This window comes from Podarcis filfolensis, assembly GCF_964270895.1.
Source record: "Podarcis filfolensis genome assembly, chromosome: 1".
Lineage (NCBI taxonomy): Eukaryota > Metazoa > Chordata > Lepidosauria > Squamata > Lacertidae > Podarcis > Podarcis filfolensis.
Genome location: NC_139604.1, coordinates 123,756,011 through 123,895,983, shown reverse-complemented (window position 1 = coordinate 123,895,983; position 139,973 = coordinate 123,756,011). Strand labels below are relative to the sequence as shown.

Here is a 139,973-nt window from a genome sequence, read left to right as displayed (position 1 = left end):
TTCAATGAGGCAAAAGACAGAGAGAAAGGGGGGGGGGGGAGGACTGAGATAGAGATTAAAATACATATTAAAGTGTTGCAGTAAAGTCCCATATTGTGTTGCAGATACCATGGTTCAAGATCAGGGGTCAGCAAACTTTTTCAGCAGGGGGCTGGTCCACTGTCCCTCAGACCATGTGGTGGGCCAGACTATATTTTTTTTTGGGGGGGGGGAAATGAACAAATTCTTATGCCCCACAAATAACCCAGAGATGCATTTTAAACAAAAGGACACATTCTACTCATGTAAAAACATGCTTATTCCCAGACTGTCCGTGGGCTGGATTTAGAAGGCAATTGGACCGGATCCAGCCCCCGGGCCTTAGTTTGCCTACCCATGTTCAAGATGCTCATTCTGGTCCCTTGTCACTACACTAAATTTTCCATCCTGTCTCCCCACAGTCAAGTTAGAATTCTCTGGCCATTGTGGATACTGGGTAGGGAAATAATTTTGATCCCCCCCCCACTTTTAATGAGAAGCTACCTAAATCGTGCTTCTTGAACCAATCAAGAACTGAAATGAAACTATCCTTTGAAATCCACACTTCTCTGAATTTTGTGGTGCAATTTTGCAACATAACAATACTTACAAAAATGCATGTGTTCTGGGAAAGGATGCATAAAAATGAGAGGAGGAGGAAAATGGTATACACAGCTTTACCATATTAGGAGAAATTGTTTGCAAATGTGTCTATTGCTCAAAACAGAAATGTGCAGACTAGGAGGAATTAAAAAATGCTGATGAATTTTTGAAAGGATTTTTTTAATATAAAAATCTACATACTGCTGTAGAAATCCAAAGAACTGAATTTAGGATTGGAAAAAATGAGAAATGGAGAGAAACCAAAATTGGAAGATTCGCCCATCTCTAGTCTGCATCAAGCTATTTTTTGGGATTTTCCCCGTAATCCCCCCTCTTTTGTATTTCAGCAAACCTTGGGGTTCTCCCAAGCCTTCAAAGATCTTTCTCTTGTGCATTTGGGGAACGTAAGGACAATGTTTAGGAGAATCGAGATTGCTGTTAGTATTGTGCAAATTAATTGAAACAAAGCATGTTTCCTATCTTACTCGTAATGCTGTACTCAAAACAAACACGAAAAGTCAGTTGATCATTATGGTGTCGGAAGCCTGCAGCCAAGAGAAGGAATGATGCGCTCACCACAATATATTGAGGTTCTACGAAAGAGAGTTATTTCAGAGCTGGAAAAGAAGAAGAAGAAGAAGAAGAAGAGGAGGAGGAGTTTAGATTTGATATCCCGCTTTATCACTACCTGAAGGAGTCTCAAAGCAGCTAACATTCTCCTTTCCCTTCCTCCCCCACAATAAACACTCTGTGAGGTGAGTGAGGCTGAGAGACTTCAGAGAAGTGTGACTAGCCCAAGGTCAGCCAGCAGCTGCATGTGGAGGAGCGGAGACGTGAACCCGGTTCCCCAGATTACGAGTCTACCGCTCTTAACCACACCACACTGGCTCTCTGTATCCTTACAGTACTGGGATATTGCAGCAGGACCTAGCCCCCTGTCACACATCAAAAGTGGTGAAGAAATTCATGACAGAGCAGCAAATACAGGTACTTGATTGGCCAGGGAATTCCCCAGACGTCAATCCCATTGAGAATTTGTGGCCTATATGCAAAAGTTGCCTCCGTGATGTAGACTGTACGACTCTGGAGAAGCTCATTCAGGCGCGGATTCAAGTGTGGTACAGGGATCCGAAAATCAACAGTGACTGTTCGAAACTAGTAGACTCCATGCCAAACCATGTTCAAATGCTGCTTAAAAACAGTGGAGGTCATATCCGTTACTAATGTGAGTTTTCTACATGTATATGTGAGTTTTGTACAATAAACTACATTGTTTGTTTCAATTAATTTGCACAAGGGTGTCTGATGTTGCAGGCTGAGAGTCAAGGTGGGCCCTGGATCTGGAAGGATTGGGGGGGGAAGAGGGCGAGTCTTAGCTCCCAATTTTCACCCAACGTTTCTGGAGAAAAGAGTTGCTTTCATCCCTGGCAAGGGTCCAGGTGGCTTGGCACACCATCATTTAACATGATGAAGTGCTTGGAGCAAGGCCTTCTGATGTTCCATCAGATCTTTCAGGATCAAAGAAGCCGAGCAAACCTAAGAAAATTGTTGTTGTTATCATTAATTCCTAAAGGTGTATCGGGTTTCCTGTGTGAGAAGGAGGGTGGGGAAAAGAGATATAATTTGAGAATTCAGTTTATAACTAGAGGAGGCTGGTGCCACGAAAGATCGTTTATTCTTGTCCTTAATTATTATCTACACAGAGGAAATCAGCATGAAACCCCCCTCTGGAGAAGCAGAAATGGGGTAATATGATTCTCTCATCTGTTGAATGAAAAAGAGCCTCACACAGTGAGCTGCTGATGAAAGCGAGTCAGCGGCAAATTAACATTCCTTATTGGGGAGGTTAACAAAAGCAAACGCTCTTAGCACAGGGCCAACTGCCCGCGCCTCCTCTTTCTCAGAGGTTTCAGCCAGTGTGCTCCTCTTCCTTCTTATCTTTTGAGCCATCTCCTTCTTTACTGTTGTAACTGATTTCCTTTCAACAGACCTTGCACACCTCCCTACGAATTTATAGCCAAAAGCAGCAAGCAAGGCCTCTTGGAACATCTTGTTATGAAGCAAACATAATTCCAAAAAGGGAGAAAATTGGCATGGGTGAATCCATGTATTTCAGTTTTTCTCGGTTTCTCATTTTTCCAAACTTAAGTTCAGTTCTCCACATTTTCACATCAGATTGTGATTTCTTTTCTTTTTCTTTTAGTCACCACAAAAATTCACCATGGAATTACTCCCAATATATCCATTTTTGTATGCAATCTCCCCTAATATACACATCTTTGCACAGCAGTTTCTCCTAATGCCGTGCATTTTTTGTATGTTTTTTGCACGGAAATATGCACTTTTATGCACACTTTACCCTAGCAAATGGATTTTTGTATGCATTGCTTGGCTGGAGAGGTGCATTGCAAAATGCAGAGAAGTCCACATTTCAAAAGGTGCTGCCTTTCAGTTTGTGGTATCCTGTTGTCTATACCATGACTTCTTGGTTTACCTTATTCCCACATTTGTTGTGCTACAGCCCCTCTGGAAAGCACTAATGTGGTAGCCTTGGGAAACATCGCAGAAGACACAAAAGCAGAATAAATCCACCACCCATGCACTATTATTGGGTCAAGGAACACCCAGATTAAAGCACGAATCTGCAGGGGCCCATAACATGGTTCTCTCTCACTTGAAACTCTCTCTAGGCTAAATGCAACCAGAAGCTATTCCTCATATGACTTGACTCCTGTCTGCCATGGTATAATTGCAGGCACCTGAGATATATTTACTGACTCATCAGCAGAAGATAGTTGCTGCTGCGGCTTTGGAAAACTGTCTTTGCAACGGCTGGAATGACTCAGCACGGAGGAAGGCCAACTGAATACGGGCAGATTGCTATCACCCCTCCCAGCTTAAAAAGGTGTCATTTGCAAGATACCACTGACATGCCAATACAAAGCAGGACACTGCCTCTTAAAGTGGGTGGATCTTGTGGTTTGCTGGGGACAGGCCTCTGCAGGAAAGCACTGTCACACCATGTTGTCAAGTTTTCATGGGCCTTAACAGCCTTGCTTGTTTGGCATCAATGCAGCTTCACACCTTCGCTGAGGTTTCGCAGTTCCTGCCCAGGGTTGTACAGCCAAGTGTTAGATCAGTGATGAATTGGCTTCTATAGCAAAGGTTTCCATGATCCCCAGAAAGAAGGGAGGGGAGATGAGTGCTAGATATGAGTCACACGAAGATGGGAGGAGTCAGACATGGCTCCCTGGGGAATTCTCGGTTCCTTTGGCTGTGCTCCATTAAAGCCAATAACATTGACACTCTGTGCAATACTGCCTCTAACAAATGCTCCATTGGCATTTAATCGAGGCAAGGCAATGGAAGGTGTGTAGGACAAAATGTCTGAACTGGAGCTCACTTGCTCTACATCACAGGAACATAGGAAGCTGCCCTATACCAACAAAGAAGCAGGTTGGCTTCTCGAGGGTATCAGGTAGGGAACCTCCCCCACCCCTAGCTGCACATACTGGGGGTTGAATCATAGAATTGTAGAGTTGGAAGGGGCCCCAAGAGTCATCCAGTCCAACCCCCTGCAATGCAGGAATCTCAGCGAAAGCATCCATGACAGATGGCCATCCAACCTCTGCTTAAAAACCTCCAAGGAAGGAAAGTCCACAACCTCCTGAGGAAGACCGTTCCACTGACAAACAGCTCTTACTCTCAGAAATTTCTTCCTGGTGTGTAGTCAGAATCTACCTTCTTGTAACTTGAAGCCATGGCTCTCAAGAGCAGGAGAAAACAAGCTTGTTCCCTCTTCCATGTGACAGTCCCTAGGATATTTGGAGAGGGCTATCATATCTCCACTCAGTCTCACCTTCTCCAGGCTAAACATACTCAGCTTCTTCAACCATTCCTCATAAGGCTTGGCTTCAAGAGCCTTGATCATCTTGGTTGCCCTCCTCTGCTTGTCAAATATCCTGCTTAAACTGTGGTGCCCAGAACTGGACACAGTATTCCAGGTGTGGTCTGACCAAGGCAGAATAGAGTCATCTTAAAAAGCAGAGACATCACCTTGCCAACAAAGGTCCATATAGTAAAAGCTATGGTTTTCCCAATAGTGATGTATGGAAGTGAGAGCTGGACCATAAAGAAGGCTGATCGCCGAAGAATTGATGCTTTTGAATTATGGTGCTGGAGGAGACTCTTGAGAGTCCCATGGACTGCAAGAAGATCCAACCTATCCATTCTGATGGAAATCATCCCTGAGTGCTCACTGGAAGGACAGATCCTGAAGCTGAGACTCCAATACTTTGGCCACCTCATGAGAAGAGAAGACTCCCTGGAAAAGACCCTGATGTTGGGAAAGATGGAGGGCACAAGGAGAAGGGGACGACAGAGGACGAGATGGTTGGATAGTGTTCTTGAAGCTACCAGCATGAGTTTGACCAAACTGCGGGAGGCAGTGGAAGACAGGAGTGCCTGGCATGCTCTGGTCCATGGGGTCACGAAGAGTCGGACACAACTAAATGACTAAACAACAACAAATTGCTTCCCTTGATCTGGAAACTAAACTTCTGTTGATGCAGCCTAGAATGGCATTTGCTTTTTATACTGCTGCATCACACTGCTGACTCATGTAAAACTTGTGGTCCACCAAGCCCACAACCAGGGACGTTCTGCATCCAAGGCAGACTTTCTACCACTTCCCCATTCAAGATCCTGAGATTAATATCTTGTTTTGATCTCCACCAGTCATGCTCTGTGGTTCTTTCTCCCCTGATTTGTTAGAAATGGCTGAGTAGTCAAGGCGACTATTATATATGCCAAAAACCAAAGCTCTCTTGAAACAAGCAAATGAAAACACCCACTGAGAAACCTTTTCAGCAATTGCCTTAATGTCCATTCTGTTGCAAACACTCATTTTTCTTCTATTCCCAGAATCCAATTAATATGAAATAATAATCCGATAGAGGACGGTGTGTCATTTTGTCGGGTCAAAGGTGATCACCAGCATAATAAAATGATGTCTCTTAGACTATTGAATAAGATGAGAAATCAAGATAGATGCTTCCTTTCCTCCAAATAGCCTTCTGTGCAAAGTAAATGGGACAGAGGTGTTCAGAATAGCCAGTAACAGCAGATTTTGAATGGAGGGAGTGGAGAGTAGATGCTAAGATAAATAAGTGGCTTGCGATTTGCTTCAGAACTCGGCAAATGTTAAAAAAAGTGATGCCCCAAAAGTGTCCCTAAAGAATGCAGTGATGCGAAAATGGTCTATACTTATTATTCTGTAGAGGTTATTTCATGTGAACATTGAAATGTACAACCCAGGATGTTCAGAGCACAAGAAACCAAGCCTTATGATGAGTGGTTGAAGGAGCTGGGTTTAGCCTGGAAAAAGGTTTTTAAGCAGTGGATGGATGGCCATCTGTCATGGATGCTTTAGTTGAGATTCCTGCATTGAAGGGGGTTGGACTAGATGACCCTTAGGGTCCCTTCCAACGGCCATTCTATGATTCTAAGAAGAGCCCTGCTCGATCAGGTCAAAGACCATATAGTCCAGCAGTCTGTTCTCCCAATATCTAACCAGATGCTGATGGGAAGCTGGAAAGCAGGACATGAGAACAATAGCATTTTCTCAACTTTCAGTTCCCAGCAACGGATATTCAAAGCCATACGGCCTCTAGTTGTGGAGGCAGAACACATCCACCACAGCTAGTTGCCGTTGATAGCTGTATCCTCAATGAATTCATCTAATCCCCTTTCCAGGCCCTCCAGGTTGGTGGCCATCGTAACGTCAGATTTGCTCATGTCGTGAGGCCAAATCAGAGGGAGAGCAGGAAGCACTTCCCTCATTCTGAACAGGCACCACTGCAATGTCAGGTTTTGCAACTTAAGAAGAGCCCATCTTGTCCAGATTCCTCTTCTCACAGTTGCCAACCAGATACCTATGGGAAGTTCATGAGCAGAAGCTGAGTGGTACAGCGTCCTCCCCGTTTGTGTTTTCCAGCAACTGGCATTCCGTGGAGTACTGATTCCGACGGTGGAGTTAGAACATCACCACCGTTTTCGAGGCTACTGATCCCTTATTTTCAAATCTGAAAGTTGACAGATATGGCACCAAAGACTTTTGCCGTTTCTGCAATATTTTGCTTGATTTACAATTATACAAGAGTTAAAAGGTAAAGGGACCCCTGACCATTAGGTCCAGTCGTGGATGACTCTGGGGTTGCGGCGCTCATCTCGCTTTACTGGCCGAGGGAGCCGGCATACAGTCATGTGGCCAGCATGACTAAGCTATTTCTGGCGAACCAGAGCAGCGCATGGAAACGCAGTTTACCTTCCCGCCGGAGTGGTACCTATTTATCTACTTGCACTTTGACATGATTTCGAACTGCTAGGTTGGCAGGAGCAGGGACTGAGCAACGGGAGCTCACCCTGTCGCAGGGATTCAAACCACCGACCTTCTGATCGGCAAGCCCTAGGCTCTGTGGTTTAACTCACAGCGCCACCAGCGTCCCAGTATACAAGAGTTTAAGTGGGGGCAAACAGCGGCCACTCCAACGAAGTTGATGGTGTCTTCAGAATCCTGTAGCTTGCTCCTCTGCGAAAAATAGAGAAAGGAGACTTTGCACATAGTACTGCAGAATCATGTGATGGACTCATGGCTCTGCTCTTCAGTTCTCCCATGTGGTACTGATTTGAGGATCAGCCTGGGTACCAACAATTGACGATTCACCTTAGACATTATGCTATGTGAGAGAACTGTTCTAAAGATAATAAGGCTGGGGAGCTTACTTCTCTTCCCTCCCTCACCTGCCCAAGTTGAATTTTGCTGCATTTTAAAAAAAAAGGGGGGGGGAGCAGTTGTTCCTGTCAGAGCAAAGTGCCTTTGATGTATTGACCACATATAATTTGATGGTTAATGATCACTTCTCGAAATCTTGACTCAAGGAAAATATAACTTCACAAGCTAACTGAGTCAGGAAACCGGAGATTCCATTATAAGCTCCAATGGGGGAAAACTATACGAGCTTGTCAAATATGAAAGGAAAGCAGATGTGAATTCATCGTAAAACAGGAGCCCATCAGTGGGTTCATATTATTTATTAATAAATAGGTGCACATTTTGCTGTCTCCTTAAGGCAGCCTTTCATTCAGGAACTTTGCCATCACGTAGTTGTTCCGTGTCTCTGGCCTGAAATAAACCAGGACCTTTAAAATCAGGAAAATAAAATAAAGAAAATAAACATTCCTTTTTGTATAGACTCATTATTTGACAAATCCTATTTATCTCAGCAGAGGTGGCTGCTGCCCGTTATGGGTGACAGGGTAGAAAGTGGGGAGACCAGCCGTAGATTGAGACCTGAGGTTGATTCCCAACTCTCTATGAAGCGAACCATGTCACCCTGTGGGGCACCCTTGGACCTCAACTCCACCAGGGCCAGGGCCTTCTCAGTGATGGCTCCAACCTGGTGGAATGCTATGTCCCATGAGACCAGGGCCCTGCAGGATTTAACTTCCTTCCGCAGGGCATGTAAGACAGAGCTATTCCACCTGGCTTGCAATTTGAACTTAGCCTGATCTTTTACTCCCCTTCCATCCCTTCCTCTCCCCTTTTTATGAAGATTAGCTGCTCTGGATCCCACAGGTAATTCTCCCCTGGTCTCCCCGCTGGCCCAAATAGGACTAATTTAGCCACCTAGCCCTGGTGATCATCTATTGTTTATTGGATGGATTTCCCCCCTAAATTGATTTTTGAATTCTGAATTTATTGTTACTCCTATTTTATACTGTATTTTATGCTGTTTTTGTTGCATCAATTAAGTGTTTTAAATTTGTTGTTAGCTGCCCTGAGCCCGGTTTTCTGAACCAGGAATGGCGGGGTATATTTATTTATTTATTTATCAGTGTTCTCATGAGGCTTGGAACTGTGCTTTCTAGGCATGGGATGAGTGCAAGCCCGGATGAGCCCTACGTCGCTCTGATGGAGCAGGGCCCCAAACAGCTGAGTGTAAAACTCTTTCCCTACTCACCTATATTAGATGCTGCCGAGAGCCTGATCTCAGCAGAATTCAGTGACGATGAAAATACAAGCAGACTGGTTTACTGGAAGATGTTGGCTGCCCTGCTCCATTATTTATAGCGTGGCATTTTGTGGCTAAGCGCCAGGGAACAGCAAGAGCTGTAGCGGCAGCATCAATGCGCTCGGGAAAACGTGAGCAGAGTGCGCCCAGAATAAACATGGGTACCTGGTCTAACAACCCAGCAAAGCAGATACACAGAGCAGCAGAACAAGGGCTGTCAAACAGACCACATGGAGCAAGTTTGAAAGGCTGATTTCTATCTCGAAAAAGAAAGACTAAACAATTGGAGAGGCAGGTGTGCTCCTGGGTACTGTAAAGTTTACCCTGGAATGCTCTTCTGTTTGTTATGGCTGGAGGGATTGGCTTTGTCCAGAGGAACTTTTAGGCTCCTGCCCAAATATGGTGCCAGTTTCTTAGCTCCCCATCTGTGCCTAGCAGGGGAAGGAAAGAAAGAAAGAAAGAAAGAAAGAAAGAAAGAAAGAAAGAAAGAAAGAGGAAAGAACTTGCCAGAGGTGACACCCAACACAGCATACTTGGTTGGCAGATGTCGGAAATGCAGGCGATTTAACCGTCAGTGAAAATGGCCCCAGGGGGAAGAATGCTCCAGAATGATCTTCTATACTGAGATTGTCTTTGGATGTGATCTCACTGCACATCCGAGATGGATATAAGAAGAGCCTGCTGGATCAGGCCAATGTCCCAACTAGCCCAGTATCCTGTTCCCATAGTGGCCAACCAGATGCCCTTGGGAAACCCGCAAGCGGGATTTGAGACAAGAGCCCTGCGCCCTCTTCTAGTTTTCAGAAACTGATTTCAGAAGCATGGTTGCCTCCAACTGTAGTGGCAGAGCAGAGCCATCATGGGTAGTAACCTTCATTAGCCATGAATTTGTCTAACCTTCTTTTAAAGCCATCAAGGTTGGGAAGCCTGTAGCCCTCCATAGGCTGTTGAACTACAGCTCCCATCTATCTCTGGCTGCTGCTTTTGCTGGCTGGGGATGTTGAGAGTTGGAAATCAATAGGACTTCAGTTGGCCTCATGGAGTCCAGTGGGTCTAAAGGACATCTAATGCAGGTCACACCCCCATGGTACATTTAAAGGCCTATGGCTTCCCCATAAGAATCCTGGGAACTTTACTTCCATAACGGTGCTGGGAATTGTAGATTTGTGAACTACAGTTCCTGGGATTCTTTGGGAGAAGCTGTGTGCTGTACCTCGTGTTATGTCCGCTTCATGTTATGTTCTTTCAGGATACGTCCTGCGGCAACGTACCAGAAAGGGTTACTTCCAGGTTTAGCCGCTCGCACATGTGCAGACAGGCAAAATGACGTCACGCGCATGCACAGAAGCGGCGAATCACAACCAGCACGAATGCAGATGCGCTGCTGCGGGTTGCGCTCTTTTCATGTTGCGAACAGGCCTCCGGAACGGATCCCATTCACAACCAGAGGTACCACTGTAAATGTATGGTGTGGTTGTGATCTTCGAGCCCAACCTTATATACATCTTCTCAGAAATGAGTCCACTTGGGTTCAATGTGGCTCACTTCCTGGTAAGTGGTCTGGATGCAATACCGTATGCAACATTGCTTTTCAGATTCAAAAGACAAAGATGGATCATGAGGATTCTTCAACAACAAACAAGATGTTGACCACAGAAGATTGAAATGACAACCCTACTGTAGTTCGGATGTTTTAGTTTTGTAAGGCCAGTCCCATGACACACACACATTTTCAATTCTATTCTGGGGACGGACAACAACCACCACCCACTAATCATGACATGTGAAGAAATTTGGCATGAGGTTTACTTTTATGGAGAAATAACATCTCTCTCTCTTCTTATTATAGTTTTGAAAAAGCTGGCTTTATTTAATACCATACAATGTCCATAATTGTTTGAGCATCAACGTTCTCTGTTCTTGTAAAGATCTTTCATGCTTTTCTGAGAGAATAAAGATCTTCAGTTGGATATCCAACAGCTTTGATGGCATTTCTATCTACTAGTGAAATGACAGGACTTTTCCCTGCATTTTTGTAGAGCTGGAAGGGATCCTGAGGGTCATCTAGTCCATCCCCTTACAATGCAGGGATCTCAGCTAAAGCATCCATGACAGATGGCCACCCAACCTCTGCTTAAAAACCTCCAAGGAAGGGGAGTCTGCCGCCTCCCAAGGGAGACCGTTTCACTGCTCTTACTGTCAGAAAGTTCTTCCTGATGTTTAGTCAGAATCTCCTTGTAACTTGAAGCCATTGCCTTGAGTCCTACCCTCAAGAGCAGGAGAAAACCAGCTAGCTCCCTCTTCCATGTGACAGCCCTTAGGATAGTTGAAGATGGCTATCCTATTTCCTCTCAGTCTCCTCCTTTCCAGGATAAACATACCCAGATCCTTCAACAGTTCCTCATAAGGCTTGGTTTCCAGACCCTTGATCTTGGTTGCCCTCTTCTGCACACATTTCAGTAGAGGGCAGTAGCAAGGTTGGGGCAGTGTAGACACACCAGCAGAAACATTGGATGAGCTCTGCCAGTGTACCCCCACAGCCCTGATCCCTGCTGCCACACTGCCTCTCCCCCCTCACTTGTTGCCATTACGGGTGGCTGGACTAGCATCCTAAACGGCCTCGGTCCAGTATACCTGAAGGAGTGTCTCCACCCCCATCGTTCTGCCCAGAAACTGAGGTCCATCTCTGAGGGCCTTCTGGTGGTTCCCTTGCTGCGAGAAGCCAAGTTACAGGGAACCAGGCAGAGGGCCTTCTCGGTAGTGGCACCCGCCCTGTGGAATGCCCTCCCACCAGATGTCAAAGAGAAAAACAATTACCAGACTTTTAGAAGACATCTGAAGGCAGCCCTGTTTAGGGAAGCTTTTAATGTTTAATAGATTATTGTATTTTAATATTCTGTTGAAAGCCGCCCAGAGTGGCTGGGGAAACCCAGCCAGATGGGACAGGGTATTAATCATCATCATCATCATCATCATCTGACCTCAGCACCAGAAAGGACAGCATCCTGACATCTCACCACTCTAGCTAGTGCCTGCTTTCTACTCACCCAAATACCACTCATGGCATCCCATGAGCAGAGTGACACATGTGCATGCTGTAAGCTAAAGTATGTGGCCTGTGTCTTCTGCATCCCTGTTAACTGATAGATGCCTGGCGGTCAGGGGACCAGGCTAGCTCAGGCCAGCAAAAAGCAAGCACTGCAGACTGGGCGAGAAATTGGCTTGAGTTCACCTTTTAACATGAGACTTCCTCATTTGCAATGCCCTAAACACTGTGGGAATTGAATTGCAGAAACCTGCACTTACTTCTCTGAATTTTGCAGTGCTATTCCCCAACCAAAAGAAAATGTGTTCAGAATGTACCTATTAGGGGGAAAGTGTCCATTAAATGCATATATTAGTGAAAATGACATTGCATTTTGGAGAACTGTGATTCAATATGTGGTGTTTGACAGTTCTCCGTGGCGCTTGACCACAGGCAAAATACGAAATGACATTTAGAGCTGACAGCTGAGATGCAGCCATATTTAATGGACCTGACAATTACCGATGCAACATTTTGCAACATTCTTAATATTTTGTAGCTGAAATGCTAAGGCATTTAAACAGGATTTGACAACTGACAGCTTATTATATTTCATACTTGGCACCTGCCAGCATCAAAGTAAGAAATGCCAACAAGTCTAAAGCACTAACGTTTCCAATTTTCAGGTAGAAATTTACCCCCAATTCAAATTTGAAATACTGCATGCAAACCCTTCATAGCAAAATTTGAAATTTGTTCATTTCAACTCGCTGTTTGGGTCATAACACACACGGGGGGGGGGGGGGAGATCTGGATCAGCCTCGTTGTTAATATTGTTATTTTAGTATTTATACCCTGCCTATTTTAATGTGAACCAAAGTCATTTGCACTTCTGGAAATAATATGCAAAATGAAACACAGCTACCCTTCAAATTTTTCACTTCTCCAAAGTTTGTGAGGCTCTTTTCCAGCCATAGCTATATCAGGGAACACAGTGTGTGTAAAATGCATATATTTGTGAAAATAACCACATAGAAGTTATACGTTGATTAGTGAAAAATCTAAAAATGCATTTTGGGGGAAATGGCTTGTCAATTTTTGCAAGAACTTCTAGTTTTTTTAGAAAAAGGAAATTGGAACGTGGCTTTACTCCGCTCTCCCGTGAACTGTTTGTTCACTGGTCACTTAAGTAAGGTAAAGGTAAAGGGACCCCTGACCATTAGGTCCAGTCACGGACAACTCTGGGGTTGCGGTGCTCATCTCGCTTTACTGGCCGAGGGAGCTGGCGTACAGCTTCCGGGTCAAGTGGCCAGCATGACTAAGCCGCTTCTGGCGAACCAGAGCAGCGCATGGAAACGGCGTTTACCTTCCCGCTGGAGCAGTACCTATTTATCTACTTGCACTTTGACGTGCTTTCGAACTGCTAGGTTGGCAGGAGCAGGGACCGAGCAATGGGAACTCACCCCATCGCGGGGATTTGAACCGCCGACCTTCTGATCGGCAAGTCCTAGGCTCTGTGATTTAACCCACAGCGCCACCCGCATCCCGGTCACTTAAGTAGGAAGGTGCTAATGCAAAAACCTCGCAGAGAGAGAGGAAAAATGGGGAGATCGTCTTGCAAAGGGTGAGCATTAGGCCAAAATTTCATTTCAGCCGGTGTGGTGTTGACATGCAGCGCAGCGCAGTTTAACTAAGATGGAGGGCACAAGGAGAAGGGGACAACAGAGGACAAGATGGTTGGACAGTGTTCTTGAAGCTACCAGCATGAGTTTGACCAAAGTGCGGGAGGCAGTGGAAGACAGGAGTGCCTGGCGTGCTCTGGTCCATGGGGTCACGAAGAGTCGGACACGACTAAACGACTAAACAACAACATTCCTTAAAGAAGTTAATCCCAAGTGACTGTGACTAAGCAGTCACTTCTCCAAACACACAGCAACATACAAAATGGAGAACACACACACTGATCAGAACATGGAGGCCATGTGCTCCTCCATGCTGGTACAACAGACCCCACCCTCTTCAAGTCTGTCCCAGCTCAGGAGGAAACAGGAAGTCTTCTCCTGAGTGGTACAAAACATCCCCTAACACGTCCACTGTAGGAATGTTGTACTTTTGACTGCAGTTTTACACCCCACAAAATCCCCACTTGGCCATGATGCTTCTCTGGGGTGACCTTGGGGTTAGTCACTGTCTCTCAGCATGACCTACTTCAAAGGGTTGGTGTGAGGATAAAATGGGCGGAGGGGGAAGAACCACATATGCTGTCTTGAAGGCGAGCTATAAGTACAGAAAATGCATTAATTGATCCATACATAAGTAAACTCCATTTATGTTGACTTGCAGCATGGGACAATAAATAAATAAATTGTCAGCTGCTCACTCGAGGGAAGATGGAGCCACCTGCTGGGCAAATTGTATTATCTGTATAACATACTTCATATAGAATATGCCTGGTTTTCTTCCAGATGTTTGTTCTCCTGTTGGTTAATTGTGGCGGTGGCGGCAGTGGGGCGGCGGTGGGGGGGGGGGAAGGAAAGCTGAATTAAACTAAACACCTAGATCTCCAGAGGCTGCATAATCTTGATTTTAAGAGTTTTATAAATGAAGCTACGTTATGGATACAAGTGAGGTGGTGGTCGGAGGAGAGCTGAATCGAAAAGCTTACCAAAAAATGTAGTGTGATAAAGCAGGACTGCCATGGATTTCGCTACTAAAATGAGCATGTCTCTTGAAAGGTTGCAGACTTTGGCTTGGCAGAGGAACGTTCGCCCAGAATTGCTGAATTATGCGCTAGCAGAAGGGATGCTACGTTGAAAGCTCTAGAACCTAAGATGCCTCAAACTTGCCCCTGGTTCAGATCACTTTTCTGCTCTCCAGGGCCTAAGTGTTAGACCTGTATATACTGACAGGCATCCTCTTTGACTCAGGGCCAGAAAAACAGTTGTTAGTGTGGGGCTCCACACCCTCCAGAGAGCCACCTGCAGCCTAGGCAACCCCCTTGACTCCACTGCCCATGAGCTAGGAGTGGGCTGACATTTCTTGAAGACATGGGCTGAGTCTTACCTGAAATTTATGAGATGGTTGAGGGTTTGTTTGTTTTTGCTCTGCTTTTTAACATCTCTGGCACCCTCCCAGGAGTGATGTGATACCATATTGCATGATGCCGCTCTGAAGACCTTCTGAGGTGCGTGTCTGTGTGTGTATAGAATTTGCTTTCTGGCTTCTAACGGTGATGTATCTACAGTTTCACTTGCAAACTGCTTAGTGTGCGCTTTGATTCAGCAGCATGGAAACATTCTGTATAAAAAACAAACCAGTGTGTTGTGGTGGCCAGAGCGCTGTTCTAGGATGTGGGAGACCTGGGTTCAAATTTTCACTCAGCCGTGAAGCTCACCTTGGGAATGTCACTGCTTCTCAACCTAACCTACCTCAAAGGGGTGTTCTGAGGCTAATATGGAGAGGGGGAAGAATCCTTATCATGCCACCTTATCATAGAATCGTAAAGATGGAAGGGAACCCGAGGGTCATCTAGCCCAACCCCATGCAATGCAGGAATCTCAACTAACGCATCCATGACAGATGGCCATCCAACCTCTGCTCATTGGAGGAAAAGGTCAGATATAATCACAAAAATAAATAAAAGAGCATTGAGTCACCGGCATAGAGGGTGGGTTAGGCACCTGGTCGTGACCGATTCTGGGGTTGCGGCACTCATCTTGCTTTACTGGCCGAGGGAGCCGGCGTACAGCTTCCGGGTCATGTGGCCAGCATGACTAAGCCGCTTCTGGCGAACCAGAGCAGCGCACGGAAACGCCGTTTACCTTCCTGCCGGAGCGGTACCTATTTATCTACTTGCACTTTGATGTGCTTTTGAACTGCTAGGTGGGCAGGAGTAGGGACCAAACAATGGGAGCTCACCCCGTCGCGAGGATTTGAACCGCCGACCTTCTGATCGGCAAGTCCTAGGCTTTGTGGTTTAACCCACACCACCACCCGCATAGAATCATAGAATCATAGAGTTGGAAGAGACCACAAGGGCCATTGAGTCCAACCCCCTGCCAAGCAGGAAACACCATCAGATCACTCCTGACATATGGTTGTCAAGCCTCTGCTTAAAGACCTCCAAAGAAGGAGACTCCACCACACTCCTTGGCAGCAAATTCCACTGTCGAACAGCTCTTACTGTCAGGAAGTTCTTCCTAATGTTTAGGTGGAATCTTCTTTCTTGTAGTTTGGATCCATTGCTCCGTGTCCGCTTCTCTGGAGCAGCAGAAAACAACCTTTCTCCCTCCTCTATGTGACATCCTTTTATATATTTGAATATCTCCTAATGTACACATTTTAAATTTAGTATTTCTGCAAATGCCACATGGGTTTTGCCACACTTGGGAGCAGAAATCTCAATCTCATGGATTCAGAAGCAAGTCACTCTGAGTGCACATGAGTCTTACTCCCAAGATGCAGGACTTCAACTGGGAAGAGAAAAAGCCACGTTGTGAGTGGTGTTTGATGGACCTGGAGGGGTTGGCAGGAGATCGCAATTCTGCACATTCTAGCACTTTTCATATTTTCATTTTTGTGTGTGCCGCTTTGGGTTCCATTTTGGGGAACCCTAAAATGTAACAAAGCATAATTCTCATGCAACTTTTTTTCAATTAAAAAAAGAGGCAGACTTAGAGGAGCATATTTAATATAAGCCAGTTTATTGCACTCAGGAAGTAGGCAGATACACAGAATTGGAGAAGTTACGTTGTGAAATCATCATTAGTCCACCCAGAGCTGGACAAGGCTGCCCTCTTCCTTAAAAACCAAGGCTTTCTACCAAAGTCCCACTGAATTCCTGCTTCTTCCATCTTGGGTTGGTGGAGGGACAGTAACACTGCACAGAAACAGGAAGTGTGGCAGGTGCAACCTGGAACGCAGGGATGTTTGACCGCAGCTACACTCTGTTCCACTCAATTGAAGGTACAGGAGTCCATCCCTCTTTGCATCTGGTTACCCTAGAGGAGAGCAGCAGCGGCGAAACCCACTACCTTATATTGAACCAGACCATTCATCCATCTAGCTCAGTATTGTCTTCTTGGACTGGCAGTGGCTTTTCTGGGGTCTTTGGCAGGTGACACCCCCAACTCTACTTGGAGAGGCTGGGAACGAACCTAGAAACCTCTGCATGCCAGACAGATGGTCTACCACTGAGCATCAGTCTTCCCTCAATCCAGCCCCATAGCCCCCTATTGTCTATGCATTTGTTTGGTCCATGAGTTTGGTCTGGTGCTCTGTTGTTTGCCTGAAATGTGTCCCTTTCTGCTCACTATGCCTTGCAGAGATCAAGCCCTGACGTACTTTTTGGGGTTTTGCCTAGGTGGTTGGCCACAGGGAGATAAATGCCTAGCTTTTCCAAGGTTAGGTCAGGGCTAGATAACAGGACTTGGCAAACAAAACCACCTCCAAATATGACATGCACAACCAGTTTTAAGGTGCCCTAAGTATTCTTGTGATCTTTTTGACAAAACGAATTCCTGTGATCACCAAAAAGAAGTGGTCAGAACTGGCTGCCCTCCGAGTCAGTGTTAGGCAAAATAAGCCACCATACGACACCCATCTCAGTTCAGCAGAGCGTCTAGCCTCTTGTAAGTCATTAACAAGAATGTGTGCAATTAATATTGTTACTAAGCTCAGCATATAAATTTATTTCCATACTTTCAACGTAATATTTCAATGTCACCTGGGTAAAATATACAGAAGGGGGGCAGCTATGTACATATCCAACAGAAATAAACAATGACGTAAATCACTTCTTAGGATAGATTATGTAAGGTTCCAATTAGTGAACACCAAAAGGTTTTAAGTTCATTAAAGTCACATAGCCTGTACAGAGTCCCACTAGTTCAGGCAGTGAAAAACAACAGCCCAAAACAAAGCAGGGTTTGAAATCCAGAGGTTTCTCGTGGAAAGGTTTTGAGTGAAAAGCTTTTAGGGAGCTAAGGATGTTAATACTTTGGCAAGTGTTTTTTTCTGGCAAAGACACACAGAGTTGTGGGGCGCAGGGTTCGTGTGTTGCTGAGCTGAAGGCAGGAAGAGAGTTAGGACCAGTGGCGTAGCGTGGGTTGTCAGCACCCGGGGCAAGGCAAGTAATTTGCGCCCCCTAACCCGTGGATTTGCGCCCCCTAACCCGTGGATTTGCCCTAACCCCAGATGTTGCGCCCGGTGCGGCCGGCCCCCCCTGCACCCCCCACGCTACGCCACTGGTTAGGACACCCTTCCAGTCAAGAGTGCAGCTGATTCAGGCTGGATCTACACTGACCTGTTTAATGTTATTAGAACAATATATCATTCCAAAACATCACAGGGCATTCTGGCAATTCTAAAGCATTTCCCCACCTTGTTTTCTCCATAAAAATGCTGTTTCCCTACTGCCAGTTCCTGGTTGCTCTGCAGCGCCCTCTTGTGCCACATTTTAATAACGAATGTTAAAAGTAGGATGCAATGTGTCCATCTGTGTTATGAAAACCCTTCCTTAACTTTATAAACCATGAGTTTAGATCCATCCTGTGTGAGGCAGAATCGACTATTACCACTTCAGGCTGCAGGAAGGGGGTGGTCGTAGCTTTTGAACGGACTTCAGTTTATAGCAACTAGCTTATCTAGAGAAAAGGGCTTTAGCCGGGTCTGTTGTGTTAGCTTCCGACTTTCAGGGATTTCTCTCTTTTTTTAAAAAAAAATAAATCCAAGCCTGCATTCAAAACTGCCACTCCCCAGGGGAAAGGAGATTTAGCCCAGCCAGCTCTGCTAGTTTTCTACTTCCAGGGATTTAAAAAATAATATATATATATATAAGGCAGCATCCAAAAACATCACCTCGTTCTGAAGTCATGCAGCCCCATTTTATCTCTTTAGAACCTGACCACTTCATTCAGAGGCCTGTGTAGACTGGGCTTTTTGTCTGAAGTAACTGGAACATAGGAACATAAGAAGGCCCTTGTGTGATCAGGCTAAGCCCAGGACCCTGTTCTCATGGCGGCCAACATGACGCTGATGGGAAACCCGCAAGCAGGACTTGAGGACAGAACTCTCCCTGCTTGTGATTCCCAACAACAGTGGAGGCAGAAGATAGCCATTGTGCCTAGTAGCCATTGATGGACTTACTGTCCATGGAGATGGAACACTATGTTGGGATTTGCTGGAGCTAGTATGTCTCTGTGCAGCTGTCGTGTTGGAAGCAGGCTATCAAAGCCAATACTGGAGTATATTCCTGGCAGTAAAGTATTCTTAAGTCTCTAGACTGGTCCTGCCCATCTAGGCTGTGCACAGAAGGGCTATAAATGGTTTCCTGTTTGAGCTGGGACCTTGACTGAACAACAAGGTCTTCCTTGCTCTAAAGTGTTTCTGTGCATTCTTGGGCTTCAACTCCCTGCTGACCTGTGGCAGCTGCCCATGGCTCGTCGTTGACACAGCAGATCATGTGCTTGATGCATAAATGCTGGGAGTTTATGCAGAATAGGTCTGCATGGATAGTGTCATTCTAAAGTTTAGTCACTAGGTGGCACTAGATCTAGTTGTATCTGAGTGGAGTCAGGCACTTCCTTTTGCTGTTCTGTTCTTGCTTAAAAATCAATGAAGTTCTTGTTTAGCTTCCTGACTGTTGGGTTCTCATATATCAGTGCTATTACCTAAAATGGGAACTGTGTATTATTTGGTACGTTTACAAGTTTGAAAGAGTAAGCTTTGATAAAAAGATCTTGGGATTTCCTGTTCGCCCTCCTGCACAACTTGCTTGCTTGAGTCTGGTGAGGCCTGATAGCATTGCCAAATTTGTTATTTCATTTGGAACAGGAGCGTGGGTCTTTGTAGGAACAGACACAGCAGAGCATTTGCATTTCATGTAACAACAGTAACAAACAACAAACAACACAACCGTGGTCCCGCATATCTTTCAATGGCCAGCGCCCATTTATACAGTCATTTAATGGAAGCACTTCCAATAGGAAGTTGACAGTGTTGGCTTAAATTATCCCTGCCATTGGGTTCTAGAGGCACCATTTAGGCCACATCTCCCTTGGCTTCTGCAGGCGTTCGATCTGTGAGTTACCCAGAGTGGTTCATTCAGTGTGACACTGACCAGAGGCCTGTCGCAACAGCATGAAACCGGGAGGGAGTTTGGATAGAATTAGAACTTCACATAAGGCACGTATGTTTGGAAATCTCTTGCATCTGGGTGCTACCTATTACATACCCACCGTCACCCTAGGAGAAAAAAACAACCCCACCTCTACCCCCGTTACCATGGCTACCTTCCATAGCATATGTTACTGAAGAATGTGCTTCTTTTTATTTTTTCTGTCTCGCTGCGCCACCTGTAAAGGAAAGGACACATCAATTTCCTTAGTGCCATTTTGAAGCAAAGGGGTTGCTTAATTTGGAGCATCATGTATGATCTCTGTCCGTGCTGCAATCTGTTTAGCTCTAACACTGCTGCAGCTTCATGTGTCATTTTTTTCCTGGGGACATGACTGAGAGTTTTAGCAGTCTAGAAACCTCCCAAGCTGAAAGGGCTAATGAAATTTGAGAGTTCCACTTTGGTTCTATGGTGGGGGAGAGGGAGCAGTTTATAAATATTGCGGATAAATGAATTTTTTGCCTTGACTTGCGTTTTCAAGTGAATGCATTACTGGGAGGTGTGGAATGAAAATGTCTACAACAGCCTCCAACAGAAACAGTTCACATGTTTGCCAAAGTCACTATGCGTATAAAGGCTATATTGACAGCATAGCTATTAAGATGAACATTTTATAACTTCTTTTAAAAACTGTACTTGAGCTTCGTGATCTTTGTTCATCTTCATGCACTGATTGGAAGATTTTCCTTTTCTGTGGGGTGTGTGATTAAGAATAGGGAACTCTGAATAGAATATCTACTGAACAAAGAGCTCTTATGGAAAAAGACTGGCCATTTGTGGACAATTATTGGGATCTCTTGGGAGAGATCTTCCATATCGTTTGCAGTATGGATATTTACAGAGTTAGCTGGGTAAGGGTGTGGGAATGGACGGCCTGGTAAAACAAACACACTGGTCATGTAACAAGGCGTTTAGAGATCACATATCATTGATTCATTGGGTTATGTTATGGTGGCTTGCAATCAGAAGGCAAAGGAGGAGTAACTATGCAATTTCAGGATATTCTTCCTCTTGTTTCTTGACACTTTGTGTTGGTCCTCCCCAAACTGCTAGTCTCCAGGCATGTTGGACTACAACATCCATTGTGCCTGACAATGGACCATGCTTGCTGGGAGTGATGGGCCTTGGAGTGCGGCAAAATCTAAAAGGCCACAGATGGGGGGGGGGGGAATGCCTGCTTTACACCACCGAAGGCAAAATCTGAGTGGAGTCTCATTGAGCAATGGAAGAACTGAAGAGTCCTTTGGATATCCAACAGCAGCGCAAACCCACCATCAGATTATCAGGACTTTGATCCAGATTTATGTCACAGCTCCAGTGAACAGAGGAGTCTTTGGTGGTGGTGGGTTGGTGACTCACAGATAGGCCCAGTGCTTTTTTTCTGGGGGCGATGCAGGGGTACGCATACCCCTAAACATTTTGTGAATCTTTGTACTTTTGTCCATTTATCCTTGGTTTTCAAACGGCCTAGTTCTCAAACGTTTTGGCTCCCGAACGCCGCAAACCCAGAAGTGACTGTTCCGGTTTGCGAACTATTTTTGGAAGCCGAACGTCCGATGGGGCTTCCGATTGGCTACAGGAGCTTCCTGCAGCCAATCAGAAGCCGCGCTTTAGTTTCCGAACGTTTTGAAAATTGAACGGACTTCTGGAACGGATTCCGTTCAACTTCCAAGGTATGTCTGTACTGTATTTATTTTTCCCAGCTTGAACTATAAAATGATGATTTTCTTGAGTCAAAATGAGAGTACCACTAAACTTTTTTTTTTTTTTTTTTTTTTTTAAGAAAAAAAGCCCTGGATACGCCTGTCTGTGCACTGTGACCCTGCTGTCTGGAATAGGGTGTCCATGTGTCCTATTTCACAGAGGACAGTCCTGTATTTTAAAGACCCGTTTAAATGCAACCCTAAGAAGGCAGAGCAGGTGGGCCATGAAGTTGCTCCTCAAAAACACCTTGTAAACCTGTGGGTAAGGACTGTCTTGTTTTGATTCAACCATACATCTAATATTGTACTTAATGTATATATACTATTGTGTTTTATGTGTTCTGTTTTTTTCCTACCTTCTCTACTGGCTATTGACCAATGTGCGCTTTGAATTAGGAATCGTGAGTTTGAGATAACCACATCGGCCCAAGTTAAGGGGCTGTGGTAAGGACTGCAAACATGAGAAGTGGTTTCAACCTGCCAAAGCACTGTGCAAACAATAAAAGTTATATTATTAAAGGTGAAGGACCCCTGGATGGTTAAGTCCAGTCAAAAGTGACTATGGGGTTGTGGCGCTCATCTCGCTTTTAGGCTGAGGGAGCCGGCATTTGTCCACAGACAGCTTTCCGGGTCATGTGGCCAGCATGGCTAAACCTCTTCTGGTGCAATGGAACACTGTGACGGAAACCAGAGCGCATGGAAACGCCGTTTACCTTCCCGCCAGAGCGGTACCTATTTATCTACTTGCACTGGCGTGCTTTTGAACTGCTAGGTTGGCAGGAGCTGGGACAGAGCAATGGAAGCTCACTCCGTCGCAGGGATTCGAACCGCCAGCCTTCGGATCAGCAAGTCCAAGAGGCTCAGTGTTTGAGACCACAGTGCCACCCGTCTCCCTATATTACTAGAGTTATATTACTGAAGTGTTTCAACAATGGAGTGGGCCCGGTGCGCAGAACGATTTGGGCTGAAATCTTCACTCAAAGCTCTATTTTGCCATGAAGTTCAATGGATGGCTGTGGGAAAGCCTCAGTTTCATTCTACTGTTGCAAAGAAGGAGAACATAAGTGAAATTGCATTTTTACAGGATTTTAAGGTATGGAAAACAGAAATCAAGACGAAAAGGACACCCGTAATCCCCACACGCCTGACAACATTAAACGATTCAACAGGAGACAAAAATTTTCCTATGAGAAAATAATGATTGGCTTGACACAAAAAAAGGTAAGACCTTGGACCCAATCCTGAGCAACTAGGAGTCTTGCTAGTGACTCCAGTAGCTAGAGATTGGACCCGGATGGCAAAATTACACACACAAAAAGAATATAGCGCATATAATTAGCCATTACAGAGGCAGAAGCACAGCTTTACGTGGCAATGATCATTAGGCATGGGAAGTCCCCAACGCGACGGTTAGTTCACACAGAGAAGCTGCCCCCGGTGGTTTACGTACCTCACTGCAACTCACAACCTCTTTTTGCTTTATTATCTCCAGTATCAACCATCGCTTTTAAATCAGTGTCAACCACTGCTTTCAAATAAAAGAGAGACGCTGAATGTAGCCAGGTGATTAGCAATACCAAAACTGTTAACAACATGGCCATTTGGGCCGAAAGTCAGCGGGATGTCACAAAGAAGTTGCTTGATTAAAGACGTCTTAGCTGGTTAACCTCGGGAGCTTTAGTTGATGAGTCATAATTAATTAACTGATGACGCTTGCATACAAGTTAAGCAAGAGCTCTGAAGCAGAAAGGCAGACGTCCATCTTTTTCTTTGTAGGATGGATGTGTGCATTTGCAAGGAATGAAACTGCAGAAGTCCAGCTGCAGGACATCATAATTATTCTCTTGGAGGTTCAATAACTATTGTCAATGCCTACCAGCTGCAATAGTTATGATCTGCATCCATTGGCAGAAGCAGAATGACACTGAGTATGAGTTGCTGGGAATCACAACCGAGGAGAGTGCTGTTGCACTGTTTGTGGGCTTCCCATGGGCATCTAATTGGTAGATTAGATGGGGGGTAGAAATAATCTAATTTAGGTATACAGTGGTACCTTGGTACTCAAACGACTTGGCTCTAGAACAAATCAGCTCCCAAACACCGCAAACCCGGAAGTGAGTGTTCCGGTTTGTGAAAGTTTTTCGGAAGCCAAATGTTTGACGTGGCTTCCGATTGAGTGCAGGGAGCTCCTGCAGCCAATCGGAAGCCGCGCCTTAGTTTTTGAACTGTTTTGGGAGTCAAATGGACTCCTGGAACGGATTAAGTTTGAGAACCTAGGTACCACTGTAAATAAGCTTCAGCTTCCTGTCCATTATATAAAAGTATACCTCCAATAACACTTAGCCAACAATTCTCAGATATTCTGTTTCGAAACGGGATTTGGTGGAGAGGGGAAGATGTTCTCACAAGCATTCAGATTTCTCACCACTTATTTACTGGACCAGTGTGAACCTGTTGTTGTTTTTTTCTTTTTTACCCTCAAGATGCCAGAGGGAGGGCAGACAGAACCCTCGGAGCCGGCTACAAACATCGCCAGGCGGCCACATCTCATTGGCTGTGTCATATAAAGTCAAATCAGAGTAAGGGAAAGGAAGCGTCGCCCTCGGTCGGAGTTGACTTCGCAAGGACGTTACGTAGCCAATCGGATTTGGCTATGCGATGGCGACATCTGAAGCTACCTCAGGCTAACGCCAGTCCTTGCTGCCCATGGTTTCTTATCTTGCGAACCGCCCTGAGATCTATGGATAAAGGGCGGCACACAAACGTAATACAAATAAATAAATAAATAAATAAATGTGCCAGGCAGAAGTCGGGAGTGTGGCTGCCATCCGCAAAGGGGATGAACACTTTTGCCCTTTTTTTCCATCCCTGAAAATCTCCAAAAGAGAGAGGGCAGTTCTGCCTGAATGAAGCCCACGAGCGAGCTAGCTAAGTTCGGCTCAGTCTTGACCTCCAGCAATTACAATTCAAAAAGGGCTTACTTGAGTTGCTCTTGCTGTGCCTTTTCTTCTTCTTTCGCTTTGAGGAGCCCCTTTGGCCCTCCTTGTCGGCAAGGGATTGCTCTGGAGGGACCGCCGCCGAGCATGAATAATCCGTCACCGGCTCCTCCGAGAAGGACTTCTCCTGAGAGATGTCCACCAGAGAGTCTATAGAAGGTTCTTTGTTTTCCTTGATCGCTTCTTTCGGCGCCTCCGGGGTTAGTAGCTCTGTGGTATGTCCAGGATCTTCCTCCTTTCTGCCGCTTTTCCTGACGGCGCCGCTCACCTGGTCATTTGGATTTAAGCCGTTCTGCGAACAAACCAGTTCTGTTCCGCCAGCTGGGTCTCCAGAGCTTAATGAAATAGTTTCGCTTCCAAGGCCTGAGGTGCTGCTCCCAAACTTGATGAAGGAGGTCGATTGGGACAACACCAAGTCATTGAAGTCCACGTTGTCCTGGGCGCTACAAGGGACGGCCCCCTCTTGCACGTTTGCGCTGTTTCCTGACTTTCCGCCTCCCTCCAGCGGAAACGAATTCAAGGAACTCGTCTCAGTACCAGGCCGGGTTGGAGAACATCTCCCACTCCCCACTTTGGGAACGGGCTTGTCAGAAGCCACAGGGTCAGCGACAGCCTCCTGCATCTTAACTGGGGTTACGACATCCGAAGCTGTTTTTTCTACTTGATTCTGGAGCTTAGTTTGCGCAACCACATCCTTTCCCCCTTCCTCCTTCGCTGGGTCTTTGGCAGGCTGGACACTTTGGCCTGAAAAAATTTGACAAAATACACAAGGATCAGATCCATCTCTGGGTTGTTGTTTTTTGTGAATGAGAAAGAAACATGCTGTTGGACAAACGTTCAGGTTGCTCCTCAGTTTCCCTAGCGCCAGCCCCGACCAAGACTTTCTGGTTTCTCCCCCCCTCTTTCTTAAAGGTAAAGGTAAAGGGACCCTGACCATTAGGTCCAGTCGTGGCCGACTCTGGGGTTGCGGCGCTCATCTCGCTTTATTGGCCGAGGGAGCCGACGTACAGCTTCCGGGTCATGTGGCCAGCATGACTAAGCCGTTTCTGGCGAACCAGAGCAGTGCACGGAAACGCCGTTTACCTTCCCGCCGGAGCGGTACCTATTTATCTACTTGCACTTTGACGTGCTTTCGAACTGCTAGGTTGGCAGGAGCAGGGACTGAGCAACGGGAGCTTACCCCATCGCAGGGATTCGAACCGCCGACCTTGTGATCGGCAAGTCCTAGGCTCTGTGGTTTAACCCACAGCACCACCCGCGTCCCTTACCTCTCTTTCTTAGTAATGCGAGTTTCCCTGCCCTTCCTTTATTCTACCGCCTGCCATTGGGGGAGATGGAAAATGTGATGTGATGCCACATGCTGAGTAACTGTTGATGTGGCAGTGTTGTGCAGTGGCTAGAGCAGGCATAGGCAAACTTGGCCCTCCAGATGTTTTTGGACTACAATCCCCATAACCCCTGACCACTGGTCCTGTTAGCTAGGGATGATGGGAGTTGTAGTCCCAAAACATCTGGAGGGCCGAGTTTGCCTATGCCTGGGCTAGAGCATCAGCCTTGGAACTGGGCAGGGGTGCCCGCCTGAATAAAATATTGGGTGGGGGCAGGTAAGCCCCATCCTGCATAACTGATCACATGATGCGGTACGCACACACCATTTGAATGGCAAAGCCCATCAATTTTGGGGGGGCCCAGCCCCCTCAAATATTTTATTGACTCCTATGGACCTGGGAGAATAGGGTTCAGAGCCCCACTCAGCCATGAAACTCACTGGGTGACCTTGAGCAGGTTACTGCCTTGCCGCCTATCCTACCTCACAAGGTTGTTGTCAGCGTTAAATGAGGAGGGAGAGAACAGCATACACCAACTTTAGCTCCTTGGAGAAGATAAAGGTAAAGGTAAAGGGACTCCTGACCATTAGGTCCAGTCATCGCCGACTCTGGGGTTGCGGTGCTCATCTCGCTTTATTGGACGAGGGAGCTGGCGTACAGCTTCCGGGTCATGTGGCCAGCATGACTAAGCCGCTTCTGGCGAACCAGAACAGCGCACAGAAATGCCGCTTACCTTCCCACCAGAGCGGTACCTATTTATCTACTTGCATTTTGACGTGTTTTCGAATGGTTAGGTTGGCAGGAGCAGGAACCGAGCAATGGGAGCTCACCCCATCACGGGGATTCGAACAGCCAACCTTCTGATTGGCAAGTCCTAGGCTCTGTGGTTTAATCCACAGCACCACCCGCGTCCCTCTCCTTGGAGAAGATGGTTGGAGAAGATGGTGGGATATAAATTGAATGTCATTGGGTTGCTGCTTTCTAGCTCAGCCTCCTATTTGCCCTGTCGTCTAGTCCCAGCCTCCGAAATGGTAAATTCCAGATTCCGCCACACGGGGGCTCAGTCAGATGAAATGCTACTCACACAAAGCAGCATTGCACAGATGCTCTGGGTATCAGTTGCTGGGACCTGTTGTGTTCAGGTCCTACTTACAGGCTTCCCTTTGGAATCAGGTCCCATAGGCCACTGTGAGAACAGAATGCCTGTCTAGGTGGACCTTTGCCACCTAAGCGAGCAGGAAATCTTATTTTCTTAAAATCCCCACCCCACTCCCAGCTGCTGCCAAAAAGAGCAATTGTTTATGGGACAAGGCTGCCCATAAAATTAACAAACCCATTTTCATTGCAGTGATGGGTGGATTTTTGCGACTGCAAGTTGTTTAAATCTGTTTTGTATTTGATCTTGCCCTGGGATATCAGGGTAAAGGATGGGTAATAGCATGTTAGTTTTAACAACAACAACAGCAGCAGCAGCAGAAACAGCAATTGCTACTACAGTCGTACCTTGGAAGTCAAACGAAATCCGTTCCAGAAGTCTGTTCGACTTCCAAAACGTTCACAAAATCGCAGCTTCCGATTGGCTGCAGGAAGCTCCTGCAGCCAATGGGTAGCCGCGGAAGCCCCGTTGGAACGTTCGGCTTCCAAAAATAGTTCTCAAACCGGAACAGTCACTTATGGGTTTGCAGCGTTCAGGAGCCAAAACGTCCGAGAACTAGGCTGTTCGAAAACCAAGATACGACTGTATTACTACGACTTTTGGATTTGCTGTTCTTACCATTTTCTTTCCCTTTCTGTGGTTGACTGGGTGATGTCTTCGCGGGTGTGTCTGTATCGGCTTTGTTCCTGGCCGTTTTCCTCAGCTGGAACCCCTTCCTGATGTCAGCCAGCAAAGCATCGATAACACACACTTCGTCTTGCTTCACGGCTCCTTTCTTAACTGCTGTTGGAAATAGAGGAGAGAGTTAGCCGGACGATCAGTGTGACGGGCTGCTGACATGCTGGGGCTTCTGAATTTCAAAAAGAAGGTACTTATATTTAAGCTGCCACGAGATGTAGTGATGGCTGCCATCCTGGATGGCTTTAAGAAAGGATTAGACAAAACCACAGAGGATAACGCTGTTAATTGTTGTTGCCCAAAACATCTGGAGAGCATGTTGTATTTATTTTACTGTTGTTAGCCGCCCTGAGTCTGGCTTTGGCTGGCGAGGGCGGGATATAAATAATTTATTATTATTATTATTATTATTATTATTATTATTATTATTATTATTACTATTATTATCTGGTTGGTAGAAGAAGAATACAGTGGCACCTCGGTTCTTGAACATAATCCATTCTGGAAGACCATTCAAGTTCTAAAGCGCTCGAAAACCGAGGCACAAAGGGCTGCCTGCAAATTCAGTTGAGAAAATTGAAAAACACCCAGCGTTTGACTTCCGAGGCACGTTCAAAAACAGAAGCATTTACTTCCGGGTTTTCGGCGTTGGGGTTCCGAAATGTTCGTCAACGGAGACGTTTGAGAACCGAGGTACCACTGTAGTTTAATTGAAACTTTTTACTTAATTTCCTTCCATGCAGTGTGCTGCCCTCTGGCAGCCTACACCATTATTCTTTCCCCCGCAGCATGGCTACATGATCCCAAAATCCATCATATTGGTATCCTGAGAGGCAGAACGAGGAAAAGCCGTTAACATCTATTTCACTTGTACTCCAGGTCTCCTGTAAAAATGTCATAATCTTGGATGAATTTAACAAAGGACGGGTCAGCTCCCTTTTTAGGCCAGCCTGCAATATTCCATGTTAGAAAGCTAAAGTTGGCTTTGGCTTTGCTGGAGTCTAATCTTTGTCAATTGTCTTCCGAAAAGCTTTTGGAGTTTGCCATTTTTTTGTGGCAGCTGAATCCATCATATTGTGTTGCACTAGAAGCAGTGGTTCTCAAAGGGTGTGTGGGAAGCTTCAAAGAAACATTTTAACATTTTAGTGTAGTACAGTATAGCATACTATCACCATTAATTTTTTTTGCAGAATATGGTTGGGTATCTTTTCAAAGCAGAGACATCAGCTTGCCAACAAAGGTCCGTATAGTTAAAGCTATGGTTTTCCCAGTAGTGATGTATGGAAGTGAGAGCTGGACCATAAAGAAGGCTGCCCATAAAGAAGGCATAATTGATGCTTTTGAATTGTGGTGCTGGAAGAGACTCTTGAGAGTCCCATGGACTGCAAGAAGATCAAACCTATCCATTCTGGAGGAATTCAGCCCTGAGTGCTCATTGGAAGGACAGATCCTGAAGCTGAGACTCCAATACTTTGGCCACCTCATGAGAAGAGAAGATTCCCTGGAAAAGACCCTGATGTTGGGAAAGATGGAGGACACAAGGAGGAGGGGACGACAGAGGACGAGATGGTTGGACAGTGTTCTCGAAGCTACCAACATGAGTTTGACCAAACTGCGGGAGGCAGTGGAAGACAGGAGTGCCTGGCGTGCTCTGGTCCATGGGGTCACGAAGAGTCGGACACGACTAAATGACTAAACAACAACAAACTTTTCAAAACGAGAGCAAGAGCAACAAGTGATACTCTTATAAATCAAGCACTGCTAGGAGTTGCTTCTCTTTGTTTTCCAATGCATTTGTTATAAATAATAAAAATAATGAGTGTGGCACAAGCAAATTTTAATTCTGAAAGTGTGGCCCAAAGAAAAAAAAAAGTCTGAGAAACCACTGCACTAGTGAGTACTGGAACAGACTTTCATGATCCATGTTTGTAAAAATCACCTGGGAAGACAGCAAGGCACTGAGCAGAACTTCCATGACCAAGAGCACTCTTGCTCAAGCACCTGCTGCATTATGTCAACAAGCCCATTGAGATACTCACCAATCTTTCCATTTTCTCCTTTCTGCCTCTTCGCCTCTTCTTCCTCCAGCTGCTTCTTCCGTTTCTCAGCTCTTGCTACTTGCTCCTTTCGGTCCTTGTTCTCCTGTAGGTAGGAGACACTGGCATGTAAAGGGCATATCAAAGGTTTGCTTTAGTTTTATTTGCAAATTATTTTAAATTGATTTTCCTTTAAAAAACCAAAAACAAATTGTCACCAAATTAATACAAATTTAATACAAACTTAAAAACTGACTTCCCACCCCCCCCAGATGTTCCTTCTTTTCCCATCCTTCCGTTGCTGGTCCAAATACATTAGATTTCCCAATTTTCATTTCAATATTCAATTAAATTCAACGTAATTATGTTACAATACTTCATCTCCTCTCCCTGCACATTGGTTGTACAAGTACTAATTTCTGCTGAGACTTTTATATATTATTATAACATATCCACAAAATAATCAGGTAGAGTAAATCTCTTTTTTATCTGTCTATAATAATGATTACGGTAACTTTAAATCATTTTCCTCTGATACCACTTGGGTAGAGCTCTGCCTTAGAAAAACAAGCCCTACTTCTTTTTTCTAAAAAAACCAAAACACGAAAACAAAGGTTTGCTTTATTATCAGGCTGCCACAGCAGCTACTAACCACGATGGCTAAATTCTATCTCCACTGCCAGAAGCATTATCTGATTTTTCCTGCGCTTCCTTTTCTGTGCATATTGTCATCCTACATGCTAAATGATGATGCTGATGTTGCAGTTCACAAACAGATTCCCCACCTTATCTCCTATTCCTTACAGTATTTAGGATCCCACTATTTCATTCTCAAACTCAAACCTTTAACGCTTTGATGTAGAGATCCCGGAAAGTTTTCATGGTGTTAAACATATCTTCCAAAGACAATTTGTTTGGGTCCTCGCAGAGGTAGTTGGCAAGCTTTACTTTCTTCGTTTCAATGACTTCGAACTCGGCCTCCAACTTCTTGTTAGCGCTGATGCTCTCCTGAAAGACATTGGATTTAGGTCAGAATTTAAAAAACAATCCAACAAACACAGCAGCAGACTGCCCTGGCAAAATGGCGGAGGCCTCTAAGCGCAGTGAGCCTGTTGCACACCTACCTGAATGGCTTTTCCATACTGGGCTCTCACGTCTTCCGTTGATGACGACAATTTCCGTTCAAGATCCTGCAGCTTTTTCAGATTGGAACTGGATTCAGAACGTATCACATCAAGGTTGATCCTGAAAAGGAACAGGCCACAAGTTCTGGCGTCTGGATCTGCTAATCCTGGGAAGGAACTGGGAGTTATGTGGGGCTTTTGAGGGATAAAATTCCCATTGGAAGTTTATTTATTGATAGGAGATATTTGCACCCCAAAATCCCAAGGCAAAATATAATCTGTGTGTGTGTGTGTGTGTGTGAGAGAGAGAGAGAGAATAATGTGTGTGTGTGTGTGTGTGTGTGAGAGAGAGAGAGAGAGAGAGAGAGAGAGAGAGAGAGAGAGAATATATTGCAGCAGTTTACTATGCAAAAACATAAAACCATACAGTAATTTTATTTAAAAAATTAAAAGCAAAATAATTAAAAATAAAGAAACCCAGCACCAACAAGTTGTACATAAAGGCCCTTGCCAATTTTACATAAAAGCTCTTTCCAGAGATCAGGGTCAGGCAATTGTAGGTCTTGGGCAGAGGATTAAAAACTATGAGGAAGTTGACTACAGTACATCTAGAAACAGAAATAGAGGACCTCTAGCCAAATCTTGGACTACAGTCTCCATCATCCTTGACAATTGGCTCTGCTGTCTGGGGCTGACGTGACCTGGCAGTTCAACAACATCTATAGCAGGTTGCAAGTTCCCCACTCTGGCTCTGAAGTATGATGTTCAAAGACCAAAGTCCTGGCAGTTTATTTGCTAGTCTCAGTTTTTTCCTTGGCAACAACTTTACATTTTTTAAAACACACCCGCCCACATGCATGCATGCACACAATGCATTCCTACCCTGCTGCCTTTGAAACATATTCAATGTCTTTGGGAAGCTGCAGCAAGTCTGTGTGATTTTTTTCTACTTCCTAAGCAAAAAAAGAGAAGAAAACATTATTATTATTATTAATTAAATTTGTATATCGCCTTCCATCCGCAGATCTCAGGGTGGTTTACACAGCATAAAATTACATTATATAAAACCCATGAAATATCAGGAAATACCTCCAAAATATGGTGGAGCAGCGTAATGCGAGTCTGGTTTGCTTTAGTTTCTGTTAGCTTGAGCAAAGTGCCAATTTTAAAGCCGTCGGCATCTCCTGTGTGACTTCCCTACAGAAAGAAGAAAAAAACCATAAGAAGAGTCTTGCTGGTTCAAGTAAAAGGCCCATCTAGACAAGCATCCTGTTCTCACATTAACCAGCCATTTGATTATGGGATGTCTGCAAGCAGGTTCTGAGTGCAATGGAATTCTTTCCACAAGGAATTGCTAGCAACTGGCATTTAGAGAAATGCTGTTTCCGACAGAGTCAGTAGGGACAGGTGAATCTGCCCATTTTGGTTTCTGCCGGTTTCTCATTTTTCCAATCTTTAAGTTCCGTTCACCAAATTTCCGCATCAGTTTGTGTATTTCTTACATAAAAAAACTCATGAAAAATTCACCTAAAATACTGTATTGGCCTGAATATAAGTCACACCTGAATATAAGCTGCACCTTTAAAATTGGAGGGGGGAGGGAAAGAAAAAATACCCAAATATAAGCCGCTCCATTCCTCGCTGCTCCTGACTGCATAGTGGGGGGGGGGGGGGTAGCTTTGCTGTGTTCTGGCAACCTTTCCACTTCCTCGCTCTCTCCCTTCCAGGCCTTGGGGGAGTGGACAGGGGACTATGCGTAGGACGGACGGTGCTTTGCTGCACTCCAGGCGCTTTTTGCCCTGCGCTCTTGGCTGCATACTGTAAGGTCGTGAATGTAATCTGCACTTTAACTTTTCATGGTCGGAATTTGGGGGAAACCTGAGGCTTATATTCAGGCCAATATGGTACATGTGGGGTTTTTTTTGTATGTTATTATTTTAAATATTATTAATAATGAATTTTTACACACACTTTGCCCTAGGATATGCCTTTTCTGTAAACATCACCCAACTGAAGAACTGCATAGCAAAATTCAGAGGAGTGTGAATTTGGAGGGATAACTATGTTTTGGTTTGCAAGAAGCACAAACGTATGTAGGTTTGCCTTTAAAACTGAACTGAAACAAATCTCTCTCCCCCATCCCTAAATCGCAGGGAAAGGAAGGGAAAGACTAAGGCCACTTCTAAAATGCATGTTTTAAACTATCACTTACGTAGTTCAAGAAGTTTCCAACTTTCAGGATCAACTGACAGAAAACAGGCAACCGTTGGCTGGTGAGGAGATCTGGGGGAGGAAAAAAATTAACTGGTACAAAGCCTGAAAACAAGTCCTTAGGGCAACAGCCCTCTCCCCATCTGTGATTCCAAGCAACTGATTTTTAGAGAAATACTGCCTCAGGGAGTGGATAGCTCAGCTGGTTAGAGCATGGTGCTGATATTGCCAAAGTTGCAGGTTCGATCCCCGTATGGGGCAGCTGCATTGCAGAGGGTTGGACTAGATGATCCTCAGGGTCCCTTCCAACGACCATTCTATGATTGTGGCTAGTAGCCATTGATCGCCCTCTCCTTCATGAATTTGCCCAGTCCTCTTTTAAAGACATCCAAGTTGGTGTCAATCACGGCCTCCTGCAGCCGTGAGTTCCACAGTTTGTATCGTGTGGAAAAGTGCCATATTTTTCGCTCTATAGGACGCACACAACCATAGGACGAACCTTTTTTTAGAGGGGGAGAACAAGAAAAAAAATTCTCCCCCTCTCTGCTCAGCGCCCCTTCAGCGAAGCGGCAGGAGAAACGGAGCCCCTTCCATTTCTCCTCCCGCTTGGCTGAAGGGGCGCTGCACAGCTCTCCCTCTCTGCTGAAGCCAGGAGAGTCTTGCGGCTATCCCTGAAGCCTTTGGAGCACAGCGCGAGTTCCTGCTGCGCTCTGGAGGCTTTGGGTTCCTTTCGCTGAAGCCAGGAGAGTCTTGCGGCTATCCCTGAAGCCTTCGGAACACAGCGCGAGTTCCCGCTGCGCTCTGGAGGCTTCGGGTTCCTTTTCCTGAAGCCGGGAGAGCAAGACTCTCCTGGCTTCAGTGAAAGGAACCTGAAGCCTCTGGAGCGCAGCAGGAACTCGCGCTGTGCTCCAAAGGCTTCAGGCGGCTATCCCTGAAGCCTGGAGAGCGAGAGGGGTCGGTATGCACCAATGCTTCTCGCTCTCCAGGCTTCAGCGAAAGCAACGCGAAGCCAAGGAGCGTGGAGGGAGCACTCCCTCTGCGTTTCGGAGGCTTCGCATTGCTATCGCTGAAGCCAAGGAGCCTGCATTCGCTCCATAGGATGCACACACATTTCCCCTTAATTTTTGGTGGGGAAAAAGTGCGTCATATAGAGCGAAAAATACGGTACTTTCTTTTGTGCATAGCCATGGAAGATTCCTTATCAGATTTAGAACCAGGAGTCTAGGAAGCTGCCTTATGACAAGTAAATACCACTGGTCCATTTAGCTCAGTGCAGTTTACCCTGACTGGCAGCAGATCCCCAGGGTTTCATTGAACCTGAGACCTTCTGCTTGCAAAGCACATGCTCTGCTACTGAGCTACAGCCCTTCCCAAATAAAGGTTAGGAAACATACAGAGAGGTGAGGCCTGCCATCGTGCCCCCAGTCCTCCCTTGCAGAGTTATCTTTGCGTGAGTAAGCAAAATGCCTTAATTTGGGGGGTATGGAGGAGAACAGATTTCTAACCCAGGAAGCTGGCTTTCAAGTGAAGGGCACCTACAGCTCATTTATGGGCTGAGGTTTCTTTGGAAACTGTTGCTATGCAGATGGGATTAGCACACTGCATGCCGAACAGATCATGGCTCCATTCCATTCACCATCACTCGGCTGATCTGTGCTAGCCTAATCTGGAGGCACCGAGTACATAAGACAGATAAAGTTTGCATTTCCTGCACAAACGCAGATCTGTGCATTGGGGCAGCGTATGACCTGGTTTCTCATTAAAAAAGCCAATTCTTGCATTCGACCAAGTCCTACCTATAAATGAACCTGAGTTAGTCATTAACTTCAATGGGTCTACTCTATATAGGACTGCCGTAGAACACCTCCCGGGGAGTCTGATTTCTTTGAATATTGCCATCTGAGATGGGATGTCCAAACATCAGGGAGCCCAAAAGATCTCTTCTTCTTTGGCAATCACTCGTAGCAGAGTAAGATTGTCTTCTATAAACACGGTTTTAACAATGAGTTCGTAAGTGACTGTGGAAGCCAATTCTGGATCCACACGTCCTTCCACAGTGGGGATATTGGTTCCCGGGCGGGAGTTGATCACGGTGTGGATTTGCCAAGCGTGCCTTCCTCTTAGCACTTTTCTCCCTTGTGTCCTCAGTTCGAGTGTCTTCAAAGCCCACAACACCTTTGGTAAAGGCTGTTCTCCAACTGTTGCTCTCGTAGGCCAGTGTTTCCCAGTTGTCAGTATTTATACTACATTTTTAAAGAACTGACACAAGATCTACCTAGGGGTTAAGCCCTTGTTTACCTTCACAGGCCCTCCTGATGGTTTCGGCTTTGGGCTGCAGCATCTCCAGCAGAACGGCCGTCTCTTCACACATGAGCATGCACTCGATCCGCAGCTGGTAGCTGGAACAGAAACAGCGACGCTGGCACAAAAACATCGCACATACACTATGCTGAAAGGATGAAAGTGCACTGGCCCCTTCTCTTCCCTGCTCTCTCTTCTCCCCCAACTTTATACTGTAAACGGCATTAAAGACTCACATGAACTAGAACTGATCTGTAAAAAGGACTTTATGATCTGAAAATAGAGAAAGATGTACTGTACTTTTCCATGTATAACACGACCCCATGTTTAAGATGACCCCTATTTTGGGGAGCCCTCAACAGTTGTTGAGCTTCTTTGGTAAGTTCGCTGAGCTGTTGAGCAGCTTTTCGATGATCCCCTGCTTTGGCTGGCAGAACTGGTGCTGTAATACACCACATACTGGCATTCACCAAATACTCTTCCTAAGCTGGGAAGAGCAGGTAAGCAGCCTCCTCTCCAACATTTCCCTGCTACCGCTGCAGCACCGGCCCTCGCTTACTTAGCATATTAACCCATATATAAGACGACCCTCAATATATCACATGGAATTATACATGGAAATTATACATGGAAAAATACGGTATGTACTTTTGTAACTCAAGAAAATATTTAATAAAAACAACAACAACAACAATTTATTATTTATACCCTACCCATCTGGCTGGGTTTCCCCAGCCACTCTGGGCCGCTTCCAACAAAACAGTAAAAATACATTAAAACATCAATCATTAAAAATGTCCCTAAACAGGGCTGCCTTCAGATGTCTTCTAAACGTCAGATAGTTGTTTATTTCCTTGACATCTAATGGAAGGGTGTTCCACAGGGCGGGCGCCACTACCAAGAAGGCCCTCTGCCTGGTTCCCTGTAACTTCGCTTCTTGCAGTGAGGGAACCGCCGGAAGGCCCTTGGCGCTGGACCTCACTGTCCGGGTTGAACGATAATAATAATAAATAGAAAACCAGTGTGGGAACATGATGCTGTGCATTTAATCAGAACTAAGAGCTGATGTTATGTTATGTTATGTTGATCTAAATGGCCCAGTTTCCCTGCAGGAACCTCTAGATAGCTGAATTCTCAGGCACATTAACAGAGACAGGTCTTTTCATTGCTGCTAGCCACTAGCCACCAGAGGCAGGTGGAACCTCCAAATCTAAAAGCAGTATACCTGCACTAATGTAGGCTGAACATATGTCACTGTCTTATACTGAACCATGTGGACTGGCCTATTCAGCTCAGGATCATTTTACTCTAGGGGGAGCCAGTGCGGGGGGCCCAGGGGCCGTGGAGTACAACTCTAATCAGTCTCACCCAACACGGTCAATGGCAGGAGATGATGGGAGTTGTAGTCAAACAATATATGGCAGCCTTTCTCAACCTGTGTGTCCCCAGATGTTGTTGAACTACAACTCCCATCACCCCTAGCCAGCAAGGGTAGAGCTCAGGGATGATGGGAGTTGTAGTCCAGCAACATCTGGGGACCCACAGGTTGAGAACCACTGATATACAACACTAGTGGAATAACAAATGGCACCACTATCTGAGGCAGTCCTGTTTAGGGATATTTTAAATGTTTGATGTTTTATCGCTTTTTTATTATTATTAATATTCTGTCAGGAGCCGCCCACAATGGCTGGGAAAACCCAGCCAGATAGGCGGGGTATAAATCATCATCATCATCATCATCATTATTATTATTATTATTATTATTATTATTTTCAAATATCTCAAGGGCTGTCACATGGAAGATGGAGCAAGCTTGTTTTCTCCTGCTCTGGAAGGTAGGACTCAAACCAATGGCTTCAAGTTACCAGAGAAAAGATTCTGAATAAACACCCTTTCTGGTACTACAGATAAAATGTCTCCACTTTCCAAAAACTAATAAAATGCAGGCAAGACAAAACAACAACAAAAAAAAACCAAAAACCTTCCATCAAAACAGACAACTCCTCACTAAGCAACAAAACCCAAAAATTCTCAATTAAAAACAAATAAATTGGGAGGTGAACCTTGATGTCCACAGATACAATGTCAGGGCCTCTGTCAATCTGTTAGAACATAGGATTCATTTCCTTAACAGCCCCTGTTAAAAGATGTGAGGCTTTCCATTACCTAGGAACCCCAAGAAGCAGAAGATAGAACTGGTCTGCATTTGCTAATTTGTCCTTTTCTTCTTTGAAGGATTTCAGGTTTTCTATCTGAGAAGAAAGCAGAAGGGTTAAGTTCCAAGAACATCACTGCGTTTACATACTCACTGCAACACAGAGAAGAACTGAAATAAGACTTTGCTTATTTGTGTTTAGGGCACAGCTTACTTCATGCTTTTCGGGTAGGAGTTTCAGCAGCTGCTTGAGAACCTCCACGTCAAACTTGGTTCGGTCGCCCTTCTGGATCATGTCAACCACCTCCACATTTGGGCTATCGATCAAAGAGATTGTTGGTTAGATGCAACTACTGCCCTGGGGGGACAGGGGATTATGAACTGGGAGTGGAGGCAGGGAAATCATATGACCTCTTCTGATAATGTTAGAATTTGAAGGTTGCCCATTGAAGTTGCCTGGCAAGTCAGTTCAGCATGGATGAATGTTAAGGACGGGAGAACCTATCAATTTTGGTGTTTCTCAGTTTCTCATTTTTCCAGCTTATGTTTAGTTTTCAAATTTCAACATCAGTTTTAATTTATTTTGGGGTTTTCAAGTCCTCATGTAAAGTCATTAGCATTATAATGCAATTTTCTTCTGAAACAACAAGTTTGCATTTCCCCTTAATATACACATTTTTGTAGGCCCTAATATATTGTGCATTTTTGTATGTTAGTTTTGCTAAGAATATGTGTGTTTCTATGCACACTTTTCTTCAGAGTGCGCATTCCCCCCCCCCCCCGACACATTACTTGACGGAAGAACTGCATTGCAAAATTCAGAGTAGTGTAGATTCAAAGGATGACTGTGTTTTGGTTCCTGTACTGCTTCAGAAAGTGTGAATAATGTGTGTTCATATCTAAACGCAAACTGAATCAAATCTCCCTCCTCCCTGTCCCTAACAAAAGCAAACTCTTCTTCATTCTGTGCATAATTGTCTTACGGAGTTCACAGCAACAAGCTGTAGTGCTGGTCACCAGCTAAGCCAGTTTCAGAAAAGAATTAAGACACATTCAAGGAGGCTAGATCAACCAATGGCTATTAACCACTGTCTAGCTTTGAATATCTATTGCTAAGGCCAATCAACAAACTGGGGACTCAGCTATAAAGCTGCACATAAAATGTTTTAAGTGTGCATTATACAAATGTGACACTAGATGGCGGCGGTGAGCTATGGCAACTGCAATAGATTTTTTAAAAACGTTTTTTAAAAAAATCATTTTTCACAACTTTTTTTAATATGTGTCTGGATTCCACTTGGGTCTTTCATACTCTAGGCTGCTGCAAGAAAAAAACTACCTAGAAATAAAAGTAATGTAAGTTTAACTGCTGTTCAGACAGCTGCAGGCTCACGTTGGGGCACAATTATTACAATCAACAATCATATCACCTCAACACCAAAAAAGAGATCTGGGCTGAATACTTCAGCTAAAAACTAGTCAAAATATGCCATTACTGTTATTTAAATGAATCAAGACAGTTGCTTGTGGGAATTATTTGCATGCATTCTGGACTCAGGGCAAAATTTGCACAAATTTACAGGTTACAATCTTTTGGACAACCACACTTCCTTAAATCTTATTGAATTGCATGAATAAAAACCACCACAGGATTGCAGCATCTACTAGGATTGCTAAGGAGTGCTAAGTTTTCATCAACATTTGACCTGAATCATGAAACGAGATCTCACCACTTGAATTGCTTCAAAAAGATGTTCAAATTGAGACTTTTCTTGGACTCCAGAAACGTGATCTATTTCAGAAAAGGAAAACATTTTTGGTCATTCTTACAAAGAAGCACACGAAAGTTACTCGGCCACTTTTTCTTAATGGTTAGACCATTGGTCCGTTTGGCACAGTACTGCCTACACGAATTGGCAGCAGCTCTCCAAGGTTATAGTCAGGGGTCTCTTTTCCCAGCCCTACCTAGAGATGATGGGATTTGAACCTGGGACCTCCTGCATGCAGGACAGATGCTCTATCACTGAGCTATGGCCCTTCCGCAAGAAAAGAAGAGGATTAGACAAATTTAAAAGCATTTAAAAGAGGATCAAACAATTTCATGGCTACTAGTGTGATAGGAATTTTGAGGTCTTAGATATATGGTAATGTTCATAAGCGTACCAACCAAGCACGTACATAGATCAGCAAAGGAAAACCAACCTGGAACCATTTTGATTTCTAAACTGAGCAAATGTTTTCTCTGCAAGGTCAAAGTGGGAAACCTCCCCATTGTCTCTTTCCTCACAAAAGGGCACATTTAAGATATGAATAGGGTGTGAGCCTGTGACCTGGCCCAGGAACTAAGTATTTATCATTACAAAAGACTAGCCAGGCTCCCCAGGAAATCCAATCAAGTGACCATTAAACAAGTAACCTGGCAGACAGGAGGTAAACGACAGGAGAAAAACAACATTCAAATTTCTGTTTTAAGACCGCCTTTTCTGTGATGTAGGTATGATGTATCTGAGGGGTGGTCTTAGGTTACACCCCTTCTGTGATGTATGTATGATGTTTCTGGGGGTGGTCTTGATCTACAGGGTGGCAATTTCAAAAGTCTTTATAAGGCCTTGCGCGCCATTTTTCTGGGTTCCTCCTCCTCTCCTGCAGGTGAGGGGAGCACCCTGTTGCAGCAGATCAATAAAGATCAAGCTTACTAGCTGCTTTGCTTCTCAATATTCTTTGGTTGGCCTCTGTTATTCTCTCCTACCAATAGGGAACCTATGTAAGGACTCTATATGGGCTCTTGGATACCCCATAAGGGAAAAGGGCAATTTTTGTTTACAACACTAGCCACGATGGCTCTGCTCTGCCACGAGAGTTGGAGGCAGCCAAGCTTCTGAACACCAGTTGCTGGATATCTCAGGAGGGAGAGTGTTCTTGTGCTTGGGTCCTGTTTGCAAGTTTCCTATTGAAACATTCGGTTGGCCACTGTGAGAACAGGATGCTGGACTAGAGGGGTTGTTGGCCCGGTTTCCTTAAGGAAGAAAAGGCTGAAGGAGCTGGTTTGTTTGGTCTGAAAAAGAGGAGACTGAAAGGAGTTATGATAGCCATCTTCAAATATCTTAGGGGCTGTCACATGGAGGATGAAGCAAGCTTGTTTTCTCCTGCTCTGGAGGGTAGGACTCGAACCAATGGCTTCAAGTTACAAGGAAGGAGATTCCGACTACACACTTTCTGAGGGTAAGAGCTGTTTGACAGTGGAATGGGCTCCCTTGGCAGGTGGTGGATGCTCCTCCCTTGGCGGTTTTGAAGCAGAGGTTAGATGGCCATCTGTCAGGGACGCTTTAGTTGAGATTCCTGCTTTGTAGGGGGTTGGGCTAGATGACCCTTGGGTCCTTTCCAACTCTATAATTCTATCATTCTATGATAAGAAAGGAAGCAACTTTTCTCCCCAACTTCGAAGCTTCCTTGCCTGGTCACCTAAAGGAGATTCTCCATCACTGCAGGCAAGTGGCTATCTGCAAGGCAGTCTTATTGGGACAGACTGTGCAGTTATCCAGATGGATCATTGTCCTACCTCCTTCGGTTCCACCTTGACTGGGGCTGCCTGTTTCTCCTTGGGCTTTGTTTGTGGGAAGCAAAACAATTGCTCTATGCTCGTGTAGTCCGGCTCAATGATCTCCTCGCTACTGCTTGTCACGGAAGCCCACATAGAGTGTCCCTCTGCAAGACACAAGGCATTCTGGCAGGTGGCACACAACAAGTTCTCCTTGCATATATCCCCTCGAAGTGAGGAACTGCAGGAAAATTATTAGATATTGGATGCAAAAAAGAAAATAGTACAGTAGAAAATGAAAAAGTTGATGGCACTGAAGCCTTTAAGATGCCACAGGACTAGTGTAAAGTTGGACTGAATTACGGAGGGCCTCTCCAGCTGTCCTAATGATAAGCTGTACTCATTATAGTCTTGGGTGGCAGTTATTTGCTGCCCCATTTTCAACACTGTTTGGGGGAAAACGTTCTGAGAAAAAATCTGCATGGCCGTGGCTGCAATCCATCAATTTGCATTAAAAAGAAATCTCAGCAGGAGAGCCAACGATACTAAAATCGATGACGAGATACGAAAAAGAGACAGCCAAATACTTTGTTTTTACAAACACGTCAAAACAGCAGCATTCTAGAGCACATAAATAAATATACCAAGTTCAAGCCAGGCATCATGGCAGCTCGAAAGCCTATCAGGACAAGGTGGCCACATGCAGCTGTTGAAATGACAGGGAGGAAAGCGAGGCGTACATCTTTGGGGAGAGAGTTCCATAGCACTGGGGCTACCCCCGAGAAGACCCTACCGGCTATGCTTCAGGAGGAGCTGGCGTGTGGAAAAGGACCTGCAAGGAGGACCTTAACATGCAGGTAGGCTTGCACGGGGAGAGAATTTGCGCTGGCGACAAAGCGAACGGGACGTGGCGTTGGCACAACTTACCTCTCACCACGTTGGAGGGCAGCTTCTGCCAGTTCAGCTTCTTCATCCTTAGCGTCGGAGTCTTCACCCTCTTGTGGAAGGGCCTGTTGTACCCAAGCGGGACCTCGACACGGGCAACCACAATTTCATCCACGTTGCCTGCGAGGGGTGGAGGCGGTGGCACACCTCCCATGCCAGGGAGCGGAGGAGGGGGCGGCACACCTCCCATGCCAGGGAGCGGGGGAGGGGGTGGCACACCTCCCATGCCAGGGAGCGGGGGAGGGGGTGGCACACTTCCCATGCCAGGGAGCGGGGGCGGTGGTGGGATCGCTGCCATGCCAGGCAGAGGGGGAGCTGGAGGTGGCACGCTTATCATGCCTGGGAGTGGGGGCGGTGGTGGGATCGCTGCCATGCCAGGCAGAGGGGGAGGAGGGGGAGGGACCCCCGCCATGCCAGGCAGAGGGGGAGCTGGAGGTGGCGGTGGAGGCGGCGGTGGCAGCTGTTGCGATGCCATGCTGGCTGTCCCAGGAAGCGGAGGGGGAGGTGGTGGCAGTAGAGGAACACTTGATGGAGCGGAGCTTTGCCCAGGCAATGCTGAGCATGTCAGTAGCTGGGATGGTGTAACGCTCTCAGACACATTTGGAGCCTCTGGGTTGGGTGGGCCACCGGAAGAGCAAGTCGCGGGAAGAGGACATTTCTGGCAGGCGTTTGGAAGACCCTCAGAAGCATCATTGGTCTGAGTGCTCTCATTCACTTTGTTGGCGCCTCGCCGGGAGTCTGGGCTTCTTTTCTTTGGCCTCTTCTTGATGGACAGCAGCCTCTCCATGACTTCTTCCACACTGTTGCCTTGTACTGCAATGAAGGGGAGAAGATCTAAGGCATCCTTAGAACCGGTTCAAAGCCTCTTTCTGCACAAACAGCAACTATTACTACTACGACTACTATTGCAGAACAAGGGATACCCAGTCCAATGGCCGGTGGAGGGAACTTTTGGGGTGGCCGTAGAAAACCACTGTGGAAGAGCCAAGTATCTCCTCAGCTGCACACATCTATCAAAAATGATGGACAAGTCCCCTGGCTTTATTAGAGGTGCTTTGGGTTGGTGGTTTCCAAATGATGTTGCTACCCTGCCGGAAGCTCTGCCATTCCTTCTTGAGAATATAAATGATGGGTATCACAGGGGTTTGTTAGATGCACTTTCTGTTCAGATGACAGCTAGACACAACTTTCTTTGCCATAGAATGTAGGAAGGCAGACCAATACAGAGTCTGCCTCCTTGCTGCCCTTCTGCTGGCTTTGAGGAACTGACTGCTTTCTAACAAAAGGGCTGATACCCTGTCATTCTTATTGTAATTATCTGTATGTTTCACATTTATAGAATTAAAACTATATATAAATACAATATATATATTAATTTTGTATTTATATACAGTTTTAATTCTATAATTTTTAAACAAATGATTTCCCTACCACCACCATTTTTTAAAGCTGTTTCTATTTTATCTGTAAGCTGTCTTGTTAGGGAAAAAGGCATTATAAATATAAATATGCAGGGAAATGTTTCCCCTGTAGTATGTTTCCCTTTCTAGAATATCATTTTAAAAATAAAACAAAATTTTTTTTTGTCTTCCAGTAGCACCTTAAAGACCAACTAAGTTAGTTCTTGGTATGAGCTTTCGTGTGCATGCACACTTCTTCAGATCATACCAAGAACTAACTTAGTTGGTCTTTAAGGTGCTACTGGAAGAAAAAAAATTTTTTTGTTTTGACTATGGCAGACCAACACGGCTACCTATCTGTATTTTAAAAATAGAAATAGTCCTAAACCAGAAACAATATTCTCAACATTCCCAGTGTCGAAGCAGTGATTCTTCAACATCAACTTCGTTGGGCTGGTCATGCTGTTCGGATGCCTGATTATCGTCTTCCAAAGCAACTACTTATTCCCAGCTCAAGAATGGAAAGCATAATGCTGGTGGTCAACAAAAGAGGTTTAAAGACTGTCTCAAGGCAAATCTTAAAAAATGTAGTATAAACACCGAAAACTGGGAAACACTGGCCTGTGAGCGCTCCAATTGGAGAACAGCCTTTACCAAAGGTGTCATGGACTTTGAAGAAGCACAAACTAAGCACAAAAGGTAGAAATGTGCCAAGAGAAAGGCATGTTTGGCAAACCCTCACCGTGACCAACTCCTGCCCAGAAACCTATGTCCCCACCATGGAAGGACGTGTGGATCCAGAGTTGGCCTCCACAGTCACTTACGGACTCACTGTTAAAACTGTGTTCATGGAAGACAATCTTATTCAGCTATGAGTGATCGCCAAAGAATAAGAAGACGACAACAACAACAACAACACAAAGACAGCACTGATGCTGCATCATAGGTTACAGTGAGCTTCCACTTACTGTCATTTGCAAGCAAGATGGCTCTGCTTACTAGGATTTCTAAGGATTCCCACAGCAACAGGCTGGAGCGATGGGAAGGTTCGAGATGCAAGAGGCTCTGGAGAATGGACAGCAGTTGGATGGAGGCTGGAAAGCTGCTCACCTGAAACGAAAAGCAGCCGCCACAAGTTAAGCTTTCCAGATCATAAGTCATTGTTACATGGCAGGGTGCCCATCCGGCCATTAAAACCTATGCTGTTGTAAGCCCAGGGTTGTCAAGTTATTCCTTGCTGGTGCTGGATGTAAGGGCAGAGCCAAATTTCCCAGTTGTGGAAGCAGGCACAGGATAAGGTAAAGGGACCCCTGACCATTAGGTCCAGTCGTGATCGACTCTGGGGTTGCGGCGCTCATCTCGCTTTACTGGCCGAGGGAGCCAGCGTACAGCTTCCGGGTCATGTGGCCAGCATGACTAAGCCGCTTCTGGCGAACCAGAGTAGCACACAGAAACGCCGTTTACCTTCCCGCTGGAGTGGTACCTACTTATCTACTTGCACTTTGACGTGCTTTTGAACTGCTAGGTTGGCAGGAGCTGGGACCGAGCAACGGGAGCTCAGCCCATCGCGGGGATTCGAACCGCCGACCTTCTGATTGGCAAGTCCTAGGCTCTGTGGTTTAACCCACAGTGCCACCCATGTCCACAAATTTCCCAGTTGTGGAAGCAGGCACAGGATACGTGTGGGCAAATTCTTGTGTGCATGTGTGACAGAGGGCATCTCTGCACAAGGGATGTATAAACCTCAGGATAAATGGGCACCTTGCTCACAAACCTCCATGGTGCAGTGTGACTGTGAGTGAAAGCAAGGTTTGCATTCTATATCACATCCAATATTCATGGAGGACAAGGCTAGATGGTTACCTGCCACCTTCAGGATCTGAAGCACCATGCATAATGGTGGCAGAAGACTGTTGCCCTCACACCTTGCTTGTAGGCTTCCCAAAGGCATCTGGCTGTCCACTGTGGCAAGGGGATGCTGGGCTTCAAAGCCCCTAGGTTTGGCCCAGCATGACTCGTTGCATCTTCTAACTTCTGCTGCATCTGTTTCTCTTCTGACAAAGCTTTCCCTCTCCTGGCTCCTTCACTGCATATATTTAGGCACCAGGCAAAAACATTCCTCTTTAATTGTTAATTAAACAATCTATGGCCTTTTAAAGTGTGTGTGTGCGGTGGTTATTTGTCTGTTATTATGGTGTGCATTTTTGTGTTTTTATATTGCAAACTGCCCCATGATCATTGGATGAAGGGCAGTATAGATATTTAATAATAATAATAACAATAATAATTGATATGGTTGTTTTTAATGGGTTGAGTGGCTTTCCTTTGTTTATTGCTTATTGCTTTATATCCGATAGTTATTAGGTTTTTAATGGATACTTGTTACAGTGGTACCTCTAGATGCGAACGGGATCCGTTCCAGAGCCCCGTTCGCATCTAGAAGCAAACGTAACCAGCGACGGCACGTCTGCGCATGCATGCGTCGCTTTTCGGCACTTCTGCGCATGCGCACGACATCATTCTGAGTGTCTGCGCATGCACAAGCAGTGAAACCCGGACGTAACACGCTCTGTTACTTCCAGGTTGTCACGGAGCACAACTCGAACGCGTTCATCCTGAAGCACATTCAACCCAAGGTATGACTGTATTAGCTATTTGGAAAAGGCGGGGGGACAGAACAGGAATGTTCTAAAAAGGTTTAAAGCTGCATTTAAAAAGAAGACCCCCCCACTCACTTTGTTAAACAGGGATGAGAAAACCTCTTGATGGTTGCTCATGTCAATCCCATCGCATATCCTCAGCAATTCCTCGTCATCTTCGGACTTGGCCTCCTCAAACGTTTCACACTGGATAAGCAAGTCCTCATCCTCTATATCTCTGCAGAGAACCCGCAACAGTAGATATTTGCAAAGCCCTCCGTTAAAAAACTGAGCTCATTTTGAGTTACATACAGGTATGAGAGGGTGTCCCCAAATCTCAACTACTTCCTGCTCTCCTTAATACAAGCATCTATACTGAGAAAGTGAAATACACATATTTAGGGAAACCTCTTTATATTTTAAGTCTCCCGAAACATTTTTGGAGGGTGGGTCAATTTGCAAATCACAGAGTCCTGTGGCTTTTCTTAGTAGCAGTGCCCTTGGTTGGGGCCATAGCTGTCAACTTTCAGATTTGTAAATAAGGGATCAGCAGCCTCGAAAATAAGGGATCAGCAGCCTCACGTGTCCCGGGGACAGTCGACGGGATATCTAACATTCCGGGATAGCAGCGGGAAGCGGGGCTGGAATAAGGGAATTTCCCGCAAAAAAAGGGAAGGTTGGGGCACAGCTACCCTCCAGACACCAGCATCACTGGTGATTACCTGGATGGGGATGCAGGTGGTGGTAAGGTTGGGGCCAATGCAGCTATGCTGGCAGGACTCCAACCATTGCAGCTGTATGACTCTGACCTCACCACTGCCCTGTTTCAACTCAGCCCTGGTAAACCATTGCTACACTAGGGTCAGGAGGGCAAACCCATGGCTCTGCCTCATTACAAGTGCTGCTAGTGTCCTCTTCCATTAAAATGCACCCATGGACCAAAAATAAATGAGAAGAAGGAATAAATGGGGGTTTCCTACTGGTGGGTGTAGCTAGAGACATTAATGGATCAAATCCTGGCTCAATAACCTTGGATTCTGTTAACTACTGCTTCTCATTATGTATGAACTGGGAACTGCAGTTAATGGCTTCCAAACGAGCTAGAATTTGGAAGTGGGAAGCAAGTAGTTTATTAAGCCAGTGTTTCATCATGAAAACTGGGCCACTCGCTTAGAGCAATTGTCTCAACCTAGGTCAGCTGGGACTGGAGTTGCTTGGCTGGAGTGTGAAGAAATCCTAGGTGATCACAGCAGAATCTGATGGGTTTGGAAAAAGCATGCTTCTAGACCTCATGGTAGCAAAAATCAAACTGAAAATGCATACCTATATTGTCATTATTTGCAAGAAAAAGATTGAGGGGTCTTAGAAAAATGATGGAGATAGTAAAAATCTCCAACACGCTCCAGTGTTATTAGTCATTTCGACTAGGGGGAAAATTCCTTCCACGATCTAAATACGACGATCCATCAGGCCCTAAATGTGAGCACAGCACAGCTGTTTCAAAGGAAATGTAATGGTGGTGCAAGTCTATTCAAGCCCAAATCTCTTGATGCATAGGTCTGTCATGCAAAGTGGTTGGAGCTAGACAGAAATAACCGCAAACATAATGGCTGGCCTGAAGATTTGTACCAACAAGGGAATGATCATCCTGAAATGATGTGCTGCTGCAAAATAAATCTCAACGGATATAGTCGGAAAGGTAATAAATGACTCACCTCAGCTTGGTTAAAATATCCAACAACTGGAGACCTGGAAGGAGCGAATTAAAAATGTGTTGAAGAGATGGTCTAATGGACCCAAGGTTTCACTGACATAAAAGAACACAATCACTAGCAAATAGGGCTGGGCGATATATCAATATATCGTCCAAAACCAGTTTGAAGTCCATATTGTGATATTGGTTTCATAATATTTGACCTTGCAATATATTGCGAATCATTTTTTTAAAAAAAATAATATATTTTTTATCACCATTTCCAAAATCAAATTCAAATATACATTTCCACTATTAATATCTTTCTTTATAATAAAACAATGAACGACTTCCCTTCTTCCCCTTCCCTGGTTCCTTTGATTTTCCCACATTCCTGCATATTCTTATACAGTATATCCATTTAGTTTGATTTCTCCCCTTATTCTTCCTTTATTACATATTTTACTGTTGAATTTACCTTAATACTGCTAGCGTTTGCACATGTTTACAGTTATTTTCCAAATACTCCACAATTTTTCCCACTCCACTTTTATACTTGATCTACTTGCTCCCTTATTTTACTTGTTAGGCCTGCGAACTCTGCATATTCTATCATTTTTTATCGCCAATCCTCCTTATTAGGGACCTCACTCACCCGCCATTTTTGGGCTAACAAGATCCGAGCTGCTTTAGTAGCACACATAAATGATTTTTTTCCTGATTCCTAGGTACTTCCATCTGTACCATTCCCAAAAGTAATGCCTCTGGTTTTTTGGGATTTTTTTTTTAATTGCAAATCATGATGCACATGTGTCTGTGTGCAATGCAAAAATAAAGATGCGGGACAAACCACAAAGCCAGTCAATGCCTCAACATGGCTATTTCCTTATTTCAGACATTGTGATAGACCAGTATATTGCGATGTTTAGATGGTGATATATCATGATGTTGAAAACCAGGTTGTGTCCAGCCCTAATAACAAACTTATTTTATTTATTTAAATCTCACCCTTTCTCACAAAGGAGCGCAGTGTAGCAAACAGCAAGAGTAAAAGGTAAAGGTAAAGGGACCCCTGACCATTAGGTCCAGTTGTGACCGACTCTGGGGTTGCGGCGCTCATCTCATTTATTGGCCGAGGGAGCCAGTGTACAGCTTCTGGGTCATGTGGCCAGCATGACTAAGCTGCTTCTGGCAAACCAGAGCAGCGCACGGAAATGCCATTTACCTTCCCGCCAGAGTGGTTCCTATTTATCTACTTGCACTTTGACGTGCTTTTGAATTGCTAGGTTGGCAGGAGCAGGGACAGAGCAATGGGAGCTCACCCCATTGTGGGGATTCGAACCACCGACCTTCTGATCGGCAAGTCCTAGGCTCTGTGGTTTAACCCACAGCGCCACCCGCGTCCCTTCTGTATATGACTAGTCTATACCTAGACCACAGCATCCTAGAACCCCAGTCTGGATCAAGGAATGGCTCTGTCATTGACGTTGCATCATGTTCTAGGTTTCCGGATTGCCGTCCTTACCAATGAACTCATTGCGGAGCTGCATCCGAGCTCTCAGTTCTTCCGTCCCCAGGATGACTGCGTTGATGGCACTCAAGAGGGTTATCATGTAGGGCACGTTGTCGGTGGTCGAGAGCTCATTCATGATGACGCTGAAGCGGTACTGTTGGTTCTTCACCGTCTGTGACACAGAAATCGAAGACGCGTCAAATCAAGCTTCAAAATCAAGAGCAACACGGGAAGCTGCTTGCATCAAAACTGCCCAGACCCTTTGGACATCGAGCCCAGAACTGCCTGCTTTTGACTGTCAAGGGCTCTCCAGGGTCACAGAAGGGTTTTCTTCCCCATCAACTGCCCTTCATGGAGATGCTGAAGACCAACCCTGGGATTTCCCCTCTGCAGAGTAAGTGCTTTACAACTTAGCTATAGTCTCTTAATAAAACAGCCGAACACAAAAAGCTCCTTTAAAATGAGTCAGGCAATTGGTTCTTCTAGCTCAGTACTGTCTAAACTGGCTGGCAGTGCTACTCCAGCAGGCAGGAGATAATTAACTATACAGCCTTTAGAAGACATCTGAAGGCAGCCCTGTATAGGGAACTTTTAAACATTTAATGCTTTACAGTGGAACCTCGGAAGCCAAACGCCTGTAAACTCGAAGGTTTTGGCTCCCGAACGATCGGAAACCGGAAGTGATTGTTCTGGTTTTTGAATTATTTCCAGAAGCCAAACATGCGGCACAGCTTCCGATTGGCTGCAGGACATTCCTACAGCCAATCGGAAGCAGCGCCTTGGAAGTCAATCATTTTGGAAGCCGAACGGACTTCCAAAACGGATTCCGTTCGACTTCCAAGGTACATCTGTATTATGTTTTTGTACATGCTGGCTGGGGAAACCCAGTCAGCTGGGTTAATATTAACATTAATATCAACACTGATATTAATATTGATATTAATATTGAACCTGGGGTCCTCTGCATGCAAAGCAGATGCCCTACTAGATGAGCTACAGCTCTCCCCATATCGCTCTATATGAAGAGCCTACGTATGTAGATACACAGGAAGTTGTCTTATACAGAGTCAGACCATTGGTCCATCTCATTGCTGCCTACACTGACAGGCACCAGCTCTCCAGGGTTTTGGGCAGGAGATATTCCCAGCCTTACCTGGTGGTGCTGGAGATTGAAGTTGGGACCTTCTGCATGCAAAGGGTACTACAGCCCTTCCCCTATCTTTCCCCACTACTAAATCTCATTATTATTATCTATTTACATTTGCTAGGTAAACCACTTTCAAAGTGGCCAATCCACGCATCCCTATGTGAAGCTCTACTTGTGGAATTCCTGGAGGCATCCAGTTAGTCGCAGTGGGAAACAAGACACTAGAGTAGATAACCTTTGATCTGATTCAGCAGAGCATTTTCATACGTGTGTGTACATTGTGTCCTTAACAACACATCTGACTTTCTGCTTGCCTTGTAATGATCCAGGGCGTCCAACGCCAGAGCGTGACCATCCACTGAGTAAATGCAGAGAGCGGCCAGGAGCTCAAAAGCTTGTTTCTTGACCATGACGTTCGAGGTGTCAAGTGCTGCAGAGACAGAGGGACCGAGGTCAGCAATGAGGGCACGTCTAACCTATGGTGACCGGATTTTTCTCAATGAATCCGGGGACACTTTTTTTTTAAAAAAAGCTGAATAGCAACAGGGAGTCAGTAGTGGGAATGATGAGGCAAAAGACCCTGGGCCCAAGCACACATGCATATTGTAAAAAGGTGCAAAGCCCTTCTTTTGCACCCTGTAAAACATAAATGCACAGAGTTTTTTAAAAACTGGGCAATGGCGCGTCGCCCACCCACGACTCCCGAGCCTCCCCCGATCTCCTGCCCCCTTCCTCCTTTGTTTTGACTGATCACGAGTCACAGGCGGGTGGCTGTTGCCTGGTTTTCTGAAAAAACTCTGCACATTTATGTCTCACAGGGTGCAAAAGAAGGACTTTGCATCTTGCCTGGCAGAGAAACCACGTGCCTTGTGCCCCCGAGCTTCCCCCGATCTGTAAAAACAAAGGGGGAAGGGGGCAGGAGATCTGTACCACCGGACATCCCTGGTTCCCCTTCGGCAGTGGCAGCAGCAGCGAGCAGCTCCTGAAGCCAGCCAGAGCCAACTGCACTACCAGGCTGGCTCCGGGCTGCTGAGGCTGCCACTGCCACATTTCCCGGGGATAGATTTGCAAATCTGGGGACATTCCGGGGATGGAATTTGTCCAGGGACAGGTTTACAAATCCGGGGATTGTCCCTGGGAACCGGGGACGTCTCGTAACCCTAGTTTAACCTCGAGATAACAACTTAGGAAATGGCTCGGTTCAGGAAGGCACAAATCCCTCCTGCTTGGGGGAAAGTGTGCCTCTGCTCAGTTTGGTTGTGTACTTCCAGTGCTTTTTTTTTCTGGGGGTACACATGCCCCTAAACATTTTGTTAATCTAATGGGAGAAGAAACTAAAAAAATTAAAATTCTAAGTTTCTTCTCTAGCACGGTGAACCGTCAGTTCCGTTGCTACCCCCAATGGCGGCCTCATTTCCTCTCACAGTGTTTCCTGAGTCTCAGACGGAAGCGAGTGTTTAATGTGTGGAGCAGTGTAGAATGTGGATGCGTGGTGTTTTACTGATGAAAGTTTGGCCTCATTGAGGGGCAGTATTTCAATATTAGTAGGAAAATTACTATAATGGAGATTTTCTTGAGTAAAGAAAGTCCAGTATACCTGAAGGAGCATCTCCACCCCCATCATTCAGCCCAGATACTGAGGTCCAGTTCCGAGGGCCTTCTGGTGGTTCCCTAACTGCGAGAAGTGAGGTTACCCTCCCATCAGATGTTAAAGAAATAAACAACCATCTGACGTTTAGAAGACGTCTGAAGGCAGCCCTGTTTAGGGAAGTTTTTAATGACTTATGTTTTATTGTATTTTTATCTTTTGTTGGAAGCCACCCAGAGTGGTTGGGGAAACCCAGCCAGATGGGCGGGGTATAAATAAATAAATAATGATTATTAAAATGAGAGTACCCCTAAACATTTTTTTTTAGAAAAAATCACTGCGTATTTCTAAATGTTTTATTTATTGTCTAGGTCAGGGGTCAGCAAACTTTTTCAGCAGGGGGCCGGTCAACAGTCCTTCAGACCTTGTGGGGGGCCAGACTATATTTTGAAGGGAAAAAAATTAACAAATTCCTATGCCCCACAAATAACCCAGAGATGCATTTTAAATAAAAGGACACATTCTACTCATGTAAAAACACGCTGATTCCCAGACCGTCCATGGGGCGGATTTAGAATGTGATTGGGCCGGATCAGGCCCCCGGGCCTTAGTTTGTCCTACCCATGGTCTAGGTCTACTTTTGTTGCATTGCAACTACATGTTTTAGGTAAAGGGTAAAGGGACCCCTGACCATTAGGTCCAGTCATGACCAAGTCTAGGGTTGCGGCGCTCATCTCGCTTTATTGGCTGAGGGAGCCGGCGTACAGCTTCTTGGTCATGTGGCCAGCATGACTAAGCCACTTCTGGCGAACCAGAGCAGCGCACGGAAACACTGTTTACCTTCCCGCCAGCACGGTACCTATTTATCTACTTGCACTTTGACGTGCTTTTGAACTGCTAGGTTGGCAGGAGCTGGGACTGAGCAATGGGAGCTCACCCCGTCATGGGGATTCGAACCGCCAACCTTCTGATCAGCAAGTCCTAGGCTCTGTGGTTTAACCCACAGTGCCACCCTCGTCCCACTACATGTTTTGTGTGCCTGCAAACACTGCGTGGAATGAACGAGGGAAACATTCTCTCACCTTGGGAGAGTTTCCTGACGTAGCCTTCATTGCTCACGATGTACTCGATGCCCTTCTGGGAGTTCATGACTGCTCGCACGCAGTTGATGCAAGTCAGCTGCAACAGGGCATCTGAGATCCTGGAGACCCCCCTCCCGGAAAGCCTGTCCAGGGCCTCAAGCAGGAGATCCAGTCCGCAGAGCTCCAGGAACTGGACCATCCAGCCATCGTCGCTGCTCTCCAGCCGCTTCTTGAGCCCTGAGTAGTTCACCACGGATGGGATCTGCAGGAGGCGGATGCACAGCTCCGGCTCTGCGTTTTCCAGGTTGGCCTCCGTCTGATCCGAGTCCTGAGATCCCAGCTTCTCCTTCAAGGCAGCCCATTTCTTCTGCACACCTTCCTTCTTGAGAGACATGTTGGCCGGTGACTCCTAAAAGTGGGAGAAAGAGAGAAGCGCAGGCATTTATTTATTGTTGGTTTATTTACTTAAATATCCATAAACTGCACTTTTATATAACTCATCACAAGGCGGCACCACAGACTATAAAACACCGCATTACAATAAGGGATTGGATGGCCATCGGCCATGGAAGCTTTAGATTCCTGCATTGCGGAGGGGGTTGGACTAGATGACCCATGGGGTCCCACTTCCACCTCTACGATTCTACGAGTCTAAAAAATGTCAGACACATCAGCAAGAGATGGTTGGCAAAGAATCTCAGGTGCAGAAAGCCAGCCTGAATAATAACAGTTCTTAGAATACGAGTAGAGATGGCTGCTGCTGAACCTCTAGTGGCAAGGAGTTCCACAGGGCAGGTGCTGTCCCACTGGAGGTTCAGCCCCTGATGACGTTCAGCCAAACCTCAGGGGCATGGGGGAACCACAAAAAGTGCCTCAACTTTCAGCTTTCAGATAAAACTCAGCGGCTGCTGCTAAAGTCTCTCCCCTACAACACAGATGTGTCACCACAAAGGAATGTGCTGGACTTCCAGTTTCTCTCTGCAGAGCCTTATCCATGTGATCAAGCTCCTGTACTGCAGCCAACACACTTCAAATCCACCTTCTGGGTTTCCAAACAACTCAACAGAAGTCTTCAAAAAGTGCCTGGGGTGTGTGTGGAGGGGGGGGGGGCAGAAACTCCATATTTCTGTGGCAAGCACTACGTGGAATGCAGTGGTGCAGTCCTCAGGCACACCTACTGGCCGCAACGTCAAATGAGTCTAGGGCAGGGGTCGGCAAACTTTTTCAGCAGGGGGCCGGTCCACTGTCCCTCAGACCTTGTGGGGGGCCGGACTATGTTTTGAAGGGGGGGGGAATGAACGAATTCCTATGCCCCACAAATAACCCAGAGATGCATTTTAAATAAAAGCACACATTCTACTCATGTAAAAACACGCTGATTTCTGGACCGTCCGAGGGCCGGATTTAGAAGGTGATTGGGCCAGATCTGGCCCCCAGGCCTTAGTTTGCCTACCCATGGTCTAGGGTCTCCAACTCCCATTTTAGCTCCCAGCTAGCATGGTCAATCGGGAGATGAAGACTCACAGAATTGTAGAAGTGGAAGGGACTTCCCCCTGCAATGCAGGAATCACAGCTAAATAATCCCTGATTACGCTGGAGAAGTCCATCACCTTCCAAGGAAGGCTGTTCTATTGTTGAACAGCCCTTGGAGGTTGCAGTCGGAGGCCAATGAGATCTGAAGATCCTCCCCACCCCCATCCCTGAGGACTGGGGAGACTCAAGTCAAAAACCCCACACAACCACTGGGTGAGCTTGGGCCTGTCAATCTCTATAATCTACCTCACAGGGTTGTTAAGATAAAATGGGTCGGAGGGGGAGAGCCATACATGCAGGGAAGAGTTGCTACCAGTCAGAGTGATGGCTCAGTAGCCACTGAGCCAGATGGACAATTGGTCTGGCTTGGTCCAAGGCAGTTTCCTATGCTGCTGGCATCGAATTCCTTGCAGGAAAAGGGTGGGATGAGAATGTCCAATAAGTGAAAACAGGGGTTAAGCATCAGGCTCTTTGTTTTTCGCCTTCTCTGCTACTCTTGAATTCCAAATAGCTTGGACAATGGCCGAGTTGCTAAACCACTCTGCTGGCTAATAAAAAAAAGAAAAAGAAAAAGAAAGCAAGGCAGCATTGCTGGAAAATGTGAAACAGTGAATAAGCTTTTTGTGCGTGTATCGTGAAGCTTAGGAGGAGAAAATGCACACGGCAAATAAAATCACCAGGGAGCAAAGGATATGTTGAGGAGCAACTTTTTCCAGCAGAAGAACTCCTTGGCTTCTTCCAAGGAGCTCTGGAAACAGCCCCTTCTCCTGACCCCTTCTGAGCCAAGCCCTTCTGGCCTTGGCAGAGAAGAGGGATGAGGAATTTGTGGGGGAAGAAGAGATAAATCTGTCTTCTGCTTCCTCAAGCCTGAATGCTAAGCAGTGACTAAAAGGCTTCTTTAACATTTCCAAGCTGCCTCTTCTGACAAACCCTTTAGAGAGAGAAAATGCTGAGAGAAATAAAATCAAATGTCTTGTAATCTTCACTTTCCTGAGTGGGAGGATATTCTAGGGCAGCTTTGCAGGATGAATTTCTGGTCAACTAACAAATACTATAGCTGTCATTTGATACAGTGGTACCTCGGGTTAAGTACTTAATTTGTTCCGGAGGTCCATACTTAACCTGAAAATGTTCTTAACCTGAAGCACCACTTTAGCTAATGGGGCCTCCTGCTGCCGCCATGCCACTGGAGCATGATTTCTGTTCTCATCCTGAAGCAAAGTTCTTAACCTGAAGCACTATTTCTGGGTTAGCGGAGTCTGTAACCTGAAGCGTATGTAATCTGAAGCATATGTAACCTGAGGTACCACTGTACTTGGAGCAAAGAATAATTTAATAAAATTAACCAACAGCCTGAAACAATGAAATTAGCTTTATTCTTCTATCAAAAAACCCCCACAAAACAGTTTCAAAAGTTTCTAGCTCCTCACAGGAGCTTTAAACAGAGCAGAGAGTACATTCTAAGGCACATTCTTGATCAGGACAGGCCCAAGCCATTTTGCTGCCTGAGGCGAAGGAAAAGATGGCACTGCTTGCCGCTCCTTCCATGGGCAGAAGGCAGCTGGTCTGGCAGTCAAATCATACTTCACATACAACATTTCTCCACCGCACCTGAAGCTAGCTTAGGGAGCAAACGGCAGGCCACATGGTTACACACAGCTCCATCCTCCAAACCTACCCCACAGCTCTCCATCCCTTAACATTTGCCGCCTGAGGCAGCTACCTCATATGCTAGGGCAGGTCCTGTTCTTCATTCACAGCAATGTGACCTAACATTATTGGAATAGTTCTTCACACAGCACAGAGTTAAACTACAGGAGGCCCTGGTGGCCACCAATATGGATAGCTCCAAAAGAGGGTTGGAGAAATCGATGGAGAAGGAGGAAATCAATGGCTCTGAGGCTCCAGGGGAGAGTGCTCTTGGGATCGGGCCCTGCTTGCGGGTTCCCCCCCATACATCTGGTTGGCCACCATGAGAACAAGATGATGGGCTAAATGGGACAGTGGCTTGAACCAGCAGGCTCTTCTTACGTTCTTAACATGCCTACATGAGCCAAACATGAACCAGCCACAACATGGTTCCTAATTCTCTGCCCGGTGCTCACTGTTTCCTCAACAGGTCAGTCAGGGACTGCTTCCTGACAACCTGTTTAATGCACAAACTTTAGGTGGTTTTAAGATGAAACTGCCTCTTTATGGAGCATTCAATCTGATGGCAGGGATGTTAGACAACATCGAGCAATTGTTACCCCACACACTTTCCGGCGTGTTTTCCTGGCCATTTTAGTGATTGCAAAAAGTATGGATTTTGAGAAGAAGTGAGCTTTTTGTGGAAGAGCACCAAATTCACTCGAATTGCACAACCTGAATTTGCCAGTATGTACGTGATTGAATCCCGCCAGAAAAAAATCTACTGTCTGGAAGAATAATAGTGTGTCAAAAGAAAGAAAGAAAGAACGAAAGAAAGAAAGAAAGAAAGAAGCATTTCCTGAAGGCCTAAAAGGTTTGAAAGCCTCTGCTTTAAAACCACAAATGACAGCAAGCTTATGTGTTCAATTGGCATTAACACACAGCTTTGAGGGGGGATTCTTCAGGAGAATAATAAAAACCAAGTCTCTTGAAGGCAAGGTTATCACAGCTGAAAGTAAACCAAACAATGAAACACAGTTATGTCTGCTATTTGAAACGCTCACCACTTAATACTCATCCAGGAATGGAGAAACCAAGCTATGAAACGAGGCATGCAGTGACACAGCCTTCTTGTTTTCACTTGGTTATAATGAAGACAGGCTTGTAAGGCAATATAAGATTCCCCGTCACACAAAACTGAAAATAAATGATGCTGTCATTCTTGTTGATTTAACATGTCTATGCAGGGTTAGTACCAAAGTAAAGCAGGAAATCCTGGACTGGTTTTCCTGTTTGTCACTTTTCTTTAAGTAATAACATTGAGTTAAGCGTTTCCTCTCCACCTGTATCTAAAAGACTTCAGTGTAGGCAGTTCTTTGGAATAAATCCAAGAGGACATGTGTGGAACTAAGAAAGCCTATTGCTGTTGTTGTATCACAAAGTGGGGTGGGGTGGAGATCTAGGCTGAGCTTATTTCGTAATGAAAACTGCTACCACCATCACGAACGTAACATTCATAGCACTTTTCCTAATGTGCAAAAATGTTCTTTTAATTGTGGTTTCTCTCAGCTTCTCATTTTTCCAAAATCCATATTGCAAAAATCAGAGAAGTGTGAATTTTGAAGGATAACTGTGTTTCTGTTCCCCTACTGGCTCGAAAAGGGTGCCTTGGGTAGTTTCTTATTAAAATGCAAACAACAGAGAATTTCTCCATTGTTCCTACCCACTTCCCCTCTGTCCCACTGACAGTTTGCAGGAATGGGATGTGCTATGAGGTGAGAGGTGAGGAAAAAGAGCTGTATCGGGAACTGCACAATAAATAGGTCCAAATTGAAATGTGAATCAAACCAAATCTCTCCTCAATCTCCACTGACAGGTATGCCAGCAGAATCCCATCACTTACTCCTGTGGGAGCGAGTCATATATTTTATCTATGTGCAGAGTAGTTTCATCTGTCCCAAATCTTCCGACATTCGGCTTCAATGGATGTCCACAAGTTCTGGTGTTGCGAAAGAGGGAGCAAAAGGTTTCTCTTTATTTCCTCCAGCTACCATGGCCAGTTGCCATAAAGGATGGAAGCTGCAGTTTCACAACATCTGGAGGGCCAAAATGTCCCCATTTCAGCACGAGAGTGATAAGGTGTGATACTGCCACAAGTGGCCACAATCCACCCCCCCAAAAAAAACCCACCAGCAGTTCTTGCAACCCATTTAACACCTGTCTCCTTTTAATCACTTTTAAGCTGACCACAAGGAGAGTTTAACTGGTAAATGACTCAGTCAATGGGTTGGGAATAATGGGGCATTAGTAGGTAATGAGCACTTTGCAAACTATTGAAAGAATTAAAACTAGCAGTGGTATGTTTGCTAACTGTTCTTTTGCTTTTGTATGCAATAGAGAGTTTAATTCTGCCTTTGGAATGAGAACAGAGATCAGCTGTATCCATTTTCTCTCTCTCTCCTTCACACACAGCAGCTGGAATGAGGTAATCATCAAATAAAGCCATCAAGGAGGATTAGATTTAAGAAATTAGCTGCATGGTTCCAAAGTTTCACAGAAACAGTGAGCATTACCCGTTTAATAGTTCAATAATATACAATATTTCTAGTTACAGGTAGGTAGCCGTGTTGGTAGTCAATTTTTTTTTTTAAATCCTTCCAGTAGCACATTAGAGACCAACTAAGTTTGTCATTGGTTTGAGCTTTCGTGTGCATACACACTTCTTTAGATACACAACATTTTGCATTTTAATTATGCTACTTTCAGCTTTTCCTGTCAGTTGATTTTTGCACTTTGTACTTACTCCCAGGATCTACCTTTTCAGTTAAAAACAAACAAAAACATTTTCAGTGCAGATTAAGGGGTGTGTGCATGTGTGTGTGTGGGTGTGTATTGTGGCTTTGCGCACAGTGGAGAGGAAATCGGTGAACAGATCTAGTTGACTTTCCCTCCCCCCTTGAAAACAGTTTTTTTAACTTGGAACCAAAAAAAAAAAAAAAGATCAACCTTTTGGATTGCCTCCCACTGGGATGACTTTAAAAAAAGGATTAGGCAAAATTCCTGGAGGGTACTTCTTCCAGTGGCCACCAGCCACAATGATAACATTTTCGCTCCACTGTTGGAAGCAGAACCGTCTCTGAATACCAGAGGTTGGGGACTGCAATTAGGGAGAGCACTTTTGCACTCAGGTCCTGCTGGGAGACTTCCATTCACATCTGATCGGCCACTGTGAGAACAAAGGATGCTGGACTAAATGGGCCTTTGAAGAAGAAGAAGAAGAGTTTGGATTTGATATCCTGCCTTTCACTCCCTTTAAGGAGTCTCAAAGCGGCTAACATTCTCCTTTCCCTTCTTCCCCCACAACAAACACTCTGTGAGGTGAGTGGGGCTGAGAGACTTCAGAGAAGTGTGACTGGCCCAAGGTCACCCAGCAGCTGCGTGTGGAGGAGCAGAGACACAAACCCGGTTCCCCAGATTACGAGACTACCACTCTTAACCACTACACCACACCGGCTCTTTGGGCTCTTGCTATGTTTATGTTGGGACAGTGATGCATCACCTCCTCACTCAAAATTACACGTTGATGGTTTCCAAGGAAGGGGTGTGATTATGAGAGCAGCGAGCGGCTAGGAAGCCCAGCTAGGACCAGGAAGCCTCTAGTTCAAATCTCCACCCGCAGTGGCATTCAAACCTGGATTCAAGGCCAACACGTTAGCAACTGACAGTGCGGTCCTATGCACATCACCTCAAAAGGAAGCCCTCTTAAATTCAGTGGGGCTTGCTCCCCAACAAAAGTCTATAGCATTGCCGCCTGAACAGGGCCGGATTTAGGTTTGATGAGGCCCTAAGCTGCTGAAGGTAATGGGGCCTTTTATCCTTTGTCAACAACAAATTGTTGATGTTTTTTGTGCTTTTAATATTCGGTTGGGGCCCTAAGCTATAGCCTGTTTAGCTTATACGTAAATCAGGCAGACTCATAAAATGTGCAGTGGCACAGTTCTTTTCTGCTTTAATCGCATGTCCCCATCCAAAAGGGTGTTTTTATGACTCTGCAGGACTCTTTCTGCTTCTGACATCCTGACATGCTCTCCTCAGTAATGAGCTGTGACTCAAAAGCAGCTTATTGATTCTTCATGGGAATTGGCAAGAGGAGTGGATGCTGGGTGAATGCATTAATTCTCCCCAAATTAGTGTGTGGGGGAAAGCGCCTTGCATTTCTGTTACTTCATTCTGCATCTCAGGGCGAAAGTAGGTGTGACGTTAATTGCACAAATACAATTAACATGCATGCTTTCTTGCTTCCCAAATAGCAGCTCAGGGGCAGGTTGAGCAAGTTTGATACCGATACTGCCATGTGTTGGGAAGGAAGAATTTAATTGTCTGTTTCTAAGCAATGAACTCTGACAAAAAAACAAAACACCCATCTTCGAATTTGCTATTTGCATTTCAAGGAAAACCTCCGTGGATGCCAATGGGGGCTATCTCTTGAAATGTGATAAGCTGCTTTGGAGAGGGGATTTTAAGTATCATGGTAGGGAAGGAAAGACTTAAAGTCTACCCACAGCAGCTGATCCTTTTGGGGGGGGGGGAGAATCCCCACTGAAGCTGCTGTTTACATTTCAAGGAAATGCAAAAAGCAGCTGTGGAGCGAGCTTTCGTTTGGTCTGGTACCATGACAGGGAAGGAAAGGGTTACATTCCACCTCCTCACCCTGCTCAGGAATCTGCTCAAGCTTCCTCAAGGCTGCTATATACATAACAAGAAATGGCACATTAATTGCACCATTGCACCTGACATCACATTTAAGAATATTGGAGGAACACAGTAAGTTATAATAATAATAATAATAATAATAATTTATTATTTGTACCCCGCCCATCTGGCTGGGTTTCCCCAGCCACTCTGGGCGGCTTCCATAGAAAACCAAAAATACACTAAGATATCACAGATTAAAAACTTCCCTGAACAGGGCTGCCTTAAGATGTCTTCTGAATGTCAGGTAGTTATTTATCGCTTTGACATCCGATGGGAGGGCGTTCCACAGGGCAGGCGCCACTACCGAGAAGGCCCTCTGCCTGGTTCCCTGTAGCTTTGCTTCTCGCAATGAGGGAACCGCCAGAAGGCCCTCGGCGCTGGACCTCAGCATCCAGGCAGAACGATGGGGGTGGAGACACTCCTTCAGGTATACTGGGCCGAGGCCGTTTAGGGCTTTAAAGGTCAACACCAGCACTTTGAATTGTGCTCGGAAACGTACTGGGAGCCAATATACTGAAGCCCATCGTGAAGCTGAGGCTCCAATACTTTGGCTACTTCATGAGAAGAGAAGACTCCCTGGAAAAGACCCTGATGTTGGGAAAGATGGAGGGCACAAGGAGAAGGGGACGACAGAGGACGAGATGGTTGGACAGTGTTCTCGAAGCTACCAGCAGGAGTTTGACCAAGTTGCCTTATACTGAACCATTATTTTATTATTATTTATATAGTGCCATCAATTTTGCAGTATAAAGAATCCTTGCCCCAATAAAGATTCCCCCCCAAAAGAAAGCATTGAAAAACAAACACCCCTTTTTATTAGACTAGAGAGAGCAACAATGGCAGGAAGTTATTTGTCAAAGAATCAAAGAATTGAATTGTAGAGTTGGAAGGGACCCAGAGGATCATTTAATCCACCCCTCTGCAACACAGGAATATGCAGCTGTCCCATATGGGGCTCGGACCTGCAACCTTGGTGTTATCAGCACCAACTGAGCTATCAACGCAGAGAAGATGTTGGGTCAGGGAAAGTTGAGCTGGATCAAAGTTAAGAGTTGCAGATTTAAGCTGGATAAAATTCTCCAGCAAAGGAATTCTGTCGCCATTAAAGCTGGATTCTGGAATTAGTTTAAATTAGTTATATTGGGAACCTTTGATGCTCCAGGTTGTGCTGAACTAGAGCTCTCACCTGCCCCAGCAAGCCTGTCCAATGGTCAGGGGTGATGGGAGTTATAGTTCAGCAACACCTGGTAGTGATGTATGGAAGTGAGAGCTGGACCATAAAAAAGGCTGATCGCCAAAGAATTGGTGCTTTTGAATTATGGTGCTGGAGGAGACTCTTGAGAGTCCCATGGACTGCAAGAAGATCAAACCTCTCCATTCTGAAGGAAATCAGCCCTGAGTGATCACTGGAAGGACAAATCGTGAAGCTGAGGCTCCAATACTTTGGCTACTTCATGAGAAGAGAAGACTCCCTGGAAAAGACCCTGATGTTGGGAAAGATGGAGGGCACAAGGAGAAGGGGACGACAGAGGACGAGATGGTTGGACAGTGTTCTCGAAGCTACCAGCATGAGTTTGACCAAACTGCAGGAGGCAGTGGAAGACAGGAGTGCCTGGCGTGCTCTGGTCCAGGGGGTCACGAAGAGTCGGACACGACTAAACAACTAACAACAACAACACCTGGAGGGAGAACGGTTCCCCACACCTGGTCTAAATTGAACACATTTGCTGACTGAACTTCCTCTGCACACAGTTCATCACATGGAGGGGGTCAAGGACTATGCAAGTTTGAAGCTCTCTCTCAAGTATTTTTCCACTTTCCAGCATCAACATAAGCTCTGAAAAACCCTGAAGTGAAAGCTTGCATTCACTTTCCGGCTGAAATCAGTTCAATAATAGCTCTCACCATCCCTATTTTGTTTCCCTGCTAGGATATGTACAGTATGTACTCAGTACACTTCGTTTTTCTTTTCTTCTGGTCCTGTTTAATATCAATGTTCATCCGGATTCAGGAAACATTCCCAAGACCATCTGTTTTACAGCAAGGAGACCAGAAGGAGAGCCCTGCTGGAGCACACCAAAAAAATGTCCATCGAGTCCAGGATCCTGTCCCCGCACCATGGCCAACCAGATAAGCCCATAAGGAGGTCATCAAGGCAACAGTACTAGGAGCTGGGAAACCACAGTCCTTCAGATGTTGTTGGGCCTGTAGCTCCTATCATCTCTGACCATGGGCCATGCTGGCTGGGCTGATGGGATTTGGAGTCTAACAATATCTGGAGATTCACAGCTTGTCTACCCTTGATATCTATGCCTGCTGTTGATCCCCAGTATTTGGCACTACAGCCACATTCACCCAGTAGATTTAAAGCACTATTCCACCACTTTCAACAGTCATGGTTCCCCCAAGGAATTCTGGGAACTATGGTTTGTTATGGGTGCTGCGAGTTGTTAGGAGACCCCTACTGCTGGGATAGCTCAGCTGGTAGAACCGGAGACTCTTAATCTCAGGGTTTGGGGGTTCGAGCCCAACGTTGGGGCAGAAGAGTCCTGCATTGCAGGGGACTGGATTAGATGACCCTGGTGGTTCCTTCCAACTCTACAATGCTATGATTCCTCTCACAGAACTACCATTAAACCCGGAGTGGTTTAATAATTCTGCAGTTACAGAACGTTTGCTCACTGAACACAGGCACCAGCTGTCTCTGCCCAGGTACGAGTGTTTGTGTGAAAAGGGAACCTAGGAAACTGCCTTACACCAATCAGAACATTGGTCCATCTAGCTCAGTATTGTGTACATTGACTTGTAGCATCCCCAAATGGTTCAGACAGGGATTTTTCCCAGGTCTACAGGGAGAAGAGGCGAAGGACTGAACCTAGGACCTTCTGAGTGCAAAGCAGATGCAAGCTATGGTCCCAACAAGTGTTCATCTGCACTTCTTCAGCATCAGAGTCAAACAACTGTATGAGTGTACAGTGGTACCTCGGGTTAAGTACTTAATTCATTCTGGAGGTCTGTTCTTAACCTGAAACTGTTCTGAACCTGAAGCACCACTTTAGCTAATGAGGCCTCCTGCTGCTGCTGTGCCGCTGTAACATGATTTCTGCTCTCATCCTGAAGCAAAGTTCTTAACTCGAGGTACTATTTCTGCTTTAGCGGAGTCTGTAACCTGAAGCGTATGTAACCTGAAGCATATGTAATCCGAGGTACCACTGTACTGCTCAACTATTTCCATGCACAGGTACCAGGATTGTACACTCGTTGAATGTAACATGTGTGAACATCCTTAGAGTACCTAGCGGTTGCTGCAGAATATTCTTTTTAGCAGCTGCCCCTTCTCTGGCTGACAGATGTGCCCAACTCAGTTCTTTGTGGGAGGCAGTGGGGAACAGTGGAGGCCAGAGTATGCTGCCCTTTGGCTCTGATGTACTAAAATGAGCATGTGAACAATTTTTGGTCCTGCCTTGGTTTTTTCAGATGTAAACAGGGTACAAGAAATATACGGCTATTGGCTTGTCCTACCTTAAGAATAGTCAGGAACATATATATATATATCCCAATGTTCAAGTAAAGCTTGTTTGAATACATTTCCAGTGTTTCCCAAACTTGGGTCTCCAGCTGTTTTGGGACTACAAGTCCCATCCTCCCTAGCTAGCAAGACTAGTGGGCAGGGAAGATGGGAATTGTAGTCCCAAAACAGCTGGAGACCCAAGTTTGGGAAACCTTGATTTGGACCATATTAAGTGGGTTCTATTTATTTATTTTCTTAATAAAATATATCAGTTCAACCACTATTTTTTTTTTTTGTGTGTGGAGTTTTCAGTATATGTATACAGCCCTTGGAGTTTTATGCAATACAGACCTCATATTGCGTAACCTCCATGTTACGGAATCTTTGGGTTACGGCCGCGTCAAACTGGGTTTTACCGCGCATGCATGTGCAGAAGCGCTCAATTGCGCCGCGTGTGTGCGCACAAGGGCACCTCCGGTTACGAAGTTTTCGGGATATGGCTGGGCTTCCGGAACAGATCCCGTTCATAACCAGAGGTACCACTGTACTAGTTCTACTCAAGAGTAGACTCACTGCAAGCAGTCTAATTTAGGGCTATTGATTTTGATGGGTCTACTCATAGTAAGGCTAACATTGCTCAAAAGGCATGTTATTATTATAGTTTGATGTAACAGAAGCCTGTGCTATACAATTTTTTAAAAATACATTGCTTAACCCACTTTGAATCCATTAAACTGGACGCATTCAATGGGAAAAGGGGGGATACACAGGGAGTCGGCAAACCACTCCAAGAAGCCGCATTAGTTTGCTGCAGCTTGAAAGGAATCCCGGGGCGGCTTAAAGAGTAACAAATATGTTGTGAGTCATCGGCTTATTTCCTTAGAAATTCCATCAAACGTTCACCTAAACCATGAAAGCTTGCACAACAGCGAACCTGTTAGCTTTCAAGGAGCCGTAGGACTTTCTGCTGTTTTTAAATGAATAATGAGAAGTCAGGAACAGCCCAGAGGACGGCTTGACAACTGTGATATCAATGGTCACTTCAAGGAGGCAGCGTAGCTCAATGGCAAATGTCCACAGAAAGTTCCAGATGCAATAGCTGATGTCTCCCCTTAAAGCAGCAGTGGGGAACTGGACCTGGGCGGGGCTACCCACCTGTCAATCACCGAATTGACAGCACTTTTTGCCTGCAAAGCACTGATGATCCTAGAATCACGGAACTGTAGACTTGGAAGGGACCACGAGGGCCACCCAAGTCCGACCCCCTGGAATGCAGGAATCTTTTGCCCAGTGTGTGGGGGGCTCAAACCCATGACTCTGAGATTAAGAGTCTCGTTGTCTACCAACTGAGCTATCAGCTGACTGTTGGGTTGTGTGAAGGGAGGGGCACAGTGCTTCCCACAGGGTTTTGCAAGGTTTTGCTCTAAAGCCTTCTTCTGGCCCAGCTACAGCTCTGCCCGCTTGGCTGGATGGAGGGCCCTGGCAGACCTAATGGGGACCACGGACAGCAGGTTTCCCCACCGCTGCCTTAGTATTAGGTGTAGGGAACCTCTGGCCCTTCAGATGTCGCTGAACTACAACTCCCATCATCCCTGGCCATTGGCCATGCTTGCTGGGGCTGATGGGTGTTGTGGTTCAGCATAATAATAATAATAATAATAATAATAATAATAATAATAATAATTTATTATTTATACCCCGCCCATCTAGCTGGGTTTCCCCAGCCACTCTGGGCGGCTTCCAACCGAATATTAAAAACAACACAGCACCTCCTGGAAGGCTACAGGTTTGCCTTAAATTACCAGGTAGCCAGTGATGGGAACATCGTATGCCTGAGAGTCTAGATTTAAAGGTTAAGGTAAAGGACCCCTGACAGTTGAGTCCAGTCGCAGATGACTCTGGGGTTGTGGCGCTCATCTCGCTTTACAGGCCAAGGGAGCCGGCGTTTGTCTGCAAACAGTTTTTCTGGGTCATGTGCCCAGCATGACTAAGCAACGGAATGCCGAAACCAGAGCAGCGCACAGAAACGCCATTTACCTTCCCACCGGAGCGGTACCTATTTATCTACTCACATTGGTGTGCTTTCAAACTGCTAGGTTGGCAAGAGCTGGGACTGAGCAACAAGAGCTCACCCCATCGTGGGGATTCGAATCGCTGCCCTTCTGATCGGCAAACCCTAGGCTCTGTGGTTTAGACTACAGCGCTAGATAACCACTGCCAATCAGAATACACAGCATTGGCCTTGGCTGGGACTGATGAGAGTTGTAGCCCAAAACAAATGGAAAGCATCACATTGGGGAAGACTGGGCTTGAGAGACCAATGGTAAGATAAGACGGCTTCATATGCTCATTGCCCAATAACAGGGAGGGCACAGCACTTGATGAGCTGGTTAAAGGGACGTGGCAGCTCCAAACTTTACTCCATCTCAGGCAATGAGGCTAACAGTGCAATCCTGTACTATCTTCTCAGAGGTTAGCTCCATTGAGTTGAATGGGGATTATTCCCAGATAAGCAAAAATACAGGATTGAGGTGTTAATTTATTGGACTGTTCACAGTAGATCCCCCCCCCCCAAAGGCTGTTGAGGAAAACCACGAGACTAAAATAGCAGTGTAATGTTGCACTTCCATCATTTTTATTGCTCTGCAATGAGGGACTGCTTGCTAAAAAAAATGAGGATGGAGGAAGGAAAGAAGGCTTTTAAATCCATTATCCTGTCAACGAATTGTGCTGTATCGGAAAGCTCAACAGGATGTCAGTGCGAACATTATATAAACATCAGTCTTAAAAAGTCTCTGGAGAGAGAAAACGGGTGCTTTTCATACAGAGTGGGCTCTTCCTCTCACTCCTGCCTCCTATGCCCCCTCAAAGCTGCTCCTGAGGGTAGAAGGAGCCCCTGGACTGGGGTGGGGTGCTGCACAGATGGCTGCAGTGGGGCAGGGGAATGGGGAAAATTCAGCTAGGCTGCCTTCAGCAACTGATTGTGACTCTGAGGATTCAATAGATTCAAAGAGGATAAGGCTATCCATAGCATAGGCATGGGGGGATGCTGTGCCCAAGCACAACCTAATGCTTTTTAAAAATACCGTATTTTTTGCTCTATAAGATGCACCAGACCACAAGACGCACCTAGTTTTTGGAGGAGGAAAACAAGACAAAAAATTTTCTGAATCCCAGAAGCCAGAACAGCAAGAGGGATTGCTGCGCAGCGAAAGCAGCGATCCCTCTTACTGTTCTGGCTTCTGGGATAGCTGCACAGCCTGCATTCACTCCATAAGATGCACACACATTTCCCCTTACTTTTTAGGAGGGAAAAAGTGAGTCTTATAGAGCAAAAAATACGGTAATAACAGGAACAATGGAAAGCAGACAGACAGAGATGCAGGCAGAATATAAAGGCTGGAATGCATCTGGAATGGATCTGCAGCTTCTGTCTGCATCCCTCTCTGTCTGGGAGTGGAAGTGGGGTGACTGGCTCCAGCGGTGGCAGTAAGGGAGAAGTGACCCCTCCATCACAGACAGAAGCTGCAGATCCATTCCAACCTTTTTCTTCTGCCTTATGGCACCATCTCTGTCTGAGCTCCACATACCACATTCGTGGACAGATCTGTGGGGTTGGGGGGCCTTCTCGGTAGTGGTGCTCCCCTGTGGAACACCCACCCATCAGATGTCAAGGAAATTAAACAAATATCAGACTTTAAGAAGTCATCTGAAGGCTACTCCTGAAAGTGACTCAGAAACTACAATTAATCCAGAATGCAGCAGCAAGACTGGTGATTAGGAGTGGCTGCCAGGACCATATAACACTGGTCCTAAAAGACCTATGTTAGCTCCTAGTATGTTTCCGAGCACAATTCAAAGTGTTGGTACTGACCTTTAAAGCCCTATACCTGAAGGAGCTTCTACACTGCCATCATTCAGCCCAGACACTGAAGTCTTCCTCTAAGGGTCTTCTGCTGGTTCTCTCACTGCGAGAAGCGAAGTTACAAGGAACCAGGCACCCTCCCTGTGGAACGCCCTCCCGTCAGATGCCAATGAGAGAAATAATTACACAACCTTCAATAGAGATCTGAAGGCAATCCTGTATCAGGAAGCTTTTAAGGTGTGATGTTCTGTTGTGTTTTTGTATATTCTGTTGAAAGCCACCCAGAGTGGCTGGGGCAACCCAGTCAGATGGGTGGGGGTGCAGAAACATATTATTAAATGTAGTTCTGACTAGAAAAGAGTTTGCCTGGGTCAAATCCACGTCATACATTGAAAGCACATGGTTTACCTCAAAGAATCCTGGGATCTGTAGTTTTGCAGGGGGTTGGACAAGATGAACCTATGGAATCCCTTCCAACTCTACAATTCTATCGATGTTTTGGGGAAAGTCGTGCGCTTTTAAAATACAGTGGTACCTCGGGTTAAGTACTTAATTTGTTCCAGAGGTCCGTACTTAACCTGAAACTGTTCTTAACCTGAAGCACCACTTTAGCTAATGGGGCCTCCTGCTGCTATGCCGCCGGAGCACAATTTCTGTTCTCATCCTGAAGCAAAGTTCTTAACCTGAAGCACTATTTCTGGGTTAGCGGAGTCTGTAACCTGAAGCATATGTAACCTGAAGCATATGTAACCCGAGGTACCACTGTATACAGTATGATTGTAATGTCCATGCACAGAATAATCCTGGTTTACATCAGCAAAGAATGAGGGCCAGTGGACTTCTATCATTGCCTTGCTCTCCCCAGGGCTGAATGCCCTCCACCTGGCCTTTCCATATAGACACAGAGCTTCATCCTGATGGACGGCTATGTTCACTGTTCTGGGAAATGAGACACCCTCCCCAAAAAATGTTATCTCCCAATCCACTTTCTCCAACAAAGGAAGGAGACTGAAGTGCTCTTTCTGTAATACAGGAGACATCATAATTTGTTATGGATTTCACATTTCTAACAGCGTTTTCTGTTAGGCTTATTTTCGGAAGCACAATCCATAAATCCTCATAAGAGTTTGCTGCTGGGCTGCGCTCTTAGAGCAAATAATCATTCACTTCACAGGACACTGTCAATGGACAACAGCAAAGGATGCACAAGACAGAACGTCGATATTGCAGACTTCATTATAGGAAGAAACCCAGAGAGGTCACGGAAAACCTGCAAATTATCCTTTTATTGCCGGAGTGGCAGGAACATATGTAGCATATTACTTATACCAAAAGAGATTAGCCAGTCTAATCCAATGAAACTAGCCTGTCTTTTTCATTGATATTAATAATTGACAGTAATAATAATTTTTCATTGTAATTATCAAGAACATAGGAAGCTGCCTTATATTGATTTAGACCACTGGTCCATAAAGCTCAGTACTGTTTGCACTGACTGGTAGCACCTCTTTCCCAACCCTACCCAGTGGAGATGCCAGGGACTGATGTTCTATCACTAACCTGTGGACTATTCCCAAATGGGCCCATTTGGTCCTGGTTTTCTGGGACTTCCAGAGGAACGTAGGAAGCTGCCATTACTGCTTCCATATAGCTTAGTACGGTCTACACTGAGCAGCAGCAGGGTTTCAGACAGGGATCTTTCCCAATCCTACCTGCAGATGCCAGGGATTGCGCCCGGGACCTTCTGCATGCAAAGCAGATGCTCTGATGCTGAACTGCAACAGAAGCTAAAATAGCATCCAGGTGAAAGCAAGCAAGGGAGAGACCTTTTCCCTACATCAGTGGAGAGGTTGGACTGCACATCTGGGGGTGATGTCAATAGATGTTTAATAGATTATTGTATTTTAATATTCTGTTGGAAGCCGCCCAGAGTGGCTGGGGAAACCTAGCCAGATGGGTGGGGTATAAATAATAATAATAATAATAATAATAATAATAATAATAATAATAATTTCCAAAGTAACTTCCCAGGGGTGCAAAGCTTATGTGGTCCAAAGGAAAGCAGACCAATACATTTGACACCATGCGTGTCTTGGCTGCAGGAGTTGGAAGGAGGTATACAAGGGACACCATCCAGCCGTCTTAGGGATTCCACTATGGAAATGCGTAGGGCTTACTCCTTAGGCTTTTCTTCTCCTGAATATATCCTGCAAGGCAGCAGAAGTTTAGGACCAGAGTTTGCCTTCTCCTAGATAACTTCCCAGGTTGATGAGACCCATCTGCCCCTCACTTCCCTCTACAGCACATGCAGAAACCGCCTTCTTGGCTGTTGGACCCACTATTGGTCTCATCTGCCAGAGCTTGTCTTCGCATGCAGGGAAAGTCCCTAACTCACTGAGGTTTCGAGTCTGATCAGCTACTCTCACCTGGTTTAGCTGGCCAGTCGAAGCTGTTCCCGGGGTGTGGCTGCTGTCGCATGCAGACAGCTTTTAGGAGCCACAGGTGAGAGCTGAGTGCAGGGTGGGGACCAAAGATGGAGAAACTGCTCCAGAAGGAGCATGATGTGTCCCCCATCAGAGGTACTAACAACCTTTCAAACCAGTGCATAGCCTGGGAGTCATTTTGGACTCACAGCTGTCCATGGAGGCACAGGTCAATTCTGTGTCCAGGGCAGCTGTCTACCAGCTCCATCTGGTACGCAGGCTGAGACCCTACCTGCCCGCCGACTGTCTCGCCAGAGTGGTGCATGCCCAAGTTATCTTCTGCTTGGACTACTGCAATGCGCTTTACCTGGGGCTACCTTTGAAGGTGACCCGGAAACTACAACTAATCCAGAATGCGGCAGCTAAACTGGTGACTAGGAGTGGCTGGTGAGACCACATAACACCGGTCTTGAAAGACCTACATTGGCTCCCAGTACATTTCCGAGCACAATTCAAAGTGCAGGTGCTGACCTTTAAAGCCCTAAACAGCCTCAGCCCAGTATACCTGAAGGAGCGTCTCTACCTCCATTGTTAAGTCTGGACACTGAGGTCCAGCCCTGAGGGTCTTCTAGCGGTTCCCTCACTGCAAGAGGTGAGGTTACAGGGAACCAGGCAGAAGGCCTTCTCGGCAGTGGTGTCTGCCCTGTGGAACGCCCTCCCATCAGATGTCAAGGCAATAAGCAACTATCTTATTTTTAAAAGACATCTGAAGGTAGTACTCTTTAGGGAAGCTTTTAATGTTTAATGGTGTGTTGTGTTTTTAATATTTTGTTGGAAGCTACCCAGGGTGGCTGGGCGAAACCAGACAGATGGACGGGGTATAAATCAATTACTATTACTATTATTAGTAGTAGTACAAAGAAACGTGCTTAGCTTTCCTTAGAGCAGAGATGGTTCCCTATGGCAGGCAGGCCGCATGTGAGTTTATTTGTGGCACCTGAGATCAAATTTATCATCTTTAATTTTTTTACTCCTCCTGAGGTTCCTCTAATGTGATGCCATGATGCCGAAAGGTTTTTGTGACACCCCTCCCAAGACCCCCCCCCAAATGTCTTTTTCTTTGGGGGTAAAAGAAAGAGAGAAAAAATAAGAAATTGGCCAGGCCCACTTTTACACTTTGAACAGGATCATTTTACACGCAGCCCTGCAGGGATGTTCATTGGCCAGTACGGCCCTCAAGCTCAAAAAAGTTAGTCACCCATGACTTAGAAACAGCTGCATCACAGGGGAAGGATTAGAGAAGAATTGGGCATTGGGAGATGAAGCTTGGGAGTGACAATGTCAGTTCAGCCTTTATGGATGAACAGCAAGATTTTCCCCAGGGTGTCTGTACAAAGGAAGTAGCTGTGAGCCTGAGAGTGACTACCAAGGGAAGGAGGAAAAGCAGTGTCTGAGTTCAATGGGGATTTGGGTACATCGCTCTTGGGTTCAGAATCAGGAGCGCAGCTACAGCTGATATATTATTTACACAGCCTGCCTTGCAGAATGCAAACTCGCTTTTCCATCTGGATGCACCAACAGATGATGCAAATGCAACGCAAGGTTGGAGGAGGTGGGAGAACACGTCCTTTCCTGGGCTGGCAATGCATGACTTAGCAGAGGGGGAATTGGCTTCCCGGAGAGATAAGCAGCCCGCAGCCCGCAAGATGACTTCCGCCAGCACAAAGCAAAGGTCCACAGAGAAGGAAAGAGCCCCGTTTCACTTGCTAAAAATAATTCGCCGTAACTGACAGCAACCTGGTTGTTTCCCACTATCGCGGCAAACAGACACAGCTGAGTCAACTTAATATGTGTGCTGTCTCATAATGTGCCGTCTCCAGGGGTTTGCCCACACCAGAGAGGGAAGGCATGCAGATTAAAAGACAGGCAAATATAAGCACCTATGAAATGCCCATAAAAAAACAAACACAACCAAGGCCAAAGGCCAACACCATTATTTAATCGTGTTAAAGTCACTGCATGGTGAGTTTTCTCTATTGTGCTTGCATTTTCAAATTCTTGTTCAAATGGGCCACATGGAAGAAATGGATACAAGAAGAAACTCCGACGAAAGAAGAATGGCAGACGAAAATAATGGACTATGCAGAATTGGACAAAATGACAGGAAGGATTCAAAACCTGCGGGACCAGAGATTTACAGAAGATTGGAAGAAGTATATGAACTATTTGAAAAGCAATTGTAACCAACAAATTACGCTAGCAGGACTGCAAGAAGTTTTGTAAGGAGGAATATATGAAGTGCTACAAAGTAGATAAAGAATAGAGATATTGGTTATGAGTTTTAAATGTAACAGGGAAAATAAGAAATGTATACTAAGAGATTAGATTGGAAAATTTTCAGACAGGACTGACGGAAGTCAAAAAAAATTGAATAAGATGTAAAAATATGTTTAATTACTGTTGAAAATGGTATGTTAAAAAAAAACCCTAATAAAAATTTATATAAAAAACAACAACAAGTGGGCCATGTGGAAGGGAGATCTACTTATCCTTTATTTACTTCATTTGTAGCCCATGTTTTTATCCAAGGAGCTCAAGGCCATACACCTAGTTCTCCTTCACCCCATTTTATCCTGAAAAGAACCTTGGAAGTCAGGTTAGGCTGAGAGGCAGTGACTGGCCCAAAATCACCCAGTGAGTATCGTGGCTGAGTGGGGATTTGAACCCTGGTCTCCTGGGTTCTATTCTGACATTCTAATCATTACACCACACTGGCTGCTCCAATGAGCAGAAATACCAAAGCTATATCTACATGCAGGTGCATTTCCACCTCTGAAATAAAGGACTGGCATCTCAAAACAATGCCAACTTATGGGTAGCAATGCCTGGGTCAGATCTGGCACCCATCTCCGAGTCCATATTTAAGAGGAGTATGAGGGGAACTGCTATCCAGCTATAACCTTGGCATTGTAAAACAAAACTAAAAACCTGTTTGTTTGAATTGGACAAGAGTTTTGAATAACGCCACCAAGCATTGCCCACTCAAGCCACTGTCTATCTTTGCAACCACAGCAGCTATAGTAGAAACTTGTGGTTTTCTCAACGACAGGGCACCTGTGGCTTTCCAAATGCGGATGGATTTCAGCACCCACCAGCCTTAGCCAACACTGCAAATGGTCAGGGATGAAAGAAGTTGTGGTTCAACAGACACATACCTCCACATGTGGTGGGAATGTCCTAAAATCCAACTCTTCTGGACATCAATCATACAAGAAATTTGCAAAATAACTAAGCAAGTATTAGAAGTCACCCCAGAACTGGCCCTACTAAACATCTTCCAAGACAATGATGCCCACTCACAACACAAAGAGCTCATAACCCACCTACTCTCAGGAGCTAGAAACATCACAGCCAGACACTGGAGAGATCTGTCAGGAGTAAGCATGGACCAATGGTATCAAATAGTATGGGAAACAGCCTTATTAGAAAAACTAACGAACAACTGAAACTGACACAGGGACAAATAAAAGAAGATGCCTTCACCCCAGTATGGATCCCCTTTATCACATACACAGCCCAACAAGACAACAACAAGAACCCGCTAACAGCATTCGAATCAATCTGGCTAACCTGAACCAAACACACACACACACACACCACTCTCACACAAAAACAAGTTTCACTACAGCTAATTAAAGACAACCAACCACCCCCTAGGCCAACCCCAACCTCTCTCACCACCAAATAAATAAAACAAGAGAATAGTAAAGAGAACCCCCACAAGTGACGCTGGCGCAAAACCCCACACATACACTAAGTAGAAGAATAGAAGCACTGCCACCCGACCCCACCCCACTCACCATTCCCCCCTCCTTTCCCCCTTTTCTTCCTAACCTAAACACACACACACACACATTGTACTATGGAGAATTTTATTTGGATTTCATTTACTAAGGCTTCCAGTGTGTAAATCAGTTTTACTTGTGTAAATGAATAAAGTATGTCAAAGTGGAAAACAACAACAACAACAACAACAACAACAACAACAACAACAACAACAGGAAGACAGTGGGTTCCTCATCCTGCTTTAAAGCAGGGGTTGGGGAACTTTTTCAGCCTGAGGGGCACATTCCATTCCATTCTGTGCAGCCCTTTAAGTGTCATACACCAGCAATGGGCAAGGTGTGAGGCAAAAGCACTGCAGTAAGCTTTTTACCTTTCTGCAGTAAGCTAATTCAGCCCCTACCTTCCACCCAGACAAGCAAGAGGCATTCTCAGGGTTTAAGAACAGAGTAGCATGAGGTGGCATTTGCCATAGCTCTTTACGTCCCTCAATGGACCATATACCGTATTTTTCGTCCCATAGGACGCACTGGCCCATAGGACGCACCTAGTTTTTTGGGGGGGAAATAAAGGAGTCCCCCCTTTATTTCCCCCCCAAAACCAGGTTAGGGAATCCAAACCAGGTCGGGGAACAGTGGGATGGCGGCGCTGCGCCTCCCTGCTGTCCCCCAAGCTTGTGGGGCTGCCCGATCTCTGCCCGAAGTGTGGGGCACTCTGCTTCAGTGCTCCCCACGCTCCGTGTAGCAGGCTGCTATCCACAGCCTAGGGAGCCCTGCAGGAACTCCCGCGGGCTCCCGAGGCTTGCTGATAGCTTCCTGAAGCCTGGAGAGCGAGAGGGGTCGGTGCGCACCGACCCCTCTTGCTCTCCAAGCTTCAGCGAAAGCCTGCATTCGCCCCATAGGACGCACACAGATTTCCCCTTCATTTTTGGAGGGGAAAAAGTGCGTCCTATAGGGCGAAAAATACGGTAAGTGCAAAGCAATCCTGAGGGGGGAAAGTACATGAGTTGTAAAATGTATCAGCCAGTCTTCTCCAACCTAGTGCCTTCCAGCACAAGTGAGATCATTGACACAAATGGCGACAACATTCATGAAACATATCACTGCTGATCAGGTGGTCTTGAACTAGAGGAAGGGGTCAACGTGAGAGAACTCTCACACCTTTGACTACCAAGGGGTCTGGCCTGACAACATATTTGCAGAACCTTGCATGGCATCCTAAGCCCCACACAAACTTGGCAGGGTGTGTGTGTGTGTGTTTGACCCTTAATTCACAATGGACCTGAGAATGATGTGTCAGGCAAATTTGTTTTCAGAACCGCATAATTGCAAACACAGGCGACACCTCTACGCAAAATATGGATTACTTTTGGTGTAGTTTTCTTCTTTCTTCCAATATAGAGTGCATGCAACTCCAGATACTGTTTCGGAGGGCAGAGGGGTTGCATTCAGCTCTTGGAGACTTTGGCAGTCAAGAAATCTTTTCAATATGTCGCGGAAGCTGTTTGGCAAGCGTAGGCGCAGTGCTGATCTCATCTCGGAGGCAAGCCACCAACCAAGAACCTTCCCTGACTTTCATCCCCCCACCCCACCCCCAGAAGAAAAAGGACAAGGCTGCCAATTTGCAGCGCAGGCTCGTTAAACCACGTTTCCAATTACACTCCATGGCAATCGCTCTTGCGCTTGCATATGCTAGGATGACTCAACAGTGGGCGAGCAGACATATGCCCATGCGCGCTCAGAAACTCCTTTTTTTATTCCCGTTTCTATAGCCGCTTCCCATCAAATCGGCTACCCGTCTACAGACACCGGCATCTGGAAATCATTACAGAGAAAGTCTGCGACGCGCAAGTCATTTCTTTTACGGCTTCAAGCGCTTTGTCAATGGGATAAAAATTACCCAAATCCTGCTGTGCCCTCCTGGTGCAACAACAACAACAACAAAATTCCTGCAGCATCGTCACCTAAACGAGAATGGGGAAAAGGTTGCCAGACGGCCACACCCAACTCGCAGCAGCACCGCTGGGGGAAAAGCCAGCTTAATGAACTTCAAAAAGAGGGGGAAATAAGGATGCTAAACTTGGGAGAAGGCTCAACTTTGACCTAGCTTTCTTTTTCTGAGCCAATCTTCTGTATACTTTCCTGCCCCCCGGGCACTGCAATTGCGTAAGAGCCTCCAAACAATTCAGAAGATGTTTGCAATTCCACCGCTCTCTCATGCACTCTGGCAGGCAGCAAAGCCAAAAGGTTCTAAAATCCTTAAAAATAATGAAACCAGCAAATGTCTGCTGCCCCTAGAGCGCCGCATGGCTGCTGGCTGTTTCATGTCTGCGCTTAAAAATGTACTGCGTGAACTCAGTAAACATGCGATGGGCTGCAGCTCCCTGTGGAACGTACTGAGACAGGGGTAAAACCAGGTCATATGAGAAACAGATTTTTATCTGTTCCATGTATAGGGAACTCATTTGACCCAGTACGCCAGCAGAAGGCAACTTTAGGGTTGGGGACTGAATGTGGCCCTCCGTGCCTCTCCATGTGGCCCTCAGAAATCTCCCCAGACCACAACAATGTGGTCCTGCTCCACACTCAAAGTGGTTTTGCGTGGCTGCAAAGGGTCCTTGAATCTTGACGGTGCCTCTTGGCTAGAGAGGCGAGTGTTGCAACACAGGTCTCTCCCTGACCCTCAAGTCATGTCCAGCCCTTCACATTGTGTGTGCAAGGTTTCCGGGAGGAGGGACGGCAGAATCTGTCCATTTCAGCATCTCTCCATTTCCCATTTCTCCAGTCTTAAGCTCCCTTCTCCACATGTCCACTCCAGTTTGTGATTATTATTATTTACAGTGTCCTTGTGAAAATTCATCAGCACCATGGTGTGAATTTCTCCTAATGTACACATACAGTCATACCTCAGGTTACAGATGCTTCAGGTTCTGTTTTTTCGGGTTATGGACCCGCCGAAACCCGGAAGCACCGGAATGGGTTACTTCTGGGTTTGGGGGGTTGCACATGCGCGATAAATTGTGCTTTGCACATGCGCAGAAGCACTGAATCTGAACCCGCGTGTGCGCAGATGCACCGCTGCGGGTTGCGAACTCTGCAGGTTGCGAACTTGCATCCTGCACGGATCATGTTCACAACCCGAGCATCCACTGTATTTGATTGCTGGTTCCCCTGTGAGTTAAACCACTGAGCCTAGGACTTGCTGATCAGAAGGTCGGCGGTTCGAATCCCCGCGACAGGGTGAGCTCCCGTTGCTCGCTCCCTGCTCCTGCCAACCTAGTAGTTCAAAAGCACGTCAAAGTGCAAGTAGATAAATAGGTACCGCTCCAGCGGGAAGGTAAACGGCATTTCTGTGCGCTGCTCTGGTTCGCCAGAAGCGGCTTAGTCATGCTGGCCACATGACCCGGAAGCTGTACGCCGGCTCCCTCGGCCAATAAAGTGAGCTGAGCACCGCAACCCCAGAGTCGGTCATGACTGGACCTAATGGTCAGGGGTTCCTTTACCTTTACCTTTCCCCTAATATAATGAACTTTTGCATGTTTTATGCATGAATATATACAGTTATATGCACACACTTTACTCTAGTATATGCATTTTTTTTATTTTGCACACATTTCTTTATCAGAGAACTGCATTTACAGGCAACCCTACCAAATCTGCACTTTCTGAAAAAGCACATGAGCAAAGTTTGAAGGATTCTGTTTCAGCAAACAGCAGTTCCCTCTGGTTGCCACCCAGAGCTTCAGTACTGTATATTTAAAGAAATATTCCTGCAGAGCCTCACCCACCTGGAAAGCCATTGTATTTCTCAGAGGTTTCCATGCCTAAGGCACCCCTCGCAGATTTCACTGCCCTACCATTTTCGAGGCCGAGATCTGAACTGTCAAGAGTCGGCCCCTCATATCTAGACAAGTTCACCAAGCAGATGGTGCAACAATTTCATAATGCATGTTAAACTAGGATTTATGAGCCTCTGTAAGAGGGGAAGGTTGCAACCCCTCCAAGGTCAGCTTAATTGTCTTTCTGACAACCATGTTTACTTATGGTGCCCTGAGTCACTGAACTGATTCTGCAAAGCTTGCTCCCTACACAGGTTCATCTGGGAGTCAGTTCCATTGAGTTCAATAGAACTTCCAAGTTAAACACAAGCTTAGTTTTCTTTTGGGGTGGGTTAAGGGTGTTTGGAAGTGTCTGGAAGTGAGAGCTGGACAATAAAGAAGGCTGATCGCCAAAGAATTGATGCTTTTGAATTAAGGTGCTGGAGAAGACTCTTGAGAGTCCCATGAACTGCAAGAAGATCAAACCTATCCATTCTGAAGGAAGTCAGCCCTGAGTGCTCACCGGAAGGACAGATCCTGAAGCTGAGGCTCCGATACTTTGGCCACCCCATGAGAAGAGAAGACTCCCTGGAAAAGACCCTGATGTTGGGAAAGATGGAGGGCACAAGGAGAAGGGGACGACAGAGGACGAGATGGTTGGACAGTGTTCTCGAAGCTACTAACGTGAGTTTGACCAAACTGCTTTGGTCCATGGGGTCACAAAGAGTTGGACAGGAATAAACGACTAAACAACAACAAAGGGTGTTTGGATGACTCCATGGTGAAAGAACATGGAGCAAGCCCTGTTCCACACCCACAGCCTCTATGTGTTTTGGGGAAGTATACACGCTTAGAGCCCTTTCTGATGTGCTTTGAACGCAGAGATGGTGGAGGCAGGTCCACCGCGCATGTCTGCACAGCTCCACAACCTGCCTCACAAGTTCTTCCAATATTGGGAAGGGGGGAGGTTGCAGTAGAAGTTATCTGACTACCCCTGCCCCAAATGCATCAACTGAAGATAAAATATGGTTTGAGCTGCAATGCGAAGTTGCTAAGTTTTATCCTGCAAAGCTTTGGGGGGGTCTCAAAATATGACTTGATTTCCCTTGGCCTGGTCACCTTTTTGGGGGCACTCCATTACAGCTGAAAGCAAGGGTGGCACAGGAGAATGTTGTTGTTGTTTAGTCGTTTAGTCGTGTCCGACTCTTTGTGACTCCATGGACCAGAGCACGCCAGGCACTCCTGTCTTCCACTGCCTCCCACAGTTTGGTCAGACTCATGTTTGTAGCTTTGAGAACACTGTCCAACCATCTTGTCCACTGTCGTCCCCTTCTCCTTGTGCCCTCCATCTTTCCCAACATCAGGGTCTTTTCCAGGCACAGGAGAATCAGATGCTGCAAATGTCAAACCAGGTTTTTAAAAAACCATTTATTTGAGGCCGCCTTCACCCAACATTCCTTCATTGTTACAAAAGCTATTCAACTTAAAATAGCTCTTTTATGACAGCGGGAACGGTATATTGCTCTTTTATTTGATCTAATTGGCCTTTTTAGATGGCTATGTAAATGCAGCTGTCAAACTTTTTTAAAAAAAGATTCTTGCATGCACTCATTGACTGATTGCATTTATATCCACCTTTTGCTGCAATAAGCTGAAAAACATGATTCTCCCAGATCCTAGTCCAACACTCTAACCACTACACCACACTGTTTTTACAGCTCCCCATGGTCTCAGGAATGGGGAGATATTTCCATTTTTGAGCTGGAGATGCCATGGGTTGTAGTTTGGACCTTCTGTGTGCAAAGAATTTGCTCTGCCACTGTCTGGGTGACTTATAACAAAGAATCGCACAAATTGCAGAGTTGGAAGGGACCACGAGGGTCATCCAGTCCAACCCCCTGAAATGCAAGGATCTTTTGCCCCACATGGCGCTCAGACCCACAACCCTGAGATTAAGAGTCTCGTGCTCTTCCAACGACAGAGCTATCTCGGTAATGCAATTAAAGCAAATACAAAGCACACAATTATATCAAAACAGTAAGAAAACACACAGAGAAACTAAGTGCTAAAAATGGAACAACACTAAAACCATCCATAGTTGCAAGAAGAAAATTAAAACAGCTCAAATGCCTGGTAAAATAAAAACATATTAACTGTTCACCCAACGGGTAAGGAGAGAGGGAGCGAACGGTGGGGGGCTACTGGGTTGTTGTTTTTATTTTTATTATGTATTTTGTGTTTTATTTTGTATTATTGTATTTTGTATTATTTTATATTTTATTATGTATTTATTGTGGTATTTTGTGATTTTATTTTGTGAACCGCCCTGAGACCCCCGGGTACAGGGCGGTATATAAATTCAAATAATAATAATAGTAGTAGTAATAATAATAACAACTGGGCATTACGGAGAAGGACATTCCACAATTGTGGCACCCCTACTGACAAGGCCCTGCCTCGCACCCCAGCCAGCCATCCCTCTGAAGGCAAAGTGGAACGAAGGCCTCAAATAACCTTCATTAAAGTGGGAGAATGAGCTTTTCAAGCAGAGGTTGGGCGGCCATCTTGTCATGGAAGTTTTTGTCGAGAGTCCTACACTTTAGGGGGTTCGACTGGATGACCCTTGGCACCCCTTCCACCTCTACAATTCTACCATTCTATCTGAGATCCAAGAGAGAATAATCAAGTACAATGGTACCTCTGGTTGCGAACGGGATCCGATCCGGAGGCCCGTTCGCAACATGAAAAGAACGCAACCCGCAGTGGCTCGTCTGCGCACGTGCGGGTTGTGATTCGCCGCTTCTGCGCATGCGCATGACATCATTTTGCACTTCTGCGCATGCGTGAGTGGCAGAACCCAGAAGTAACCCTTTCTGGTATTTCCAGGTCACCACGGCACGTAACCTGGAAGAACGTATCATGAAGCGGACGTAACATGAGGTATGACTGTAATCTGTAATTCTCTGAATAAGAGAGAGGAATACTCTGCCCACCCCACATCAAGGGGGCGGGGGAGAACATTGGCTTTGCATTCAGAAGGTTGTGAGTTCAATTCCTAGTGTCTCCAGGTAGGGCTCAAATGCTGGAAAGCCCCTGCCGGTCAGTGCAGACCATACTGAGATAGATGAACTGCCTGATTCAATATCTTCCTCTGCTCCCATGATAGACCGCTCTATGGAGGGACTGTAGCTAAATTACAAAGTCCTGGGTGTGTGTGTGTGGAAATCCCAGTCCTCAGCATCTCCATGGATGACAAGATCAGGGGGCAGAGGATGGGGAAGACCAGGCCTTTTTCCCCCCAGCCGGAACTCACTGGAACTCACCTGTCAGGTGGGCGCCACAGACATTATAAGAAAGCAAGGGAGGCATTCATTGTGGTGAGTTCTTTTTCTAGAAAAATAGCCCTGGGGAAGACCCTCCTCTCCCTGGGACCCAGAGAGCCCACAACAGTCAAAGCAGACAATTCTGGGCTAGGTGTCTAAAGAGCCCGTCCGGATATGATGCAGCTTTCTGCGTTCCTCGTCAAGCTTGCTTTTGAGGAATAATAGCCTTTGATTGGAGACGTCTGTGTTTTCTCCTCTGTGTCACAGACGGTGCAGAACCAACAGTGCTGGCTGACTGTCCTATGTTCCTAGGACCTGTTATTAATACAGGGCCGCCACACTGCTCTGTAATTACATGATGGGGAAGGGCACAGTGGGGATCTGTCTTTGGACCCAACCAACTCCCCACACCCTGTGGCCTTCCTCTCTACCTGGGGAAGGCCCTGACGCACAGCTTTAAAGCCTGCAATTTTCTTTGGCCCACATTCCTCCCTCTGTTATTTTCCACACTGCCTGTTTTTGTGTGTGTGTGACTTGGGAGCACCTTGGGGCCAGGTACCTGTCTAGGCCAGCGGGGTGTGTGTGTAATTTCTTTCTGTTCATCAAAACGAAAACTTTGCAACGATCATCGCGTACAACTTTAGGAGGAAGATTTGACCAGTTTTTTTAACACAGTTATTATTATCATTATGGCTTTTTCCCCCCTGCCAAAACTCGCCAAAACTCAATTCTAGCACCTCTCAGGTGGGCGCCATAGTCATTCTAAGAGAACCAGGGGGTGTTTATAGAGAGTTCTGGCACCTCTTTTTCTAGAAAAATAGCACTGGTTATTATAGATCTCAGGGAAGTTAAACATGGTTTGCCCTTCAGGTACACACTGCATAAACAAACATGTCCACATCTGTGAGTCCAAATGGGGAAATCGAGATATGTAGTTCTGCAGTCCAGATATCCTGCTGTATTCTGGGCTACATTCTGTTATTCACATTTCTGTTCATATACAAAATAAAGATATACCAATCTGCAGTAAATGTCTCCATGTTTCTTTCCTTTTCATGTGCAAAGTTTGGGGTGTGCAAGTTTTTCAGTCAGAGTAACTGGGCATACTTTTGTACAATGGTACTCCATGTTTGCACCTTTAAAAAACTTTCCAGTAATTCCCCGACCTTACGCAACTCTGTACTGTGCCATGCTCTCTGATGGGATGGCACAAACAATGCCTTTACACACTGTTCATTTCACTGCTCTTACTGGTCCCTCCCAAGTCCACCAATGGGATGTTGACAAGTCATCTCTCACTTGCCAGAGGCAACAGGGTGTGTAGCTACTTATAACTTAAGCCTTAACCGCCACCACTGCAGCTGCCACGAGAGGAAATCATGGGCAACCAGCCCCATGACTTGCATTTTCCCTTTCCTATTTATTCCCTGCCTCAGATTTTCACAGAATCATAAAGTTGGAAGGGATCTCCAGGGGTCATCTAGTCCAACCCCCTGCAATGCAGGAATCTCAACCAAACCATCCATGACAGAGGACCATCCAGTTGTTGTACTTGGCATCCGTCTGTCACGAGAGACAACGGAGTGCGCCTCCAGTGGTGAAGTCAAGCCACTGCGTGAGCAGCACCGGAACGGCCTCCCTGGGGCGCAAACCTGGAGATCGAACCTGCAACCTTGGTGTTAACAGCACCAGGCAGCGGTTCTCAACCTGTGGGTCCCCAGATGTTGTTGGACTACAACTCCCATCATCGCTGACCACTGGTCATGCTGGCTAGGAATGATGGGAGTTGTAGTCCAACAACATCTGGGGACCCACAGGTTGAGAAACACTGCGTCTAACCCAATGTGGCAAGGCTACCATATTGACAAACCGTAATGTGGGTGATGGCCCCATCATATAGAGGAGCTGTTCTTGCTGGTTTTGATCTTCTATCTTACAAGCTACTTTTAGAACACAGGAAGTGCTTTTTTAAGGAAAGCAGCCCAACCCCATTTTCCATGAGAAAGTACAAATATATATTTTAGCTTCTTCGTTTCCCAGCTATATTTACAATCACCGGCCATTGAAACCCTCCAAGCAGCTGCTTCTATTCCTTCTGAATGGATGGGTGATAGAAGGGGGAGAAGCTTGTTCCTGACATCCTGTAATCTGATTGGACTATGTTGGCTTTGGAACTTGATGCGCACGGACGCTTAGTGTTCACATTTTGTGATCATGTTGGATGGGTGTATTTCTCCATTCGTCCTATTTATATCCTGCCTCTCCTCCGAGGAGATCAAGGCTGTATGCATGGTTCCCCTTCCATGACAGGTGTGTATAAAATAATGCACAATGCAGAGAAAGGCAATCAAGGGCAAACCTCATCTCCTTATACAGTACTAGAAACCGGAGCCATCCAATGAAATGGAAGCTTAGAGGATTCCTGGAATTCATAGAACGGTAGAGTTGGAAGGGTCATTGGGAATGATTGCAGGAATCTCAACAAACGACCCCACAACAAATCTGAAACCAGACCAGACCCTGCTTAGCTTAGCAAATATGCTGGCAGTTTTATTGCTGCATCACTAGGAGGATTGAGAACAGATTATCAATCCCGAAACCTTCTGCGTACAAAGGCCTTTTCAGTAGTTGCACCTGCCCTGTGGAATGCCCTCACGGCAGATGTCAGTGAGTTAAATAACGGAAAAAATATTGTAGATATTTGAAGGCAGCCCTGTTTCAGGAAGCTTTTAATGTTTGATGTTGTTGATTTTCCTATATTTTTGTTAGAAGCTACCCCGTGTGGCTGGGGCAACCCAGTCAGATGGGTGGAGTATTATTATTATTATTAATGCTCTACCACTGAGCTACAGTCCTTCCCTATGGTCTCAGGGACCCTTAGGCCACTTACATTGATAAGATTCCACTTAGGGTTGCTTCACGCCTATATGTACATCGCCTGATATTTCTTCACTTGATGACTGGCAGATAAATAGCCAAGCTGCCCCCGTTGAAACACATGGTTTATCTTATGTAACTGTGCGACATAAAGTAATGGATAGATAAAGTACAGTGAGATTAACTGGAAGTCAGTTTTAAATTTCTTCTCTGTAAGTTTTATAATTGTGTTCAGTATCAGGAGTATATATGATGATAATTATATTAATCTTCTTGTAGCTTATAGTGTGGTGGTTTGTTTGATTTTTCTGTTACTTGTTTGTTTGTATGTTTGTTTACTTGTATGTATGTCTGTTTTCTCATAAATGTATTTATTTTAAATTAATAAAGATATATTTTTAAAAAAGAAACACATGGTTTATCTGTGACAATGCAAGAGAATAGGCATGCCCTCTCTATGGGGTTAGAGCTGTGGTGATCCATTCACATGTGCACATCGCTAAGGGATGCTGCTGCCATCAAGGGTGGAATGTGCAGACAAAAGCCACCCCTCTGTCCGGCCACTGCTGCCCCCCACTTGGCCTGCAAGCAAGCGTGCGAGGCCTCAGGGAAGCAAGTCAGGGTAGTGGAGAAGCCTAGGCGTTCAACTGCACAAGGTGTGGAGCTGCCCTGGGCAAGGGCCTTGCACTAGATTCTCTCTACTTTTTGTTGCCTTGCATGGTAGATTCTGGGATCAGGCTGTGTGTTTTTAGGGGCAGCTGTGGGGAGGAGGAAGGGGAGGGAAGCAGCTATCAAACTGCAGCGTAAACAACTTTGCAAAAATAAAAGCTAATCATAAAAATCTCGGGTTTATATTTCTGGCTTAAATAAAAGCTAACGGATGTAATTTGGTACATGTTACTGAAGTACAGATCATATTCAGAGGAAAACAAACTGAAAGGGGATGCGAGCTTTTATTCAGGGACAAGTGTGCGAAGCAGAGAGGAGATAGATGCGTCAGCCGAAATTGGAAGGAGGAGATAACACTCTTCTTAGATTTCAATTGCATCGGTCAAAAACAGAGATGGTTGGGGTGAAAAAACTTGCTGAGGCAGCTCGTAATTTCAGAGAGGGTATACTATTAATTGCACCTGTGCAACTTCATACAAACGTCCTATCACCATTGCAGCCTTGCTCTGCTATGGGGCAACAAGACGGAGTAAAGGTTTAGGATCGGGGTGCCGGTCATTGCTACCAGAAGGAAGTGGTTGGAATGACCATCTAGTTCCTAACATGCAGTGACATTACAAATTATGCAAATCAAAACATAATAGTCATCATAGCACAACAGCGTTGGGTTTAGAGCAAGGGGTCCAGGTTCAAATAAAATTAGGAGATAATTTACAACTCAGTGATAGATCTTATGATCTGTTTGCACAAAGTCCTGTGTTTAATCCTAGACACCTCTCTCTCTCTCTCTGGTCAGGGATGATGGGAATTGTAGTCCAAAAACAGCTGGAGACTCAAGTTTGGAAAACTAAACTCTGGGCTAGATTGACCAATGGTCTGGCTCAATCTATGCCAGCCTCAACTCAGTTTTATTATGCAGATTCAAGGAAACTGTGAAGGATAAGCCTATCAGCTATCTTAAAAGAACCTCCATATTCAGGGGCAACATACCTCCAAATATCAGTTGCTTGGGGAGGGCTGATACCTCCATGCTCTGTGGGCTTCTCTGGTTAGCTGGAAACAGGATGCAGGTCTCGATGGACTCATCTTCTGACCCAGAAAGGTTCCTCTTATGTTCTTATCCCTACAAAGCTCACTGGATTGTGGATACTCTTAAGTCACTGTCTCTGAGGCACAAGGGAGTAACATGACTGTCACTGTCCCATGACAGCCCCACACTGAATGTTCTTCCTCTGTTTGTTCAGCTTGCAAAAATCAGTGCTTCCTCCCCTTTTAACTGATACTGTTATCCTCCACTCTACAAATATGAGGCAATACCACTGCCTATTTAACTACATCTTATGCTTGTTTCAGTTGCACTGATTTATTTTAAAAACAACTGTTAGCTGCCTTGCAAATCAGTCCCGATGAAGGGGAGAGATAGCCATGTTTTTAAAGAAATAAATAGCTCCGGGTCACAGCTGCAATTTCTGCCCATGTGATTTGGGGCAGATCACGGAATTACTTACCTGACACACTAGCAACCCATCCTTCCAACGACGCATCCTTCCAACGACCAGCCACACATTTTGCCCTGACCAGGGGGGCAGAAGTTGCAGGTGTTATTAGGAGTAGTCTGGGAGCAATGAGAGGGCAGTGAATGGTAAACCACACCTCTCCCAATAGCACAGAGCAAGGCCTCAGCCTAAGCGTTTTTCATGCAGCTGTTTCAAAGATAAAGTTATTCTGAGATATATTTGCATAACATGCCCTAAAGCGAAGGTGGGAAAGGATCTGAAGACTGTAATTCTGAGAGGGAGTAGCCACGCTGAAGTGAGTAATAGGGAAGTAATAGTGCCACTGTATTCTGCTCTGGTCAGACCTCACCTGGAGTACTGTGTCCAGTTCTGGACACCACAGTTCAAGAAGGACACTGACAAACTGGAACGTGTCCAGAGGAGGGCAACCAGAATGGTCAAAGGCCTGGAAACGATGCCTTATGAGGAACGGCTAAGGGAGCTGGGCATGTTTAGCCTGGAGAAGAGGAGGTTAAGGGGTGATATGATAGCCATGTTCAAATATATAAAAGGATGTCACATAGAGGAGGGAGAAAGGTTGTTTTCTGCTGCTCCAGAGAAGCGGACACGGAGCAATGGTTCCAAATTACAAGCAAGAAGATTCCACCTAAACATTAGGAAGAACTTCCTGACAGTAAGAGCTGTTCGACAGTGGAATTTGCTGCCAAGGAGTGTGGTGGAGTCTCCTTCTTTGGAGGTCTTTAAGCAGAGGCTTGACAACCATATGTCAGGAGTGCTCTGGTGGTGTTTCCTGCTTGGCAGGGGGTTGGACTCGATGGCCCTTGTGGTCTCTTCCAACTCTATGATTCTATGATTCTATGATTCTATGAGTGATACTTTCAAGTAAATACACATACATTAAATTTATGCATGTGGGAGAAAGTACATATTCACTGGAACCATACGCATGAGATTATATCCTTGAAGGCAAATGAATGGAAACTAACTAAGCAAATAACCTCTACAGGTTGCCTACTGATCGTCACTTAACCAACAGAACGCCCATAAATGAGAAGAAGAAAAATGTGCCACCTCTCTCTCACTCTTGGCACTTCTAGGCTGTCACAAATTTTGGGTGGGAATCAATCCCATGCCAGCAAATTCCTGTTGCACAATGAAAGCTGATTCAGAGGTCTTGCATGTCAAACCCGATTCCACAAAAAGATAAGAGTTTTGGGGCTAAGGAAAATGACAAGGAGACACGCTGCGAAGTAAGAGACAACATCTTGCTTGACACGACACCATCTAACTTCCTTGCATAGGCATCAGAATGAATGCTCAATAAACAGGACGTCTCTACACAAACACACAAGTGAATATATCAAGGGCAATTGTGCAGCCCTCAAGATGCTGTCAGAATCCAGTTCCCATCATCCCTAGTCAGCACAGCCAATGGGTCATGGATGATGGGAGTTGTAGTTCCACAGCACCCTGGAGGGCAGCCACAGATTTCCCCATGCTTGCACTAAGGCACAACTAAATCAAAGTCAAGAGAACTGCAGTTGGCAACAACCCTACAATTGCTCAAATGATGGAAGTGCTTTGGCTGACAAGAGTTGGCGGCTGGGAATACCAGCCCTTCCATGATCGCTCAGAACTAGGAGTGAGTTAAAGAAGTCGCAGCAAAGGGAAGGAGACACAGCTGGTCAAGTGAGTTCTAGTTCAGGGGAGCTTATTCCGCAAATAAATCTGTTACAAAGACTACTGAAGAGAGGAAGAACAACAACAACGAGAAGAATTAAGAAACTGTGTATTTGCTGCGAGGCAAAAAAAGGCTCCTTGGATCTATTCTCTATCATTATTTAATAATTTGCAAATTGCTATATAGTCGAGAAACAACCATCGTACGTCCAGATTTCCATTCCTCCCACCCAAAGGCACCCTTTTCAATCCCTGGGAAACCGAGAGAGATCTTACCCGGGTGGAGGCAGCACCGCTCCCCTCCTTAGTTTCTCCTTCCTCCGCTTCTTACTTCTTCAATCCAGCCGGGGATGGCAGCCACATCCTTCGCCGCCGGCTCCTCGACTCCTTCGCGGACCGAGCGCGAAAAGCACAGGGGGAAATAACAAGCCGAGGGCGGGGGGGAAAAGGGATCTAGCGGATCTCCCCGCAAACAGGCTTCCAGGATGGACGAAATCAAGACGCTGCTGCTGCCGCCGCCGCCAGCCAGCCAAGCTCCGCTGCGTCTCCACCCTGCAAGAAACTCGCTGGGAGCCGGAGAGCCCTGCCCGCGCTCCCACGTGGAAGGCGCGGGGGAAGAGGAGGGCTGGGCGCCCGGCGGCAGCGCCCGCAAGGCGGGGCCTGGAGCTGCCTGGCAGCCGGTTACGAGGCAGGCAGGCTCGGCGGCTGCACCGGAGGTGACTTGTCCTGCCGGCTACAGAGAAGGGAAAGGCGCGTTCCGGAGGCGACTCCGGAGAAGGAAGGTCTTTCCTTGACTCCTACGCAGGGAGGGAGCAGAGGGTCGCTTCACACGTGGCGGCTGACACGCGGGTTGCTCTTGAAAGGAACGCCTCCCCTCGCCTGATGGATTTATTTTTTGCCAAGCTGCCCGAATGTCACCTTTTTTCTTCCCACGCCGCACAACACGCCCCGTTCTTTTTAGTTATGGGAAAATCGCTGGCGCGGACTTGTTCCCACGGCTCGACCCGCGTTGGGATGGGTGGAGACTTTATTTGCCTGCAGCGCAAGGGTTTAGGTAGTCGGAAGTCAGTGGAGCAGCGATGAAACAGCTTGCACGTTAGCAAAACTAAGCAGGGTCCGATATGGTTTGAAATTGGTTGGGGGAGCCGCCTGTTGACATTCCTGCGTGACCGTGGATTGGACTAGATGAACCGCGGATCCCTTCCAACTCTATAATCCTATAATTCTGTGTGATTTATTCAGCCGGATTTGAAAGCAGGGCTCAGTTCTGGGATGTAGGTGTTTGTGTGCAGTATACAGGTAAAGGTAAAAGGACCCCTGACCATTAGGTCCAGTCCTGGACGACTATGGGGTTGTGGCGCTCATCTCGCTTTACTGGCCGAGGGAGCCGGCGTACAGGTCACGTGGCCAGCATGACTAAGCCGCTTCTGGCAAACCAGAGCAGCGCACGGAAATGCCGTTTACCTTCCCGCCGGAGCGGTACCTATTTATCTACTTGCACTTTGACGTGCTTTCAAACTGCTAGGTTGGCAGGAGCAGGGACCGAGCAACAGGAGCTCACCCCGTCACGGGGATTTGAGCCACAGATCTTCTGATCGGCAAGTCCTTTATTGTACCCCTGAATGAGCCCAAACGGCTCTTGACCACAGAACAATGGATTGTAGGAGAAAGTCATAGAATCATAGACTTAAAGGTGTTGACCTTTAAAGCCCTAAACTGCTCGGACACTGAGGTCCAGCGCCGAGGGCCTTCTGGCGGTTCCCTCACTGCGGGAAGCAAACTACAGGGAACCAGGCAGAGGGCCTTCTTGGTAGTGGTGCCCGTCCTGGGGAACGCCCTCCCACCAGATGTCAAAGAGATAAACAAATGTTTAGATGACATCTGAAGGCAACCCTGTCTAGGGAAGTTTTAATGTGTGACATTTTAATGTATTTTTTATCTTTGTTGGAAGCCGCCCAGAGTGGCGGGGGTACTAATCATCATCATCATCATATAATAATAATAATAATAATAAGAAGAAGAAGAAGAAGAAGAAGAAGAAGAAGTATACCCCGCCCTCCCTGGCCAGAGCCGGGCTCAGGGCGGCTAACACCAGTAAAATTACAATAAAAACATAAGGGGGGGGGGAAACCAATTTAAAATACAGGTTAAAAATACAATTTAAAATGCAGCCTCATTTTAATAATAGCCCAGAGATCAAAACCATAAGGGGAGGGAAACATAAGGGTCAGACTGAGTCCAAACCAAAGGCCAGGCGGAACAGCTCTGTCTTGCAGGCCCTGCGGAAAGATGTGAAGTCCCACAGGGCCCTAGTCTCTTGTGACAGAGCATTCCACCAAGTTGGGGCCAGTACTGAAAAGGCCCTGGCCCTAGTTGAGACCAATCTAACCACCTTGGGACCTCCAAAGTGTTGTCATTTGTGGACCAGGAGAGGCATAGCAGGAGAGGCAGTCCCGTAGGTAAGTGGCTCCTATAATAATTATTAATATTTATTATAGAGGCGGAAGGGGCCGAAAGGGTCATCTAGGCCAAACTCCTTCAGCGCAGGGAAAGTAAGAAAGTTCAGAGGCTCTGTGTAGGAGTTTTGAACCACACATGATCGGGGAGAGGGGAGAATGAAAGCCCTTCCAGTTCCTACACAGCATAACCGTCCCACTGCCAGTGATGCCCTGTGCACCACTACACAATAAGGCCGTCTTAGCTGAACCTATACCAGGTTCTCTGCCTTGACTTGCCATTCTGCCTCCTATGGAACTCTCTGCCACTAGATATGTCCTTAAAAGGGGATTGGACCAATTCGTGGTCTACGTGGGAGAACGTTTCACAATAGTACTTCTCACCTCCTTTGCAAAGTGTCTGCAGTCTACTGTCACAGGTTTCTACCCCCTCATTCCGCCGTATGCATAATAAACCAGGAGCTGTCTTCTAGTTTGACTTTACCATCCAAGTCACGTTATCTTCTTCCCTTGTTATCTGATTCAGAGATACGCCATTTCTCCCTGCTCCTTCTAATTAGCTGAATGTGGCCGAACCCTCTTGGTTGACATTCTTAAAGCTGCATGCAGCTGCACCATCACACACCCCGTCCCCCGTGTCTACAACAAAACTCCTGTCCAAAAGGAAGCAAACTTAAACTGGCTTGGCTTTCTTTTCCAGCATGTCCATGGTGGCGGTCCATGATATGTCAACAGGCCAGGCGCGTGTTTGAACGCACGTGGTTGTCAAATCCAGTTTGAGCCTAGGATGAGTCACCATTGCTTCCTTTAAATGTGGGGTACTGTGCCTTGAATGCTAATTATAGCTGCCCCCTTGGAATTCTTCTGCTGGAGGCAGCCCTGTGAATGAAGTGGGGGGGGGGGGGAAATAAGACAAATGAAACTCAGGAAAGCTGAAGGTAGAGGGAGAATCGTGCTCTGCTGGTGATTTCCTTTAGAAGCCTCCAGCCCTGTCCTTTGTGTGGGCAGACACACACCTCCCCATTCCTTGCTTGAGTGTTTTGTTGTTTCGTTCTTGATGCTTTTCAAGGCTCCTGCCTTCTAATCCACAATTGAAATCTGGCCAAAAAAAAGCAATAATAAAGGGGCCGGGAACTATTCAGAGTCACCATACTCCCCAGGCGTTCTTAGTAGGAACAAGCAGAAGCCTAATTTACAGTAATTATCAACACTATGGGGATCCATCTACCATTTTACCTGCACAACTTTAAGTTCCCTAAAAAAAAAAAAGCATTAAACTGAACACCCGCCTCCATGACTTAGGAACCTAATGATTAAGCCTTCTTTGCAAGTGGTAAAGAAGCTGAGATATTAAAGTAGCGCTCAAAGTTTTTCAGGTTGTGGACTCTCCTTCCTTGCAGGTTTTTAAGCAGAGGTTGGATGGTCACCTGTTATGGATGCTTTAGCTGAGATTCCTACATTGCAAGGGGTTGGACCGTACGATTCTATGAAAAAGTATCTGAGCTTGCTTATTTCTTCTTCCCTCCTCATCCCCTTTTCCTTTTGTGTTGTGTCTTCTAGAAAACAAACAAACACATCTACACAGATAAAAGACAGATGTAGCAGATCCTACCCCATTGGTAACAAATACTTAAAAACCCTTCAGACCGAGGATGTTCACTAATAATATGCATTTATAGGTGTACTTTACCCTACTTTATCAGTTTTAGTGTATGCAAGTGAGCACATTCCTCTGCCTGAGAACAGCATTGGAAAATTCAGAGAACTGCAGTTTTAGAATTATGGCTGTGTTTCAGTTTGTGACATGCTTCAGAAACTGCAGATTAGGTAGGTTCATCTTTAAAAGTGAGCCAGATCAAATTTCTCTCTCATCCCTATTACAAATGTGTGCCATTTGGAAGTGGGAAAAAAAGTGTTTTCTGGGTTTTAGGAGAATGTAGGCTTAGAAGTTTACATTGCCAAAATTCTCTGGACTGGCATCTCTCCAGACACCTTGGCACTGGTTTACCTATTTGGATTTCTTTCCACAGGCTAGTTTTCACAGTGGCATAGTTAATTTAATTGGTGGTGTATGGAAATGTGTGTGCGTGTGTGTGTGTGTCAATTTTAACAAACAAATTATCAATCAATATAACCATTTATATTCCCCCCTTTTTTCTCCCTCCCCTCCCTCCCCCCCCCACAAGGACTTCCCTCAGCTCCCTCTCTGGTTTCTTTGCACATATTGTTCTCTGCATATTATAAAATTGTACATATCATTGCCTTATCTATCATGTATTCAACTAATAAATTTGTGGATGTTTATTCAAAACCTGCCAAGGAGTCCAAATCATTTTGTTGTCTTTTTTAGATAATTTATAAAACGTTCCCATTCTTCCTTGAAGTCACGATTGTCCTTGTCACGCAGTTTATATGTCAACTTAGCCAATACCGCACAGCTCATCTGTTTTTCTTGCCACTGTTCTTTCATTGGGATTTCCTCATTTTACCGTCCTTGTGCTAACAAGACTCTTGGACTTCCGGTTTGCAGTGTATGGAAATGCCACCATCACACCTGCTCCTCTGGACATTAGAATTCTTCCAGGCTCTAATAATCCTCCAGAGAGGGGGGGGGTCTGGAATGCACCCCAAGGCTTCAACCAACTTACACTACAATCCTAACCTTGTGCAAATGACCATGGTTAGCATGGCAACCTAGGTTTGGGGATCCAATCCATTTCCATATGTAGAATCTGACAGCAGTTCCATATGAAGAATTGAAATAACTTGAAAACATTCCTTTTTTAACATTTTAAACTTAGCTTTTCAAATTTTTCAAATATTTTAAACAACCACCAGAACATATATCTCATAGCTTTTGACTTCCCACCCACCCTTCCATGCTGTTCTTTTCTTACCTTATAAAGCTGCTATATTGCTTATATTTCACCCATTATATTTGCTAATTATAAATGCTTAAACGACCACTTCTCATCTGTTGCTATGCTTCAAATCCTGCATACATTTTAACATATTCATGAATTTTTGTTTCAAATATTCTACAGAATATTTCCATTCATCAAATTTTCTCTCTCTCGATTGTGCTCTTTAATTCTCATGGTTAGTCTAGCCATCTCAGCTTTTCCATCATCTTCATAAGCCATTCTTTGTTTGTTGGCATTTCCTCCTCCTTCCATTTTTGTGCGTAGACTATTCTTGTCACTGTCATTATGCACAGAAACAGATTAAACAATTCTTTTGGAAGCTCTGGTCCAGTTATATTGGTTTATGCCCCCTCCGCCTATCAGGAAAGGCACGGCAGATTGTTTTTTTTTATTATAAGATATTTATTAGCATTTTCCATTTTTTTACAAACAATAAAAAGAAAAAGTTAAAAATAAAAAATAAAAAAAACCCATAACGTTCAAAACTTATTTTGCAATAACATCTTTCACTGACCTCCTAATACCTCCCCTTCTTGTATTCCAGTTCGAATTGTTTATCCAGCAAATCCTTATCTCCCAGCATTACAATTAAACCCCTTTTAATTGTAGATTGAATTCCCTTGTCGGGGCCCCAGTGAAGCCTCCTCTGTCCCGCAACACTGCTGCACCAAAAGGGGATGAGCGGACTTCTTGTCACAAGTCATATGGTCTAGCTCTGCAGTGCCTGCACGGGCTGGCAGCATCACTCCAGGGTTTCAGACTGGAGCTATCCCCAGGGAAACCTGGCGATGGTGGGAACGGGAACCTGGGACCTTCTGCAGTTGCAAACCAGGCACTAAGGCAACCAGTGTTTGCATGAATACTCGGAGTTCCCCTGAGTCATTGCCTTTGAATAGGTGATGAATCATCATAACATTTCCCAGGGCATTTTTTTTTTCAGCAGGAAAAGCTGAAGTGAGACTCCAAAAAGGCGATGTTGCAGACTTCATCCGTAATGCAACGCATGATGAATTTTGTGGCCAACCAAACCTTTTGACATTAGATGGAGGTCACACAATCCACATTAACAGGGGTAAGAAGTGTGCAGTTCCTGTGATGCTGCAAAACCCTTTTCTGGGGAAATTTGATCAACTTGGCTCTGCGTTTTAAGAGCATGAGGAGAGGTGGATCAGATCATAGGTCCTTCCAGTCCAGCATCGTTTTTCTAACAGCGGCTACTGAGAAGCTTCTGGGAATCTCATAAGCAGAAAATGAAGGCAGCACCTCATCTCTATTAGCTGTTATGGCCAATAGATCTGCCTTCCTTGGGAGCTGGTGTGGCCTAATGGCCAAGGCACTGAGCTGTGAATCAAAAAGTCATTGGTTCAAATCACACCTCTGCCACAAATTCATTTGATCAGAGGGTGAGAAATCTATTTCTCACAAGAACCATATTCTCTCCAGAACAACCTTATTGATAGGAACCACATGTCTGTGATGGGTGGGAGCAGAGGCAAAAGTGGACAGAACAAGCAAGTAATTTTACCTTTACACCGTAAGCTGTTTTCTACATGCATGGGAAGAACTTTCTGACAGTAGGATGTGTATGACTCAGGTGGTGGACTGTCTTTCCTTGGAGGTTTTTAAGCAGAGCTTGGATGGCCACCTGTCATGTTTGATCTGTGGGGATGTTCAGGGATGCAGGAGAGGATATATTGTCTGATAATACCCTTTCCGACTTGGGTTAACAAGTTTACAATTTAGCAGAGTAACATTCCCTACTCAGAGTAAAGTCTCATGGAGTTCAATGAGTTTAGGTAAATAGGTATAGAATATCAGTTTGAATTTTCCTTTGTATTTTTCATTGTATTTCATTCCAGAAACAACCAGGGCTTTGTTTTTCTTAATTTAACTCTCCTCCCATGCCTCTGGTTACCAAGAAGGTGTGTGGACTCTGCAGTAATTTTGCACACACTTGTTTATAATGTGTGTACATATTCTAAATCTCAGATTGGTGGAGCCATTTGAGTACAGGGTGTGTTGCCTCCTATCAGCCTTTTGCTGCTGCCCGCTCATAGAAAATATCAAAGATGAATTGTACTGCATTGTTCCCGTACAATGTACAGTGAGATTGTAAAGTGCTCCAGCTGCTGATTATGGACTGTGGAGAAAACTAACATGAAGCAGGAAAGGGCCACGGTCCACTGAAGGCCAGTGTGGTGCAGTGTTTGGTGTGTTGGATGAGGACCTGGGAGACTTGGGTTCAAATCCCCACTCAGCCATGAAGCTCACTGGCTGATCTTGGCCAGATGGTCTATTGGGACCCTTCATATGGAGAAGTGTTCAGCTGCAGAACTCCCCACCTGCATTGTGAAATGGTACAGCCAGTGGTGGACCTACATTTTGGGGGGTCTTGATGCTCGAACTGTCATAGGGACCCCTTCACAACCAGCAACCAGGTCTGGGTCACCACTGCTATCTTCTTCATTGAGGTTGTTTCACGACAGATCACCGAACCTTTACAACATCTGTGCTACTGACTCTCAAACTTTGGGATTGTTGAAATATATTGTTGAAATTAACCAGTTTGAGTTGGACCACTCCTATTGGGTCTACTAGACCCCAGTATTTTAAGCAATGTGGACTAAAGTTGATTCTGGGGACCTTCCAGGATTTGGGGTCCTTAAGCTCCATTGGTTTCACAGGACATCTGCCCCTGGGTATACCCCAAACACAGTTTTTCCTACTTCAATGAGAGGTAGGCCTTTATCATTCAGAGTGGCCAAACGTCCTATTCCATAGAGGACAGTCCTCTATTTCAAGCAATCCTTTGTTGGTAGGGCTGCCTGGTCTAAGACCAGTTTAAAGATACATAAGAAGAGAATTTGAAGTTGTCCATCAACAGCATCTAGACATCTTGCATTGCAGAGGGTTGGACACGATGATCCTTGGGGTTTCTACCATTCTATGATTCTATGTGACTGAGGCCCCATCTGTGCTGTATATTCAAAGAAGTATCATGGTGCTTTAAAACAGTCATGACTCCCCCCACAAGGAACCCTGGGAAATGTAGTTTGTTAAACCTGGTGAGAGTCATTATGCGACCCCTATTCCTCTCATGGAGGTACAGTTTCCAGACTTCCTAGGGAAAGGGATTGATTGTTAAACCCTTCTGGAAATTTTTGCTCCTTGAGGGGGATATGGGGTCTCCTAACAACTCTCAACACCTTTAAGAAGATACAGTTCCCATAATTCTTTGGGGGAAGCCATGACTTTTTAAAGTGGTATGATACTGCTTTATATGTATAGTGCAGATGGGATTTGAGGAGGCACACGGCAAATCACCTAGTCACAGTTTTCTCCATTATAATGTACAGTGGTACCTCAGGTTAAGTACTTACCGTAATTCGTTCTGGAGGTCCATACTTAACCTGAAACTGTTCTTAACCTGAAGCACCACTTTAGCTAATGGGGCTTCCTGCTGCTGCCACGCCACCAGAGCATGATTTCTGTTCTCATCCTGAAGCAAAGTTCTTAACCTGAAGCACTATTTCCAGGTTAGCGGAGTCTGTAACCTGAAGCGTATGTAACCTGGGGTACCACTGTATAGTATTTCTAACTGAATGATCATTGATGTTCCCCAAAGCCTGCAGACAAGTAAATTACACGCGCACCAAACTGGAATGGGGGAGGCAGGAAAAAAATAATGAGTGAGATTTTTGCATTTCTAGTAATGGAAGTTTGTGCATCTGTGAAGCCCCCTGAGCCACAGATGGCTCACATGTGATCTAAACCAACCTTCCTCAACCTGGTGCCCTCTGGAAGTTGCTGGACTGCAACTCTCATAATCTCTGACCCTTGGCTGCCTGGGACTGATGGGAGTTGCAGTAGAACAACTGAGCCTGGATAGCTCAGTTGGTTAGAGTGTGGTGCTGATAACCCCAAGGTTGCAGGTTTAATCCCCCTATGGGACAACTTCATATTCATGTATTGCAGAGGGTTGGACTACATCAGGGTTTCCCAGACTTGATCTCCAGCTGGTTTCAGACTACAACTCCCATCATCCCTAGCTAGCAGGACCAGTGGTCAGGGGTGATGGGAATTGTAGTCCAAAACCAGCTGGAGACCCAAGATTGGGAAACACTGGGGTAGTTGATCCTTTCCAACTCTATGAAACTTTGGAGGGCTGATGCTGGAACAAGTCTGTGGGCATAGCAATATTGGTTCAAAATCCTTGCTAATATGTAAGCCCTGAACAAGTGTATAGGGAAACTGTAGGGAGGAGGGTGTGTGGGTTAGGTCCCAGCATAACCATTCTGTTTTACAAATCAGGTTTGTTCAAAAATAATACCATCAGCAGTGTTCTGTTATGCACTTCAGGCTCGAAGGCAGATCAAAAGGCAAAATCTTGGAGAGCTTTTGACTTTGAACACTTGGGACTTTGTTAATTAGTTTGCGTTTGGAGGAAGTTCGGAGTCTCCACACCACACTTGGCTCCGTGAATTGGGTTTTTCTAGCGCTCGTTGGATGACTCATGTTTTATGTCCTTTTCCTATAATATTATGGAGTGCTCATCAAGCCCAGGTTCCGTTTGAAGTGAAGAGCTGAGTAATCGTACAATAGCACTTCTGAAACGCAGATTTGTAGCATAATCCACTTGTAAATGTTCTTTGGCTCGAAGGCCGGGAGGCTGGGAGCAAATGCTTCCTAGCTTGGAGATGTGAAGCTCTTGCCAAGATTTCATTTCCTGTAACAGAGAATCTAAAGGTGACAGACAGCGATTCAGATACAGCGTCCTTTGGGTTACCAGGGCTTCTTCCTCTTTATGCGCCAACTGCACTCCCACAGGATTAAATAACATCTGCTTGGCATACTTAATAAACCTGCATTTTAAGATGCTGATGCTACCAGTAGCCTAGAGCAGATCCCAGATGTCTGGGATCTATTTTATGAGGGTTTTTTTTGGGGGGGAGGGGTGGTTTGCAAGCAGGTGAAGCTACACCAGCAGATGAAAAATGAGTACTCCATGTTCCTTGTGCTGGGATGGCCTTATATACAAATACAATTCTACACCTGGAACAAGTTGCGAATATAGGATGTGATCAGTGCTTTATTGGGGGGGGGGGGGAGGAGCTCTCCAGGCCTCTCTGCTAGCCCTTGGGACTGTTCCTGGGCCACACCCCCTCTTTAGCCACACCCTCTCTTTCCAGGCCACACCCCTCACTGGTCTTGCATCACATCCTCTTTGACTGTTTTTGCCTGCCTGCAATATATCCTTGACCTCTGGTAATGCTTCTCCATCCCCTGTTCTGTCTCATTCACACTGCACTAACATTGCTCAAAAAGAGTAAATAAAACACACAGGTCCCATTGGTTTTTTAAAAAAGTTCTTTACAGTCATACCTTGGATCCTGAACACGCTGCGAGTCAAACGTTTTGGCTCCCGAACGCCACAAACCTGGAAGCGAGTGTTCCAGTTTGCGAACGTTCTTTGGAACCTGAACGTCCGACATGGCTTCTGATTGGCTGCAGGAGCTTCCTGCAGCCAATCAGAAGGCGTGCTTTGGTTTCCAAACGTTTTGGAAGTCGAATGGGCTTCCGGAACGGATTCCGTTTGACTTCCGACGTACCACTATACTTCCAATTTCTCTGCATATACAAAGGTGGCTTGGGAATCAAACCTACATGGTGGAGCTAGCTTCTTATGGTTGCCCCTGCAGGAGAGAGGAAGGGTGAAGGAGAGCAGGGAAGGAAGGGGAAGAGCTTGACTGTTTTGTGGCAAACCACAAAGTGTGTTTTCCCTGATTATCTGTTAGTTTCAGCCTTGCCCTTTGCTGATTGGAGGCACGCGAGATTCCTTATACCCAATATCTCCTGGTTTCAGTGTCAAGGGTGCTGGGGATAGATTGTATAGCAAATTGTCATACAAACGACACCCACAGAAATTCCCTGCTCCCTTTTTCCACCCGTGCAGCCGAGATGCCCAGATTTCTTCTTTCTTGCCTGATGTGATTGCAGAAACACGGAATAAAACACGTGGCCTGCTACAGAATCACATGCCGGGAGGAGCCGCAGCTCAGCCTCCGCCTTCACAGCACCAAGAGCTTTGGCCAAACATTTGATGCGTGTTTGTGAATAAATGGGTGCTGAAAACACGGACCTGAAGGCTGGGAATTCTCTCTTCAGAAAAGGTCCGTTGTCATTCAGATGACTGGGGGAGGCAGGTTAGTTTACAAGGAACATGCAATTCTGCTGTGTTTGCATAAAAAGAAAAGAAAGAAACTCCAGGTTGGCTGCAGGATCAAATTATGCCTCAATGGCATTTGTGCAGTGTCTCCTGCACAGAGATTTTAAAGTGCACTCTTATACATACCTAATCAAAAGTATGCCCCAGTGTGTTCGATGTAGCTTGCTCCCAGTTAAGTGCCACATTTCCACAATAGACTGCATTTTTTTTAAAAAAAAATCATCAGGAAAATTAATCAGTGTATTAATGTTCATTTCTCACAATTTACGGTACATTTTTGTCTGCAATTCTGACCAATGTAGTACAACAACAACAGCAGCAACAACCACTTTATCATTTATACTCTGCCCATCTGGCTGGGTTTCCCCAGCCACTCTGTACACATCCTCCCCACGGCATTGATTGGCCAGGTGGGTGTGACACGGCTGGGGGTTGGCGCGAAGGGGGCATCAATCCCCTACCCCTGAGCCAGATCACTGCAAGGGCCCGAATGCCCGGCTGCAATGCTGCCCACCGCGAAAGGTGAGCGGTCTTCCCAAACTCTTCAGGCAGAGTCTGGGTGTCTGATATCCTCTCCGTCTCCAAGACCCAGCCTGCTTTCACTTTCTCTATGCTTCTATCCCTTCTCACCAATCTCTCTCTTTCTACCCGAACTGGAGTAGAGGCAACTGGCCCTGAACTCTATGCCACCAGTCCTTTGCGTCCCTTTGTCCCTTTGCCAGCTTTTCCTAAATGAAGTCAACGTTTGGTGTAAGCACACCAGACAGTTCTCTTTTGTGAGTGGGTTTCAAACCGAATGTGTGGCTTCCAGGGAGGGGCAGGGGAAGGAAAGAGAGAGAGAGAGATTGATGTGTCAAAAGGTCTTCAGTGTTAGGCGGGAGCAGATGTAAACAACAGGCCTCTTCTGCATACAAGGCAAGTCTTTTAATGCGCTGGGCCCTCGGTTTGACAAAGGGCCTCCTCTGCTTGTCAGCTGGAGAGTGAACAAAAGGGCAGAAAGCTTATGAATTATGCCTGTTCTGGAAAGAGAGACGTCATGTTTGATTGTAAACCAAAAGGGTGACATCTGAGCAGCTAAAATGAGATTATTAGCCTTCTCAAAAAAGGAAGATGCTCTGTGCTCTGTTACTGAGGCTTTATTTACTATCCAAACATAAGAAATGGGTGCCGCCTGACTCTGGAAAGTGACCGCGTGGCTCCATCATCGTGGACCACAGTTTGTGCTCTGCGGAGATTTATAATCGGGAGCATTCTCAGATGCTTTTCAAAGGTTATCATAGATCTATAGAGTTGGAAGGGACCCGAGGATCATCTAGTCCAACCCCCTGCAATGCAGGAATATGTGGGTGGCCCGTAAAGGGATCGAACCCACGACCTTGGTGTTAGCAGCACTGTGCTCTAGCCCACTGAGCTAACTGGAAAGAGTCATCGTGGCCATTTCCTTGGAGAAGGGCCTAGTTCAGCGGAAGAGCATCTGCTTTGCATGCAGAAAGTCGCAGGTTCAACCCTCACCATCTCTAGGCAGGGTTGGGAAAGAGAACCCTGCCTGTAACCTTGGAGAACGGCTGCCAGTCAGTGTAGACAGTATTGAGCTGAGTGGATCAATGATCTGACTCAGTATAAGGCAGTTTCCTATGTTCCTACAACACAAAAGGTGAGAGAGCCATAGCGTGTTAGTTACGTCAGGTGGATAATCACTTTAATTCTGGCCCACACAGTGATAGATGTTGACCTATAGGTGTTGACCTATAAAGCCATACATGGCTCAGGACCTCAATACCTTAAGGATCGCCTCTCCCCATGTGAACCGACCCAGACCCTGCGCTTGTCATCTGAGGCCCTTCTCTATGTCCCCCATCCCAGAGAGGTTCGGAGGTCTTTTCTGTGATGGCTCCCCAACTACGGAATGCTCTCCTTAGAGAGGCTTGCCTGGCATGATCATTGCATGTCTTTAGGCACCAGGCAAAAACATTCCTTTTTACCCAGGCCTTTGGCCATTGAATAATCTACTGTATGGTCTGTGAAAGTGTGGGGGAGAGGACGAACATACTTTTCTGTGTATAAGACAATATTTCCCCCCAATTTTTTAAAAGGTTTTAAATTGGGGGTCGTCTTATACACAGAATGTTGCAATTAAATATACAGTGGTACCTCAGGTTACAGACGCTTCAGGTTACAGACTCCGCTAACCCAGAAATAGTGGTACCTCGGGTTAAGAACTTTGCTTCAGGATGAGAACAGAAATCGTGCAGCGGCGGCGCAGGAGGCCCCATTAGCTAAAGTGGTACCTCAGGTTAAGAACAGTTTCAGGTTAAGAACGGACCTCCAGAACGAATTGAGTTCTTAAACCAAGGTACCACTGTATCTATCTGCCCAAATTCTTTTTGGTCATGGGGGTGGGGGAGAGAGAGAGAAAAGGGAAGTGAGGACAAAAGGTTTTAGTGAATAAACATGTAAGTTTATGTGGAAATGATGATCTCGTGGCTTAGCTGGGATTAGGCAAGACTCGTGCAGTAAGTGCAGCAACTGCTGGCACGGGTGTGAGAATCCTGTGACTCATGGCTTCGACCCAACTTGAGGGCAGTTTCCTTCACCCAAGAGCTGACGAAAGAAAAGGGGCTAAAAAAACTACTATTACTGTTACAAGAAGTTTTGTGAGGAGGACTTTATAAATTATTGTGAAAAGGACTAAGATAAACTTGGGTTTATAGTAATAAGCATAGTAATAAAACACAAAACCAGAAAGAAATTTAGAAAACCATTAGAAGGGGTTGAAGCAAGTCTTAGGCTGTGATAGCCAAAGATTTGTGATGTTGCTTTGGAGTTGTTATGTTGGAAAATTTGTGCAAAAATTAATAAAAAATATATTAAAAAAAAGAAAAGAAAAAACTGCTATTGTTAGTGGAACTGTGGTGTTAGAGACATGGGAAAATGCATTATATGGAGCCGTACAGTATAAAGTGAAGGGACGCGGCTGGCGCTGCGGGTTAAATCACAGAGCCTAGGACTTGCCGATCAGAAGGTCAGCGGTTCGAATCCCCGCGACGAGGTGAGCATCCGTTGCTCGGTCCCTGCTCCTGCCAACCTAGCAGTTCAAAAGCACGTCAAAGTGCAAGTAGATAAATAGGTACCGCTCTGGCGGGAAGGGCAACTCTGGGGTTGCGGCGCTCATCTCGCTCATCTCGCTTTATTGGCTGAGGGAGCCGGCGTACACCTTCCGGGTCATGTGGCCAGCATGACTAAGCCGCTTCTGGCGAACTAGAGCAGCATATGGAAACGCCGTTTACCTTCACACTGGAGCGGTACCTATTTATCTACTTGCACTTTGACGTGCTTTCGAACTGCTAGGTTGGCAGGAGCAGGGACCGAACAACGGAAGCTCACCCCGTCGCGAGGATTCGAACCGCCGACCTTCTGATCAGCAAGTCCTAGGCTCTGTGATTTAACCCACAGTGCCACCCGCGTCCGGCAAGCAACCCTACTCCAGCCTTTATTGAGTGTTCATTGTGATTTGTTTGTGAGCATTCATTTATTCTGATCTGCTTATTATACATCTTCTATTGGAGAATGGTTAATCCAACACTTTTTAGCGCATTTCCCTTTCACTCTGCATAATGTCTCGTGTTTTTGACCATCTTTTGAAGTGGGTTTGTTGCACCTGAGTACTTTAATCCGGAAGTGAAAGCTGGACCATAAAGAAGGCTGATCATCGAAGAATTGATGCTTTTGAATTCTGGTGCTGGAGGAGACTCTTGAGAGTCCCATGGACTGCAAGAAGATCAAACCTATCCATTCTGAAGGAAATCAGCCCTGAGTGCTCACTGGAAGGACAGATCCTGAAGCTGAGGCTCCAATACTTTGGCCACCTGATGAGAAGAGAAGACTCCCTGGAAAAGACCCTGATGTTGGGAAAGATGGAGGGCACAAGGAGAAGGGGACGTCAGAGGACGAGATGGTTGGATAGTGTTGTTGAAGCTACCAGGATGAGTTGGACCAAACTGCGGGAGGCAGTGGCAGACAGAAGTGCCTGGCGTGCTCTGGTCCATGGGGTCACGAAGAGTCGGACACGACTAAACGACTAAACAACAACAACAACTTTCATCCACTTTCACTGCGCAAGCCTACATTTCCTGTATGCGACTGGATCCCTCCTGCAAAAGGCTTGACAATCTGGAGGAGACCCTAGTTTGAAATTAAACCAAAGGGGGGGGGGAACCCTCTAATGCAGTGAATTTTTCCGCAACCTGCTTGCCTACTGCTTTTCTAGTCCCCCACATCAAGCAGGAACCATGACTCAACCATCTTCTCTGAGTCACCTTCATAGCTGGCCCGATCCTGGGGTGGTGCCACTGACGCATCTCTGTTTGCACCCGAATTCACAATCCCAGCTCTCTTTGCTCTGTACTGGAATGTGCAATTTCCATGCCTTATCTCTTTGTCCTCGCCCATAAAGGATTTGTTTGCACCTGGGCTGGAGCCGCCAGCTAGTTCAATAGCTGTTTGCAGACTCACAGGGCTGCTTCGAAGGCTGCAGAAGAGGCGTTGTGGGAGAGGGTGTTTAAAATGTTCTTGCCTTGCATTTCCCCAGCTCTAAATCCCTCTCCCTGCCTCCCCCATAAATTGCCGTTAGCTCAGTAAAGCAGAAGGGATGCTGAAGTTTTCCACAGCCACAGCCTCTTTGACAAATCAGTGGGACTGAGGAGGACTGGTGCAACCCGCCTCTCCCCTCTCCAAGTGCATTCAGTGTAATGTACTTTGGTCAGTGATGTTTCTGCCCTTTTGCTGATGCATGAAGCATTGCCTGTACAAGGAATATGTCCAGCTGCTACTTGTGTCCCTGTTGTCAAAGACACAGCAGCCGTGTCAGAGATTGGCGGGCGAGTGGGTTCAAGCTGGCAACCTTAAGGTCACCATTAATTTACTTCCAGAGGAGTCGCCGTGTTAGTCTTTTGCAGCATAAACACTCAAACATCTCGTGGCATCGGAAAGCAGGGGAGCAGAAAGCAGGAGATCCAGCCTCCGGGCCTTAGTTTGCCTACCCATGATGTAAGTAATGGACCCTGCCTGCTAGCTTGCTCCCTAAAATATCACTGGTTTGTTCATTTGTATAGAGTGCCTACGTTCTGCAGCATGTACAATTTATTAGGTCCATAAATTACCATATAGCATATATTCAACACAAAAAACAGTGACAATTTGTTGTTGACAAAGGACAGCTGTACATATAAAGGGCCCCATCAGTGGCGTAGCGTGGGGGGTGCAGGGGGGGCCGGCCGCACCGGGCGCAAGATCTGGGGGTTAGGGTTAGGGGGCGCAAATACACGGGTTAGGGGGCGCAAACCCACTGGTTAGGGGGTGCAAATTACTTGCCTTGCCCCGGGTGCTGACAACCCACGCTACGCCACTGGGCCCCATTACCTTCAGTAGCTTAGGGCCTCAGCAAACCTAAATCCGGCCCTGGGTGAGGGGCTGCTGGCTTCTGCAGCCAGGGGGGGGGTGACATAACTGGGTTCCTGAGCCCCACAGGGGAGCCGCAGAAGAAATGTAGTTGGTCAAGGGAGGCGTAGACTCAAAAAGGTTGAAAACTTCTGCATTTAAGTCAAATGCAGCTAAAAAAACCATCTTTTTGCTCCGGAGCTGTGCTGAGGAGAGTGGGTGGCGTTTGCTTGAAGATTAACAAGAAATCATCTGTGTAGAAGAAACAGCAGCATTTGCCATCTTACTTTCTGACTGAACTGCAAAATAGAATCATCCTTCAGGAAGGCATTTCTTGTTCTGCCCCAAGATGTCTTGCCTGAGGTTTCATAAGGACATAGTTTTCGTAATGAGATGCGAACCTGCGCACACATGCTCTGAGCGAAGATTCACAAAGCAAACAGCTCAGCGAGGCCCGTCTCGTTCTGCTGCTCCAGTTATTCTTAGCTCGCGGGGGTCACTGGAATCTAAAACTAAACAAAAAAGGTTGTGCTCATTTCCTAGGGGAAGCCACACGGAGATGACAGCCTCTCTTATCCTGCTTGAGGAAGTGATAGAGGAGCTCCAGCTACCAGGAATGATAAATTCACAGCAAGCAATTTTAGGCTGTTTCCCAGGCCTCTCAACTGGTATGCCTGTCTGGTTTGGGTAGGGATGGGGAGAAATTCAATTCAATTTGGCTGCAAAGGCAAAATGATCAAACTGAAAGCTGCCATTCAAAATTTTCACTTTTCAGAATTCATTCTGCAATGCAATTCCCTAGCCGTGTAATGTGTACAAAAACGACTATACCGGGGTAAAGCATACCTAAAAGTGCCTATATTCATGTAAATAGCACCCCAAACGTGTGTATGCTGGGCAGAATTGCACACAAACCTGTGTATGTTGGGTTGAAATAGAAACAAATAAGTTTAAGTCAGGGAGGGTAGATTTGGGTTGAATATAAGGAGAAACCTTTCGGCAGTAGAATTTCTTCTTGCAGCTGATATTCTATGAAACCCTTTAACCGTGAGGCCAGTGTCACTGCGTAAGAGTGAGACCTGCCTACCAAGAATGGCAAGAATCAGTTTAGGAGGAATGTAAGACTGATTGTTAGAGCAAGGAACAACTCCAGATAAGGTGTAAGGAGGTCTTTGCATGCATGGAAAAAATCTGGGTTGAGTAAGTGCCTTCAAGGACTATGGTTGGATGAGAGATGGTGCAGTACAGTGGTACCTCGGGTTAAGTACTTAATTCGTTCTGGAGGTCTGTTCTTAACCTGAAACTGTTCTTAACCTGAAGACCACTTTAGCTAATGGGGCATCCTGCTGCCGCTGCGCCGCCGGAGCACAATTTTGGTTTTCATCCTGAAGCAAAGTTCTTAACCCGAGGTACTATTTCTGGGTTAGCGGAGTCTGTAACCTGAAGCTTATGTAATCCAAGGTACCACTGTACTGGGCTGACAGATGGTTGTACAGTGGTACCTCAGGTTACAGACGCTTCAGGTTACAGACTCCGCTAACCCATAAATAGTACCTCGGGTTAAGAACTTTGCTTCAGGATGAGAACAGAAATCGCGCGGTGGCAGTGTGGCGGCAGCGGGAGGCCCCATTAGCTAAAGTGGTACCTCAGGTTAAGAACAGTTTCAGGTTAAGAACGACCTGGAGTAGCCCACAGGCTACTTTGTGGCTCAGAGCATGCAAACTTCATCTCTGTGTTGAAGAAGGAACCAGCATCTAGGAATAAGGAACCGGGACCTAGGAACCGGACATTGCAGCAACTTGGGTTCGTTTGCAGCCTCTGCACCTCACGGCCAACTGTGGCCTTCCTTGCCTGTTCTACAGCCAGTTGGACTCACAGGTGTAGTTCCATTGTTATGTTGGGGGGGGCGGTCGGGGCAAACATCATTTGGTCACAAGACGTGTGGAAGCAGCACGTGAGGCAATGCCACCCTCAAAGACTGACCGCAGAAGGCAGCCTTCTTCAACCTGAGATGCAATTTCATTATGTATATTGGTCAGGGGCGCCAACTTGATAATCAGATAATCAGCTGATTGTGGGGGCTTGCAATGTGAATCCCTTTGGCCTCGCTGTGTCTTCGTGTTCCCCACACCTGACATGGGCATGGTTTGGCTGAAATGGTTTTGTGGGCCAAACTGGGTCACCTGGTTGACCTCATTAGGCCCTCGGGCCAGAGTTTTGCCTCCGCAGTATAATAAAGAAAAGCCAAGCTGATGGGCAGAAGCAAAGGAGGAATGCCTATGCAACTTTGCCTCACCTATGAAATTGCGTAGTTTGCCAGTTTTGCATAAATCACTGTCGCAGCCCAGCAAAAAGCTTGCTGAATGAATGTGAGACATCTGGGTTCAAATCCTATCATTAGTAACTTGACACAAAAGCCTATCTTTCCCCCATCTTTCAATTTCGCTTGTGAGATCTAGAAATTATTATATTAGCTGGCCAGCTATTACCATCACAGCTGGGTCTTATAGATAGCACTTGGGAGGGGAAAAACTTTTGCACACTCAAAATGCTCTCTATAGATGACTCATTGCCACAATTGTGACTCTCCCATTGATGAGCACTGCCTTGATTAAAAAAAAGAGACTTTTCCCTCTAGGCAAATACTTCGTCAGCCACCTGGGATCTCATCACAGGCTCTCAGCTGCTGCATCAGATACATCTGGGATCCAGGGTTTTCCGAATGGATTAATCCCCACTTACACAGTACAGATGGTAGCTGAGCTAGGTGCTTTCCCATCCCGCGGTGTAAATTAGAGGCCAATTTGCAACGCACAAGCCAGCAGTTTCACAGCTGCAGCTGGCAAGCCCTTTCCAGGATCAGAATCTGGCCTCTTGACACAAGGCAGCTGCCATTTTCTGGTTCCGCCAACCAGATTTGGACATAATTGAATCATTCCGCAGAATAAAAAACGTTAATGGGGAACAGCTTTTGAATTTCCTTTCCTCGTTGGCAGATTCCCAGGGACACTGTACACAAATACCAATGTTCCAGACACAACCTGTTTCTACCCCCATAAAAGACAGCATTTATTCTTTCTTTCTTTTTTTAATGGACTCCTACTTTGCGAGAGTTAGAACAATGTCATCCTTAAGAAAGGCTGGCCAGGGCTGGCCCAAGACATTTTGGCGACTGAGGCGAACCACAAAATGGCTCCCCTTTGCAGCCAGGGGTGATTGAAGATCTACATCAGGAACAAGGGAGGGAATAAACATTGTAAGGATGAAATGGGGAGGAGGAGATCCATGGGCACTGCTTTGAGCTCCTTGGAAGAAAAGGTGGTACATAAATGAGATTAAAATAAATAAATAGTGGGAAGTGAACAAAACCAGCACACGCAGACACAGAAACACACCAGTCACTCCATACATTTAAAGGGCTATGAGAGCACTTCAGTCATGGCTTCCCCCAAAGAATTCTGGGAGATGTAGTTTGTCAAGGGTGCTGAGAGGTGTTTGTTGTTTAGTTGTTTAGTCGTGTCCGACTCTTCATGACCCCATGGACCAGAGCACGCCAGGCCCTCCTGTCTTCCACTGCCTCCCGCAGTTTGGTCAAACTCATGTTGGTAGCTTCAAGAACACTGTCCAACCATCTTGTCCTCTGTCGTCCCCTTCTCCTTGTGCCCTCCATCTTTCCCAACATCAGGGTCTTTTCCAGGGAGTCTTCTCTTTTCATGAGGGGGCCAAAGTATTGGAGCCTCAGCTTCAGGATCTGTCCTTCCAGTGAGCACTCAGGGCTGATTTCCTTCAGAATGGATCGGTCTGATCTTCTTGCAGTCCATGGGACTTAAGAGGCTGCTGTTCCCCTCCTGCTATTCCCGCAATATTTCCACAGCGGCTTAACCATCATTCCCTCTTCCCAGAAAACATTGGAATCACAGCTCTGGGAGGGGAATAGGGGTCTCCCCACACCTCCCACCAGCAGACTCACTAGTCTGTTCTTAAGTGTCAGGCTCCCGCTCCAGCAAAGATTATTTTAAGGACCCTGTGAATTTTGTTTCCTTCTGGTGCTACCTAGTGGCTTCTGCGAGGTATAACAATTGGCTTTCTTCAATCTCGCTTCTATAAAGCCCGTGCTGCTGCCGCCGCCGCCGCCTTCCAAAAGTCCAAAACACTGCTCTTTGGACATATGAAAGATTAAGTTGCAAACGACAACAACTACCCAAACCCATTATATTTAAGAGCGCTTGTTAAGAGTACTGGACTAGGGCCACATTCACACCATAAATTTAAAGCACTTTAAACAGTAAATGGCTTCCCCCAAAGAACTCTGGGAGCTGTAGTTTCTTGAGGCTGCTGAGAACTGTTAGGAGATACCTATTGCCCCGACAGAGCTGTACTTTACAGAGTTCCCAGTAAAAAGAAGGATTGGCTGTTACAACTGTTATATCCAGTGCTTTTTCTTCTGGGGGGACACAGGGGTATGCATACCCCTAAACATTTTGTGAATCTAAGTTTGGCCTCATCGAGGGGCAGTATTTAAATATGAGTAGGAAAATGAGAGTACCCCTAAACTTTTTTTTTTATTAGAAAAAAGCACTGTTTAAATGTATTGTGTGAATGTGGCCTAGAATTGGGAGACGCAGGATCATACCCTCTCTCTGCCATAGAGTGCCAGATTAAACCCTGTGGAGGCCCCTAGGCAGTCAAAATCTTGGGCGCCCTCTCCTATTTTATCTCCTAAAACTAAGAAAGCTTGGTTGTAATTTTCTTTCAAAATCAAATCAACAATCTTTTGTTGTGGGGCCCCTAAAGGGCATGCGGCCCATTGGCCGGTGCCTATTCTGCCTATTTGGTAATCTGGCACGGCTGCCATGAAGCTCGCTGGGTGACTAGTTCTTTGCTCCATCCACTTTCCCTTTTTCTTTTCCAACTGGCAAGTTGCTATTGCAACTGAGAATATTCAAACCCCAATAGGTTGGCTTTTCTGGCAGCCCTTAAATTAGGACTACCATGTTTCTGGGTTTTCCCCGACACGTATGGGAATTGGGTAGGAAAATGGCAGCTGGGCAGATTTTCGGCAAATCGGCAAAATGTCCGGAAAACTTGGACGTATGGTAAGAGGGGGTTTAATATTTTTTGCCCTTCTGCAAACCTCTGCGTTCCTCTGAGCATACCTGCTCTCTTGAGTTTCTCCCCCCCCCCCGTGGTTATATTTCAACGCCATTTTTGTCAGAACCCACCATCATCAAAGTTGATGATGATAATTTCCATTTAGAGACCGCTTCCTATGTGAAATAACTTGAAGCAATTTACAAAAGATAAATATATAAGCCAATATGTATATGTACACACACACACACACACACACACACACACACACACACGGAAAGTACTCATTCACTAACAAGATCTATAAACAATATCCATATTCATAAACATTATATAAAAACAAATAAAATCAGAGCACAAGAAGGCAGTATAATGCAAAAGTTCAGTCAACACAACATGCATACAGTCCCTCACCCAATCTCACTCACCATCCATGTCAGACAACCAGTGTAACCATCCACCACCTCAAACAGTCCCGAGAAAAATTGTGATAAATCACTTCAGATCCTTGACCAGGAGGATTAAATCTACCTAGGTCTCAACTGGTCAGGAGAAAGGCACCTCCTGCCTCGTGAAAGAACTCTCTCCTTCTAGTCGTGTTGCTTGGATGACACCTCCTGGAACTGAGGCATCATGCCTCTTCATACTGGGTTGCTGGGAATGAATAGGAGGAAAAGGCTATTTGCCTCCCTGCTCTGCTTGTGAGCTTCTCAGAGACATCTGGTTGGCCAATGTGGGACACAGGAAGTTGTGCTAGACTTGGGTTTAGGAACCTTTGGCAGCCTGAGAACAGCATGCTTTCGTGGACAACATTCGGTGGGTCGTGTGCCAGAGATGGTTAAGACCAAAGACCAAAGTGAAGGGGGAGAGGGGCAGAGGCAAAAGTTGCTGTGGACAGGGCAGTACAGTAGGTAGATTCCAGTCATGGAGAAGTCAGAGGTTGTTTTTTTTTACCTTCTCTCACACCATATTTCCATCCTCCATCCAGGGAAGCAAGAGGCATGATCTGTAGGAATGGATTTAGACACTGGGAGAGAACATATTGGTTAGTTATCATCTTTCCTTGCTCACGTGAGGGAGATCAGCAGCTAAAACTTGGAAGCTAAGACAAATTCTATTTAACCTTCTAGAAATAATAATCCAGGATGCCCTAAGGGAGACTGGATTTTCCTGGTAGACCCCTTTTCTCCCCCTTAAAACCACAATCACAAACACGTTGTTTTGTGAAGAAATAAAAGTAGTATTTACTTACATAATCTAGGTCTTGAAGCGGCAATTACAGTAGCGAAATGAAGGCAGGTTTATAATGATTATCTAAGTTACAAAAGTACAAAATGTAAGTTCAAAAATGGCGCCTGAGCTCCTGATTTCAGCTTGGAAGCATGATGAAGAAAGAGGAGGCTGCCCAGGCTGCAGTGTTACAGCTTCCTGCCAAGGCAAAGAAAGGAAGTGATCTCACAGAGTTCTCTCTAGCAAATTTTATAGGAAAGCTCTGTGAGCCTCAGCACCTTCATGTGCCTATCTGGCAAAACATGAATTGTTGGTTTGAATGAAATAATGTCCCACATGAGCATAGGTCAAGGACATATTCCTGCCAGGTAAAAGCACTCAAAGAGCAGGTGGAGCAGGACCAAAGATGGGCTGCAGCCTGGGGTGAGGGGGTCCAGCCTGGGGAGTCTTCCAAGGGCCAGGTAGGGAGACTTGGAGGGCCACAATCAGTCCATTGACTTGATGTACCAGATTCCTGGTCTACCTAGACCACATGTCAATGGTGTAAGTTAACAAATGAATCTATACTCTAGTTAAACATGTAGTCAGTTGGACAATCAGCAATGGAACAGGGAGAAAGCTGGTCCTCTTGAATTACTTATTCGGAAGCTGCATTTCTTTTTTTTTTTTTAAAAAAAACCCTTAGCAGTCAGTACACTTTAAAGTAGTTGCAGAATGGGTGTCTTATGTTATGACTATATATACCTTGAATATGTGGGAGGAGAAACTGAAAGGTCCTCTTCTTTGATGATAGTTATGGCTGACATGGTTAGGGTGATAAATTAGGTATACAGAGCAGCTAATGATGGAATTAAATGGCATAATGAATATGGATTAGGCATCTCTCCCAAGGTCAGAGATATGTTATAATAGCAGATAGCTGCCACTCATTGACATTCAGGGCTGCCTGCTACGGGGGAAGCAGAAAGGACGTTGTAGGGTGATTGAGAGAAGATGTTAGGAAAATGGAAAAGTTGTTGGTTCTAAAACTTCCGTTCCCTTGGCCTAGTTCCATCCATAGTTGCAGCTGGGGCGAGGAACCTAAGCACCAATGGCAGGATGCACCCCTCAGGTTAATTTCATGCAGCCCTTGGCATTATTTCATGTGGAGAGAGAGGGGGCATTGAATTAAGAGACAGACAGGAAAAAATGGGAGCCCCCCCCCTTTTGGCTTTTGTCCTGCCCACTGCTAGCTCCTATTCCACCCACTGCCAGCGTAGGGTTGCAGTAAATTACCTAAACTACAACTAATCCAGAATGCGACAGCTAGACTGGTGAATGAGAGCGGTCGCCGAGATCACATAACACCGGTCTTGAAAGACCTGCATTGGCTCCCAGTACATAGGTAGCGCAATCTCATAAAGTGGAAACTACGACTAATCCAGAATGCGGCAACTAGACTAGTGTCAAAGAAATAAACAACTATCTGACGTTTAGAAGGCATCTGAAGGCAGCCCTGTTTAGGGAAGTTTTTCATGTTTGATGATTTATTGTGCTTTTAATTCTGTTGGGAGCTGCCCAGAGTGGCTGGGGAAACCCAACCAGATGGGCGGGGTATGTGTAAATAAATAAATAAATAAATAAATAAATAAATAAATAAATAAATATTACCTAAAAAGGTAATGCAATCTTCTATAGGAAAAAAGTCATCTATCCCATCATTAGTTGTAATGTTATGTGTGTACTGTGAAGGCAAGCTACAGAAGTACAGAATGAGGTGAGAATCAGGCCATTATGCAGCTTTTAAAGGGCATTAATCACTGGGATGGGGACGCGGGTGGCGCTGTGGGTTAAACCACAGAGCCTAGGGCTTGCCGATCAGAAGGTTGGCGGTTTGAATCCCTGTGACGGGGTGAGCTCCCGTTACTCGGTCCCTGCTCTTGCCAACCTAGCAGTTTGAAAGCACGTCAAAGTGCAAGTAGATAAATAGGCACCGCTCCGGTGGGAAGGTAAACGGTGTTTCCATGCGCTGCTCTGGTTCGCCAGAAGCTGCTTAGTCATGCTGGCCACATGACCCGGAAGCTGTACGCCGGCTCCCTCGGCCAATAAAGCGAGATGAGCGCCGCAACCCCAGAGTCGGCCACGACTGGACCTAATGGTCAGGGGTCCTTTTACCTTTAAGCACTGGGATGGGATCAGAGGTTGGCACTGCCAGACGTCTTCCAAGGTTTGCATGTCAGCAGAGGCCCCCCCCCGTCCCCCCTGGAATCTCCTGGTCTTGATTTCCATCCTTGCTGTCACTCAGGCGCCCCAACTCCATGGGGCTGAGGCCTCTACAACCCCCCAATTTCTGCTGGGACTGCTGGGCTCAGCCCTCTCCCCCCATCTTGAGGGGGCAGAGGAGGCCTGGCAGGATGTTGGCATGGGCCATGCAGGACCAGCACAGCCTGGTGGGCAAAGGTTACATTGGGAAGAGGCTGGCGAGGCCTCTCCCAATGCGGCGGTCATCACGCACGCAGTGCATGAAGTGCATGATGCACTTGACATCATGCGCATCACGTGCGACAACAGCTCCCTCTCCAATGTTGGCTGCTACTCAGCACCTGTGCTGTCACTTGTCTGTTTGTCTGACCCCTCTAAGCAAGTCAGATGTGACAGAAGAAGGGAGAAAGAACCAGAGATGTATTTCAGGCTAAGCAGCAGCATCCCTGGAGAAAGCACTTTTGACTTGAGCTGTTCAACAGTGGAATGGGCTCCCTCAGGAGTTTGTGGACTCTTCTGCCTTGGAGGGTTTTAAGCAGAGGTTGGATGGTCATCTGCCATGGCTGCTTTAGTTGAGATTCCAGCATTTCAGAGAGTTGGACTTGAGGCCCCTTCTGACGTCCATGACAGGGGTCAGCAAACTTTTTCAGCAGGGGGCCGGTCCACTGTGCCTCAGACCTTGTGGGGGGCTGGACTATATTTTTTTTTGGGGGGGTGGGGAAATGAACGAATTCCTATGCCCCACAAATAACCCAGAGATGCATTTTAAATAAAAGCACACATTCTACTCATGTAAAAACACGCTGATTTCTGGACCGTCCGAGGGCCGGATTTAGAAGGTGATTGGGCCAGATCTGGCCCCCAGGCCTTAGTTTGCCTACCCATGGTCTAGGGTCTCCAACTCCCATTTTAGCTCCCAGCTAGCATGGTCAATCGGGAGTTGAAGAGTCACAGAATTGTAGAAGTGGAAGGGACTTCCCCCTGCAATGCAGGAATCACAGCTAAATAATCCCTGATTACGCTGGAGAAGCCCATCACCTTCCAAGGAAGGCTGTTCTATTGTTGAACAGCCCTTGGAGGTTGCAGTCGGAGGCCAATGAGATCTGAAGATCCTCCCCACCCCCATCCCTGAGGACTGGGGAGACTCAAGTCAAAAACCCCACACAACCACTGGGTGAGCTTGGGCCTGTCAATCTCTATAATCTACCTCACAGGGTTGTTAAGATAAAATGGGTCGGAGGGGGAGAGCCATACATGCAGAGAAGAGCTGCTACCAGTCAGAGTGATGGCTCAGTAGCCACTGAGCCAGATGGACAATTGGTCTGGCTTGGTCCAAGGCAGTTTCCTATGCTGCTGGCATCGAATTCCTTGCAGGAAAAGGGTGGGATGAGAATGTCCAATAAGTGAAAACAGGGGTTAAGCATCAGGCTCTTTGTTTTTCGCCTTCTCTGCTACTCTTGAATTCCAAATAGCTTGGACAATGACAGGGGTCAGCAAACTTTTTCAGCAGGGGGCCGGTCCACTGTGCCTCAGACCTTGTGGGGGGCTGGACTATATTTTTTTTGGGGAAATGAACGAATTCCTATGCCCCACAAATAACCCAGAGATGCATTTTAAATAAAAGGACACATTCTACTCATGTAAAAACATGCTGATTCCCAGACCGTCCGCGGGCCGGATTTAGAAGGCGATTGGGCCGGATCCGTCCCCCGGGCCTTAGTTTGCCTACCCATGTTCTATGACTTCTGTTCTGCTGAAATGGATTGTACTGCTGCCCATTTGACACAAGAGGGAGACAACGATCCACCCACGAACATGCCAGTGGAAACCTCTGTAGAAAAGGCACACGTTATTTGGGAAATTCCAAAGAAAGGAAGCCTTAAATATTGTTCAGGTGAAAAGAAGTGATTGATGAAGTGGAGCTCACTGTCTTTAGAGGGCTGGAGAACTTGGCTTTGAATGTCGTTGCCTGAGGTTTCTTCCATGAATCAAAAAAGCTGCTCTCTCGCTTTCTATTATTAGATGCACTGCATGCTTTTTAGAGTGAAATCTGGGTAGAAGTACTCTCGGTTGCAAAGTTTCCACCTTTGGAAGGTGGATACAGCTCAATGGAACAGTCCTTGCTTTCCATGTAAAAGGTCCCAGGCTCAGTCCTCTACATTTTCAAGCAGGTGAAAGGCTCTTGTCTGAAATTCTGAAGAGCCTTGACCAATCAGAGTAGAAAATACTTAGATAGAAACAAAAGACAAGCAGAACCATCAGCAGGATGGAAAAACTCCCCTATAGTGAAAGGTAATAACATCTAGTGCTTCTACATTTATGGATCAGTTACAGATAGGTAGCCGTGTTGGTCTGCCATAGTCAAAACAAAAAAAAATTTTTTCTTTCCAGTAGCACCTTAAAGACCAACTAAGTTAGTTCTTGGTATGAGCTTTCGTGTGCATGCACGAAATCCAGAATGCGGCAACTAGATTGGTGACTGGGAGTGGCCGCCGAGACCATATAACACAGCTCCGAAAGGATCTTCACTGACTCGCAGTATGTTTCTGAGCACAATTCAAAATGTTGGTGTTGAGCTTTAAAGCCCTAAAAGCCCAGTATACCTGAAGGAGCGTCTCCACCTCCATCATTCAGACCGGATACTGAGGTCCAGCCCCGAGGGCCTTCTGGCGGTTCTCTCACTGCGAGATGTGAGGTTACAGGGAACCAGGCAGAGGGCCTTGTTGGTAGTGGTGCCCTCCCTGTGGAATGCCCTCCCATCAGTTGTCAAGGAAATAAACAACTATCTGACTTTTAGAAGACATCTGAAGGCAGTCCTGTTTAAGGAAGTTTTTAATGTTTGATGATTTATTGTGCTTTTAATTCTGTTGGGAGCTGCCCAGAGTGGCTGGGGAAACCCAACCAGATGGGTGGGCTATAAATAATAAATTATTATTATTATTATTGACACCTGATGAAGCTGAGTGTTGGAGGACTCCGGACCAATGAAGAAAACAGTGCATCACACAGTGCAGAGTTAAAGTACAGTGGTACCTTGGTTCTCAAACGCCTTGGTATTCAAACAACTTGGAACCCAAACACTGCAAACCCGGAAGTAAGTGTTCTAGTTTGAGAACTTTTTTCAGAGGCTGAACGTTCTCTGTTTTGAGAGTCACACTTCCGTTTTGAGTGCCACACTTCCATTTTGAGTGTTACACTGAGGTCTGTCTGTTTTTGCTATTTATTTTGCGTTTTTTTGTTTTGCGGCTCTTTTTGTTTTGTTTTTATAACTGCATGGAACCCAGTTCAGCTACTGATTGATTGATTGTGTGACTCCAGTACAATATTTATTGCTTTCATTTTATGGATCGATGGTCTTGTTAGATAGTAAAAATCCATGTTAAATTGCTATTTGAGGGGTTATTTTTAAAAGTCTGGAAAGGATTCATCCATTTTGCCTTACTTTCTATGGGAAAGCAAGCCTTGGTTTTGGAACGCTTTGGTTTTGGCACAGACTTCTGGAACGGATTAAGTTTGAGAACCAAGGTACCGCTGTAAAAGCAACAAAAACAAAAACAAAGAATAACCACATATGGTTCATGTATAGCCCTGTTTGACAAAGGCCTCTTGCCCTATTCTGGGTCAGACTATTGGCCTGTCTAGCTCAGTATTCCGGGACGCGGGTGGCGTTGTGGTCTAAACCACAGAGCCTAAGGCTTGCTGATCAGAAGGTCGGCGGTTCGAATCCCCGTGACGGGGTGAGCTCCTGTCGCTCGGTCCCTGCTTCTGCCAACCTAGCAGTTCAAAAACACACCAGTGCAAGTAGATAAATAGGCGGGAAGGTAATCGGCGTTTCCGTGCGCTGCTCTGGTTTGCCAGAAGCGGCTTAGTCATGCTGGCCACATGACCTGGAAGCCGTACGCCGACTCCTTCGGCCAGTAAAGCGAGATGAGCGCCGCAACCCCAGAGTCGGTCACGACTGGACCTAACCATCAGGGGTCCCTTTACCTTACTAGCTCAGTATTGTCCACACTGACTGGCAGAGGTTTGGACAGGGAACATTCCCAGCTCTACCTGAAGATGATGGAGATTGAACCTGGCATCACTTGCATTCAAAGCAGGAGCTGTACCCCTGAGCTGCAGCCCTTCTCCAAGACACTGGAATAGGTTCCTCAGCCTTTCCTCTCCTGTGTGCACAGAATGCAGAAAATAGTGTAATTGGCATGCAAGAGTGTGGCTCAACCTTGCTAGACTGGGGATTCAGGGCTTTATATTTTATGTCATATGTTCCTCCATAAATTACAGTTCCTTATAACAGCTGAATTTTTTAGCTCCCCACCCCTTAAAATACCCACCGACTATGGTTTATGTCTCTGTGAATAAGGCATTGTGAAGAATATTGTACATTATCTCCTGGAATGTCTCTATTTATAGGAGATAAGAACTAAATGGATTTCTCCTTTGTGCTCAGGCAAACAATACCTTCACTTTTCTCCCCTTAATGCCTAGATTCCCCTCCGCCCAACTTGGCATAAAAATAGAGAAAACATTATTTATGCTGTCATGCCGTTTTCTTGCTGGCCCCACAGAAGCTCATGCATTTATTGGTATTCTGTAGACTGGAAAACAATTAAAGGCTTTTTGCTAGCAGTGAATGGTGTTGACTATATACAAAACGCTTTGTTTTCTTGTTTGGGATATGCATGCTGCTCATTTGATATACTTGCTTGGGATCTGTTGCAGCGGGCAAAAATTCTGCACTTTTAAGGACATGCTTTATTCTTATACAGTCGTGCTTTGGTTGTCGATTGCCCTGGAACTCTTAAGTTTTGTCTCCTGAACGTCTCTGACACAACTTACAACTCCTACACTGACACACAGAACTCTGAACCTCTGAACACTGAACTAACACATTCCAGTTAGTAGGCCATTATCATTCCCTTGAGAGAGCTTGACCAATCAGGGAGCTGTCTCCATGCCTCTGTTATCACCAGGCAGACTTACTCCTTCAGATTGCCTTCTGGCTGTCTGCCAAACCTTAATTGACTCTGTGTGAGTAGCTGCACGTACAGTTTCCCAACAATTCAGGGCATCATCTTCCCAGATGCCATCTTCCCATTTTTTATTGTGACAGCACGACACAAAATACTACATCAACCACTGCTGTCATTGCTCACAAAGAGCATACCTGTTGACCGTCCCAATTTGACCAGAACACCCCAGAATTAGAGAAGCCATCCCAGCTTCTGATTGGATTCCCAAATGTCCGGTTTTCGATGCCACACTTTCACATGAGTCAGCTAGTACTTGAGAGAGCTCGGCACTGAAAGATGTGTGTGTTTTGTGTGAAAGAAGGCAGCCGAGCCAGAGCCCATGGAGGAGTTGGAGGGGGAGCTGCTGGTGGTACATGGCCAGGACGCACCCACTGGGCCCAGGCTCTGCACCACCTCCACCTGATGCCATCCCTGCTGGAGGCGGAGAAGATGATGACAGAATACAAAGCTGGGGATGGGGAAGTGGAGGAGTTGGCGGTGCTGATGCTCACTAAGGGAACTGCTGCTGGTAACAGGGGGCTGGTGTGGGGTAGCCCCAGCTGGCTCGCACGGGAGCATGGCATCAAAAGATGTGTGTCCCTATTTTAATCGGCAGATATTGGAGAGGATGAAAGAGAACCTCTTTGCACCTCTCCTCTAGCCAGGATAGAAGAGACAACCCCCATACTTACGGGACCGCCTCTCCTGGTATGCCCCACGGACGACCTTACGGTCCGCAAATAATAACATCTTGGAGGTCCCGGGCCTCAAGGAGATTAGACTGGCCTTGACCAGGGCCAAGGCCTTTTCGGCTGTGGCCCCAGCCTGGTGGAATGCTCTGTCACAAGAGCCAGGGCCCTGCAGGAACTGACAGCTTTCTGCAGGGTCTGCAAGACAGAGCTGTTCCGCCAGGCCTTTGGCCGGGGTCCAGTCTGACTCCCCCTCTCTCCTTATAAGAACTTGCATGAAAGTGACCCCCCAACTTTTCTCACAGGCTCATATAAGATCAGTATAAACAGTTAGGCCTGGTGAGCATTTAAGGGCCCCATCCCTAATTTGCGGGTTGCCATCTGATTGGATTTCACTTTGATTCTGATTTGATTTTAGGATGTATTTTAATTGACTGCTTGATTTTATGGTAATATGTTATATATTTGATGTTAGCCGCTTTGAGCCTGGTTTTGGCTAGGCAGGGCGGAGTATAAATAAAATGTATTATTATTATTATTATTATTATTGGGTGTCCAATCCTGGTACCTGTCAGGATGCTGTCAGCGGCTCCCGGTTGGTTCCCCAGGAAAGTATAAAGAAGAAGAAGAAGAGTCTGGATTTGATATCCTGCTTTATCACTACCCAAAGGAGTCTCAAAGTGGCTAACATTCTCCTTTCCCTTCCTCCCCCACAACAAACACTCTGTGAGGAGAGTGAGGCTGAGAGACTTCAGAGAAGTGTGACTAGCCCAAGGTCACCCAGCAGCTGCATGTGGAGGAGCGGAGACGCGAACCCGGTTCCCCAGATTACGAGACTACCACTCTTAACCACTACACCACACTGGGTCTCAAAGACAAGAGAAAGTTTCTTACGGTCCTTTTTTATTTCAAACTTTACACAGAGAGGCTATAGAACCCAGCCTCTTAGATAATGGTATTGTCCCAAGTTAATCTCCACACACCTTCTCTCCCACTTTGTCATTCACCACCACCATCATCACCTCCTCTACAGGTGCCTCTAAGTGCCCTCTGTCTTTGTGCTCTTTGCTCTCCTACTTTTAAGGCTCGCCGGGTTCTGGGAGAAGGAGGGTCTGGAATGCTTTCTAATGACAATGTGTCAGGCAGCTGTTGCTCTGGCTCTCCCATGGTTTCCCAACTTTACCCCTCATCTGCCTCTGAGCTGTGACCTCCCTCAAACCCCTGTTGTCAATCTCGATTGTCTTCCTCTTCCTCCCCCCTGGAAGGGTCAGGATTTGAGGGAGGCGGTCTCCACCATTCTCCCTCTGCCCAGTCCCAATGAAATGTGGGCATGTTTAAAGGTGTGTGTTCAACATAGGAGAGGCTGAGCCAATGCAAACAGGAACTGAGCTGGAAGAGCAAACCATCACTCATGAATTGCAGATTCTTGAGGGGATGTTTACTGAGGCCTTTACTGAGGAGGTATTAGTGGGCATACGGACATCCATGGGTACCATGTTAGGTGCCCCTGCACAACAACTCTGAAAGGTTAGTTGGGCTGAGAGACAGCATCGTGCCAAAAGGGACCCAGGGAACAACATGGCTGAGAGGATATTTCATCTCATTGCACACAGGCCCACTCCAGATCCTACATATGAGCTCTAAATTGAACTTTCATGCAGACTCTCTCTCTTTCTTTATTGATGTTCTATATTGGGGAAGCTTTGCAAACATTCCACCTTCAACCTCTCTGCATCTGTACACGCATATTTCTCTGTAGGTTTTGGATATTTCCTCTGACGTCTCTCTCTGATGCTGTTGTTTTAAAGCCCGTTTGCATTTTTATCTCGGTGCAGCTTTGATCTAGCTGTCTGAGAGGTATGTGGAATACAAAGTAAATAGCTTAGTCCTATCAGTGGAGTTCAGGGAGGGCAAGAGGAAAATGGAACGACTGAGAACTGTTTCCCAAGCATCACTGCTCCTAATGAAACGGGATGGAATATATAAATATATATATTTCAAAAGACCCCTTTACATGGACTATTTATGACTTCACTCCTTTTTCTCCTTACCTGGCAGTAAGCCCCTCAGAATCCAAGGAAGTCTGCTTTTATGTAGATACTGTATATATAGTCCGCTTAGTCAGGTTGTAAGTTGAAGTATAGGTGGGTTCCCATGAGGCAAGACACAGTGATAACAACAAGAAGCTTTATTGAACTAACAGAACTGGACAACAGGGACAAAGCAACTGCTTATACACATTTCTGAAGGCCTGGGCCACTCCCACTCCCAACATGATTGGCTGTCTAAACTTCCAAGCTGCGAATCATGACTCAAGAGTTTAAGGGCCAATGGCAGAGGCCCAAATCCTGAAATGTTCTGTGATTGGAGATCATGTTTCGAATCAGAACACAGAGGCTCACAATCCTTAGTCCAGACTCAAGCGCAGGCAAACACAGACCACTGAATACATAACATAAGACGCTTTGTGTTGCCTTGGGCAAGAAAAAGCAACTAACAAATATATATATACAGTGGTATCTCTGGTTGCGAACAGGATCCGTTCTGGAGCCCCATTCACAACATGAGCAGAACGTAACCTGCATCTGTGTGTCTGCGCGGGTCGCGATTCATCGCTTCTGCGCATGCGCGACGTCATCTTGCACTTCTGTGCATGTGCGAGCGGCAAAACCCGGAAGTAACCCGTTCCGTTACTTCTGGGTTGCCGCGGGACGTATCCTGAAAGAACATAACCTGAACTGAACGTAACAAGAGGTATGACTATATATATAAAGAGTGAGAGAATTTATATTCCGCCCTATACCCGGAGGTCTCAGGGCGGCTCATAGAACAATAATCATCCTTATAATATAGTGTTGCACTACAAGATCATAGAATCAAAGAATCATAGAGTTGGAAGGGACCCCAAGTGTCATCTAGTCCAACCCCCTGCAATGCAGGAATCTCAGCTAAAGCATCCATGACAGCCAACCTCTGTTTAAACCTTCTGCATTAAAACATCTATCAGTGCAGCCCTAACTACTTCTACTCAGAAGTGAGTCCTACTGAATCCAGTGGGGCTTACTCCCAGGTAAGTAGGGTTGCAGTCCAAAACAATAATGGTCCAGTTCTGTGTATATATCTACTCAGAAATAAGTCCCACTGAGCTCAATGTATTTCTCTAACACAATGCATGTTTGTATGTTATTTTCACCAGTTGTTTGGTTAGAGAACAGCACTGAGCTCAATGTATTTCTCTAACACAATGCATGTTTGTATGTTATTTTCACCAGTTGTTTGGTTAGAGAACAGCATTGCAAGATTCAGATAAAGGCGGATTTGAAGGATAGCTCTGTTTCAGCTTGGAGTTTGGTCAGAGAAGTGCAAATGAGGTAGTTTCTCATTAAAATGCAAACAAAAGTGAATTTCTCCCCCAACCCCAACTGTGAATTGACGCTAAAGGGATTCGTTTCTGGAGAATTCTCCACTGTGGGCTCTGTTGGAGAGCTTTTATTCGACAGGTTTCATTGATAGCAAAGTAAATGGTGTTGCCCGCCTGGAAGGATATAAATATTCTGGAAGTTTATGTGTGATTTTTTCAGGCTGCTGAGCTGGCGAGAAATGAATTGATAGTACGCAAGAGAAGGGGGGAAAAACAGATAATGAATGGTAATGGAATGTGGTCTGCATTTATGGATTATGTCATGAACTAAACAGAAATGAGAATTTTATGTATGTAAGGTTTATATATTATTAAATTGGGATATGCATGTTGGGGGATGCATTCAGCAGCAATGATTAGTATTATGATGTTTTGGTTTGGATTTTATGGAGTTACAGTGTTGACAAGTGGACTCCGTATGAGAGTTTTGAAATAAAATTAAAAATGACAGCGGTAGCAAAGCACTCTGACATTGCTCCCATGATAATGGAGGGAAATAGTGCTAGGAATGTGCCTGTTATTTAAAATTTAAACTCCACAGTTCTCTTCAGGCATGACAAAGGAGGCACAAATTGTGGGTTTCTTCAACTGCAGTTTCCCCAAACTTCTCCTCCTGCTACCTTTATACCAGAGCTGGGTGATCTATCTCAGTCTCATGGACAACTTTCCAGGGACCACATGCCAATACTGGGCAGGGCCAGCGGAAAAGTAGGTGGAGGAACAGGTGTGGCTTGGGCTGTTGTTCAATAGATCACATTCCAGCCACTGTCCTCCATTCCGGCAAGGATGAAGCACTTTCGCAGTTCAAGGAACACATTTCAGCTCGGCAAAATCACTTGAAGAGGATGAAGAGCAACTGTGGAGGTGAGGGGCTTAGGGAGAATCCTGGTGGTTTGGCAGAGGGGCCTGGAGGGTTGTATTTATTCTCTGGGCCCGAGGTTCCCCATATCTGATATCAAAGCAGGGAGAGCAGAGATGTGCTTCTGCCAGCATAGACAATAAATAATGTTGGGAGACCTATAGTGTCTGGTTCAAGCCTGGTTCAAAGCCTGTCAGATACAGTGCCAGATTTATGTATAAGCTAAACAAACTATAGGGACATGGGTGACACTGTGGGTTAAACCACAGAGCCTTGCTGATCAGAAGGTCAGCGGTTCGAGTCCCTACAATGGGGTGAGCTCCCATTTCTCGGTCCCTGCTCCTGCCAACCTAGCAGTACGAAAGCATGTCAAAGTACAAGTAGATAAATAGGTACTGCTCTGGCGGGAAGGTACACGGTGTTTCTGTGTGCTGCTCTGGTTTGCCAGAAGTGGCTTAGTCATGCTGGCCACGTGACCCAGAAGCTGTACGCCGGCTCCCTCGGCCAATAAAGCGAGATGAGCGCTGCAACCGCAGAGTCGGCCACGACTGGACCTAATGGTCAGGGGTCCCTTTACCTTTAAACAAGCTATAGCTTAGGGTCCCACTCTCTTGGGGCCCCCAAAAAAATTAAAAGAAAAAAGAACTTAATGTACATTTCCAAAATATAAGATAAAAAAACAAAATAAAACCTACACACAGCAACAGTATTTGTTATATGCAAATGGCTTTAGATACCTATTAGGTCCATAAATTACCATATAACATATATTCAACACAATAAACAGCGACAATTTGTTGTTGACAAAGGGCAGCTGGACATATAAAGGGCCCCATTATTTTCAGTAGCTTAGGGCCTCATCAAACCTAAGTCTGGCCCTGGTCAGATGACAACAGTTATGACTGTGGTATCAATCCCAAGTGACATCTCCATGCATCCTCTGTCTGGAATAAAGAGGAATGAGAAATTATACATGAACAGATGAATAATAGATAGTTCTTACCAAAATTTATTAAGATGTATTTCTATCCGCCCAGATAATTTTTGGGTGGGTGGGAGATGTTTAGGGGTTTTTACTTAAATATATGGCAAACCCATACGAGTGCTTCATCAATATGAATGACTAATTAAACCTTAATTCAAAGTCAAGTCTTGTCTTTATTTGCTTTGGGGGAGATGATGCACAAGAAAAATTGTTTTCATTTCATACAGTGGTGATAGATAGCATGAGATAGGATGATTAGAACTTTAGAATGGGATTTTTTTGGAAGAGCCTTGATTTAGAGTAGCCTTCCCCATCTTGTTGGGATGCGGGTGGCGCTGTGGGTAAAACCTCAGCGCCTAGGACTTGCCGATCGCATGGTCGGCGGTTCGAATCCCCGCGTCGGGGTGCGCTCCCATCGTTCGGTCCCAGCACCTGCCGACCTAGCAGTTCGAAAGCACCCCCGGCTGCAAGTAGATAAATAGGAACCGCTTACCAGCGGGAAGGTAAATGGCGTTCCGTGTGCTGCGCTGGCTCACCAGATGCAGCTTGTCACGCTGGCCACGTGACCCGGAAGTGTCTGCGGATAGCACTGGCTATAGAGTGAGATGAGCGCACAACCCTAGAGTCTGTCAAGACTGGCCCTCTGTCGTCCCCTTCTCCTTGTGCCCTCCATCTTTCCCAACATCAGGGTCTTTTCCAGGGAGTCTTCTCTTCTCATGAGGTGGCCAAAGTATTGGAGCCTCAGCTCAGGAGCTATCCTTCCAGTGAGCACTCAGGGCTGATTTCCTTCAGAATGGATAGGTTTGATCTTCTTGCAGTCCATGGGACTCTCAAGAGTCTCCTCCAGCACCATGAAGTAGTATAAAATAATATCAGCATATAAAATTACAGAAATTCACCCTTAACAGTTACGATAAATAATTTCTAAACTATAATCAATAAAGCAACGGCAAGCCACAGTACATGAAATAATACAATACAAATTGAGAAGCAGAGACTAGAGGATGGAGCAAGGCAGGCCTTGCCTGATGGAGTCTCTCCCCTCACATTTCTTCCTCCAGGCACAGCTTCCTTATGAGGAGACGCAGGGCAGGAGCGGGGGCAAGGCAGGTGGAAAGTTAGTTAGTTATGTTTTTCTTCCTCAAAAATTACATAGAGCTAGAGGAGGAAGTTGGATGAGTGGGTAGAGGGGATAGTGGGCATTCGCTCAAAAATCCAAATGTGCCCACAGGCGTAAAATGGTTTATTATTCAGGATTTTTGCACTAGACCTCCTGATCCACTTTATTCGTGCAGCCTGAATTTGTTGCTATGTGATTGAATCCCCCAAACAGTGACAGCCTGAAAGTACCAGCGTGAGACAATTTTTTTTGTTCCAATCTCCACAGTTTAGTCTTCGTGCTGGAAAGGGCTGGTGGATTGATAAGACTGTTTAATTATTCAGTGATTTAAATGAGATAGGCAAAAGGATCTTTTTTTATTGATTTCCATATAAAAGTTATGAAACCCAATATAATATAGGAACACAGACAAATTAGTAGGCTGTTAAAAAACATGAGTGAATCATGGTTTTATTAAAGCGGCGAGATAACAGGCTGCAACCCATCTGAAAATAAAAGGTCAAAGGGAAAAAAACCCTCAGCCTACAGCGCGTTAATGGAGTAGGGAATGGGGCTTCGCTAATAACTCCCAAGCATAAAAATTTATATTTTTCAACATAGCAATCATTTCTTTTACCCTATTGGGTGTTTTAAAAGCGCTCTTGTGTATATAATATTAATTTCGCCATAAAATAAGAGGCAGTAATTCAGAGAGCAGCCCATGTGAGCTATTAAGTTTAAAAGAACCACGCAAAAGTATTTGTGGTTATGGTCTTTCTGCAATTCAGGGTATGGTGAAAATGCAATCCACTTAGGGCACAACCAGAAATGTTACCATCACATCAGAAGGTCCGTGCTATAGGATGTCGCGACTGGACCCTTAGGTGGTGGCATATATCCTTTGGAACTCCCTCCTGCTACTTATCAGACAGGCTTCACCTCAGCTGAAAAAAAGCTCTTGAAGACATTTTTTTCAATGCATAGTTAGACTATGGAACTCACTCCAACAGGAGGCAGTGATGGTCGCTGTTAGAAGTGGGTCTTGAGACCTTCAAAATAAAACCTGAACAAAAATGGTGAAGCAGCAAAGAGTTTATTGATCACAAAACCTTCTTGGGTGTCCAGCGTAGGCACACCCCCAAAACTGGCAAAACACAAGCTTATATCCCCTATACCCGAAGCGCAGGTTCCCTCCCTTGTCTCCCCATTGGCTGGGTACTACAAGGGTTGCAGCCTATCACGACTGCCTAATTACCCTACTAACATTATTTATTATTTCCCTTGTTTGATCTAGCAGTTGCAGCATTGTGGCTTACGTGGAAAAGCAACATCCTCATTCCTAACAGTTGCCGATTTGGATGGCTTTGAAAGGGGAGCCTAGATATAGACCTCCTCACTCCAAACAAGTGATCAGGGAGTTATTGCCACGCTGGATGTAAATTGACCATCAATGGTAATGGTAATAAGTGCAATCCTGGTGGCACATTTTTCTTGCCCATGTAACCCAAAGCAGAATAACGAGATCCAGTATCCAGTTTGCGCTGGATCTGGAGCCCCTGGAATGATGATGATGATGATGATGATGATGATGATAATAATAATAATAATAATAATAATAATAATAATAATAATTTTATTTATACCCCGCCCATCTGGCTGGGCTTCTCCAGCCATTCTGGGTGGCTTGCAACAAAATATTAAAATACAATAATACATCAAACATTAAAAGCTTCCCTAAACAGGGCTACCTTCTAGGTTTCTATTTCAGTTGATTAGGGTATGGTGCTGATAACACCAAGGTTGCGGGTTTGATTGCTGTTAGACGTGGGTCTTGAGATCCTCAGAATAAAACCTGAACAAAAATGGTGAAGCAGCAATGAGTTTATTGATCACAAAACGTTCTTGCAAGAGCGGGTGTCCAGAGTAGACACCCCCCCAAAACTGGCAAGACACAAGCTTATATCCCCTATACCCAAAGCCCAGGTTCCCTCCCTTGTTTCCCCATTGGCTGGGTACTTGCGAGGTTTACAGCCTATCACAACCGCCTCATTAAACAATTAAATCTCCGCCTTTGTTGACATCTCCCATTACTCTGATTTCAATGACCACCATCCCTGTTTACCTTTCTCCTTATTTGGTCCATGTTTCTATGTCTTTACACAGTGACTCAAGCAACAAGGCCACATCCTGGCCACTAGCAGGTGTAAACGAGTTCTATACCTGCTAAAGCATACAAATAAACCGTATTCTAGCTGCAAGCTGGCCTGTTTACAAGCATCCGAACCACAAGCTGTTCTAAAGATAAGGATAAACAGGTCTGTGCTGTCTGCAGTCATCTAGCAGTTGCAGCATCTGTGAAAAAGCAACACTATTATTCCTTACAATTCCCATATTGGACCATGGCATATTCTTTCATTGCAGGGGGTTGGACTAGATGATCCCCAACTCCACAATTCTACGATTCTCTTTCAGCCTAGGGGGGTGCTTTGGAAACATGGAATCCCTGCTATCATAGTTATTTCCCAGAGCCTCACCCGTGGTCCCATCCCCTCTGTTTGGGAAGGGAATCTGTAAAAGAGGAATTGATGGCTGCCATGTCCCATTGCCATACGTGTACTCAGTAATCTCCCAGTTGGGTAACCGGGGTGTGTCCAGAGACCTTGGAATGGTTCTGAATTGTTGTTGTTGTTGTTTAGTCATTTAGTCGTGTTCGACTCTTCGTGACCCCATGGACCAGAGCACGCCAGGCACTCCTGTCTTCTACTGCCTCCCACAGTTTGGTCAAACTCATGCTGGTAGCTTTGAGAACACTATCCAACCATCTCATCCTCTGTTGTCCCCTTCTCCTTGTGCCCTCCATCTTTCCCAACATCAGGGTCTTTTCCAGGGAGTCTTCTCTTCTCATGAGGTGGCCAAAGTATTGGAGCCTCAACTTCATGATCTGTCCTTCCAGTGAGCACTCAGGGCTGATTTCCTTCAGAATGGATAGGTTTGATCTTCTTGCAGTCCATGGGACTCTCAAAAGAGTCTCCTCCAGCACCATAATTCAAAAGCATCAGCTCTTCGGCGATCAGCCTTCTTTATGGTCCAGCTCTCACTTCCATACATCACTACTGGGAAAACCATGGCTTTAACTATACAGACCTTTGTTGGCAAGGTGATGTCTCTACTTTTTAAGATGCTGTCTAGGTTTGTCATTGCTTTTCCCCAAGAAGGAGTCTTTTAATTTTGTGGCTGCTGTCACCATCTGCAGTGATCATGGAGGCCAAGAAAGTAAAATCTCTCACTGCATCCATTTCTTCCCCTTCTATTTGCCAGGAGGTGATGGGACCAGTGGCCATGATCTTCTTTTTTTGATGTTGAGCTTCAAACCATATTTTGCGCTCTCCTCTTTGACCCTCATTAAAAGGTTCTTTAATTCCTTCTCACTTTCTGCCATCAAGGTTGTGTCATCTGCATATCTGAGGTTGTTGATATTTCTTCCGGCAATCTTAATTCCAGCTAGTGATTCATCCAGCCCAGCCTTTCGCATGATGAATTCTGCATATAAGTTAAATAAGCAGGCAGTTGTTCCATATCCAGTTCTAACTGCAGCTTCTTGTCCTACATAGAGATTTCTCAGGAGACAGATGAGGTGATCAAGAAGTGTGCAAATTTGGAGCATCTTTGAATCCTCCAACTTTCTAGTATGTGTTTGTGGGTGTATCTCACGTATTCCACAAAGTTAACTTCAAATACAGTTCTGGCTTGACCACCCCTGCAGATGGGGAACTGGAATAGATGAACTGCATTTTAAAAAGTCTTCCCGCAGATGTTGAAGGCGGCAGCAGCAGCAGCAGCAGCGGTTGTGGCCTCCTCACCTGAACAAGCAGAAATACATCTTGATTGCCACAGCCTCTCTAGCAGACTGGCTGACTGTGAGGCAAACTTGTTTCATGTCGAGGCTTATCAGGCATGAAATATTCACATGCATCTGTGCCGGGAAGCATCAGAGACAATCTCCCAGGCACCCAAACAAATGGAAATAAGTAAAATAGGGCTTAATAAAATCCCTGCTGTGACTGGACCGAATATTTGCTTATGTCTTCCCTGGGAAATGAAGTTTGACTTTGCAGATTCCAGATATGCTGCCTTTGTTTGCAATTTCATCGTCTTTGTTTCCTGATGTCTCACTTGATCAGATCCTATTTTCAAGGTAGCTATTTCAGTAACACCCTTTGGTGGTGTAATGTCACTCTGACGCCGAACACTTTCACAATTTAGCGGAACCACCTGTGACATTGGGGCCCAGTACGGGCCACATGATCTCCTGCAATGATTTTGCAAAGTTTTTTGCAGATAAAATCGCTCAGATTCGGGAAGAAGTAGACTCTACCGTGGGAGCAGGGCCAGGGCGGGAGAGTGCTAGAGTTCTGTCTAGTCAAGTTGTGTGGGATCAATTCCAAACTGTTACCTCCGAGGATGTGGACAGGCTGCTTGGACGAGTGAAGCCAACCACCTGTCTCCTGGATCCTTGCCCATCCTGGCTTATAAAAGCTAGCTGGGAAGGACTGGGCGATGGGCTTTGTGGGGTGGTGAATGCTTCCCTCCGTGAGGGAGCCTTCCCAGACCCGCTGAAAGAGGCAGTTATTAAACCGCTTCTTAAAAAACCATCTTTAGATGCGGCCACGATGGCCAATTATCGCCCAGTCTCAAATCTCCAATTCTTGGGCAAGGTGATTGAGCGAGTGGTTGCTGAACAACTCCAGGCACGCCTGGAAGAAGCGGACCATTTGGATCCCTTCCAGTCGGGATTCAGGCCTCATCATGGGACTGAAACTGCCTTGGTCACACTGGTTGATGATCTCCGGCGGGCTAGGGACAAAGGTGAGAGCTGTTTCCTAGTTCTGCTGGATCTCTTAGCGGCCTTTGATACCATCGACCATAACATCCTTCTGGACCGTCTTGAGGGGCTGGGAGCTGGGGGCACTGTCATACAGTGGTTCTGCTCCTTCCTCCTGGGCCGTGTTCAGAAAGTGGTGGTGGGGGATGAGTGTTCAGACCCCTGGGCTCTCACTTGTGGGGTGCCTCAGGGTTCTGTCCTCTCCCCCATGCTTTTCAACATTTACATGCAGCCACTGGGAGAGATCATCAGGAGGTTTGGGCTGGGTGTTCATCAGTATGCGGATGATACCCAGCTCTGCCTCTCTTTTAAATCAGAACCAGTGAAGGCGGTGAAGGTCCTGTGTGAGTGTCTGGAGGTGGTTGGAGGATGGATGGCGGCTAACAGATTGAGGTTGAATCCTGACAAGACAGAAGTACTGTTTTTGGGGGACAGGAGGCGGGCAGGTGTGGAGGATTCCCTGGTCCTGAATGGGGTAACTGTGCCCCTGAAGGACCAGGTGCGCAGCCTGGGAGTCATTTTGGACTCACAGCTGTCCATGGAGGCACAGGTCAAATCTGTATCCAGGGCAGCTGTTTACCAGCTCCATCTGGTACGTAGGCTGAGACCCTATCTGCCTGCAGACTGTCTCGCCAGAGTGGTACATGCTCTGGTTATCTCCCGCTTGGACTACTGCAATGCGCTCTTCGTGGGGCTACCTTTGAAGGTGACCCGGAAACTACACCTAATCCAGAATGCGGCAGCTAGACTGGTGACTGGAAGCGGCCGCCGAGACCATATAACACCGGTCTTGAAAGACCTACATTGGCTCCCAGTACGTTTCCGAGCACAATTCAAAGTGTTGGTGCTGACCTTTAAAGCCCTAAACAGCCTCGGTCCAGTATATCTGAAGGAGCGTCTCCTCCCCCATCGTTCTGCCCGGACACTGAGGTCCAGCTCCGAGGGCCTTCTGGCGGTTCCCTCACTGCGAGAGGCCAAGTTACAGGGAACCAGGCAGAAGGCCTTCTCAGTAGTGGCGCCCGCCCTGTGGAACGCCCTCCCATCAGATGTCAAAGCGATAAACATCTACCTGACATTCAGAAGACATCTGAAGGCAGCCCTGTTCAGGGAAGTTTTTAATATGTGACATTTTAGTGTATCTTTCATCTTTGTTGGAAGCCGCCCAGAATGGCTGGGGAAACCCAGCCAGATGGGTGGGGTACAAATAATAAATTATTATTATTATTATTATTATTATTATTATTATTATTATTATTACTTTACAACCTGAGGCTTGCAAACCAGAGTTGTGCATCTTAATTTTTCATGCAGTTTGCAACTGAGCAGATGAATGAAACATTTTAGTGCTTGAAAAACATGGAAGGATCCCACACTGAGTCTCCATCCCATGGCAGTATTACCTTTCCCAGACACTGGGGTAAAGCATGGGGGAGCTCTAGCATAAGCTCATCCCAAATCATCTTGGTTTTGCCCCATATTATCCCACAGGTACAGGAAGAAGTTATGCTACAGCTCTTTTTTACATCAGCATTACCCATTTCTCTGATGAAAATAGGGGTGTCCTAAGGAAAAGTGGGACATTTCAGGACCAAATTAGAAACTGGGATGGCTTCTGTAAATTCGGGACTGTCCCTGGAAAATAGGGACACTTGGAGGATCTCATCCCTGTGGGATGTAATCCATTGGTGCAGTCAAATGCAACATTCCTTATTTCCCTAGTGTGGACAAAGGTAGGGAAACATCCAGTCAGTGTAACTTCCTCTTCCACTGGTCTGGAGCTTCTTCCCCCTGCATGTGATCTGGGAGATGGGCGTGGCTCTGGCTGACTCCATAAAAGAGCCGAGTCACGCAGCCATTTTCTCACTTGCAGTTTTGTCTCTTGTTCGTCTTGATACCGCTGTTGTCTTGTTCTTATCTTTTGCTGCCATTCTGCTCTCCTGCAGCCATTTTGTTCTCTTAATGTAATTTTGCTGTCTGCTGGCTCTCAGCCAGCAGCACATGAGTTCAGGCTCCATATGAGATGAACTCACAGTTTCTTTGTGTAACCATTAAGCAAAGGCTGCCTTTCAGGGATCATATCATGAACTGAAATGTGAGTAAACTTTTTGTTACTTTGCTCAGAAAGACTCTTGTGTCTTTATTCTTTTAAGAGGGATCAAAGGGGACACCAAGAAATAATCTTGAGAGATTCAAACAAATCTGCAGACTAGCTTCCAGCTACATTGAGGGGAATCTGCTCTGCTACATCACTTATTAGTGTGAATGAAGGAAGGATAATACTTATTCAATATATCCTTTCCTACCATCCTTAATGTTCCCACAATCCCCAAACCCACCCCACCTCCATTTCCCCAGGATTCAGAGTCAGCTGGTTGGCCCGCATCCAGCTCACCACTAAGTTTGGCCACTGGTCCACGATTCTTCCGGGGGGGGGGGGGGCAGAATGTGCTTTAAATGTATAGTGCATGTTGTTGTTGTTTAGTTGTTTACTCGTGTCCGACTCTTCGTGACCCCATGGACCAGAGCACGCCAGGCACTCCTGTCTTCCACTGCCTCCCGCAGTTTGGTCAAACTCATGCTGGTAGCTTCGAGAACACTGTCCAACCATCTCGTCCTCTGTCGTCCCTTTCTCCTTGTGCCCTCCATCTTTCCCAACTTCAGGGTATTTTCCAGGGAGTCTTCTCTTCTCATGAGGTGGCCAAAGTATTGGAGCCTCAGCTTCAGGATCTGTCCTTCCAATGAGCACTCAGGGCTGATTTCCTTAAGAATGGATACGTTTGATCTTCTTGCAGTCCATGGGACTTTGAAGAGTCTCCTCCAGCACCATAATTCAAAAGCATCAATTCTTCGGCGATCAGCCTTCTTTATGGTCCAGCTCTCACTTCCATACATTGTTGTCCTTGTCCATGGAGTTTTCTTGGCAGGGATACTGGAGTGGCTTGCCGGTTCCTGCTCCAGGTGGATCACGTTTGGTCAAAACTCTCCACTATGACCTGTTCATCTTGGGTGCCCTGCTCGGCATAATTCATAGCTTCTCTGAGTTCTTCAAGCCCCTTCGCCACGGCAAGGCAGTGATCCATGAAGGGGTATAGTGCATACACAGCTTAAATCTCTTCCCACAAGGGAACTGATGTTCCAACAGGCTCTGAAGGAGGAGCAAGCTCCAGTGGCACATAGGACTGGTGCCATGGCATGAAGCGGGAATCCTCCGTCTATTGCAGTCACAAAGGCACATCACATTCCTTCTGAGCTGCATGTGGCAAATCAATCACTTCCAAAGGCACCATTCTCCTATTTTTTAATGCAAAAGTGGGGGTGGGGGTGGTCCCACTGCCAGTCAGCAGGAAGTTTCGCAGCCCCTTAGGCAACTTAAACAGCCATTAATCACCCCAAAGCTCCTCCCTCTTTTGCGCCATTAATGCTGCTGTTAGGTTGGAGGCAGGATAATTTATTGCTTTTCTTGATGCAGTTAGCCGGACTGTCTGATTAATTTTTGCTCTGGGATTAAATCAGCTAACAAAATTTGACTTCCATGAGCAAATGATATATATCCCTTTGCCCCCTTTGGAGGAAGCAGGACTTTCTCTTCTGACTTTTTATTTTTTAAAAATCGTATCTTCAAATATAACCAGAAGAGGGCATTATGTACTAATGGATTATTACTTGCTGTTTGGACTTCTAACTGATTCTCAAGCTCAGGATGTAGCTGCCTTCTTGGTTCTGACACAGGAGAGAAAACAAGTGGATGATCAGTTCAAGTGCCTTCCTCTGCCCCAGCTGTAACAAAACATGTCCCTTCTACATCAGTCTCTGCAGCCACAGCAGGCGCTGCGACTCTCCCATGGATTGACTTTACCCCCTCCATTGTCTCCTGAGACAGACGGACACCAACCAATATTCTATTAGCCGAGGGTTGAGGGGGTCCCCTTTCTTATCCTCTGGACCCCCCGGGAAATTCAGCAAACCTGCTGCACTTGGAACTGGGTGTGGAGAAGGCAGCTGAATGGGACACAGCTGCAGGCATCCACCTTGGGCCCGCCCATAAAAAGCAAGTCTAGAGGGAAAGACTAGGGTGGTATGTGCTGTCCTTTTCTCATTGTGAGAATTTTGTGCGGGAGCTGAACGTTTGTTTGGAGCTGGGTGACAACCCAGAGAAAGGGTGTATCAGAAGGAAAATGACTTGGTATTGAGATATATATATATATATATATATATATATATATATATATATATAATGTAATTTTGTATTAATGCAACATTTTTTAATATGAAACACTGTATTTTTGTAATATTTTATTAGCTGAATGTCAGGGGTGGGGCACAGCTGTTTCATTCTGAAGAAAGCAAGGAGATATATATATATATATATAGAGAGAGAGAGAGAGAGAGAGAGAGAGAGAGAGAACATTAGTCTGCTGCGCCTGAATCTTTATGGAAAGAATGGTTTGCAGATTCCCCTTTGTGTCCTTTGCAAATTATTGCGCATTCATGAAGCTTTGGGCTCATGGTGGCTATCTGGGTGGGGTTTTTTCGGGAGTCCACTCTCACGACTGTGCACATGCAAATGTTTCGGGGTGGGCATGCCACACGGCCCATGGAAGATGTAGCGAGCTGGTTTTGTGCCACTCCAGAGAATGGGAGGCGCACCAATGGATTCAAATTACAGTGGTACCTCTGGTTGTGAACGGGATCCGTTCCGGAGGCCCTTTCGCAACATGAGCAGAACACAATCTGCGTCTGTGCACGCGTGGGTTGCGATTTGTTGCTTCTGCGCATGATGTCATTTTGCGCTTCTGCGCATGTGCGAGCAGTGAAACCTGGAAGAAACCCTTTCCAGTACTTCTGGGTCGCCGCGGGACGTAACCTGAAAGAACGTAACATGAAGCGGACGTAACATGAGGTATGACTGTATAAGAAAGTCGATTCCCACTGAATGTTAGGAAGAACTTTCTGACGGTATGAGCTGTTTGACAGTGGAATGGACTACTTTGGAAGGTAGTGAACTCTCCTTCCTTGGAGGTTTTTAAGCAGAGGTTAGATGGCCATCTGTCATGGATGCCTTAGGTGAGATTCCTGCATTGCAGGGGGTTGGACTAGATGACCCTTGGGGTCCCTTCTAACTCTGTTATTCTGTGATTCTATGATGCTACAGAGGTACCTCAGGTTAAGTACTTAATTCCTACCGGAGGTCTGTTCTTAACCTGAAACTGTTCTTAACCTGAAGCACCACTTTAGCTAATGGGGCCTCCCGCTGCTGCCATGCCGCCGGAGCTCGATTTCTGTTCTCATCCTGAAGCAAAGTTCTTAACCTGAAGCACAGTTTCTGGGTTAGCGGAGTCTGTAACCTGAAGCGTATGTAACCTGAGGTACCACTGTACTTCCTTTCCAATCAATGCATTGCTCATCGCTTCCCTCTGGAAAACTGCAACCTTTTATACCACCAATTCATTTCTTTTGTTTCACTTTTGTTGTGCTCTGGTGCAAGTCTCCCCTCCACCAATAGCAATAATGCAAATGTGACTGGGGAAGCGTCACAGAACAACTAATAAAGCAGAAAAATGCGGGGACAGCCCAAGATAAATCTACCACTAATGCACTATTATTGCATCAACGACATGTAGAAGAATATAGCAGTGGGGAAGGAGGGGAAAAACATCCCAACTTGGCTTTCATCCTGTCCTCTTCTTCAGATTCAAAAATTGTCAGCAAGGTTCTGACAGCAGGACCTTTATTACCAGTGATAAGTGACACGTTGATTTCTGCTTTCATACTTCAGGTTACATTTACAGCAGCACTGACAGGTTTGGGGTTTTTTTCCCCCTTTTCCTTTTCCAGAGGGAAACATGTCTTGACTTGCAGCATAGTTATATAAATCTTTGATGGTCACCACTGTGGCAGCACTTTCGTGCTGAAAGCATTTGGGCCGTGCAGAAATTACCGAGCAAGAAAAGAATTGCTGAGGAACGGTTCTTAATTCCGGCACATCCGGCAGCCTGGAAAATGAACAGTTTGCAGAGATATATTTTGCTGCATTTAAATATTCAGATTCAAAGCATGCGGTATTCAGACTGGGATTTGTTGTTGTTGTTGTTTAGTCGTTTAGTCGTGTCTGACTCTTCGTGACCCCATGGACCAGAGCACGCCAGGCACTCCTGTCTTCCACTGCCTCCCGCAGTTTGGTCAAACTCATGCTGGTAGCTTCGAGAACACTGTCCAACCATCTCGTCCTCTGTCGTCCCCTTCTCCTTGTGCCCTCCATCTTTCCCAACATCAGGGTCTTTTCCAGGGAGTCTTATCTTCTCATGAGGTGGCCAAAGTATTGGAGCCTCAGCTTCAGGATCTGTCCTTCCAGTGAGCACTCAGAGCTGATTTCCTTCAGAATGGATAGATTTGATCTTCTTGCAGTCCATGGGACTCTCAAGAGTCTCCTCCAGACCATAATTCAAAAGCATCAATTCTTCGGCTATCAGCCTTCTTTATGGTCCAGCTTTCACTTCCATACATCACTACTGGGACAACCATAGCTTTTACTATACGGACCTTTGTTGGCAAGGTGATGGATTGTTTTTTAGCTGGGGTTGATTCCTTTTCTGTACAGTTAAGGGGAAGGGACATAGCTCAGTGCTGCAGCATCTGCATTTTAAGGGGGCATAGGATGCCAATCAAATCAACCAAAGGCCTGGTTAAAAAGGAACGTTTTTTGCGTGACGCCTAAAGGTGTATATGTTGGGAGAGCGCTCCAGGCTATCTGCAGCCTGTCCCCCCCGAATTTCCAAGTGTCCTCCGGTGAGCATAGCTCTGGGAAAGGCATCCCCTTCTCCTCCAGGGCACTCCAACGACATAAACCAACTTGATTTATGCACACTAGCCTTCTCTCTCAACACAGCAAAAGAAAGAGGCATCGTAGTTCTAAACTACTACAGTGGTATCTCGGGTTACATACGCTTCAGGTTACATACACTTCAGGTTACAGACTCCGCTAACCCAGAAATCGTGCTTCAGGTTAAGAACTTTGCTTCAGGATGAGAACAGAAATCATGCTCTGTTGGCACGGCAGCAGCGGGAGACCCCATTAGCTAAAGTGGTCTTCAGGTTAAGAACAGTTTCAGGTTAAGAATGGACCTCCAGAATGAATTAAGTACTTAACCCGAGGTACCACTGTTTTTATTTACAGACTATTTACAGACAACAGCGTTCTGGCGTCTGTTCTCTCCAGCTCCGAGAACAAACAGAACAGCGTAAAAGTGAAAGTATGGTTTCACAGACTCATACTAGAAGAGAGATAAGACAGACTTCCCTTCTCACACTCCATTCAGACAGGCGTGTGAAATATACCAATCATATATATCAAATATACCAATTTCTGGTTGCCCATGGTGAGAACAGGATGCTAGACTAGATGGACTCCTGGCCTGACACAGCAGATTCTTCTTAAGTACTTAAGCTCTGTTCCTCTGTCAGACCTTCCCTTTGCTTTCACGTTCTTCAGTGACAGACATACCATCAGTGTTGGGTGTCAAAAGAGCTCAGGGTGCTTTCTCAGAAGCATCCTTCCTGCTTGCTCCAGGCCAAACAAATCTTGAAGCAACCCCCCCCCCCCGCCCAACACCTCCACCGGAGTAACAGCCATGCACAGTTACGTTGTAGAACATCACTCAGCGGTGTATACAAAGTGACTGAGAAAAATTTACAATGGTGATTTTTCAACTGACGGGGAAATTAATGCACTCTATTATGGGCATTTAATCAGTGCCAGCTTCTAAACACACCACAGAGATAGAAGATGGATTGCCCCGAATATATCATCTCTATAAAACAGGAATGCTACAAGGAATAACAACCCCAGTGACGTCTTGGTTTTCAACAAAGGAAGCTCTGGAGCAATGTGAATTGGTAGTGTTTGTGTGTGTGTATTTTGATTTAATTTAATTTTTGTTATGTTACATATTTTGTGTTTTGATGCTGTGTTTTATCTTGTAAAGTGCCCTGTGATCTTCAGATGAAGGGAGGTATATAAATGTAAATAATAGTAATAATAATAATAATAATAATAATAATAATAATAATAATAATGTTGTATTTGTATGTCTGTGGAATTGCCACAGTTGCGATCAGCAGGGCAAAATGAAGCGTGTGGGGAAGCAAAAGCCAACATTTCCTACCACTTTGTGCAAATAAAATAAATAAATAGCTTTATTGTTGGGCTAGCTAGCCAAAGGCCATGACAAATTGAAAAACAGAACATAAAATGGGGGTGGGGGTGGGGATGGGAAACTAGGGCCATCAAGGCATAAGATGGATGAAAGCACATGCCTAGGAGATTTTGTAGAACAGTTCCTGTTTAGATCTCAGTGTCCCCTTTTGTAGCTCACTGCAAATTTGTCCAGGATCTTCTTCCTGATCGTTCTGGCTGCCAGTGCAAAATGAGCAACATTTTGAGTCACTAAGCGTTGGCATCGCCAAGCAGCCATAGGACCCTCTACGCTGGAGAGAAACATCTTTCCTGGGTAAATGACGCTTTTCTGACTTTTGACTAAGATCAGGTGTAGTATCCCACTTCCTCAACACCCCCTATAACCCCCAAAATTATATTATGTCCTGTGCACTGGGGGGGGGAATGCAAGATGGTACCCAGGTGGCTTCTGTTACTGACAGCAGCAGCAGAAACCAAACAGGTTTCTGGGAAGAAGCAACTGTGCTCTTGGCAGTTGCTGATGGCTACCCCCACCTCCAAGGAACCGTTGAAGCATTTCCCCTCTCCCTGGAAAAAATCAGGGTGCATTCAGACATGGAGCATATTGTGTTAGTGAAAACACTAGCGCTTCTGTGCTGTTTTCTAATGTTCCTTTC

General features: G+C 45.8%; 1 protein-coding gene across 10 annotated transcripts; it reads right to left on the bottom strand.

The window, feature by feature from the left end:
* Positions 1-18,434: 18,434 nt before the first annotated feature.
* INF2 (inverted formin 2) lies at positions 18,435-89,445 on the bottom strand. 10 transcript variants are annotated; one of them, XR_014547227.1, is made up of 23 exons: positions 88,849-89,319; positions 53,131-53,539; positions 50,775-50,890; positions 49,326-49,485; positions 47,823-47,856; positions 46,204-46,345; positions 44,437-44,578; positions 42,051-42,881; positions 41,145-41,290; positions 39,316-39,377; positions 37,800-37,902; positions 37,597-37,682; positions 35,425-35,525; positions 33,128-33,198; positions 32,005-32,112; positions 31,798-31,868; positions 30,916-31,036; positions 30,635-30,799; positions 29,795-29,897; positions 27,696-27,860; positions 24,579-25,337; positions 22,050-23,125; positions 18,435-21,367 (listed from the first exon to the last, which is right to left on the bottom strand). XR_014547227.1 is itself a non-coding variant. In XM_083610696.1 (23 exons), exons 2-22 carry the CDS (start codon positions 53,522-53,524, stop codon positions 23,049-23,051), a joined length of 3,954 nt encoding a protein of 1,317 aa, XP_083466822.1. In that variant the 5' UTR covers positions 53,525-53,539; positions 88,849-89,445; the 3' UTR covers positions 18,435-20,072; position 23,048. The 10 variants fall into 10 exon arrangements, 9 of the variants coding, with proteins under 9 accessions (XP_083466822.1, XP_083466821.1, XP_083466825.1 ...); XM_083610696.1 differs by having other exon boundaries at positions 18,435-20,072; positions 23,048-23,122; positions 88,849-89,445; XM_083610695.1 differs by having other exon boundaries at positions 18,435-20,072; positions 23,048-23,125.
* Positions 89,446-139,973: the final 50,528 nt, after the last annotated feature.

What these genes read in the sequence shown, in the direction of transcription:
- INF2 (XM_083610693.1), bottom strand. Translation starts at nt 53,524, where the DNA reads ATGTCTCTCAAGAAGGAAGGTGTGCAGAAGAAATGGGCTGCCTTGAAG. An exon ending in TCTCATCCCTGTTTAACAAA is followed by an intron (nt 44,579 to 46,203) that starts GTGAGTGGGGGG and finishes TTTTCGTTTCAG; the next exon opens with GTGAGCAGCTTTCCAGCCTC. An exon ending in AGGAGAAAATGGAAAGATTG is followed by an intron (nt 27,861 to 29,794) that starts GTGAGTATCTCA and finishes TATTTCCAACAG; the next exon opens with CAGTTAAGAAAGGAGCCGTG.